Genomic DNA, 102,927 nt, shown 5'->3' with positions numbered 1-102,927 from the left:
CACCCGGTGTGGGGAGAACGGTGATTGTAATCATTGTGCTAACATACATAATTAAAAAATACAGAAACAAAATTAAGTAATTATTCTTTAATGCGTATGGCATTAAACTCACATCCGATATTAAACTGATTTATGATAACACTGATTTATGATAATATTTTTCCATTCCTATTTGTAAATCGTTTTTTCAGGGATACTTCGCAAAGGCATGAACCCCGACAGAAACCTTAATTAGTTGCAGTTCTCTTTTATAATATAAATTCAAAATTTAACTTTCATTTTTCATTGTGTTTAAAAAATAATTAGTTAGTTAAGACTAAAATTGATGCTCAATGATTTGGTGAGATTTCGCGAAACTTAACGTTCACAAATGTTTTAGATAATACATTAACATATAATAAACCAAAATATTAACAGATGGTTAAGGGCCTACAAACACAACTGAAATGTATTTTCAGCTTAATGGCTCATGTAAGAAATATAGGCTGCGAAACTCTTTTCTATTTGATATCGCTAATTACTCTTATTATTCTCACATAGCCAGATTAATAGTTTTTCCACTTTTTCGATAATATTTAAATTTTTGTTGTAATAGGAGCATCAGCGACTAAGGCCATATTGCTCCGTATATATTATTTGTAAATTGTGTGTGTGTTCTGTGGTCGATTTTCTGTTTGCTAAACAAAAACCCAAGTTTTCAGGAAAACAAAATCATGCTACCCTCGCCTGAGACCGACTAACTTGGCCACACTGAGAAAAAGGCACATAAAAATTACTCACGTCATCGACTTAATTCGTACTCAGGTCTTTTCCACTCGGTTGGGAGGGGCAGCGATTCTACCAACTGTGCTACCCACGAGGGCTCTATGCACAGATGGAACATTACAATTTGTGCGTTGAAGTAGTAAGAAGTAAATATTTTTAATGAACCTGTAAATTCTTTGGATATGAAAAATGTATTTTTCTAAGAAAATTCTGAGACTTTCAGTTTAGTTCTCTTCTCTTTTAAATTTGTATCTCTTGTCGTCTACTTCTGATGAGAATGTTTCTTTGTGCGCCAAACTTCTCTTTCATGTGTGTATTCGGTATTTTCATGGAAATTAACCAGCAAGCCTGCTTACTTTGAAATAACTGATGCAAGTCCGAAGTTCGAATAAACGAAACCATGCTGCTTCTATAGTCAACAACTGACCATTTAACTCAGTTTCGAATGAACCAAACTGTTTACCTTGGGAGGTAATTTATTCTAGTGACTGTAACAGCATTACTAAAGAGAAGTTTCATGAAATCCAGTCTGCTATATTCTCTAAAATTTTGTATTTATGTTCATTGATTTTATGTCTAATACTAGTGAGAGTATACTGCCTTTATTCATTTTGCTGAACTTCTTCAGATTCCTTTTCACTCAATCAGGCCTCCCTATGATGTTAGATGTTAGATGCCAGGTTTTGTGGTCCAAACCTTCTTAAGTCGATCCTCATAACACACAAACGATTGCAGCGCCACATCAAAGTGATTCCTTGAAGTTCATATAGAAGTGATATATCATATTCTGTAAGTTGTTTTTGTTGTTGTTATGGAGGTTTAATGGCACATAAGCTGCTATGGCTATAATGTGCCTAATTGTTCTGTAAGTGCAATCTCCAGTTCTGAATACAAAATTCCAAGGGTAGTCGCACCATCAAGTATTCCTACTTTAACTATTTGAAGAAATACTGTTGGTATATGTGTCTCTTTATTTATTTTTAGGAGCATTAGCAACTAAGGCCATATTGCTCCGTTATGTGTGTCTCTCTCTCTCTCTCTCTCTCTCCCTGGGCATACTTTATACCAGGTTCGTTAGACGTTGGCCACGATTTTTTCGCGTTCCTTCTACCTTGAAAACCAGCTACTAGAACTATTCGATAACATTGTACACAAACCAATGTACACAAACGCTATTGACGATAATGCCACACTACTGTCTACTCACAGCAGTATAAACTGAACATGTTCAGTAGAAATCAGGTCAATACCTACATTGATACGTAGTGAAGTTACACCAAAGTTACCTGAACATTTAAAATTCCTTTGTGGTTTACAGCTTCCGCTATTTCATCATCCTTTGCTAATCCCTTCTTTCCAATTGTCACAACTTTAAACAATCTGGTTAAAATGCATACCATTCTGTTCTCCGCATTTTCCCTGACATTCTCTTGAACTCTGCCTGGTCAATTTATCAGGACTGGCCAATTTATCATTTATAAGATAAGTAGAAATAAACTTCATCCTAATGATATACTCGATGCAGTTTCCGTTGATAACGTAGATTCTCTTAACTAGAACAGCACAGTCCAGTCAGTAAAATACTAGGCAGGCAATTCCTTAGGATAACATTAATCTGGATTTGTCAATTCATTCTGATATTAGAGATAAAAATGAAAACTATCTTCTTCTTCTGCTTCCAATCCACCTTTCACGATAGAAGAGTTAAAAGCTGCTGTCTTCTCCATGGATAAATGTTCTGTGACGATCTCCTAGAATGTATATATACAAAATGGTTCTACTCAATACGCCCAGATCACTTACTAAAATTATATGATACCTGCCTTGAGTCATCTACTTTTCCAACTATCTGAAAATTTACTCTCCTAAAAAACATCCCGAAGCCTGACAAATCCATCAATGGCCCTAAATCATACAGGAATATTGCCCTAATATCTCACCTTGGCAAATTCTTTGAGCGGCTAATGGCCTATAGAATTAATTTACTCCTTACAGAAAGTAATCTTACATCCTCGCTACAATTTGGATTCAAACCAGGGAGTGGTTGTGAAGACGCATTTTATGAAATGAAAAACAAATATTGAAACACCCACCTTTAAATACATCCCTCTCATAGATTTGGAAAGAGCTTTCGATAATTTCTGGTGGGGGAGTGTCCTTCGTAGGCTCCATCTAGCATATTGCCCTTATTCGCTCTTCTGCCTATTCAAAACTTACTTTTCAAACCGTTCTATAGAAGTCAGGACAAAATTCCAGTCTCTCACCATGAGGTTGTCTCCAAGAGTCTATTTTTGGTCCCGTGGTGTGGAACCTCGTTTTAGATGACTAGCTTACTGATAATGCTGATCTTAATAATATGCAAATGTTGGCTTATGCCGATCATTGTTCATGGAAATTTAAGGAACTCTTTAGAGATGTAAGATAATACTCTTCTTTCTACGATTTCTGACTGGACAACTAACACTGTATATATATATATACGAGGGCTGTTTGAGAAGTTACAGATTTTGTGAGGAGAAACTTATGTAAGCTACCGACATATATCGATTCATTCTTTCTTCTTGGAGGAGAAGGGGAATTTTCCAAAAACACATGGCATTATCCATTCAGCATCTGCAATGTTATGGCAAGGATAATGACCATTTATGGACAGAATTTTGACTAATCACGAAACAGAGTTACCCCATGACAACTGTAACAAAGCATGCTCCATAATGTGGAAACATGCTGAGTTCCGTCCCACAGAAAAATTTAACCCCAGAAAAATCATCGAAAACAGATTTTGGTAATCCTAGACCTATTACTGATGGCCATTTCAAAATGCGACAAGAATTTCTTCAGCTGAATAAGGGATGCCTTTGCTGCATTATCATGCAATGTTCTTAAAAATATGTCATTGAAAAGGCTGACAGGCAACCGATACCATGGTGACGCGATGACAGAACTGCTCGTATTTCGAAAATTAGTGTAATGACGTTTCTTTAATTATGTGTAGTTTAACTGTTCTGAAATTAAACGTCTTTTCACAAAAATATTTGTCTTCCTTTTTAAAGAATCCACATATACGCTCAGTGTAAAAAGAATTGTTGTATCCTAAAAGGTTACATTTGTTTATCTATACTTTTTATGATGAAGCAATTCTTTTGATATCGAGTATATGTAGGGGCTGCATACGTACGTTGCCTTTCTACTCACCGTAGGGTACTGTGCAATATAGTTATTTTAGAACCTATCTGGTCAGGTTTCTGTTCACGTTGTGCCTCAAATGTAGACGTCTCCTAATTATGCAGCTGTATATTCCTGTAATGTATGAATAAGTGTTCATATTTAGTATTAGTATTAGTATTAGTAACGGCCGTATGGTGCAAGAAAGCCTATGGCTTATGCTGCACCAGCCAAAAAAAAAAAAAAAAAATCCGAACAAAACAATGATAAAAACAAAAATTAAATAAATAAATAAATAATAATAATTAATAAATAAATAAATAATAATAATTAATAAATAAATAAAAATAATAAAATGAAAAAAAAATAAATAAAAAGGAAATTAATCCTATCATCCTATGCGCTTCCCTTACCCGAAAGTACTATCCAGATGAGCTTTGAATTTCCCCAAACTGTCGGCCTCTACCACCCATGAAGGCAACTTATTCCAGTAATTTATAACTCGCTGGCTAAAATAAAACTTCCTGCAGTCCAATCTAAACATTTCCCCCCGTAACTTGAATTTATGTCCCCTAGTTCTAGCATCATTTATAATCTTGAAAATTTCGTCCTCATTCATTTTACTGATGCCTCTCAGAGCCTTAAACACCTCAATCAAATCTCCTCTAAGGTGTCTAGTTTCCAAACTCTGCAACCCACATATTCGAAGTCTTTCTTCATAAGGACGCCCTTTTGCCGATCTCACCAGGCGAGTTACCCTTCTTTGCACCCTTTCAAGAAGCTCGATGTCTTTCTTTAGGTGCGGTCTCCATACTTGAACACAGTATTCCAAGTGTGTTCTAACATAAGCCTTATATAATGGGATTATCACGTCCCTATCTCTACTTGCAAAAGTTCGATAGATCATCGATAGGACACCATGGGCCTTCCTTGCAACCTGTTTACACTGCTCAGAGAATTTGATGTCTGACCGTATCGTAACACCCAAGTCCCTTTCCTCCAATACTGGGTTTAGTTGAACTCCACCAAGTGAATAAGTTATTTTGGGATTACTGTTTCCCAGGTGTAATACCTTACACTTTGTTGGATTAAAGCACAGCTGCCATTTTTCTGACCATTCTTGAAGTCTATCTAGGTCTCTCTGAAGAAGCTCAGCTTGACAGTGATCATTAACTACTCTACCAATTTTAACATCATCTGCAAATTTAGACATCACGCCCTCTATCCCTTCATCAATGTCGTTTATGAAAATTAAAAACAACAGTGGTCCTAATACTGATCCTTGGGGAACCCCACTTCTTACATCAACCCAATCTGAGGAATAGCCATTTATCACAACCCTCTGCCTCCTGCCCTGAAGCCATCCTTCTATCCATCTAAGGATTTTCCCAGTGATTCCAACCTGTTCCAGCTTATAAAGCAACCGCTCATGTGGGACTGAGTCAAAAGCTTTGCTGAAATCTAAATAAACAATATCGAAATTATTCCCTAAATCCAGCTCGTGAGTGACCCGTTCGAAATAGCGAACCAGATTTGTTAAACATGATTTTCCCTTTACAAAACCATGCTGAGTATCCTTGAGAATTTCAATTTTATCCAAATGATCCTGAATTCCACCCTTGATCATTGCCTCCATGATTTTCCCTACTACTGAAAATTAATATTCATATTTAATACTTATATGATAAGTATTGAATATGAATATTAGTTTTTAGGCGCTTTAGAATACATGAATAATGAATTTTCATGAAATTTTATATTTGGATATTTGTTGAGCCATTATAAATTTCATTAAAATCAAACAAATAGCAATCTAGAAAAAAGAAATTCATAAATTGCTTCATAAATATTCTTTTCCATATACTTTCCTGTATTGCAATTAATTGATAAGTAGATAATTATATGTATTTACTTTTCACTATTATTATATACAGAAAAAGAACAAAAATTCAATTAATTTAAGGCAAAAATGGAATGTTTCTGAAATATAACGCATTGCGTACATTAACTAACTTATATTTTATTAATGCTTAAGCAGATTTTCATTACGTTTTAATATAGTCATCGAAATCATGATAACAAATCATAAATATGAAGCAAATTAGGTACGTACGCAGTGTGGAACACTTAAGGGACATTCAATTTTTATTTAATTAAATGCATTTCCCTTTGTATGTGATTAATAGAAGTTTAAAATAAATAATTAATTACCTGCTTAGCAATTAATAATTAATCAACCAATAATATATAAAAGCAATTGGTTCACTTCACTGCTAATACCCCTATAAGTAATGTGCACTCAACGTTTTGTAATACTTTACTTATTTCTTCCTGGATTTTAGTAATAATTGAAATATAATTAGTATTGCACGTTTCTGTTTAATGTAATAATTCATGATTTATATATTTAGTAAACTGATAACAAAAAAGAGTTCTTCACCAAGCAACTACTTGATGTGATGTATGGATAGCCAATGGACATTCTTCAGAAAACCCTTGCAATCGCTGTTCGTTTTTATGATGATTCCAAAAATGATAGGTTGTTGAAATCTGAAACGCTCTAAAACCATGAACTGGTTGAAGGTTTGAAAGTACAAAGAAACTTTATAGGGTGTGTTATAAGTAGGCCTTGACAGATAATTTATAGTTTCTTTGTCCCGGCGTGAAACTTATGTTTCATCTTTCCTGTAATGTTTAAACTTAAGAACCACTTTATTGTATGTGGGGCAAAAGAGCCCTACTTTATAATATGGCTTGTGAAGCAGTTTAGTTCCAGTAGGCATCCTTCACACCTTAAGAGGAGAGACAGCTTATTATTTATAGACAGGATGTAATTTTAAATTTGTGATTCTTTTTTATAGCAATTTTAATTGTATGTCTTATTTTCTATTTCTGTCAGAATGAGAGGACAGTTTCTTATTTCAAATTATAGCATATTTCTGATGTTTGCATAATTATACAGCTGTCATCTTTGAATGTGACGAAGCGATATTATGAAACTCGTAGTTCGAAGTTATGAGGTGATGTTAAATATACTTGTTAAACGAATTAGTTTTAATTAAACTTTGCTTTAATCAGGATATTTAAATATCCCAAACATTGTTAACTTTCACGTATTTTGCTCCAAGTGAAATCGAGATGGACCAAATAAATTTATTGGACCTATATCCATTATTTATCCAATAAATACTATCAATACATCATGGGAATAGTTGGTAAGGTCTTCTTTGATTTGAACGTGTCCTGAGCCTAGTGAGAGATAAAGTTAATTAATAAAATAAAATTAATAATTAATAGTAAATAACAAAGTGGAAAACAAACAATTCTAGCAGCTCAGTTTTATCTTCATTGGTTAAAAAGTAAGATTTCATGAAATACCTGAAAAAGGATATAAATCTAAGATATGAGGGACATTTGAAATTTTTCTGGCTTACCGTATATTTCATTATTTGAAAATAAACGGGATAATGTTAAATTTCAAATATTTATATACATATAAATATACATATACAGAAAAGTCATTAACACCAAAACAAAATAATTCCACTAAAAAGAGCGATACACTGATGACATACGTCTTTGAAAGGACTATGATGGGGACGTTACTTGATGATTGACCATCATACAGGTACATTCAATTGTTATTCAATGAGATCACTTCTAAGGGAGATATATTTTATCTCTCTTCTCAATTCAACAAATGCTTTGTTGAATTGAGAAGCTGACCATTGAGTCAACAAAAATGAAATCAGATCAAGATGTTTCTTGACTTCCTCAACTTCAGAAAATATTGATGCTTCGTGAACATCAATATTTTTTGGAAGGAGAATTATCGAAATGGATCCAGGAATCCAATTGGTTTAACAGACCAAACTGTGAGTTTTACGTAAGTGGGTATAGGAAGATGAGGGAATGTTGCATGAAATATATCTCCCTTAGAAGTGATCCCGTTGAATAACAACCAAAGCGAATTGTTTCTTTTACAGATTACTTCATTACCTAAATGGTATGCCAAAAACCTTTCTGATAACCCTTGTATATGTTTGTGTATGTTTTACGATGGAGGTCAATGTTTTCCAATGATTTCAGGTGTAGGTGCTTTTTGCCGAACATCGCTATGCCAAAAGGATACGCAACTTTCACATTAAATTCTTATGGGCATCCGAGACTCAGATCATCTGTTCTTTTTATCGCATTGGCATCGATGGTTATTACTGTAGTTTTCTATTACAGTACGATGCTGAAGTAAGTATTTTTTTATTTTCATTGTTCTACCCTATAAGGTGCTGTAGATGATTTTGAATTTTTATATATTTTTTTCTTTCGTTCCGTTTCCATCGCTAAGTTGTTTCTAGGCCAGAGTTATTAATGGTAATTTCTATTATCAGAAAATTGCGTTGATGGATTAAAAAAAAAAAAAAAAACTGCGGTATTGGGGCCACCCGAGCTCCATCCCACCAGCCCTCTCTAGCGCACACACCCTAAACATGAAGAATTGATTTCTGTACAGTACAGTTCCTACAACACCCATTGATGCATCGTTGGGCATATGAACCTTTGATCTCTGTTGATCTTGCGCAGATTGGAGCTCTGCGATAGATCGATAGAGAACAATGTTTTCCAACGAGTTTGGGTGTTGTAGGAGCTGTACGAAATCACCTCTGAGACCAACTATCTCAGCCACGTTGTGAGAAAAGCCCATAAAACATTTCTTGTGTAATTATCCACTAGATGTTAGAGATGCCAATTGCAGTCACTGGTATTGTTGCACCCATGACTGTCTCAAAAATCAAGAGTTAAATAAAAATCATTAAAATCTGCCGGATGTCATTTTTACGAGCAGACAAACCCGGAGCATATTCCCCTTGAATTTCATGATTGTCAACTGGATTCATTGCCGTCCTAAGATTGCATTTGTTTTCAATTTGAATCAGAATTAGCAACACAAACGACGAGACATCAAAATATCATGCTGTAAAACTGCGTATATTTTTAGGCTTTTTACCTTCGGCCTACAATCCAGTTCTTCTAAGTTCCCTTAAAGTACAAGTTCATCATCCTGAAATTCAGCCCAGTTGACCATTAATTTGCTCTGCATTATCTTGGAATGGATCCACTTGAAAGCACAACATGTGTCCATAAAACACACATTCACTTTGCCCTTATTCTCTTTCCAATTTATTCAAAACATTTTAATTTGGAGAGAGGTCAGAATTTTCTGCTGGCCACAGCAATGTTCTGATATTATTTTCTTCAACCCACGAATATACAGTTGTTGCTTTCTGGTATGGATTGTTCGATCATGATATTTTCTGCTGTAAACTCATCTAAGGCCTTTTTGCGCTGCGCTGTTTATATTATTTATTTGCACTATTTGAAGTATACAACTTCACCTACGGCAGTACTAGTGGGGTAGATAAAAATAAGTACACTGGTGTGCAAAATTTAAGGACCAGTAAGGTTTTCACCTGTAGCTTCTCAGAGAGTAGCCTGGATATGGGAAAAGCATACCAAAGGAACCTCGTGAGGTACAGAAATGATGAAGGAAACAACACCGACACAACAACTGAAACAAAGGGACTTTATTCAAAAACGGCAACGTAGCACTGGCTGCCATGATACAGATGCCTCACTGCCAAAGATGGAACAAAGGGAAGAGGTGGTCCTCAGTAGGAGGTATGGTCACCCCTAATATCGATGCAGGCTTTGCACCGCCTGTCCATACTTAGAACAATGTTGTTGATAAGTTCTTGCGGTGACATCGTCCATTCCTCTGTCAGCGCCATCTTCAGCTGGTGAACATTTTCTGGTGTGTGTGGACTTGCCGCTAGGCCGCTCTGGGGAGTCGCCATATGTGTTCGATGGGATTTAGATCGTAGAACGAGTAGGCCAATCCATACGAACAATGTCCTCACTTTCCAAAAGCATATCAACAGCTGCAGTGCTATGGGGTGTGGCGTTATCATCCATAAACAAGAACTCGTGGCCAATGGCACCTCAGAACAGATGCACATGGGGCAGGATTACCTCAGTACAGTAGCGTGCAGCGGTTACAGTACCACCTTCCAGTATCTGGAGTTGTATACGTCCATCCAAGATAACGCCTCCCCAGACGAGCACACCTCGACCTCCATATCGATCCCTTTCAGTGATGTTTGCGTGGTGATACCGTGTGCGAACCTCTCGCCAGATTAGCTGACGTCCAGAATCGCTGCTGAGACTGAATCTACTCTCATCAGTAAAGAGGACCTTAAGTAAAGATTTTGTGGTTGTAAACTTTAGAAATAGTGTTGGTCCTTAAGTTTTGTACACCAGTGTATTTACATGTGAATAGCAAGAACACAGAAGAGTGGAATATATACAATAACGTACTGTACAATATATAAAACATAAAAATTACGTTTGCTGCAGCTGAGGCACGTGGAGCTGTCAAGAAATGTTCCATTAGCTGGAGCCCACCAGCTGGTAAGTCTACTGAAAAATGACAGTTCTGTAGGTCTTAATCGGAGTACAGTTGCTCGATATCTGTTCGCAAGATTTACGGTATTGGACGGGAACCTCCGTTGTAGACTTCTGAGCTGGACATAGTTGGAGCGAAGCGCCATCTCGTTGGTTCCATGCTATCCTTTTGTTGCGAGGAAGAGAAATAATTTTAGAAAGGTTTGGTGCATTTATTCTAAATGTAAGCAGTTTTGCGAAGGTGATGATGTTGGTCCTGATTATGATTAATTCCGCGGGGTGGTCCGTTTAAAGGTGGTATATAGGATGCTTCTTGAGATTGTGAAACTTTTTCGAGTAGTCTCTTCAGTTACCATAGGATCTAGTATTTTGTACTCTTGAGTTGAATAGACCATGCAAAGGACCAAACAACAGATGCATAGAAGGCAACGGGGTGACACCTCTCAGGACATGTTGTGTTATGAGGCTAGGATGGTAAACACCGGTGAGCTCTTGCTTTGCTCTCTAGAGGGCTGCAACGGTATTTTTCTTGGCGTTTACAAAGTGGCTCGAGAAGGTGAGTGTGTATTTCATCCCAGGTGACTCCTAAATCTGTGTGACTGTGTTGGTAGGAAGGCCATCTACTAGGAATGTGATGACTTTTTTTATTCTTTTTGTTTGCAAAGATGATCTGGGTCGACTTTCTGGGACTTCACTCTAAGCCAGTAGTTTTGAGATGGGCTACAAGGTCCGGAATGTTGCATGTTTCAGACCGCGAGAATGTAGAGCGTCTTTGGCACTCTTGTGAGGAGGCGAAAATCTTGAGGTCTTCTGCATAGAAATAAAGTTCTTGCTCAGTGACATGAAGGGTGTTGAGGGTTGCCGCAAAAGGGATGCCGACAGAATGCCCCCTTGGGGTATGCCTCTGTTTATAATATACTTGAGGTTATTGATATTATGCTTTACAATGGTATGTCTTCCAGTCAGTAGTTGTCTGAAAGTATAAGGCCTGTATTTCAGGAGTGGTTCTCTAGGATTATAAGTAGGGAATTGATGGAGAGTCTGATATATGCTGCTTTGATAATTGAATATACAATGAATACACTGTGTGTGCATATGCTGCTTTGATATATGTCTGTACAGCTGTGTGTACGTTGTCCGATTTGCATAGTGTGGGATGAAAAACACGGAATAACGCACAGGGCAAACACCAGACTACCCTTGAGATTGTCTATCTACAGTCTTGATTGTGACTTGGAACGTTGTCATGTTCCTGTAAGTCAGTAATTTACACCTACCAATCTGGTTATTTTATGGGATCAGGGTCACGTCTAATCTTTTTAATTTCTTCCCCATGGAAGAAATTAAAAGAAATTCAAGGTTACTCTCAATTGCCTAAAACCAGAGGTGTGTCAAATGACTTTTTTTGGATGGTGTATGTTCTAATTGGGTTATTTTTTTTATCCCTTTACATACATTTATGAAAATGCCTGTTTATTTTACTTGCTCTGTAAAATTATAATTTTAGGTAAAAGGTTCAATTTATTTCGGGATTTCTAAAACAAATTGAATCTTTGCTTTTTTTTTTTCGATGACTCACGATTAATTTATTTCTCTTTCTTTCCAGAAAATGTTTTACTCCTACTATCTCAAGACAGATGTTTTCCAGCTACTGCAAACCGCAAAACAATGTTTTCTTCCTCAAAACCCACAAATGTGCCAGTTCGTCGATTCAGAACATTTTAATGCGCTACGGAGACGAGCGTAACTTAACCTTCGCACTTCCGTCGAAAGGCCATTACTTGAGTAGAGGAACACCATTCCTTCGAACAATGATTCCTGATCCTTCTTTGTTCAACAAGACTTACAACATATTTGCTCACCATTGTGTATTCAATTATCAAGAAACGAAAGCGACGATACCCTCAGACACCATATTTATATCCATTGTGAGGAATCCTGTTGATCAGTTCGAGTCCATGTTCTCATATGAACACCTCTACAAATTTTATAATAGGAATTTTCACGAGTTGCTTACCGAACTGAAGGAAAACACCAGTTTTTTCAAAGGATTTCGGAATGAAAATTTTATTGGTTTTAACCAAATGTTATATGACTTTGGCTTCAACATGAGTCGTATTGAAAATGAAACAGCAGTAACTGATTATATTGAAGAGCTGGACAGAATTTTCCATCTAGTGATGATTGTAGAAAGGATGGAAGAATCATTAATTTTGATGAAGAACCTTCTCTGCTGGGATTTTGACGACGTGACTGTATTCAAAATAAATGCCCGTATCTCACAGCCTAGATATAACTTGAGTCGAGAAGAACACCAGACTTTACTAACAGTAGAAAGAGCTGACAGCCTACTGTATGACTATTTTGTACGCCGATTTGATGAACTTGTTTCCGACTATGGAGTTGAAAAGATGAAGGAAGAAGTAGAGTTACTGAAATTTCGTACTCCTTTATGGCATAATAGATGCAGAAATCAGAAGGGTTCTATGGATTTAGTATTTCAGCAGGAAGACAACAAGGCACTGCATGATAAATGTGAGTCACTAACTCGTACAGAATTAGAATTCACAGATAGACTGAGAGAAAAACAAAAATACTTGTTTGGACCCAAGAAACATTTGAAAAAAAAAAAAAAAAAGAAAACATAATTTAAATCGTATTTCTTTCTAATTGACACCGTTTTTGTCCAATTAATTTTTACCATTTATACCTCTTGAATTGCTACGCTGTCCTTTTATAAATTCTCTTGACGACTGTGAGTGAACCTTCTTTTTCGAATCAGGATGTTAATGTTCTGGTGTGTGGTTTTTGTGCTCCATAAGTTAAGTTTAATTAAGTTACCTTACACTTCTCAAAATCCAGTCAACCTCCAGTCTTCAAAGGACACATTTATTGAAGAATTCGACAACATATTTGTTTGAGGTAAGTCAGTTTTAATTACGCAATAACTTTGAACTTTAGTGCTGTCTAATTAGCATTATTATTTCCTTCTCTATGCCAGAAAGACTGTAACCTAGAAATTGAATTTACTTCTCTTTACCCTCCTCGCTGGAAGCATTTTAAAAACAGCAATTTCACTCATCGGAAGGCATTTAGTATCCATTTCACCACGTGGTGTAATTTCAAATGATTAGCTTTCTTAAAGAGATGATAAAAGAAAGATCAATGCAACACAGAAGTCTAGAAGTCTGTGTGATTTTTCTAAATTTAAAAGAAGCAGACGTATTTCTCAAATGATTGTGACTTCTCATGTTTTTTAAATGCATACAAATTGCAAAACCGAAGGAACAAAAATCTTAGTCCAAGTTGCCTTCTGAACCGAATAAAAACTCTCAAACTAAACCCAGTTATACAGTTAGGAAACACCCACGCCTATTGAATCAAGAAAGGATCAGGACTATGCGTGCATTAAGCTACTGTGGAAAAGACCTGAATTCCGCTCTCGTAGATGGCGAGAGGAATATTTCATGGGCCTTTTTCACAGCATCGCTGAGTTAGTCGGTCTTAGGCGAGAGCAGCATGGTTTTTTCTCCCGAAACTTGGGTTTTCGTCCAGTAACCAGCAAGTTGACCACAGAACACACGAAATTTACAGACATATACGGTGAAATGTCGCATAAGTTGCTGATTGGCCTAAAACCCTACAACAAAGAAGTAACCAACCTGTAATCACGGTGCTACTTCGAGGACTCTCACTATGCAACGGATGACCGAAACCAGTTAAACATTAATGCAAAGGCTGTCAGAATGAATACCATACATCCCCAAACTCATATTTCCAAATAATATGAAATGAAGATGTCACTGCGCACTGCTGCGTCCCTATCCCACCGACTGGCCCCATTAGTTCGAGGGTAAAAAAATTTCTTACCAGCTGAAATATTAAATAACCGATGAAAATGCAGAAAATAAATTAAATACATTCTATTTCCAAGAACATGGAACTCGAGGAGTATTGCGCATAAGTCACATCCACTTCAGGCTTCACTTTTACACGCAGACTGCGATTTCATTTGTCTTACAGAAATGTGATTCGCAGCTGAGAAGAAATTTGATATTCTCATGGATAACTCTACAGATAAATAAGTGGGTATTGACCGAAAGACAAATGAGGAGGTGGTATATTACCTTTTGTTCAGATAAATTAAGCTAATACATGCAACAGAGTCCATGAATAGTTTCGAAGCACTCCGTATCTCAATTGGAAAAGAAGCCCACCTAATACAGTTAGGCGTAATCTCTCTTCTTCCTAGGCATGATGACCAAATCATATCTGGGCTGCTTATCTGGATTTCCATTAATCCCAACCATCGCTAATTATTGAGTAACAAAGTAACTAATATAGAAATATCTTATTTCTATGTTAGTTACTCCCTTAGTATCTTAGTTACTTCCCTTTTCTAATACAGGGCAGGGCTCCCCTTTTCTCTCATGGTCTCTGGACAAAAATAAACATTTCTTTCCTTTACGTATCCACCTATTGACTAAACTCTTATCTGTTATATATCACATTTTAACACATTGTCTATAATAATAATATAAGTTACCACATTCTCATCCTTACTACGCCTATGATTTATTCTATTATTAATTCCCTTATGTATCCTTTTTTTTTCTTCATTAGCCCTTTAGTACCCTTACATCATTTCATGGTCATTAACGTTATCGATAGTCTAACCCAACTTAATAACTTAATTGTACATTACAAAAAAGATTTCCTTTGAAGGAAACCATCAAACAATTTCTCACTGAGTTTAACTTAGGAGTCTATGAGTTCGGGGTTCAATAAAAACTGGAATAGACTTACTTTGCGAAATGGCCCACTGTTTTGTTCACTCTCAGTTTATCCCTTTTGTATTACTTGTTATTCTTGTGTCCATTTAACTGCTTTTCAATTCACACCATTTGTAACCTCCTCCCCATTTCTAATCCTTAACGTATTCAAACCTTAATATCTACCATAAAATCTGTCTATCCAAAGTGAAGCAGTATAAATTACCGGTAGTAGGATTAACCTGTTCTCCACACTCATGGAAGTCCAAGTCCGTCTAAGTCGAATTACAAGAAGACACACTTGGAGTCTCTTACAGGTGTTGTACATTTTGTAATGTTTGTTAGTGTTTATCTTCAACGAAAACTTCAGGTCATCTATAAACATGAAAATCATGCTGAAATGTCAGTTATGAGTTTCTACCCACTCGACTACACGGATTAACAGCAGGAGATACCATGCAATCTTGCTGATATTATGATAATGAAATGTAGATAGTAAAAGACCGACTAAGGGGGAAACCGATCTTCGCTATTTTCCTTTTCAAAGGTAATACCGTATGAACGTATTAAAACATAAATCAAACCTTCTGACCTGTATTATACTTTTATATTTTATGGGTTATTTATCAACTTTTATTCCTTTTATGAATAAAGTAAATGAATTTAAGTTTTTTTCACGCTCACGAGTTTCTCTTTCATTATGTGGAATACTGGTCATCATACAATTTATCACGTGAACATTTCTTGTTAATTCTTATGTATTTTGTTTCCGAATTCAAAAATACAGTAAGAATTTCTCTTTCATTTGGTTGAATGGATCTCACGTCATTTGCAGTTCCAATATTTGGAGAGAACTAAAAGACCATTCTACGGATTGCTATTTTTGTTTAACAAATGTTTCAGATATTCCAAATATTTTTAGCATTAGCATTAGTAGAGGCATATGATGCAAGAAAGCAAGCTTATGCAGCATCAGCCAAAAAAAAAAAAAAAACCACTTCCATCCCCCCGTTCGGTCGAAATACCTATCCAGCTGAGCCTTCCACAACAAGGGATGGAAGTCTGTTCCACCAACCAACTACCCGCTGGCTAACGGCAAATTTCCGCACATCTATCTTTCCTCAATTTGAATTTATGCACTCTCAGGTGATTATTCTGAGTAAGAGGAAGAATCCCATCAGCTTTGAGCATGCTCAAACCGTTCAAGGCTTTATACACCTCTATCAGATCAACTCGCCGGTACCTAGTCTCCAGACATTGTAATTTGCAAAACTTCAGGTTTTCTTCGTAAGAGCAACCCTTTGTTCCATTCACTAATCCTGTTGCCCTTCTCTGTACTCGTTCCAGCAGCTCTACATCCTTCTTGAAATGAGGCCTCCAGACCTGTATACAGTACTCTAGGTGTGGCCTGACCATTGCCTTATACAAGGGAATAATCACCTCCTTATACCTACTAGAAAAATTCCTGCATATCATTAAAAAGACACCATGAGCTACTCTTGCAGCCGGTCTGCACTGCTCAGAAAACTTCATATCTGCCCGCACAATTACTCCCAGGGCCTTTTCATTCTCTATCTAGTTGTTATTGGTTTGTTGCTTGGTTTTTAGCAGCATTAGCAACTAAGGCCATATTGCTCCGTGTATATGCGGTGGTCATTCCCTTGACCTTTCCGCATCCTCCGTATTTGGTGGTGATGGGCTTGAACTCCGGTCTAATCAAGAAGCGTGTGCTACGCATTGCTGATCCTTCCCACCTGGCTACGGAGGCGCGTCATTCTCTACCACTGTCAGTGTAGTACCACAGAGTTGATACGTTGCTCTAGGGTTACTGTTTCCCATATGTAGTACTTTACATTTGTCAATGTTAAACTTCATTTGCCACCTCTCAGCCCATCTCCTCAACCTTTCCAGATCCTGTTGCAGCAGCATACTGTCAGTAGTGTTCTTAACAACCCTGGCAACCTTTGTATCGTCTGCAAACTTGGACATTAAGCTTGATATACCATCATCAATATCATTTATAAATACAGAAAACAATAATGGACCCAACACTGAACCTGGAGGGACTCCACTAATAACATTAGTCCACGATGAGCAGTGTCCATTGATTACCTCTCTCTGTCTTCTCCCCCTCAACTGTCCCTTTATTTATAGCAGCAATTTTCCTCCAATGTCACACTGCTCCAATTTGTGCAGCTGTCTTCCATGTGTAACAGTATCGAAAGCCTTTCGAAGATCCAAATATATAATATCAAAGTTATTCCCTACATCCTGTTCTTTTGTCTCTGCATCATAGTAACCAATCAAATTGCTCAGGCAAGACTTTCCCTTAACAAAACCATGCTGTGTCCGAGCTATAACTGAAGTCTTGTCTAGATGATCCTGCAGTGCTTCTTTAACCAGTGCCTCCATTAAATTTCCTGGAACAGAAGTTAAACTAGCAGGTCTATAATTACTTGGCTGAGCCTTTGATCCGCCTTTGTGAATTGGGGTCACATTTGCACATCTCCAGTCTATGGGTACCTCCCCTGAGTCCAAAGAAGCTCCCATAATTATGGCTAAGGGTTTGCTTACTTTCTTTGCTGCCTCCTTTAATATAACTGGATATATCTCATCCACCCTGGGTTCCTTTTTTATGTTTATCCTCAGCAATTTTCCTCCACTTTCCTCTCAGTTATTACAAAATCATCTAGCTCACTGCCAGAATTTACTTCAGGTCTGGCATTCCCCTTCCTGCATAACTCCTCATGTGTGACTGTAGATGCAAAATACTCGTTTAGTTTGTTAGCCCCCTGAGCAGGATCATCAACAGTTGAACCATCAATATCCAGTGGACCAATCTGATTCATCCCTTTCCTACTAGAGTTTACTTAGGTAAAGAACTCTTTTCTGTTTTTCTTTGCATTTTTTGCCAAGGATTTCTCATAATCTGCCTTTGCCTGGCTAATCTCCTTTGTGACTTTATTATAGACCAGCTTATATCTAACATAGGCTTCCATGTCACCCATTAATTTATATGTATCCCATGCATTTTTCTTCTCTGCCATATGTCTCATTAGTTCATATGATATCCATTTAGTCCTAAACCTTGAACAATATTTCTTAGTTGGTATTTAAAGCCTAGTACCTTCCAAGGTTAATTCTTTGAATGCTTCCCATTTTGAATTTGCTGTTGGTAACATCATCAGTTGGTCCCACCGTATAGAATTTAAATACTGTACTGCCTCAGACCACCGTAATCGCCTTTTCGAAAGCAAAACCCTTCCCTTTACCCCTGATGGTAGTTACCTCTTTGAGTAAATCCAACTTCAGCACACTGTGATCACTGCCACCTTGTGGTTCCTTTATCTGCAGATTCTTAATGCATGAAGAATCGCTACTGATAATCAAATCAAGAGTATTACTCCCTCTAGTTGCCTCCCGAACATTCTGATGTAGAAAACAATCATCCTATAAATCCACAAAAGCCTTGCCTGTGTGAGTGACCAACCCACAAATTCCAGTCAATATCTGGGAAATTAAAATCCCCTATTATAAGACTCTCTGATTTACTGGCCCACTCTATTTCCCTGTACAGTTTCTTATTATACTCATTAGAGTCATTAGGCATATAGCACACTCCTTCTCTCAATTTTGATCTCCCAATGCTTATGTCACACCAAACTGACTCGACACTGCACTGTCCAGCGATGTCGACTGGCTTGAAATCCTTGGATTTTATGTGTTTCTTAACTAACAGCATAACCCCTCCTCCCTTCCTATCCTGTCTGTCTATCCTTCCTGTACGTCTGCGCGAGTAGCACAGTGGTATCGTCACCGTCCTCCCCACACCGGGTGGAAAGGGCCTGGGTTCGAATCCCGTCGATGACGCGAGGAACTTTAATGGGCTTTTTTCACTCCGTGGCTGAGTTAGTCGGTCTCAGGCGTAGATACCAAGGTTTTTCTCCACAGTAATTGGGGTTTTTCGTCCAGCAAAACAGGCAAATCGACCATAGAATATGCGCAATTTACAGACACAAATACGGGTTAATGTATTTAATTATGGGCAACCCTAAAATAATAATAATAATAATTTTTATCCTTCCTGTACACATTGTACTCCCCAAATTCCAGTTCTGCATTCCTTATATCTGTGTGACACTACGCTCTGATATCCCAACAATATCCGCCTTTGAAGCTTTGAGCAATACCTCAAATTCATCAAATTTATTTTCCAAACTCCTAGCATTGGTGTACACGCAAGTATACATGCACCTTTTCCTATTCTTAGCTACCCTATGTGTTTATTTGTACCGCAATGATTCCCAGCAGTCTCTGAAATATCCTGCATCTTGTTTTCCAGGCTGCTGCTAATTCCAATAGAAACAGTGCAAGAATCAATTTTACCTCTGCCAGTGGCTACAGTTAATCTATTAGTCCCCTTATCCCCCCAAGCTAGCAGTTTTCCGACCCACCTAACACTGCCTCGATAGCATCAGCAAATATTCTTGCACCCTTTCTATTTAAGTGTATCCCATCCCTGTAGAAGCAGTCTCTCCTGTTAACAAGTACAGACCAAGCTGGAAAAAATTCCTCCCCTTGAGCTTTGCACAATCTTTCCAGGGCCGAATTGATCGACAAGGCTTTCATCACGTACTCCCTCCTATCGTGTCTGTGCAGAATTGCAGTCACTTTCAAATTCAACCCTAATTCACGGCTTTTTTAAACAGTGACCTGTACTTGTTAAGTAATTCTGCCGGTCTCCTACTGTTAATATCATTAGTGCCAACGTGTACAACAATATCACCATTTGTCCCCTTAAAAGATGATATCCGCTCTACAACGTCATCAACCTTTGTCCCTGGCAGACATACCCTTGTCCTGTTCCACCTATCCTTTTTACAAAGCATGTTTCCAGTTTCCCTGACAATAGAGTCACCAACAGCTACTAGTTCATGTGGGACCAGCGCATTCTGCCTTGGGGGTTGCCGCTGTGTTGCGTGATGATCAAGTGGAAGCTCTGGCGTTGATGTGGGCAGCTGAGAGCTTGATGGGCCCCTCAATTTAGATCCTTCGAGGGCATCCACCCTCGATTTATTTATAATTCATCTATATCTAAACATAACTGAAAATATCCAATTATACCATCAGCTATAAGACCTGTTTTATACAGCGGAGAACTACCTGTACCAAAACTACCTGAAGCTTACAATTTGAATGGAGAATATGAATTAGATGAATTTGATTTTGATAATGGGGCTCAGAATGATTTTTGGGGAAGACCAGCAAATTAGTGACTGAATTAGATGTAATAATAATGTATTTTTATTTCATCTATATGGCATAATATTTGTTAAAAATATACGTGCTTGTTACAATATAGTTTAAATTAGGTTTTATAATATAAACTTTAGTCTCTGTCTATTTATCATTGATAATAACCAGTTAAATATTATTAATAATTATCAAGAATAGCTATTATAAATATTAAAATTATAAATTATTATTAAAACAATAATACTCGATTATTATTATAATTAAATTATTATTATTTCTATGAAACCTACTGGTCCAGTCTGGGTAAATTATTCTAACAATTATAGAGATTTGAACTGATAATGGCTACTTATCGCGCGGATTCGGACCTATTTGGGAAAAAAAAGCGAACAGAATATGATTATATACTAGGTGATCACTGAATTAAAAGCATCTACCTAATATTTCGTAGGTCCTCCTTTTGCCCTCGGTACAGCAACTATCCGACGTGGCATTGATTCAACAAGATGTCGGAAGCGTTCCAGAGGTATGGGCAACCAAGCTGTGTGTAATGCGGTCAGCAATACACACATGGAGGTTATTGGTGTATCCAGACGCTTGATATGCCTTCACACAATATCCCACAAGTGCCCTATGCAATTGATATCGAGGACGTTTGGAGGCCAATCGATATGCTGGAAGTCAGAACTGTATTCCTCAAACCATTCCTGCACAATAAGTGTCCAATGGTTGGGCGTATTGTCATCTTGGAAGACACCATCGCCATTCGGGAAAATGTGTAACATAGCGGGGGGTGTACACAGTCAGCATGCAGTTCACAATAGCGGAGACCACTGATACGTTGTTCCACATGCACCAAGGGCCAAATACCTGCCAGTGAAACTGCCCCACACCATACAACTGCCTCCAACGGCCTGCACTTTTGAAACTTTCCATGATGGATCAAGAGCCTCATGTTGTTGGCGCCAAATCCGTACACGATCATCCATGGTGTGGAGTAAATAACGTGACTCATCCGATCAGCACACCTTCTTCCAGTCTTCTAACGTCCAACTGGCATGCCCTTTTCACCAGGCGAGTTTTTTATGCCGATGAACCTTGGTTAGGAGAGGATGCCGTAGGGTTTGTCTGCTGGCATAGCCTTAGCCTCTACGTGCGAGGGTGCGACGCATGGTCATGCCAAATATTGTTCCGGGTTGGCCCATGTTGTATTGGGCAGTGAACTCTTCAACAGTGCTGTGCATGTTCGCCTGTACGAGTCGTCGGATATGGCACTCACCTCTGACATCAACCTTTCACTGACCTTTGCAGATTTGCCGTCGGGTCGTTGTTTGACCATTTTGGCTCCAGTCCTGGTACACTTTAACTACGGAGGCTCTCGAACACCTCACCAGTTCAGCCGTTTGCGAAATCGAGGCACCAGCTCGTGCAGTACTCAGAATCTGTCGTTTATCAAAGTCCGATGAATCCTTCCTTTTACCCATCATGCTCGGAATTTTACTACCTACTGAACCACTGACACTTTATTTATGTTACGTAGGTCTTCTAACTGCGCACTGTCTTACCTCACGTGGTAATCGGGTCGCATACATTTTTCTTAAGGGTGGTCATAATGCAGTGATTACTGAGTGTATATGCTACATGAAGAAAGAGAGAAGAAAGCCTTGAAGGAGTTGTACGAAAGACATGCAGCAGAAACTAAATGTCTTTGTGATAGCATGTGAACTGAGTTCATGAATCGAAGACGATGTCATTGATAAGCTATAGATCATATTCTAAATTATAACCAGTTGGCGTAGTTTTTAAGTTTTCAAAAGTCCTGAGTCTTGTCAATCAATATAGCCGAAAGGTGTTATACAGGGTTCATGGTGCAATTGTATTTCAGGATGATTTTCACTCCATAACAAAGGGGAGTGCTGTTCTAAGAACTGAACAGACGGAGTGCAAGAATATTTGTTGATGCTGTGTTTGTGTGCATTGGGAAATGCACACAAACACACCATCAACATGCTGTGGCGATAAAAACAGAGGTAAATTAATTTCTTATACTGCCTGGAATGAATAGGGAAAGTATTTAGTCAACTGGCTGATTTACTGCCCTTGGTGCTGCAAGTGGCGTCCGTGGAGTGGTATCATAAGGACTCTTCTTCACTAGAAATGTCGAAGGCTGCATCACCTGGCAAGGTATGCCATTAGTATTTTGGGACAAAGATGGAATAATGTTCACTGATGGCCACCAAAAGGGTAATTGCATTATGGGTGAAACGATTGCTGCTTCCTTGTTACTGAAATTTCATGAGTAGTTGAAGACCAAACGTCGTAGAAACTCTTCAGAGGAAACATTTTCATTCTTGAAAATTGCAACGCTCCTAATCACAAGGTTTGGGTAATGTTGCAGTTAATCAGTAACTTAGGCTGTAAAATGTTGTTGTTGCCCCATCCTATTTACTAGATATGATCTCTTTGGATTACTGCCAGTCTCCTGTACTGAAAATTATTGCAAAGGCAACGCTATGGGAAAAATAAGATGCTATTCATGCCATCGAGGAATTGTTAACCGACCAGGACAGTAGTCTCGTTATATGTTAGGAGCTCTAGAAGAGATGGGGAAAACGTAGCCTCAATGGGGTATCCCTTAGAGCGAAGTCCAATCGTTCCACCCACTGGAACGACTCGACTTTGACAAGATGACTAGAGGTCCGCACACTGGGCGACTTGTTTTCAATCAGTCGTGTATAAAATGTCTAGTGAAGAGGACAATATTTTTATTGCCATGTTTCAGTATTTTAAGAGAAACAGAATTTTAAAAAAATAACAGTAAGTGAGGCTTTAAAGATATTGATTAAACTTCAGAAACATTAAACATTTACTATCACTTATCACATGGTGCTGGAAAAACGTAGAATATAAATAATTATTATAGAATGTGATTTCATGGTTAAAGGTATTATAAATAAAGATTTTATCAGATATTTGTCTCTTTTTTCTTGTCTGATATTTGTATTTAGATATTAAATGTAAAAATTAAAAAAAAGGTAAACATAAACTATCATAACAAAAATTTAATTCTGTTTTGAAAATTGTATAAGGAACTGTTCTTGCTGTCCCCAACTTTGAACATTTTATCTCTTTTAGCTCTGAGTCAAAAAGGTTGGACATCTCTGAGAAGTAGGAAAGATTTCGTAAGAGATAATGGGCAAGATTAATTGGGCAACTCCCAAACGAATTTTTCTTCAAAAAAGTTGAAGTTGTGTCGCTCCAATTGTATCAGTGTCTTAGAGGTGACTCTTTGAATTAAAGTTGTTTCATTTATATATATCCCCATTCTTTCTGTTTAAGACCAAAAACGTTTGAGATATCCCTGGTACACAGATATCGCATGTATTCGAAAATTTGGTGAACATAAAATTTCTTCCCACGTGCACCATCTTCAGTCTGCACGCGTTAGCACAGTGGTATCGTCACCATCCTACCCACACCGAGTGGAAAAGGCCCGGGTTCGAATCCGGTTGATGACACGAGGAACTTTTATAAGTAAAGACTCTTTAAAAGCTTCTTCTTCCGGGACATCCCCTGATGAAGCTTCTCCTTGAATTTCAAGCTCCCTTATACCGTAGCAAGAGTTGACGTTTTTCACTCCGTGGCTAGGTTCATTGGTCTCAGGCATAGATAGCAAGGTTTTTCCCCCCAGAAATGGGTTTTTCGTTCAGCAAAACAGGCAAATCCACTAGGGAACTCAAGAAATTTACAGACCCAATAAAAATGGGTATATGTAATAACTTACAGGATGACCCTAACGTAATCCAGTAAAATGTCAATTATTCGAAATAATTGGAACCAAGGTTGTTTAAGGATCATCGAGAATACCCAGTTTATACGGAATAAAGTGTAATTAGATCTACAATTAAGTTATTGTACGCACGGTTTTTATTACTGTATTTTGAAATATGAAGTATTATTAAAAAAATAATTGATTTAGCAAATGGTTTGTAAATAATAACCAAAACGTTTTGAAGAAACAATGTGTATTATGTATTGCATTTATTTTGAACTTACAAAATTGTTTTACATGGTTTCAAATATAAATTACACTTTTTTTTGCATAAACAGAAATAAACAAACACAATTAATTGCATACAATTAAGAGTATAATGAATCTTGGGAAGATTTATTTTTTAAAATATGTAACCTTGAATTTTTCTCTCAACCATGCGAGATTGTCTTTTTTTTCGCGGTGAGGTCTGTTATCCTCTTTAATAGCCGTATCTCCGTAGAACTGCATTCAAACTGTTGCTCACACCATGGCACTGTAGTTTCTAGCCAGTGATGGCCTCCGAGTGAAGGCCACCTTGCTTAAAGTGAGCGCGATTTTTCATCCTGGACTAACGCAACAATTTATTTCAGTTAAAATATGGATAACCAGGATCATCAGCATCGTTGTTTAACCATGCCTCAGCATCATTTTGCCCAAACTCAGAAAACCCGGGAATCCCTTGAAATAAAGTTACAACCTTGCACATTTGGACTGTCTCTTCTACAGCACCACAGTTTATTCCTTGCCTTTTTCAGATTTCTTTCCGACAACATCTTACTGGCATCTTCTAAGATGTAGCAAAAATCCTTAATGTTGAGCTTCTTTGAAAACTCAACCATGCTCCCTTCATCTCCCTCTGATAGCTGAATGCGACACAAGACTTGTGTTTTTGTACATCGTTTATAGTTTCTCTATAATACCTTGATCCCTTGGATGTAGCAGGGCTGTAACATTTCGCAGTAAAAATATCTGACAATGACGTTCTGGTCAATCGAATTCAGTTTTTCAAGAGGAAGGTGGGATTGTGCATTATCGATAACAAGCAAAACTTTACCAGCCTTACCTTCATTTTCTCGATGCTTCTTCACACTTGAATATAATCTTGGCTAAATCAAATAAAAAAAAAAAAAAAAACGCTGGAATTCATCCAAGCATCTTTCTGTCCTTTATATCGTACTGGTAGGCAGTTTACACCTTAAAAGCATCTTAGATTCTTGGATTTCCCAATCACCAACAATGATAAACATTCTGTCCACTTGCATTTGCATACACCATAACTGTAACACGCTGTTTGTTAGCTTTGAAACCAGGAGTAGCCATTTCTTGTTGTCGCCGATCCTAGGGGTTTCCTCCATTAGCCGCTTTTGTACACTTGTGAAGAGGCTTTCGCCATATCCGGTCATGTGTGTGTAGTGAACTGTGTGTACGTTTTGTGCACTATTCATGATGCAAGTGATTTACAAGGGAGTGACTTCCAATTAAGATCAGTTTCATCTGCATTGTAAACGTCATCCTTTGAAATCTTCTTCCTCCGCCATTTTCAGAAAAGTCTCTTTAAAAGCTTCTGCTTCCGGGACATCACCTGATGAAGCTTCTCCTTGAATTTGAAGCTCCCTTATACCGTGACGAGTTCTGAAAAATTTCAGCCACTCTGTACGGGCTTTAAATTCACTTTGAAATAGCCACGAACAAAAAGTCGAACATTCAGTGATTAGAAACAAAGCGTCTGCAATACCCCCGCACTGCAATATGAGTGTGACTGGCGGGTTTATCTTTTTGATGAATCTTATTATAATCAAGATCAGTTGCTTAAGGAATTATTTTATTTCTGAAAAGCACTAAAGCTTAATTTAAAAAATCGGGACTTTTAATATAAAACTTAAAACTCTTAAATTATTCAGTGCATTCAATGTATACTTAATATAATTATACCTCGAATATATTCTGTGCAGTAATAATAACTGTGATTAGAATTGCTCCAATGTCTCGCTTTCCGAATATATTTCACAATGAGAGGGAAAATCCTTTTCTCATCCTATCCGGTTTTACTAAAGAGCTACGTCACACTTCACCTTTATATATAATTTTTGAGTGTTCAGTTGTCCTTCTTTTTAAATTTGTCTTCGGCAATTACAGGTATGTATTTCAGTATTGTAATTTATATCTTATGAGTTTAAATGTGTATAATAGTTTACGTTTTTGTTTTAGATGTAAACCAAGAAGAGATGAATACGAGTATGATATTTTTGTATTCGTATTGGTTTAAATTTTGTTGGTGTTAACTACTGTTTAACGAACGATATAACATCACCAAAAACAGTATGCTTTTCCCAGTCGTCCTCATAACGATGTGGTCACTTGATGAAGGAATTAGAATGCCATCTTTTGAATTAGTCTACTTCAGAATGGTGCGTTTTCTCTTTTTTGTTTTTAAGGGGTTGAGGATGAGGTATACATGCGTTGATGAATTGGGTAACGGGTCGAGAAAGAGACATTCTAATCTTCGTCATATAAATGAATAAAATGTTCACGGGGATTCCAAGATGACAATGGTCAGCTTAGAATCTGTTCCAAATGGTTATCTTTGATGACAATGGCCCTCAAAGGGTACAGCGAATGGAACTTGGATACTTTCAGCCAAAGCACTTTTTTGTTGAAATAGTAATCATTGGACTGATAATAACATTCCACGGTTATCGGACAACAGAAAAACACTGATAATGATACAGAAGTGAAACTGCAAATTACCTCGGGGCTGAGTTAGTCGGTGTCAGGCGAGGATAGCACGGTTTTTGCTCCCAGAAACTCGGGTTATTCTTCTCCAGCAAAAGGCAAACTGACCACATAACCAACAATTTACAGACATAATACAAATGGCACAATATGGCCTAAGTCGCTGATGGGGTCGGATTCTACCCTCTATTGAGACCGTGCCTAAAAACAACTTATAGCCCTCCAAATTTAATAATTTATGTAATGTCCGTTTTGAAAATTCTTCGAGAAATTTTATAATTCTGAGACTTTACTTTTGTTTCTCATTTTTATCTTGACAGTATCTAAAATTAAACATAACTCATTCTTAGTTATTCTTGCTGTAGTAAAATAATAGCCCTAAAGAAGGAGGATACTGCAATATATCTTATTGATATTTATAATTATAGTACTAAGAATTACGGTGCAGTTACTCAGCAGATACATCCATACTATGCATCAGTTTTTTGTTTTCCGTTATCTGATTTGAGATCAGTCTTTCTAGTCAACAATGACTTGACAATTGTAGCTACTTCGTTTCACTGATGTAAGATGGTAACTGAATTATATGATAATCCTACAAAAACGACAATCACAGTAATAGTTGTTGTTGTTGTAGTGGGGTTTTAGGAGTATCAGTAATATTGCTCCGTGCATATTGTCTGTAAATTGCGTGTGTCTGAGGTCGATGTCCTGTTTGCTGGACGAAAATGCTGAGCTTCCGGGAGAAAAACCATTCTACCCTCTACTAAGACCGACTAACACAGCTACGTTGTGAAAAAGACCCATAAAAATTCCTCGCGTCATCGACAGGATTCGAACTCTGGTCTTTTCCAAAGGTGTGGGGGAGGACGGCGATTCTACCAACTGTGCTATCCACGTTGGCATTAGAGTAGTCTTTCACACGCAGGGCTGTTATCTGATCTACAGACTTGGCATTGATTTTTAACAAGACTTCCATGTTAGCCTAATGCATTTATCACTCAAAGAAACTTCCTGCTCTTTCATTAAACTCGAATGATTGAAGGAAACGGATATGGCAGTGACGGAAGCTACACAGGCATGCCATAAAAATCTTAATACTAAAAACAATATTCATATTTCTGATGCATCAACGCAGAGAAGTAGGTACACTTCCAAAGCAGAACTTATGCCAGTCCTGCGGAATTTATGTACCAGAAGAATAAGTTGAAATAAAATTTCAGGGACTTTACACATTTGAAAGGCAAGAGTGATTTTCTGAACATAGTTGATGCATGCACGAACTAGCGTGGATGTTTAACTGATTGTGCTATGAAAAGGTATGTATACCCTATTTTACTCTAATTTAAGTGTAATAAAACTCTTCCTATAGAGAATTTTCATATCAATGACTCTCGTACTGGAAATTAAATCTATATTACCTTTTAGGGATCTGAAATAGGAAGACTGTAACTTTAACTTTTTCTTTGTATGATAGATCCTTTCTCATCTGAGTACTGTACGTGCTTAATTCAATTATAAGAGTGATGACCAGCTCAGGTTAGGTCAATGTCTTCTCTTAGTCACCTTGGACGATTAAATACGGGCTGTTAAATTTTTCTCTTCAACCTTGATTCAATACTGCTATTCTCTAGTATTGCAACCCTTAACGCCCGGACATGTCTCCTTTGACAGGTAGTCACGCCTAATCATAGCTATCGGGTGTCAGCCTTAACTATATATATGATGGTACATATTCCAGGAGACAGTAGTACGATTGTCAATGTAAGATACCGGGTTCGACAGGGTTAACGAGCTTTCAGAGCGGAATGGTAAGAGGGTGGCACATAAGCAATCGGCCTGTGCTTGACATTTCAACGGACGGCACTGAAGATCCCCAGTTCGGCGATTGGAGATGTTATCTGCAGACGGAAGCTGACGGGTGCTGAAAGCGTTGCGAAATGACCTGAAAAACCTCCGCAGCTTAGAGAAAGTGGCAAGAAAGTCCTGAAAAGAATCATCCGCTCGGAACGCAAGTCGAGGTTGTCTCATCACTCACAGGCCCTTAGTGAAACGATCTGGGACACACGTCAGCACCAGTACAATGTGCAGGATATCTACAGGGTGTCTCAAAAATATTGGTACAAACGTTTAGGGGAGGTAGGTAACATCTAAAGGAATGTGAATCGCATAGGAACTCATAACCGGAAACGTCACGGGAAAGTAGTAGCAGAGGCACAAGAAGCAGAAATGACACAAGACAGTAATTAGAGGCAAACATTTATTTGACATAATATTAACAATGGAGTACGAGATGGATGCATTTCATGATGCTACAACAGCTGCTCTAAGGTTCCACCATGAGACGCGATGCATGCGTGACACCGACGCAGCATGGATTGGCGGACACGGTCGAACACACCTGGAGTTTCTTTGACAGTAGCAGCAGCGCAGACGAATCTCGCCACGAGATCCATTTCCGTCTCCTCAGGCGATTCATACACGATAGATTTGAGGGCCCCCCACAGAAAGAAATCAAGGCTCGATAAATCAGGTGAGCGTGGGGACCAGGCAACGGTCCACCACGGCCAATCCATCGACGCCCAAACACCTATTCAAATGGTCACGAACACACCTTCCATAATGGGCAGGCGTCCCGTCATGTTGAAACCAAATGTTGCATCTCACATTTGTTGAAACATCATCAAGTAACCCTGGTAGAACTTGCTCAAGAAAGATCCGATATTTAGCGGAGTTCATGCGGGATGGTAACAGGTACGGGCCGACTAAGCAGTCACCGACCATACCTGCCCACACATTTATTGCGAAGCGATGTAAATCTCCCCGCTTATTCGAAGTGCCTGTAAATCCGTATTTGTCCATTTATCAAAACTGACAATCTGCACCATGTCAAACAGCGAACCGGAAAATGAGGAAAGAACATTAACTGTCCCCCTAACATGATCCCGGGGCGTCTTTGCACTAAATGAATCTGTGGAAGATCAAGAAGAAAATAGGCCTGACCTTGCCTGCAAGAAACGCAATAGGGAAACTGCAGCCAAAGCGGATGGCGTTCCCACGATGCCATTAGAGAATAGCGTTTCCACAGATATGACAACCATATCAAATACCGATTAAACTTACCAATACAATCGTGAATCTGAACATCTGTATGCAGAAACTGTAATTGACGAAGTGTTTTCCCTAAGATCCGGCTTGGAAGCTCTCATGGCCAAGCCTACCAACCGGATTACGTCTGCGACTCGCGGAGATATAATAAAGATATGGAGCCAGATGGAACGCATACTTTTTGACCTTCACTTCAACAGCGAGCGGCTCAAAGCCAAAGTGGAAACCTATCAGGAAGAGCGTGGAAATGAAATGCTACAACGCACCCGCTCTTATGCAGATGCGCTTCAAAAAAGATTACTGAAGCACACAAGCCAACCCAGATAAAGAAAACGATACTAAAGGAGCAACATCTGGTTGTATTAAAACCAACAGAAGACAGCCCCATGGAATCGAGTGAAGCCGTCAAGACGGCCGTTGTACAAAAATTAGCAAACGACTTAAAGAACACCCGTATCAAATCAATAAGAAAAACCAGGAAGATTGGAGTAATAATTGAGACTGCAACGCGACACGAAGCCCAGACAATACGGGTCACCCCAAAAATTTCCACCATGAGACTCACAGTTGAGACACCCAAAAAGAAAGGCCCAGCAATTATTGTTTCCAGCATCAATAAAAACCTAAAACCAGAACAAGTGGCTGAAGAAATCTATTGTAGAAACCTTCAAGGTGAAAGCGAATTTACCAGCATAGAAGATGCGATACAACGAAAGGAAAATCCTCCCAGAATGTAAACTGGGTCATTGACCTCTCGGCACAAGCTTGGCAAGTAATTAAGCAGCAGGACAGGGTGTACCTCGAGTGGACCTGCCATAGGTTCAAAGAACACATAGTCGTCCCAAAGTGCTTTCGCTGTTGCAGGTTCGGCCATACTACACACACACATGTAGATAGATCGATTCCATGTGCGGGCACTGTGCCCAAGAAGGGCATAACTTCAACACCTGCCCTAACAAAACTGAAGAACCGGTTTGCCCCAACTGTAAACTAGCAAACATGGATTACAGGCATTCGATAAGGGATAACAAGTGCCCGGTTTATCTGAAAGCAAGAAGCACAGAACAACAAAGAATCAACTATGGCCCCATATACGACATATAACTGTACAATCATGAAATTTGTGCAGCCAGACCGTCGTAGCCTAGTGGTCAGGCGCGCGGGTGCATAAGTACACGTGCCTTGAGTGACCGGCGTTCAAGCCCGTGACTGCTGAATACGGTGCTGTTTCTTGTATTCTGTATATCTTGTGAACTCCTCTGACCGTTTGGTCGTCCCGGAGTATAAACAGAAAATTTATTTATTTATTTATTTTAAACGTTCAGCGAGCATGTGCTGTCGTGGACCAAATAAGAATAAAGGCTGACGAAGACAATACAGACGTACTGTTCATCCAAGAGCCCTATACAAATGCAAGAAAAGTCAGAGGATATCCGCTTACGTACAAAATTATACAATCAGAAGAAGACACTCCGTGGGCGGTTATCCTTGTTAGGAACCGGCACATAACTGCCACCAAAATCCACACCGTCTGTACCCCATGGGCCGTGTGTGCCAAGCTTATAGGACCTATGGGATCGTTCCACGTCATCTCATTGTATTGTCGTCCAAGCGACGCCATAGCCCCTGCCATCAGGTATCTGCAAGCAGTCAAAGCCCTCCTCCCAGATGTGCCGACGTCAACTGCCGTTCTGCAATGTGGCGCAGCAACTCGGAAGACCACCCGGGCCATCACAACGGCCGGCAACTCAGAACCTCCTCGCTACATCCTCTCTTGTAATCCTAAACAAGCCTAACGACATGCCTACCTTAAGTAATACCCTATGGGAGTCCACAATAGACATCTCAGCAGTCACAAGATCCATTTCCACTAAGATCACTGACTGGAAAGTCCGCGAGGCTTGGACAACTTCCGACTATAGGGTGATTACTTTTAACCTTCAACGCTCAATAGAATCAGCACCTCCACCTAGAAACAATATCATCCGTTATGCAATTAACAAAGCAGACTGGAACCCCTATAATTTAACGCTTCCCTTCAAATTCCTGGAACCACCAATCTCACCAACCTCAACCACAACCAGCATCAGAGGAAAATAACATCAATAATAACCGATGTTTGTGACAAAACAATCAAGAAGAAATACCCTTTCCCGAGTGCTTTCCCATAGTGGTACAACCAACTGGATCATCTCCGCCATCAGGTTCATACAGCACGGAAATCATTTCAATGTGCTCGCCGTACATTGTCCCCTCATGAAGTTGATGCCCTACGCAATAACTATCGTAGGCTAAGAAATGACCACACTAGTTTAATTAGAGCCAAGAAGAAACAGTCTTGGGAGCACCTGGTCTCCACGACTGGAAACAGCACCCCCTGGGGAGTTGTGTATCGCATTGTTACGAACAAGTTCCCCAGGGGTGAGGTCATCTCCTCTACAGTCACCCCGCAGAGCACCATTACCCTCATGGGAAGAGTCAGTAAACAACATCTTGGACACCCTGTTCCCGCTAAACACAGATCCTCAATCCAGCCAGCAACAGGAAATCTGTACTGAAAATGCATCCTACAGCACCACTTCTATAGAACAGCCTTTCAACTTAGATCAATTAAAACTTGCCATTGGCAAAACAAAAAACAAAAAAGCCCAGGGTTAGACTTCATTGAAGCAGAAGTAATTAAGAAGCTTGCGTATCTGCAAGCTTCTTAATTACTTCTTAATTTCGCCGGGGCCTTTACTTGCTTTGGTGGCCAAGTATACTACGAAGACTCAGAGAAGCTAGCGTTCCAGCAAATCTTTACAGCTGCATACAGGACTATCTTCACAACAGAAGTGTTACAGTCAGAAATGCCTATCAACAAGTCTCCAGAGTATGCCCCCAGGGCTCTGTCCTTGGCCCTTTCCTAAGAAATGTGGTCATGGACGAGTTCCTGAACCTAGACCTTGGGGATGTTTCCACTCAAGTCTTCGCAGACGACTTGATACTGACAGTCACTGGAAACTCCAGACCTACCCTGGAAACAACAGCCAGAGGAGCCCTTACAAAGCTACAAGAATGGGCCAGCCTCCATAAACTCCATATATCCCCTGAGAAAACTACTTCAATTCTACTCCGAGGAAGCCTTCAAATAAGCAGGCCGCCGCAGATTAAAATTGCTGGTAGAATCATCAAACTGATAACTGAGATGAAGTACCTTGGGGTAATTCTCGACCCCAAGCTCAAGTTTTACCCGCATATAGACTACCTTCATCGCAAAGTTAGTAACTACACGGCAATGGTAGTGAGGATCAGCAGGTCTGACTGTGGCCTAAATCGCCGCTCACTGCAAATCCTATACAAAGCTGTATTTATTCCCACTATAGCCTACTGTGCAGGTGTCTGGTATCATCGTGTACTCGTTCGTAACCAAAGGAAGCTCACTTCCATCCAGCGCAATATCTTTCTCACTATCACCCGTGCCTGCTGCACAGTAAGCAATCCAGCGCTCCAAGTTCTCCCTCTGGACCTGCTGATAATTCGCAAAGGCGTGCACTACCGGCTCGTAAAGGGATTCCCTACCACCATCCTGGATTTCACTACAAAACCAGCAAACACCATTAAAGAAGAAAAAAAGCGCCTTGCAGTCTACCTTCTTAACGCCTGGCAAAACAGATGGAATACCACCCCCTAAGGTTCCATCACTAAAATATTCTTACCTGAAATAGCCCAGATCTACCCTAAAGCTCCAGCATGGTACAGCCCAGGGTTATATACCACTTTCCTGATTACAGGCCATGGATACATAAATCACAAACTTGCCTCTATGAACATCGTGGATGACCCTCGCTGTCTTTGTGGTGAATACGAAGACTGGGATCACCTATTCTATGTTTGCCCGCTCTACGAGGACCTGCGAACGTTCCTCATATCAAAAATACATGCCTTGCCTAGCGGAAATGAACATTTTCTGATCAATGAGGAAGACCAGTACCACGCTTACTCTGCCTTCGCCCATGATCTCTTCAGCAGAGAAAGATCACTGGTACAACGTCCTGGAATTGATACACATTGATCAACACCCTTTTCTCATATACTGAACATCTTCACCTAGATTGTGACCACTTCTAGCTAGTGTGCCGCATGGGGGCGCACACCGTGTGGGTTGTCGTGAGCCCACATATGAGCATCGTGCTGATTGAATAAGCCTTCCCGAGTGAAATAAGCCTCATCCGTGAACAAAACATAGGCTGGAAAATTGAAGTCTTCAACACTTTCTTGGAGAAACCACTGTGCAAAAGCCACATGTGGAGGATGATCTTGGGGAAGCAGTAACTGAACCTTTTGGAGATGAAAGGGGAGTAAGGAATCGTCGTGTCAGACACGCTGTACACTGCAACGAGACACTCCTAAGGCAGAAGCAACGGCACGTGTTCCGTTGCCTCTGCCTTAGGAGTGTCTAGCCACACACGGTTATGTTCCTGTTTGATTTCGGTATCGGTACGGGTTTGAATAGCGAGGAATTCAGCTTCCTTATTCTTCTTGATGAGATGAGAGAGTCCGATGAAAGCGACGTGGAGGTCCAAGGGGAGGCAGCCTGTTAGTACCTGTAGGGCGGCAGTCGATGTCGTTCTACATGCGCGGGTCAATTGTAGTAGCATAAGTCGTTGAATTTGCAGAATTTTACGTTGAGCATGCTCTAAAGTCATTCGGTGGTACCATACTGAAGCTCCATACGTGACAATTGGTATAAATACTACAGAATATAGAAGGCGTTGAGCTGGTCCTTTAAGACCCCAGTCCTTGCGGGTAAAGCTTGCTAACATAGTTACGTAATTTTTTATCTTTTCTTTGATAGCTTGGATATGGGGGATGAAAGTTCTCCTGTCGTCCAAAATTATTTCGAGGTTCTTCACCGATCGGTAGTTTTTCAGTGGGCTGCTATTAAAACGTATGGTAGGAGGTCTGGAGAAGTCCAGTTTGCCTTTCAATAGGAGGGTTTTGCTCTTCTCAGTGGAGACTGAGAGTTTATTTTCCATGGCCCATATGTACAGAGCAGAGAAAATAACTGCAGCCTGGGTCTCTATGGTGGCGCTATTGGGGATCTCGATGTGATAACCATGTCGTCGGCGTAAGAAAGCTGAGTAGTGTCTGGGTAGTCTCTCAGGAGCCAGTCATCGAGTATCATATTGCAGACAGCTGGCCCCAGGATGGAGCCCTGGGGACAGCCTCGGGTCAGATATCGAGTGATGGAGTGATATTTTGTTTTGATGCAGACCTTGCGGTTAGAGAAGTAGCTATTGAGGCAGTGGTAGAATTTCCAAGTACAGTGAGAGACTCTGGCCGTCTGAAGAACGCCCGCCCACCACACTGTGTCAAAAGCTACTTTGAAGTCAATGAAGATTGCCAGTACATAAGTTGCATCCGACTGTTCTGTAACTTTGAGGGTTTTAGATAGAGCATCGATTGTGGAGCACCCTTGTTTGAATCCAAATTGAAGCGAGGATGCCAAACCGCTGGCTTCATATCGGGGTTGGAAGCAGGAGAGCAGCTCTCAAAAATCTTGCCTAGAATGGAAAGCAGCGCAATCGGGCGGTATGCCTTGGAGGTACCTGTAGGATCCTTAGGTAAGAGCCTCAGGTTAGCATGCTTCCAACGTGATGGAAAGTTACCCTCATTCAGACAGTTGTTGAAGAGCTTAAGAAGTATCATTGAAGCTATAGCCCAGAGACGTTGCACAGTCTCGCCTTCAATAAAATCCAGACCAAGAGCTTTACCTTTTTTCATTTTTTTAATTGCTGCATCGACTTCCTCCTCTGTGAATGGTTCCTCCATAATGTCTGGCTGGAAGCTGGAATTTTGTACTGCTATTTTCCTGTGGATGTCAGTGTCAGAGTTGGTGTTGTCCTGATTATATCAATGTGCAGTTTGTCTGGATTATATCAATGTGCAGTTTGTCTGGCCAAGGTTAGGCTCTTAAGGATTTGTCTTCAGTACCTCCGATCCTTCGCAAACCTACAGAGGTTGCCATCAATTGAATGGATTGTGAGGAGCATCTTCCTGGGGGGAAAGCGGTCACTGAGCGCTAGTCTGTTATATTGGGCTGTGAGCGTGGGAGCTGACCTCAGTCCGGGTAGAGGTATTCTCCAGACGTAGAGTTCCCAGATGCTTGGCTCCGAGACCATTCCGGTTGCAATTTTGACAGTGAGAACTTGACAAGAAGCCGGGCAACTGCGATAGTGACATCACTATCGCAGTTGTCCTTTGCTGGGGTGGACGACGATGTTTTTGCGTGATCCAACGAAGGATCCAGTATTCGGAGGAGTACACGCGCTTGATGTTGGTAGGAGTCGCGGACTCCCAAATTTCCGAGGCATATAATACGACAGAGTATACTGAGGTGTATATGTACCGACGAGCCACATTCAGTTCCCTAACGTGGAGCAGTTGTTGTTTTGTTGTCCAGCGCATTTAACAGAATTTTGCTATGAGTGTGTGGGAGTTGAAGCCCAGTTTATTGTCGAAGGCGACTCCCAAGTCTGTATGATCTTGACCACTGGGAAGGGAATGTCGTCTAGAGAAGCTTGGATTTCACTGGGTTGGCACTTCAGAGAAAAGTGAATTTGGGCTGATTTGACAGGGTTAATCAGGAGGCCAAATTGATGGAAATAGGATCCTAAGTCGTGTAAATTTTCAATGATCTTTTATTAATGTTTGAGAGATGTTCGCCGGGGTTAATCTGTGTATATATCTTAATATGATCGGCATAGCAGAGTATATCTTCTCTCTGTTGCACAAACGGAATAATAACTACAGTGAATAAGGCTCCGGAGAGAACTCCGCCTTGGGGAAACTTCCGCAGTGATGTTTCTCCAGATTGTGTGTTGATCCGCTTTAAGAAGAATGGTTCTGTCAGAGAGCAGGGTTGGGATAAACCACAACATGTCACCTTTTATGCAGAAGAAGTTTTCTAGGAGGTGAACAAGTGAGGGGATACTGATGGAGTCGAAGGCAGCTGCCAGGTCGATGTACGTGACGGCAAGCTCTGCTTTAGCTTCTAGTGCACTGAGAATAGTGTTGGTTATGGATGTTATATTGGTGAGTGTGGATCTTCCTGGAACGGCATAGTGAATCTATGGGGGTTTGTGAGGCATGATTTGCTTGGTGAGGGTTAACAGTAATGTCTTCTCCATGAGCTAAAAGAGGCTGGTAGAATGAGAGATTGGCCTAAACTGTTTAATGAGGGTTGCAAATTGGCATTTAGGGTGTGGCCTCACAGCATATCTGTTCCAGAGAAGGGGAGGTACAGTGCTGCGTTAAGACACGGTTAAAAAGTGACAGTAGATAAACGAGCTAAGTCATTTAATCATGAATCGATCGGGGCCTGCAGTTGCAGTGGGCGGCAATCCATTTATAATAGTTATAACCTGCTTCCTGTTGATGCGAACGGTGGCGAGCGTATCAGCAGGGACGTTGGTGATGGGTAAGTTGCCTAGGTGCATCAGGGCCACAGTGTTTGAGAACCGTGCAATGTGGTCCATCCACAGTTCAAGGTCCAGTGTTTTAGGAATTCCTGTGTGTTGAAAGTCATAAAACGATTTTCCTTTTCGCAGGGTTGCATTTAAATGCTTTTTAATTGCAAATGATTTCTGGCGGTTGAAAACTGCCCGGGCTCTGGAGAAGGCAATACGATCTTGTATAGTGCCTGATTCTTTCCATCCCTTATTTTGTTTTTCTTGAAAGCTGTTGTTCAATGCTGGTATCCACCAAGCTCTCGAACGCGGAGTGAAACAGACAGTCTTCATAGCACCATAACTTTCAATGGTCGAATCCATCTGGTCATGAGGCCCACAGCTAGCTTGGGGTCACAATTATTGAGAGCCTCCCAAGGTATCGAGGATGCAGCTTCGAGACATCGTGGTGGATCAATGAATTGGGGTGCTGTGATGTCTGTTTTCTTTTTTGGGCCTTGTATATCGAAGTTAGGTGCGGCTAAGTGCAGAAGTATGGCAATGGGTTCGTGATCGGATTGAAATAGATTATGAGGACTGTCTTCGAGGTCGCATGGTGCTAAAGAGAATATCAGATCCAAGAGATTAGATCCTCCCGTGGGCTGGCAGTTAAGTAGGCTGATACGCAAAGAATCCATACTGCTAATGAGTTTCCTACAAAGATGTGTGAGAGTAGGTGGAAGATTGAAATCTCCACAAATAATGTGCTTAGCAGAGGCGTGAAAGTGATTTATCAGCCAGTGGATCACATCTTCAATGACGTCACTGTTTGGGCCTGGTGGAATGTATACTGTTGCTATGTCTACCAGGATGGCGTTGAGCTTGAGGGATACCATAGCAGCTTCAAATACAATAAAAGGGATTGGGTTACCACAGAATGTGCCAATGAGAAGATAGTGGTATTATAGAATATTGCGACTCCTCCCCCTCTACGATCATCTCTAGAGGAAGAGGGCATCTGGTATCCAGCCTGAGGAGTGCAGGCAAGGGAGTCCCGCCCATTCCCAAGCCACGTTTCGGCAATGCAGAGAATATCAAAGGTTTTAGAGAGGAGAAGCTGTTCGACAGTGTCTAGCTTGTAACAAATTCTACTTGAATTTTGATAGACAATTCGAATGGTGTTAGCCATAGTAACTGGAGTTCGTACAGGTGGCACGTCTCTTTTTCAGGTTGGCACTGGTCTGCTATGCGTTCTGATATGTACAGGTATATCTTTCTCAGATCTGGAGCCCGGGGGACTGTCATTATAATCTGCTGAGTTGGATTGAATGATATTGATGAAGGGATAGAGGGCGTGATGTCTAAATTTGCAGATGATGTTAAAATTGGCAGAGTAGTTAATGATCACTGTCAAGCTGAGCTTCTTCAGAGAGACCTAGATAGACTTCAAGAATGGTCAGAAAAATGGCAGCTGTGCTTTAATCCAACAAAGCGTAAGGTATTACACCTGGGAAACAGTAATCCCAAAAAAACTTATTCAGTTGTTGGAGTTCAACTAAACCCAGTACTGGAGGAAAGGGACTTGGGTGTTACGATACGGTCAGACATAAAATTCTCTGAGCATTGTAAACAGGTTGCAAGGAAGGCCCATGGTGTCCTATCGATGATCTATCGAACTTTTGCAAGTAGAGATAGGGACGTGATAATCCCATTATACTGTATAAGGCTTATGTTAGACCACACTTGGAATTTTTTTTTTTTTTTTTTTATGTGAGCCCCAAACACGAGAGGTATTAGAACCTATAGTACTTAGTACCGTGCTTGGGTTGGAGGTTGAGAAGACGAAAGAAGATATTTGTGGACATTGGACTTGAACTTCTGTAGATTGTAATTTTCAGGAAATACGTATGAAGGAAGGTTGTTCCAGAAAAGGGCAGTTGAATGAATAAATGAGGAAGATGAAAAGTTGGTTCTGTGGGTTTGAAGTTGGACAGTAAATGGATGTTGGCTGGTGGCGGCACGTGTTCGGACTGTTTTGAAAGAGAGAGCGGGAATTATAGAAGCCAATTCAGAAGAACAGTGCCCATGGAAATATCTGTAGAAGAGGCATGCAGCAGAAACAGTACGTCTATGAGAAAGCGAGTGGAGAGACTCTGTTAGAGATGAATCATTAATTAACCTAACTGCCCTCTTCTGAATGGAATCAAGAAGCCTGAGAGAGGTTTTGGGGGCACCACCCCAAATGTGGGAACAATATTCCATGGCAGGGCGGATTTGCGATTTATACAGAGTGAGCAGCTGTTTGGAAGAAAAGTAACGCTGAGAGCGAAAGAGAAAACCAAGTTTTTTAGATGCAGAGGAAGCAATATTTGTAATGTGCTTGTGCCAAGAGAGATTAGAAGTCAGGGTAATCCCCAAAAGAGATATATCCTTTTGCCTAGAAATTGGAGTGTCACTAAAGATAAGCATAGGAGCAGAAGAATCCTTTTTGCGAGATATAAGACAAGACTGTGTTTTAGAAGGGTTGAAATCAACTAAGTTGTCTTTGCCCCACTGGAGAATTACCTGAAGATCGGCATTTAAGGAATTGGTAGCAGATTTTCGAGAAGTTGAAGCTGATTGAGCAGGGCAAGGTTTCTCAAAATGGAAAGTTGAATGCAATGTGCTATCATCGGCAAAACTATGGATAGGATTTCCAGTCAATGGAAGAAGGTCATTGATATACAAGAGGAAAAGAGTGGGGGAAAGAACTGAACCTTGGGGAACACCGGCATTAGTGGAGAAGTTAGAAGACAGAGAGCCATCTACCATCACCCTCAGTGAGCGATCAGAGAGAAAACTGGATAACCAATTACTAAAAACAGTTGGCAAACCATAAGATGGAAGCTTGTTTAGAAGACCTTTATGCCAAACACGATCGAAAGCCTTTGAGATGACAAGAGCAACTGCTTGTGTTTCACCGAACCTTTCCATTGAAGTAGTCCATAAATGGGTAACATAAGCCAGAATATCACCAGTGGATCGACACCGACGGAATCCATACTGGCGATCGTTGATCAGACGGAAGGTTTCTAGGTAGTTTAAGAGTTGGCGGTTAATTGATTTCTCCATTACTTTAGAAAGAGTAGAAGTAATTGCAATGGGACGATAATTGGATGGGAGGGATTTGTCACCCTTTTTAGGAACTGGCTGGATATGAGCAAATTTCCAAGCAGAAGGAAAAACACCTTTGGAATAAGAAAGTGAAAAAAGGCGGCAAAGAATAGGAGTAAGTTCAGGAGCACAGATTTTGAGAACAAGTGGAGAAATACCATCAGGACCTGGAGCTTTCTTAGCATCAAGATTCATCAAAATCCTTCTGATATCCTTTTGACGGAAGACCACAGGAGGCATTGAATGGACCGTGTTGGGAATGGTGGGAGGTGTTTTACCAAGTTCATTAATACATGAGCTGGAAGAAAAATGGGATGCTAGCAGGTCAGCTTTATCCTTGGCTGAAGTGACAACAGAACCATCTGGTTTGGACAGAGGTGGAAGCAGAGATGGGCAAAAGTTGCGGCCAATAGCTTTGGCAAGAGACCAGAATGCTCGGCTACCATTAGGGCAAGAAGCAAGTTTTCTACTCTTAGCCTGTTCAAACTCTAGTTTGGACTGATTAATAACTGCTTTACAATTGTTGCGAGCTTTGGTGTAGGCAGAAAATGAAACTGAAGAATTAGAAACAAGCCAATTACGATATGCAACATTCTTCTCTTGAACAGCCTTAACACATTTATTGGAAAACCAAGGTTTAGATAAAGGACGAGATTTTAAAGTGGAGTGTGGGATAAAGGATTCCATTCCTGCAAGAATAATTTCACTGACACGATCTGAGCAAACGTTGACATCAGGAGTTTTGAAACAGTAATCTGACCAAGGAAAAGAAGAAAAGAAGTCTCGCAGGTCATCCCATTTTGCATTCTTGTAATGCCAAACAACACGAGGTTGGGAATAGCCATGAGATAAAGGTTCCATTGGAGAAGAGACAATCACCAAGTTGTGATCTGAAGTGCCTAAAGGACCTCTCACTTCGACCGTGTATACTGTACTTCGACCGTGTAATACTGTGTTCAAGTATGGAGACCGCACCTAAAGAAAGACATCGAGCTTCTTGAAAGGGTGCAAAGAAGGGTAATTCGCCTGGTGAGATCGGCAAAAGGGCGTCCTTATGAAGAAAGACTTCGAATATGTGGGTTGCAGAGTTTGGAAACTAGTCACCTTAGAGGAGATTTGATTGAGGTGTTTAAGGCTCTGAGAGGCATCAGTAAAATGAATGAGGACAAAATTTTCAAGATTATAAATGATGCTAGAACTCATCATCATCATCATCAGCCATTTTCAATCCACTGCAGGATGAAGGCCTCTCCAGCAACTTTCCAGTTCCTTCTGTTTTGAGCACTGGCCATCCATTTACTACTCAAAACTCATGAATTTCATCTATCCATCTCCGCCTTTGTCTTCCAGGTTTTCTTCTAGCTCCTCTTGGGTACCATTCTGTTATTTTCTTAGTCCATCTGTCATCATGTCTTCGAGCTATGTGTCCTGCCCAAGACCATTTTAGTTCTTTAGTTTTGATAAGAATGTCCTTTACTTGAGTTTGCTGCCTAATCCATGTGTTTCTCTTCTTATCTAACAGTCTGATTCCCAATATAATTCGTTCCATTCTTCGCTGTGTAGTTCTTAGCTTCTCTTCCATTCTTTTGGTGAGTGCCCAAGTTTCACTTCCATAAGTCATGGTGGGGAGTATACATTGGTTCATTATTTTACGTTTCAGACAAACTGGGATATTGCTCTTCAGTATGTGACTATATTTCCTGAATGCTATCCATCCAAAATTTATTCTTCTCTTGACTTCCAGCCATTTATCATTATTACAGCTAATAACTTGTCCCAGATAAGTATATGACTCCACCTTTTCAATTACTGCTCCTTCAATCATTATTTCCCTTTCCGTGGCATACTTGTTCATCATTACTTTTGTTTTAGCCATATTCATCTTTAGTCCAAAATCCTTACTAACTGTGCATAACTGATTAAGATTTTCCTCTAATTCTTTGGGATCGTGGCTTATGACCACAATGTCATCTGCAAATCGATGCTAGAACTAGGGGACATAAATTCAAGTTACGGGGGGAAATGTTTAGATTGGACTGCAGGAAGTTTTATTTTAGCCAGCGAGTTATAAATTACTGGAATAAGTTGCCTTCATGGGTGGTAGAGGCCGACAGTTGGGGAAATTCAAAGGTCATCTGGATAGTATTTTCGGGTAAGGGAAGCGCATAGGATGATAGGTTTAATTTCCTTTTTATTTATATTTTATTTTATTTTATTTTATTTTTTTATTTATTAATTATTATTATTTAGTTATTTATTTTATTTATTTATTTTCTTTTTGTTTTTATCATTGTTTTGTTCGGATTTTTTTTTTTTTTTTTTTTTTGGCTGGTACAGCATAAGTCATAAGCTTTCTTGCAACATGCGGCCGTTACTAATACTGATACTAATACTAATATGTGGACAATTTTTTTTTCCTATAGTAAGTTTGTTCTCAGTGAAGTTATCTGATTTCTCATGCGTTTTATTGGCTTGGGACCTAGGTAGCTTTAATTGAAGCTGCATTATATGGGTTACCAAAGTTGTGCAACAGTCCTCAAGCCATTAATCACCCTGAATGATATCAAATGCGGTCTAAAATGGTGAAGGCCTAACGTTCTTGAACCATTGACTAATGAAACACTGTGCGTAGAGGTCACGAATTGATGTGTTACTAGTCATGGTCTGCCATTCTGAAAGCCGTGCCTGTCAGACTGGTAGACCATGATGTTTGGCAGAGAGAACACTATCTGCCGAACAGTATCGTCCCGGGAGTGGAGTTTGCGGAGGCAGAGTGATGGTCTGTCGGTGTTTTTCATGATTTGGCCTGGGACCATAGGTTGTTTTGTACAAAATCATGAATTTTGAAGTCTCTCTAGACGTCTTAGAAAATAAGGTATTATCTACGTTGTTGAGGAAAGTCCCCTACCTGTATCAGCAGGCTAAAATCATGTCATATTGCTGTGGTGTGGTTCTGATGGACTAGTTTGAGGACATGTGCGTCGAAAGGTTGGACTGGCCAGACGAAAGCCCTAACCTCAATTTGATGGGTAACCTCTGGGGGGCGGGGTAAATTGGTATATCAGGGACGTGTGATGAGGGATATCACTAAAAAACAGAGCTGAACTGGTCGCTACTTTGAAGACCAAACGGTGGAAAATGTACGAGGGCACTGATAGAAAAAAAAAAAAAAAAAAACTAGTTGAGAGTGTTCCAGCGGGTCTTTAAAAATTTAAAAGTAGCACTCGTCGTCCTCCTTCTATGGAGGATTCCGTAGCCGAATGGTCAGGAGCGGGAGTGCAGTAGCAATCCTGTTCGAGAAGACCGGCTCTCAAACCTTTACTGCTAAAAACGGTCGATATGCAAACCAGCACGTGGCTGATTATGGTCCATTTCCCTCAACATGAATCGTTGAGGAGGTTTTCATTCTGCAGTGAATTGACAATGTTTGCAGTTTACTTTTTTTCACTCGAAGTTTCAGAAATCATCCCATTATCGGTGAAATTACTAGACTCAGAATTCTGTGCAGAACAATAAGGAAATGTCAGACCTGCCTGAAATGATGAACAGCTGAATAGGGGTGTTCGTTGTAATAAACTAATTTTAATAATAAAATTAATGTAAGTTTTCTTATTTATTTGTGAGAATTTCAGTTTGTGATTTCTGGAAACTCCTTCTAACAAGGAGAGGCTTCTTACTTTTCTGTAAAAACAAAAGTCAGAATTCTATACCTATTAATTTTACTTCTTGTCTTCTTAGCCAAAGTTCATTCAAACAGAAGACAACCAACAAACAGGAATGAATCCGAGTCAGACGCTAGGAGTTATTGACTACGTTGTAGTAGCAGCCATGTTAGTAATTTCAGCTGGAATTGGAATCTACTTCCGGTTTTCAGGTGGGAGACAAAAAACTACCTCGGAGTATTTTGTAGCAGGTGGAAAGGCAAATATTGTACCCATTGCGTTTTCGTTGATGGCAAGCTTTCAATCCGGTACAGCCATGATAGGGGTTCCAGCAGAGGTTTATCGATTCGGAATACATATTTTGTTCACCAGCTTCTGTTATATGCTTGGTGGTGTTATATCCATGTTTGTGACGTTGCCTGTGTTTTTTAGTGTCAGCAAGTATACTGTGAATGAGGTAAGAATTTCTTGATTAATAGTTTATTTCTCCCTCTTCCATTTTCCGTTTCTATTTTTTGTTGTTATTGAGCAAAAAATGAAGCTTTTCATCCCAAAAAATAACGAAAATAATCATAGCATTTATTCAGTTTAGAAATTCGATCACTTGGTGGCTGATTATGTTAATCGTTTCAGCTAATATCTCAAACAACCCTTCCTAACTTATCAATTTGTGTGTTTATATTATAATGAAAATAACCAATGTATCTTTGGTGAACTTTTGAAATTATTATAAAAAGCTTTTTTGAATTGTTTTAATAAGCTGATTAATTGCTTAGTATGAAATATTTTCTAGTATTTGAAAGTGAGATTCGGTTCGACTCTAAGGACGATTTGTTCTTTCGCTTTCTTGGTTCAAATGGTACGTACAAAAAATATCTAAGTTCCTTTGAAATAATCGTTTTAATTGATGGGTTTATTCAGATAAATTTATATTTCCCATGATGATTGCATGAAAACAGAACGAAGGAGTAACATTTTAATGTCTTTGCTCGAAAGGTCAAATTCGAAATTTAATGTATAATTTTTTTCATTTTCAGGTTTTATATACTTCTTCATGTTTGTACGCTCCATCCGTAGCTCTTAGTGCTGTAATGGGTATATCCAGTTGGGTATCCATTGTAACTGTTGGATTAGTGTGCACATTTTATTGTACTTTGGTAAGTATTTTGTCTTATTTAAATAAAACTGTAATTCCTGTAATTTTAATTAATTTTTAAAGGGTATTCATTTGAAGTATTAATTAATTTTCCCCAAGAAAAACATTATTTCTGGTATTTGGTGGATAGAAATACGATCATGATTTCGTTATATTTATGAAAAGATATCCATTATAGGGTCTTCGGGCGTAAATAGAACTGATGTATATACAATATATGCAATCAGAGAACTAATAAATGTCTTTATTGCCGGCAGTGATTGGTTACATGATTGCCCGATGCAATAATGTCCACAACAGCGATAATGCTAGGGGTTTAACATTAAATAACTTATACAAGAAAAATTACTTAAAACAGTGAAATGAAGACACACGAAAAGCGATGAAAGGACGATGACAGTCACTCGGTTGAAGACGAAAACTGGTCCCTGATGATGCGTCTTCTGTACGATTTGTCCTCTATGAACTTTTTGTAGTCCTCATCTATCTCCTGGACGTTGTGGAGCATCTCCATGGGCAGGAATCTATCCCCTATTCTGAGCCTTCACGCCACAGACTGCAGAGAGGGGAGGGCTCTTAAGGGTTTCAGGGGGATCCTCCAATCGCACATCTGCCAAAAATTTGGCGTATTGACTTCACCCGCTATCATTTTAATTGACACAAGCAAGCGGAGGGCAAATATGCGTTTGGAGACTTTTCTGTAATTTAAAAGTTGGGTGATATCTGAAGTATGTATGAGTGGTGGCAGTTTATGCTTCAAGAGGACCCACCGAAGAATCCAGTACTCATCAGATGCAATGGTTTTTAGCGTGGTTTACGTTGCCGACGCCCAGATTTCTGACCCATAGGTGATGGGTGGCTGCAGAAACCGGTATATGTATTGTAGCGCGTATTCAGGCTCTGTGACATGAAGGAGGTGTTGTTTGGGAAGCCATCTTGCTCTGCAGACCTTGTTGTGAATGTCTGCAACATGGTGTTTGAAACTGAGTTTAGGGTCGAATATAACGCCTAGATCTTTGTGCTTGATGACTGGAGTGATGGGGGTTCCGTGGATTTCCAGGTTTAGTTGCGTTGGGTTTGATTTGAGGGAAAATACCATTTGTGCAGATTTTTTTGGATTTATCTTAAGAGAAAACTGTGCCAAGTATGTAATCAGATTCTTGAGGCTGTTGATTATGGTTTCAGAAACAGAATCAGGTCGGGCGGTCCCGTTGATTCGATAGAGGAGCTTCAAGTCGTCTGCATAACTGATAAGTTCTCTTTGCTGACACAGGAATGGGTGGATGGGAGCCGTAAAGAGGAGCCCTGAGAGAACTCCGCCCTGGGGTACACCTACACATACTTTTCTTGTGAAAGATTTTTTATTCACAGTCAAGTGAAGGACCCTGGTCGTAAGTAGCGACTTCAAGAATTCCAGTATATTGCCTTTTATCTGGTATCCATCCTCACAAAGTTGCAGGAGGGGCTGGATGTCTATGCTGTCGAATGCAGACTGGATATCCAGATAAACAATTGCCATCTCAGCCCTATCTTGTAGAGCCCCCCCAAATGGTGTTGGTGGTTTGCAATAGGTTGGTAATGGTGGACCTGCGTTTCAAGGCATAGTGAATGTATGGTGATTCACATGGCAGAACCTGGTTGGTTAGGATGGGAAGAAAGCACTTCTCCATGACTCTGAGGAGACATGAGGCTTTTATTATTGGCCTGAATTGTGAAATTGATGTCGCTCCTTGTGTTTTGGGGATTGGTCGGACAATATATTGATTCCAGGCTGTTGGGAAACTTCGCGTTGTGAGGATTCTATTGAAGATACCTAGGAGTGCATCAATGATGAGAACACTAACGCTCTTAAGAATGAATTGTAGAACCCCATCATATCCAGTGCAAGACGTTGGTGGGATATCATTGATGGCCTGGATAAGCTCTCTTTTTTGATGATGATGGAAGCGAGAACATCTCCCTGACAACTATTGTGAATGCTCTTAAGGTCTGACGCTGACTTTGGCTTAAATCTTGGGATGTAGTCAATTGGATTAAGTTGTTGAGGGAATTCATCAACATCCGATGTGGGAATGAAAAGGCCCTGGTTCGAAACCCGGGCCTTTCGAAACGTTAATGACGCGAGTAAATTTTAAGCTTTTTTTTCCCCCTATGTGGTTGAGTTTCGTCCATCAAAACAAGCAAAACTGCCCCGAGAATTCACGCAATTCATGAACATAATACACTTGGGCAGATGAATTGATATTCCGGGGTAGCCCTAGTGTGACATTTGTTATTTTTTTCGATACCTTAAGCAATTTCTGGATATATTAAATAATTTAGCAGTCTTTGTCGCCGATGTCCCTGCAAAGTGCACCAACAATTTGTTCTCTTTAGAAGTCAAACAGGACGGTCATTTCATTCATGAACCTTTTGAGATCATCATTAAATAAATATATGAGGTTTTATTGTCTTTTCTTCATATTACTGTCTACTAGAAACAAAAAAAATCACTGCACGTTCATAAATACGTCATGAAGCCGTCACAAAAACTATTAATTTCATATCAGGTGTTTCCACTCTTTTGTTCATCCCCTGTGTATACCCTCATCAATCTCTGAAAGATCTATTACTGTCTCTTAAAAATTTTAAATATTGAAATGTATTTTTCGTAGGGTGGGATGAAGGCTGTTATATGGACCGACTTATTTCAGTCCATATTAATGTTCGTGGCTGTATTTCTTGTCATGGGTAAAGGGATCACAGCTGTTGGTGGATTAGGAAATGTGTTTGATATTGCTCGCAGAGAAAAGCGTATCCAGTTCCTCCCGTACGTATAAGTGATTTTTTAAAACTTTTTATGCAGATTGGCTACAATAATTTATTTACTGAAATTGCAGACTCGTATTAAATGATGCTTTCCGTAAATTCATAAGCTTTTGAAATCCAAGGTCAAAAAATTAATTACTTTGGAATTTTGTTAAGTATTTAAACCACCTTATTTTAAATGCTTATAGATGTTAAGAGTACGATTAATTCTTACCGTTTATTGCATGGTTTTTAGAGTCAGTCTTGATTTTACTGAACGATACACGTTCTGGAACGTGTTCATCGGTGGTACAGTCTTGGGTTTAGCACAGCTGGGAACGAATCAGGTCCAGGTTCAACGTTTATTATCGACCAAGTCCATATCTCAAGCTAGAAAGTAAGATTCTGTTAGAATTAATGGATAAAGCAATAAATATTTTCATTGTTTTCTTTCTAAATCTATTATTATCTGTAATTTTGAAATTGATAGAGAATTCACCCTAACAGGCGATGATATGTAATTTAAAACGATATTAGAAATTTAGTCAGAATCGTGGATAATACAATTTATCTCCAAGTTGAGCCTAAACAAAATAATCAAAGTCCAATGCCCGGCCTTGGTCTTTAGTTGGAGTAGAAAGAAAGATCCCAATAATCGAAATAGAACGCAGCAAAGCGTATAAATATTATTTGATTTGTTTTCTATGAATAACTGCTATTAATTAATTGAAACAGAAAAATCTTAGAAACAGAACCAAACGATGACATTATAATAGCTATTAATGTCCTATTTAATTTAATATTTGTCGTATTAAGTTTTGTTTTACTTTTATTTAACTTTATTTAAAAATATTAATATTTTATTCACTATGAATGTTTGTTTATCGTTAAACAGGCTCATTATTAAGCCAATTTACTTTCGATTATTTAGGACTCTTCTCGCTGGAATAATATTAGCAGGACTTTTTCGGGTACTCAACTCCCTTACCGGTTTAGTAATGTTCGCACGTTTCTATGGGTGCGATCCACTTCAAATTCCTGGCAACCATGTTGATACAGCAGATGAGGTATGGTAGCAAGATTGTGGAGTAGCAGCATTATGTTTATAATGTATTAATTAATGCATGTATACACTGCTCTATCGATCACAGCAGATAATTTTGGGAATTCCAAGATATTTGTTTATACAGATATTTACAGGGAATTTACTAATTTTTTTATTCCTTTGCTGAGTTCCTGAGTCAGTAGGAGGTGATCGCTTAAAATGTTTAATTATTAAAAAAAATATTAAAAACCAAGCAGAGTAATATAAGTTTCGATACAGGTCATTGTGTGTTATTTCTATACAGCTGTATATTCACTAGCCATTTTGTAAAATCTGAGGGATGAAAAACATCAGAAAACTTCACGAGGAAATCTTCTACAACTGTGCCTGATACAGCCAAATACAGAGCTTATTAACTAACCGTTTTTTAATTATTTTTTTAATATACTTGTAATTATATTATATTTTGCACTTATTCCTTATTTATATAATATTTGACTGCTGCTACAGGGATGGGGTACACTTAAATAGTAAAGGTGCAAAAATATTTGCTGATGCTATCGAGGCAGTGTCAGGTGTGTCGGAAAACTGCTAGCCTGATGGGATATACAGACTAAAAGGTTAACAGTGGCTGCAGGCAGAGGCTAAAGTGATTTTTACACAACTTCTATTACAATGAGCAGCAGCCTGGAAAGAAAGGCAATGGAGATTTCCAGGACTGTTGGGAGTCGTAGTGGAACAAGTAAATACATGGTCTGTGTTCGAGTAACGAAGATTAAGAACAGGTGCATGTATATTTGCATGTACACCAATGCTAGGAATATAGTTAATAAATTTGATGAGATTGAAGTGCTAGTCAAGACATCAAAGGCAGATATTTTTGGGTAATCGGAGACGTGATGTCACACAGATATAAGCAGCGCAGAATTGGAATTTGGGGAGTACAATGTATACAGGAAGGATAGACAGTACAGGAGTGGAGTACGAGTTATGCTGTTAGTTAAAAAAACACATAAAATCGGAGGAAGTGCATGCAATTTCAGTGTTGAGTCTGGTGTGAAATAAGCACTGGGAAAGGAAAAATGAGAGTGGGTGTGTTATAGGCCTAATGAATCTGATGAGTGTAATGAATAATTGTGCAGAGAAATAGAGTGGGTCAGTAAATCAGAACGTCTGATAATGGGGCATTTTAACTTTCCAGATGTTGACTGGAACTTTGTGGATTGGTCACTCTCACACTAGCAAACTTTTGTGGATTTATTGGAGGATTATTTTCTAGAGCAACATTTTCGAGGAGCAATCAGAGGGGGTAATACTCTTGATCTGATTATCAGCAGTGATTATTCTTAAATTAAGAATTTGCAATAAAGGAACCACTGAGTGACAGTGATCACAATGTACTGAAATGGGAATTATTAAAGATGTAACTAGAATCAAGGCTAAAGGGAAGGGCTTTTGCTTTTGTAAAGGTGAATTCCGAATGGGAAGCCTTCGGGGACTTAATTTTGAAGGCTACTAGTCTTTTCATTCCAACTAATAAATACTGTTCAACGTGGATGTACGATTAATTATTCCGGCTCGTTGCAGAGAAGATCTATTACTGTAAAATAGTCTGTAAAACAAGTCACAAAGGAGGTGAGGAGGGCGAAGGCTGATTACGAAAAATCTTTGGCAAAGCATGCAAAGAAAAACAGCAAAGAGTTCTTTACTTATGTAAACTGTAGAAGGAAAGGAATGAATCAGATTGAACCATTTAACATAGATGGGTTGACTATTGATGATCATGCTCAGGTAGCTGATAAACTGAATGAGTATTTTGTATCTACATTCATACGTGAGGAGTTATTTAATGAGAGGAGTGCCAGACGTTTATCAAACTCTAATAGGGAGCTAAGTGATTTTGTAATTACTGAGAGCAAAGTGGAGGAGAAATAGTTGAAGTTAAACATACGATAGGCACCTGGGGTGGATGGGATTTATCCAGTTATATTAAAGGAGGTAGCAAAGGAAGTAAGCAAACCCATAGCCATAATTATGAGGGCTTCCCTGGACTCAGGGGAGGTACCAATGGACCGGAGGTGTGCAAACGTATCACCAAATCTCAAAGAAGGTTCAAAAGGTCACAGAAGTAACTACTGACATGTGAGTTTAACTTGTGTTTCCGGGAAAATAATGGAATCACTGTTTAAAGAAGAATTACAGGATCATCTAGACAAGACTGCAGTAATTGTTAAGACACACCGTCATGGGTTTGTTAAAGGTAGCGCTTGTCTGACCAATTTGATGGGATACTATGATGTGGTCACAAAGGAACTGAATGCCAAAAATAATTTTGATATCATATACTTGGATTTCAGGAAAGTCTTGGTTCTGTTGCACATGGACGACTACTGTACACATTGGAGAGGTATGGCATTAAGGGTAAATTTCTACAATGGATAAAGGAATGGTTGAGTGGGAGACGACAGGGAGTGGTAAACAATGGACACTGTTCTTTCTGGAAAAATGTTATTAGTGGGGTTCCCCAAGGTTTGGTGTTGGGCCTATTGTTGTTTTGTATATTTATCAATGATATTGATGAAGGTATATCAGATTTAATGTCCAAGTTTGCAGATTAAAGAAAGGTTGGCAGGGTTGTTAACGACAGTAAAGACAATATGCAACTCCAGCTGGATCTATATAAGTTGTGGAAATGGGTTGAGAAGTGACAACTGAAGTTTAACAATGACATCGGGGGTAATTGTGCAGTCAAATATGAAGTTCAGTGAGCAGTGCAGCCGGGATGCCTAGGCAGGTCATGGTGTCTTGTCAATGATACAGAGGAATTTTGCTAGCAGTGACAGGAAGGTGATTATCCCTTTATAAAAGGCAATGGTCAGGCCACACTTAGAGTACTGCGTTCAGGTCTGGAGACGTCATTTTAGGAATGATGCAGAGTTGTTAGAATGAGTAGAAAGAAATGCAACAAGACTGTTCAGGGGGAAAAAAGGGGTGCTCTTATCAAGAAAGGCTTAAGTTCTGCAAATTTCAGCGCCTGGAGATTAGGCACGTGCGAGGTGATCTGATTGAGGTGTATAAGGCGTTGAATGGATTGAGTAAACTGAATGCTGATGGGATTCTTCCTTTTGCTCAGAATAATCACCTGAGAGGGCATAAATTCAAATTGAAGAAAAATAGTTGTAGAAAAGATGTGCTGAAATTTGCCTTTAGCCAGCGGGTAGTTTATTGGTTGAACAGACTTACATCTTTTGTTGTGGAAGCTGATAGCCTAAATAAATTTAAGGCTGAGCTGGACAGCAATTTGGAACTAATGGAGAGGTGAAATGGGAGTTTTTTTTTTTGGCTGATGCTGCATAAGCTTGCTTTTTGCATCGTGTGCCTCTACTAATCGTAATGCTAATTTAGCTCTCAATGTAAACCCTTGTGATGTATGTGCAGTAGAAGTTTGGTTATAAATATTGTACCTGATTTATTGACTTTTAAAGTGATATTTATTATATGTTTCTTAAATTTAATTCCCTTGAGATCACTTTTTAAATATAAACTGTTAGTTTTACATGTATGCGTGTCTTAAGCTTTGTATTTGAAAATGAATGTCCTCTTTATTACAGCTCTTTCCATATTTTGTGATGATCTTATTCTCCACGTTACCAGGAGTCGCCGGTCTCTGTATTTCTGGAGTTTTTAGTGCAGCATTGAGCAGCGTTTCGTCAGCTCTAAATTCTTTAACAGCAGTTGTTATCGAAGATTTTATTAGACCACAGTGTCCTCAATTTGCATCAAAGCATGGTGTGCTATTAGCCAAAATACTCGGTAAGTACAGTGATCAGTTACTTTCTTACTGAACGAAATTTTCATCCAATTTCTTCCTTTCTCAAATGTAGAAAGCGTAATAACGACTTATAATATTTCAACGATTTTATTCATTTTTAAATAATTAGTAGAAAATATCAGTTCCATCGTGAAAAACTCTAGAAATAAATTTTGAAATAAGCCTGACAATAGAAGTAACTAATAGTGTCGAATATACGTAATATGGTTTTAATTGTTTAATATTTATATGGGAAATACTGTATGTACGAGTACGCAATTTAACTTTTGGAGAACTTAACAGACTTTTCAGTTGGAAAATCAGAGACCAAGAGTCTGATTGTTTCTATTTCAGGAGCAGTACGTTTATTTGTAATTTTTAACAGGATTCAGTTTTTTTATGTTTTTTAATATTAAAATTTCCCTAAAATTTAATATTATTTAAATTTAAACCGTTACACACAATAGGTATTGTAATGTATTAATAAAATATGAGTTAATTGCCTTGTCAAGCGGGATTTAAAAAAAAACATTTCGACCAAAAATTGAAAATAAAATAGATAGCTGTCAGATGCCGCGCCACTGATTTTTCTACAAATGGAGTGCCACAGCTGCCTGGCTATATGTGGAGTTCGGACTCTTGCTTTACTCCTTCCTTAAGAATACAGATATTTCTCTACCAGCTTCAAAATAAAATTAGTCTATTCCTTACTGGGAGTGTATGCGATCATTGATGTCGATGTTCCCTAAACTCCCACTACTAGCAAAACTGCCTTTCAGATATGTTGAAGAGCTGACCTGTCGCATTATGTTTCCGAAACGTCACATCGCTGAAAATTGCTATTCGGGACGAATCTTAACTCACCAGAAAGTCTGGTTAAATCTTGACCCATGAAATCTAGAGAACACAACGTTCATTTCATAATTTAACATAAAATTAAAAATTAATAAAACGCACATGTACTAATAATTGCTTGTTATTGTTGTGAAGAAAGATGTTATTGTACTAGAAAAATTTTACTAATTAATTCGATGCCTTGCGTTACAGCTTTCTTCTTTGGATTTCTATGCATACTGCTAACGTTCCTTGTAGCATCTTTCGATGGTATTGTACAAGCTACAGTTAGTTTAGCTAGCATCACCGGAGGAACAATATTGGGAATATTCATCCTTGGCATGTTAACTTCTAGGTCGAACGAGAAGGTAATTATAACGTGTCTTTGTATATTAATTTGCAGTGAATTTATATTTTTATCAGATATAATAATGAACATGATTATTAGTCCGCAACTCCTGTAAGGACATTGTTCCTTGTCCTCGCCCTCGTGGGTAGAACAGTTGGTAATGATCATTGTCCTCCCCACACCGGATGGAAAAGACCTAAGTTCGAGTCCTTTTTCACAACGTGGCCAAGTTAGTCGATCTCAGGCGAAGATAGCATGGTGTTTTCCTGCGGAAACTTTGGGTTTTCATCCAGCAAATAGAAAAGTCGACCTCAGAACACATAGAATTTACAGACAATATACACTGAGATATAGGGGCTTAGCCGCTAATGCTCCCTACTACAACAACCATGTTCTTCAAGCAATAATTGTAAAGTTTTAAATGTAATTAATGAGAAATCTCACAGATGCATAATAGTTTAACGAAAACGGCTGGTTATTTGTCTCATTTAATTATTAAAATATTATTTTCTTCCAGCAAACAGAAAATCGACCTCAGGACACAAGCAATTTACAGACAATATACACGGAGCAATATGGCCTTAGTCGCTAATGCTCCTAAATCCCTACTACAACAACCATGTTCTTCTAGCAATAATTCTAAATCTTTAATTTTAATTAACAAGAAATCTCACAGGTGCATAATAGTTTAACGAAAACGGCTGGTTATTTGTCTCATTTAATTATTAAAATATTATTTTTCCAAGTAATTTGCAACTTTATTTATTTTTTTCATATTTTTCTACAAATTAAGGGTGCAATTCTAGGATTAGTAGTTGGGACAGCATTTGCTGCTTGGACGGCCTTTGGAAAAATGTTCTCTGGTTATCGTCACCCCACTCTGCAACTGTCAACAGATTTATGCTCAGTAAACAACACCAGTGATATTATAGGAATTCCTTCAACTTCCTCAATCTGGAGCAATTTTACAGAAATCACCGAACCATCAAGTATTGTTCCAGGACAACAAAAGTGAGTAGGTAAAATTTATCACTAAATATGACGAGTTTTATTTCAAATACTGGATAATCAATTAGTGGGTCAGGGTTAGGGTAGGGTAATGAACAAAAAATATTAAGTTATTGATCTATCAATAGAATTATTGATCAATCATTAGAATCATTGATCAATCACATAAAACAACTAATCGGTTTCTACTAAAATTTGATTTGCACAAATTTAACGGTCAATATTTCTGCGATGATGAAAACTTTTACTGGTTATTGTGAATATGCTATTTAGTTCATTTTAGGATTGTTTTAAACAAAATCTACATTGCCTTTGCAAATGTTTAAAACAAATTTTAATATTTTCAGAGATATATTTCCATTGTACAAGGTGTCTTATTTATGGATTGCTACATTTGGCTATACAGTGACTTTTGTAGTTGGTTACGTGGCAAGTATCCTGACAGGTAAACATCGTATTTATCTATGACTACCATAAATTTCAAGTAGAAAAATTCTAACTATTGACAGAAAGAATATGTTAATTAAAACAACCCATTTCTCCTTTTCCTATATTAAAAATCTAATGAGTCTAGTGAGTCAGAGGGGATGTGACATTAAAATAGAAATTTATTCAATTTAAATCCAAATTTCAACTATTTTAAACTTGTATTAAAACGTGTGTATAAAAGTTTATAAACAAGTGTATGAGGGAGGTGAACGTGTATGAACAAATATATAAGCACGAGTACAGACAAGTGTATATACAAGTATAGACAAGTATAAACGTGTATAAAAATAATAAACAAGTAGAAACGTGTTGCTCGATTACTTCATAAAAATAAAGTGTCCAAATAAGGGGATATGCTTACTGATCAATGAATATTTCATTTTAGGATCAAACGATAATGTAGCGCCAGAACTGTTATGTCCCCTTGTCAGGAAATTGAAGGTGGTTGACACTGAAGACACAGAAAAATTAGATAAGAAGTATGTTTTCTGATGTAAAAATTCTATTATTAGCTTGAAATTGCTATATATATACTGCTTATAATTTTTAAAATTGTTTGTTGTTAAGTAGGCTGTTCAATTAAATCCATTTCAAGGTTTCTAAAAACTTTTTTTGATATAAATATTTTAAAAATGAAATATAAGTTAAATGTATCGAACTCAGTTTAACTGAGCAACCCTAGTATTATTTCACATCATTTGAACTAGAAAGCATACAGTAACATATATTTTTCATCTTTTAGGAACTTAGCAGATATCGTACTTGTACAATGAAGGTTAAACCAGTCTCATTCAAGATATCTTCTGACTCACGGTATCTTCTAGAAAGAGGTGCTCCTCGACAACGATCATCCGTCTTCTGTTTGTAGACCAAGTGTAATTTATTATTAAGAAAATATAAATTCGTTTGTTGTACTAAGAATACTTTCTTCTGATTATGTTGAATAAATTCAGAGAAAATCTATCGTTCAACAGATGTTAAGCTGTTCATTCAATTTACATAGAGAATATACTGAATTCTCATTGACTCAGCAGTTCTTCTAGTACAAAAACAAAATGCAGGAGATTCAGCATAACAAACAGATTCTATTTTTTTTGGCTATGTTTTAATGCAGGTCTTACCTTGCGGAATAGCATCCTCAGAATAAATTATATATTTAGTGGGGTTGAATTAAAACAATAGAGGAAGAAAGCGATCTGGGAGTTATAATTCAGGCAGATATTAAATTTAATGAACAGTGTACACAGGGTAGCCAAGAAAGCCCAAGGTGTTCTATCGATGATTTATCAAACGTTATCCTGTAGGGATCTGAAGGTCATGTTCCTACTGTATTAAGGCAATTGTTAAGTCCCCATTTTGAACAATGTGTTCAATTATGGAGACTTCATCTGAATAAAGATCTTGTGCTTCTTGAAAGGGTCCAAAGACTATGAACTCGCATGGTGAGATCGGCAAAAGGGCGACTATACGAGGAAAGTCTCCAATTATATGGGCTACAGAGCTTCGCAACTCGGCACCTCATAGGTGACTTGATTGAGGTTTATAGTGCTCTGAGAGGGTTTTTTTAAATAAATAAAAGACTGAAGTTTCACTGCTATACAAAATTTCAGAACTTGGAGGCATAAATTCAAGTTACAGCGGAAGAGGTCTAGAATTTACTGTAGGAAGTTTTCTTTTAGCCAGTGAGTCGTTGATTGGGATAAAATGTTGCCATCGCAAGTAATTGAGGCTGACAGTTTTGAATAAATTTAAAGGACAACTGGATAGTTACCTATATGAAGAAGGAAGCAAAGAATTTATATACTGCGCTACCATTAATATCCGGATACCCCTCCTTGGATGGGGGAAATAGAACCTACTATAAATATGCACACTGCGCTTCGAACAGACAATTGCAAAAGTGGGTATGCAAGATGACACGTTCAACAGAATTGATCACCTCAAGAAATGCTAGACGCCGATTAACATGGTGTAAGGAGCGCGAATTCTGGACTGTGCAGCAATGGAAAACAGTCCTATGGACTGACGAGTCGAGGTTCACACTCTACCAGTCTGATGGCTGTTCCTGGGTGTGCCGAAGACCAAGGGAACAGTTCCTTCCTGATTGTATCCTCACAACCATGAAGTTTGGTGGAGGCAGTGTCATGGTATGGGGCTCCTTTCATGGTTTGGCTTGGGCTCATTAGTCGTTATCGACAAAACGATGAATGCTGTGCTATACCATTCCATTTTTCCATTTATTTGTAACACACAAGTATTACATATACAGTATATACAAGAACATATATATACTATTTTATATACATTAACATTCTCGTTACACATATATAAGATATTTTATCATATTTGACCTCCTGGTGCATTGTGTACGTGTATCCCAGAATCTAGGGTGGCTCCTAGGCATGCGTTTTTGTAAAAGACGGCTCCTAGAATGTCAATTCAACTCCGCTTCATATCTCTGTGAAGAATAGTATTACTACAAATGGGCCAGATATGTGTGTGTTCTGTTGTGTCTGGCCTAGGGCTTACAATACCGGAAATCCCGAGATCTCGAATACCGGGTTACCGGTCATTTTTTTCCAGTATTGAAATACCGGTATTGATACAAAAAATACCGCTTTTTCGGTACTAATTTAAAAAAAAATAATTGCTTATAATTTAATCATATAAAGGTGGTTATAAAATCACCTTTATGTGATTATGACATCGTTGTCTCTACTAGCAAATGTTCGATAAATCACTGATAGGACATTATGCAACATTGCAACATGTCCACAATTCTCGGACAACTTCTTGTCTGACCGTATCATAACTCCCAAGGCCCGTTCCTCCACTACTGACTTTAGTTCAACTCCACAAAGTGTATAAGTTATTTTGCGGTTGCTGTTCCCCAGGTGTAAGACCTTGCATTTTGCTGAATTAAAGCATAGCTGACACTTTTCTGACCATCCCGGAAGTCTATCTAGGTCACTCTGAAGAAGCTCTGCTTGGCGGCGATCATTAACTACTCTACTGATATTTACATCATCTGCAAGTTTAGACCTCACGCCCTCCATTCATTCATAGATATCATTTAAGATATTCAAAAATAACAGTGGTCTTAATACTGATCCTTGGGGAACACCACTACTTACTTTAAGCCATTCTGAGGAATAACCATTTATCACAACCCTCTGCCGCCTGCCCTGAAGCCATCCTGCTATCCATCTAAGGATTTTCCCAGTGATTCCAGCCTGCTCCAACTTATAAAGTAACCATCATGTGGGACTGAGTCAAATGCTTTGCTGAAATCCAAAAAAACAATGTCGAAATGTCAGAGAAAATGGTAAGAAGGTATTCTTTGAATTTGTTCCATTTAATGGTGTTCATTGAGAAACGTCTAAGATCTTGTGGCTGTGAATCATTATATTGCTGTCGAGGCTTCAAACCAAATACAATAGCGCGGTGGTCGCTATTCACAAGGCTTGGAATAACATCCCAGTCAGTTAGAATTTCATCTATTTTAACCGTGGTAAGAGTGACATCTATGTTTGATTCGCCGTTCACAGTAAAGAATGTGAACGGCTTGTCAGGCAAGTTTTTAACACTTCACTTATAGCACAAAATTAAATCCTCGAGCTAATCCTCAAATTAAATCATCGAGCGAAAATGTTTATAACACAGTTAAAGCAGATGGTCAAGAGACTCAAGACTGGATGTCTACAATGGATTCCATAATTAACAACCTAATCCCCAAGGATATATCGGATCAAGATTCACCTTAACAAATGCAAATACGTCATGATAATGAAAAGTATGAAGAACCATCGGACATTAAACCCTTTACACTCCTGAATTTGGGCTCTGCGTGGAAAAGCTTAATGGTAAGAAATGCCCAGGTATTAATCTGATTTAAAATAATCATCTAGGGTCGGTAAAACCGCTGTGCCAGAAGTTGGATTTGGCATTTAGATCCGCTGTTATTATAAGATTTTTAGAAGCGAAATTAGTACATATATTGTTCAAACGATGGAGAGTCAATTGTATGTCTTCAGTTGGTGGACAGTAAACAGACGCAATGCAGAAATCATTAAACAGGGCACAGTGTCCGTGCACAGACCAGTAATGTTGGAAACAACCAGATCATTATTTGAAACAACTATGGCACTTTTTGGAGGTTTGTCAAGCGAATGAATAATTCTTGCCGAGTTGGGAAAACCCTTAACTTTGCGGCCCCACCCTTACCTGCAAAGAATGAAAGGGTTCCTGTATGCAAATAATATCCAAATTATTTTCAAATGCTGTTATTTTAATCTCATCCATTGCCACTCTGCAGCGCTGACAATTTATCTGAAGGACTTTTATCTCCTCATATATAATATTACCTAAAATTGGATTATTATCAGCCAACGCTGTTGCTGAATTAGAACCATTATCACTCATGTTTGGTTCTGCTGTCGTAAGCTGTACCACTTTTAAATATTTTGGACACATGGCATCCAGTACAGAATGGTTGTAATCTCTACCATGTCTCTTGCAGTTAATACATTTTGGAGAGTCTTCTTTATGGGAACAATCTCCGTAGACATGATCACCTTCTGCACAGTGTCCACAAGAAAATGCCTTATGTGAAAAATTGTGCAGAGTGGCCACACCCAAAACAAAGGAAACACTTGCTTACAATCGTAGACCTACGGAACCTGTGTGATGTAAATCCTAGAGAGATTCTATCACTGTCAAAAATATACCGCATCATGCGAGGACTAAATCCAACCACCCAATTAAACACCGTTGCACCGATCCAGAACTAAATCTGAAAGTCACCTAGTCTTTAACTTCATCCTGTGAAAAACCATAGTCTTTTAAGTTTTTAACGAAGAGATCATCAAGTATTTCCTCCTTAGCATATTCACGAGGGACACCACATATTAACACTGTTGGATCAGATAACCGAGGTTTCTCCATTGTAAGACCAATCGCTTTCAAAGCAGAAGCAGAATAGATACTATTAACATCCACCGAATTTGTAGTCTCCACGAGAATCCCCTTATTCCTAAGGAGACGAATACCTTTTACTTTGATCTCCTTGTGGTCACGCTTAATGGCTTGAGTCGCCTTCTGCTTTATATCCTGACTCGAACTCAAGGAAGAGTTCTCAGTAGGCTAAAAATAATCAGATTCTGAGGATCAGACACGCCTCTAGGAACTAATAAGGACCTATCCCGACTTGCACTGTCAGTCTTCTGTTTGGATCTTGGTTTATTCTGGATTACAACAGGATCAACCAACTTGAGATCCTGCCGTACTACCTCTGCATAAGACTTTTTTTGAAGTTCAATCTAGCAATCTAACATTTCTTTTATCTGATAAGCACTCTCCTCCAGATCACTGCTCATACCTTGAGGCGCTCATTGTAAATAATATGGGGTTTGACGCTGCAGGCCTGTTTCTGAAGTGCCTAAAAGTCGGGCGAAATTTTTTTTTTTTGGTGTATTTTAAATTTGGACATGTAAGGCTATGCGCTGTGCAAAAGAAAGTGCTGGGAGGTGAAATAGGAAGAATATGGTCGATAGGGTAGATGACCCCTCATTCAGTGAGACATGCCCATACCCCACCAGAGGGGAGAGAGGAGACAGCGAGCCGTCACCTCTCCTCCTGCCGGGTACCCTAAAACTGTTATAAAAGGGGAAAAAGACAAAACTAAACTTGATAAAACAAAATTGGATAAAAATAAGACTTTGAGTGTGAAGAAGATAAGAACCGCCAGTCTCTTGTTAAAGAAGTTCAAGCTAGCACAGCCAAGAACGGTGAGGGCTATGGGGTTCTTGATTCCCCAAGTGGTATAGGGGTAGAATAGTTAATGTTTGTAGTAGGGAGGACCAAAGGATTTCTTTTATAGATGGTTTGAACCTCGAAGGTTCATTACATGCCTCGGATGTGACATTGGCTAAGATAAGAAGAGCTTTAGGAGAAATAGTCTAAATGGCTATAACCGAACTAAAATCAACAGCGCTCGTTCCAGTTCTATTTTAAGTCCTAGCCACTAAAATCCCAGGAAAGTAAGTGGCAGGACCTGCCAGAATACAATTGACTCAATGGTAACACCACACCTCGCCACACCACGTGGCAAGGTGGCACAACGTCGGATCCCATTGGGGGCCTGGTGGCCAATAAGTTGGATAAACAAGGGGCACTACATATAACACTACACATGACCCACACACTTCTAAATCTCTGGCTTTGACAGGGTACTGTCACCGATACATAGAACATTCGCGGAGATGGGAGAAATCCCAGCAGCCGTTAGACCCACAAAATTCTTCATACCTCACTAGATTTAGTGGTCTTTGATTTCTTTTTACCTTTATGCCTTACTGGTATCTGAAAAGATTCTTTGTTAGGAGAGACCTGTTTTGTTGAAAAATCAAAAGATGCTTCAGAAGAAGATGAATATGCTTCAAATTCCTGAGAATAAGTACATGTAATATCTCGGTCTTCTAAAATTATGTTAATTACACAAGTAATTTAGACAACAACCAAATAATTTCAACAATTTAACAATATATGTCTATATAGACACTTTACCCCACCCGGGATGAAATCTGCATAAGAGTTGAAGAATTCACCAAGGTTGGTTTACGGGTCTCAGCCACAAACGGACAGGGGGCGCTATAAAATTATTCACAAAACGAGTAATTTCAAGTGGATTCTTTTCCTCCAAAGTAAGATCCTCAGTTCTAAAATTAAGAGAGTTATAGCCAGTTTAAGTTTCTTTAAAAGTAGCCCAAAACTAGCCCCATGTTAACCTATGGACTTTTCCGAAATGTAAATATGAAATCTAAGTAATAAATACTGATATATCCACAGTATATAGTGACATGTAAATATTTAATGGCTTCTCCCTAAAAGGGGCTACCCCAAAGCCAGTAAATTTCCAAGGCAATAAGACAAGAAGTCTCCATTTTACGGAATGCTATCTCAACAGGACAATGTAAAGTCTAGGGGAATTTTGTATGTCGCTATTAGTGTTCTAAGACAAAATTTCCAAACACCGATATCTTGTGTGCTTCTTCAATACCTGAAATAAAATTTTATCCTATGACTCAACTACGTTATCTCTATCCATGTCATATATTTCATACACGTTACTACTTTTCAAACCACGCTTATACATAAAAAAAATAACGGACCACAATTCCATAAGCATTTAACACAACCATCACTATGCCACCTATAGATGGGAAAGGCAAGTACAAAGGTGCAAAATGTGTTAGTTGTCTGACGGCACCAGGGATTCCCCCCATCTCTGCGTTGTGTACTCTGTTTGTGTACCCCAGAACTCTGTGAAGGCCAGAGATTTAAAAAGTGTGTGGGTAGTGGACGGATTTGTAATGTTGTGTACCGTTGTTCTTCTGACCATTTAGCCGTTGGGCCCCTGTTGGGACCCACCGTTACCGCACTTGTCCCAGGGGAGGCAGGTCATGTACCCAGTAGATTTTTTGTACTCTGGCAGGCCCTGCCACTTAGTTTCTAAAGAATTCAGTGGCAAGGGACTATGTGGAAAAAAAAAATATAATCTTTTTCTTCTTTGTCCTCGCCGTCTTCCCACGTTCATATGGGGTCGGCATGTTCTTTCCATTCATCGTCGCAATGCTCAATGTTCCTATTCTAACACTTTTCAACTCCTTCATCTCTAGCTGCACTAACTTCTTTAACCGAACCCGTCCTTTGTTCGGTATCCCTGACAAATCTACTTTCGTTTTGGCATAGTTTTTACGACCCGATGCCCTTTGTGGCGTCAACCCTCACCATTTATCCGGGTTGGGATTTAAGCTGCCGATCTGCCAAGCCTTACGCAGCTATATAGAAGTGGTAGCTCTTATACAATGGTGATGTCGCAATTTAATAATTTTACGCAATTTATCCCGAATTTCTAATCCCACTGAAAAAGCAGGTGGCACTGCTATAGTTATTTTATCTCATGAAAATGGCTGACTCGGTAGAATGACTGTGACCTTGAAAATAACAGTAATAAATAACTCAGCAACACGTGAGTATTTTTACATATAATTTGGTATCCTGAAAACTTCTACCGCAAAGCTATCAGGTAGCACAACGATTCCGCTAATAATTCCCAGTGACTGATTATAATTCCTTAAAAATTTAATGACCTTGAAATTTCCAATGTTTTCCTATATCCAAGAATAGTAATGATAGCAATTTTAAAAAAAGTTCACAGTCGGAAAATAAGACCACCTTTAGGTCCCAGATCTTAGCCTATCACTCACCAACACTTATTTTATCAAAATATAACTTCTTTTTGAGCAAAACTTCCTAAAATGTTCTTTATTAACTAATTTTAATAGCGCACTAATTTAGCTAGCATACAGCTGGTGCCACGAGCGCCACTTAAATAAAGAAAATAAAATAAATAAATAAAAAAGGGGGTTAACGCTAGAATATAAAAGGCAAAGAGAGGTTTATGTAAGCATGGTTTAAATTTGAATGTTATTAATTAATAAGTTGTGTGGGGGTGTACACTGCGAGTTAGACAGAGTAAGGGGAGAGAAAAGGCTGGGGGGAAAAGACAGATGTATGTGGATGATAGAGAAGGCAACCCGCGAAATTCAGTGAGGCAGGCCCATGCCTCACAAGGCAGAAAAAGGAGAGGAGACAGGAACCCATCTCCTACCCCCTTACAGCTCCATTTAAAGTACATTAAACAAAAGATACGAAAATATTGTGCATTGGTCGCAAAAGTGACCACGAGGGACTGGGGGCTAAAGAAGCGGACCCTGTTCCTCTACTACAAATCTACCTTCATCTCGGTCATCACATATGCTTCACCAGTTTGGTACAAAAAGGTAACCACAGTGGTAAATAGAAGAACCTTGGACAGTATCCAGCGGTCAATAATTCTGACAATCACACGAGCTGTCTCGACAGTCATCACGCACGCAATCACTCAAGGTTCTGGCTGGAGTCCTCGCGCTGGACTTGGAAATCATTAGATGAGCCCTGACATATAATATGGCAAAAGATATACCGTGTATGATCCTGAACTACACGTTGGACCTCGTCAACAACAGGAAGCTTGAAAAAACCAGACTGCTCGACCACCTCCGACAGGAATGGCAGGATCGGTGGACAGAGTCTACTAAAGGGAAAATCACCAAGAATTTCCTCCCGAGCGTAAACAGAGTCTTTCCGAAACTCCAAAGTTGGTTCCAACCGGGGCTCCACATCACCTTTCTGCTCACCGGGCACGGGCCATTTAATGCAAAACTGTCTAGCTTCCGAATCACTGAGGATCCCCGTTGCTTCTGTGGCCGCGAGGCGACATGGCAACATCTCATGTATGACTGTGACCAGTATGAGGACCTGCGATGCATGCTCACCACTGCTATCACCTACTTCCCGCCGAACATGAAACAGCATCTTCTAGACTCGGAACATGAATATAAAGCCCTTACCATCTTTGCACAGAAACTCATTTGCTAGAAAGAGAGCACTTATAGCAAATTACCACACACAGCACCCAGAAGCTGATGATGAATCACGAAACTTGGACTGGATAAAACTGGAATACATAAGAAAACTGTACCAAATAACCTACAACCACGAACATAACCATAATCTAGCCCTGTTCACGAGGGAACTGACAACCAGGAAGACCTACGTCTGAACCAGTCAAACTGACACAGGAATTGACATGAACTGGATACAAATTATTCGCACTGGACCACGAGCTGGATGGCTAAACCAAATGGCCAACGCACGAATGATATCATGAGGACCCAAGGTAGCATCCTCATATCATGCACACTGGGTAACCTAAAGACGTTACATGACCAACGATACGACGAGACTGCCTCATGTATGACCATACGACTGAATTTGACTCCTACATTGAACATAATCACCAATGAAGATCCGGTTTAGATCGCTTGGATACTTCACGTGTTCTCTACTGCCAATGCCTGATGGCGATCTGTACCACGCTCCCTTGCCTGGTACCTTTACTACCTTTGCCCTTGCAGGGAGGAGGAGACAGTCTTTGCTCCCCTCCTCCCCTGCCAACCCTTATTCTTCTTCTGGTGGGGCACGGGTCTGCCTCACTGAACATCCTGGGGTCGCCTTCTTATCGTCCCCATACTTCTGTCTTTTCCCCCACCCTTCAATCTCCCCCTTACTCTGCTTAATACGCCAGCGTATAACTCAAACTGCAAAAACTTAATTTCATCCAAATTAAACCGCAAAAACCTCAATTTGGCTTTTATAATTCCAGCCCTCACCCATACCGAGTTTTTTTTAGGCCCTAATCACAAATCTGAAGAAACTAGGTGGCAGGGCCTGCCAGAGTAAAATTTCATACTGTGCACCTGGTCTGCCTCCACGAGGCCAAGTGTGGGCAACGTTGGGCCTCAGTAGGGGTCCAGCAGCTAAACGGCCAGATGAACAACGATACAAACATTACACATATACAAAATACACACACTTTTAAATCTCTGGCCTTCCCAGTGAAATCTCTGGCCTTCCCACCTAGACTGAATGCAACGCGAAGATGGGGGAAATCCCTGGTGCCCCTAGACATCAATACACTTTACACTTTACACCAATCCCCAGCCACGGGGGAGAGTAAAAGAAAACGAGGCTAGAGTGCTCGGTTCGATTGCCAATGTGGCTTGTGGCAGAAAAGCTGCTGGTGTCTTCAGTGTCTGGGTTTGGTGTCTTGACTGGGATCATGTACTGGTAGATCTTGCCCGCAGATTCAGTTGCAGATATCAGCCAGATGGATCTTGGATGAAGGCAGTGAATATCAGTTCAATTGAACTTCTAAGAGGTTGGCGGTTGATGCTACTGGAGTGGGGTGCCCAGAATCTGTCTCAAGTTATTGGTCTTGGTGGTTTAGTTGAATGTTCTTCGTCTGTTGAAGACATCCTGTGCAAAAGTGGCGAAGTATTTATAATTGTCATGGGTATGAATTAGTATATATTCTTGGTCCTTTGGCAAATTAATAATCTTTGTGATCAGAATAGATCTCAAGTCTTCATAGTCAGGACGGTCATACATTATATAATGCCAAGACTCGTTAGTGTCACTGTGGCAGCGTGGATCATCTGTGATCCAAGAGACGTTAATTTTTCTTGTATCGACTCATGGCCTGTGAGGAAGTACGTTATGTACAGGCCAGGGGAAAACCAGCTTGGGGCTCCTGGGAACGTGAACGTTACTGCGGGATGAATTTCTTTGTAAATGCTCCCTTAGCGATGTCGTCCATCTGTCCTGGCAGGCGTGTTGCAGGTGTGCGAGAATGCGCCTTTTCTCTGTCTTGCGATTGATTGCTGGGTTGGTGGTGAATCCAATGGTGGTAGTGGAGATTCCTTTGGACAGATGAGACAACATGCCGCATCTAATTATTTCAAGGTCCAGACGGAGGACTCCAACGAGGATCAGGAGAGCTTACTGTGCAGTAGGCTCTGGTGATGGTTAATAGTATTGCTCTTTGAATGGTGGCTAATTTCTTCTCATTTGCGACAATAGTTGCCCGATGATACCAGATCCCTGAAGCATATGCGATGGCTGGAATCTGCTTTGTAAAACAGCGCTAGGATACGTCGGTTTAGACCCCAGTCCCTGAGGGTGGCCCTTGCCACCAATGCTGTGTAATTTCATATCTTCTTTTGGATATACTGTAGGTGTGGGAGGAAGGACAGTTTTGAGCCCAGGATTACACTAATGTGCTTAAGCTGGGTGCGGTGCTTGATGGTTGTGGCATTGATCTTACTCTGTGGTGGTCTGGTTGAGCTCAGGAGGATGCTGGCGGTTTTCTTGCCTAGATTGTCATGTTGTGCTGGGTAGCCCAGTCATAAAGGACCTGCAGTGTTCGGTTAGCAGAAATTTCAAGTTGGCCTCTTGAGCTGGCAGGCACGGAAAGGATCAAATCGTCTACATAGGCTTGGGACTTAACATGCCCAAGATCTTGATTTAGGAACTCATCCAGGACCATGTACCAGAAAGTTAGTCCTAGGACAGAGCCCTGTGGACACCCCTGTGGATCTTTCTGATCACCCTGGAGTAGGGAGTCTCTACACTGATAGATCTGTCACATAAGTAGCTTTTAATGCAGGAGTAGAGATTTTGAAGAATCTGTGCTTACCTGAGCCTGCTAAGGACGCTCGGCCACCAAAGTGAGTCGAACAGCCTTGCGAAGTCGACTGCAATTACAAGGAAGTATTTTTTAATGGTGGATTGAGCAGATGTTATCAGGTTATTTAGTGCGTATACTGTCGAGCGCCTCTGACGGAATTTATACTGGTTGTCGGCCTGTAGGTTTGTGTTTGTATAATACGTGTGAATTCTGAAGAGGTTGAGTCTCTCAACTAGTTTGCTGAGAGCAGTTAGGAGAGCGATTGGTCTGTATGATGTTGGCTGTTGTGGCGGTTTATTCGGATTCTTCAGGAGAAGTAGAAGACTAGCTGTCTTCCAATCAAGTGGAACGGATCCTTTTGCCAGACAGTGGTTGAAAAAGGTTCAGCAGTAAGTATGGTTTGTGGTCTGCTACTCTTCTGACAATCTCGGGCTCCAGAAGGTCAGGACCTGGACATTTCCTGTCCTTGAGTTTCAATACTGCTCGATGAAGTTCCTATATGGTGAAGGGCTCTTCGATTGCCTGCCCGGTGTAGCACTCATTGGAGGCACACTGTTGGGCTTGTATTAGTGTGAGGTCAGAGACTGGTGGATGGACAATGGTATTCAATATATTAATTGACTGCTCCCATGTAGTGGTTATTGTGCCTTGGGTGTGAGAGTGTTTGTCAGAACCTCTCCTCTGGGGAGTTTATTGGTGGTAATTTTATATACAATTCCCCAAGGATCGGTATTCGTAGTCCATGCCACCAGATGTTCCCAAGATGTCCTTTCCATTAGGCGGATTAGAGCCGTATAGGTGTTCCTGGCTATTCAATATAGTTGTCTCAAGACCTCCACCCCTGGCTGCGGCCAAAATCTCCTTGCTCTTTGGAAAGCTTTCCTTTTACTCTTTACCTCTCTGCGGAGGAGGTGCAGCTCTGGGGCCCACCAGGGACCAGCACTGGGGAGCAGATTTTTTCATTTAAAGGTTGTGGTACAGGCATTTATAATGACCCTGGTAACAGTTCTCTGATGCACTTCTGGATCCAGTAAGTTACAGTCCCCCGCCGGAAGTTGCATGATAGAGATGTCCAGAGCTGCTATGAAGTTGTCCCAGTTAGCATTTTCTATTTCAAATATTTTAAATCTGTTCAGTGTGAGTTTGGAATTCAGTGGTTGCTGTTGGTTTCTAGACATTTAGAAGGTTATGGCCCAGAGGTCCAGACCTCCTGGCACACCAACCAGAGATGTAGCCAGCCATCAGTTTGCTAGCCAGGGTGATATCAATATTTAATATCACCCTGGTGAAAATATTGGCAAATTGTGTGGCCTGTTTAATATGGTGAACTGTGAATTGGAGATAAACTCTTCCAATCGCTGCCATTTGCGGGTGCAACTATGGTCCTCAGACCCTGCAAACCAAGCAGGAGAGAGGCAGTTTACTTCGGCCCCCCTCATAATTTTTTCATTGGGAAAGAGGGCCGCTATGTTTTCCAGATAGTTTGTTGTTGGTAGAATATCCTCTCAAGGTCTCTTATATAAAGAAACCACATAAAAGGTTCCAAGGAGAGTTATGACATGCATGCACACTGCCCAGGATTTGCAGAGACTTGTGGTGGGGGGAGAAAAGCTAGAAATCGGGTCAGACCGAAAGAGATATAAGTAATGCGGGGTAGAGTTCATCCTTTTTTTTTTTTTTTTTTTAGTGTGGGGCATGTGTAGTTTTGACAAGGGTCAAACGCTAGTCGCAAGATAGCTAGAGAGGGAAGAGAAACTGAGTGGGGTAAATGACAGAAATATGGGGTCAATATGAAGTTAACCCCAAAAGTCGGTGGGGCAGACACATGCCTCACCAGGTGAAGATAGGAGATGGCATGGGGTTCAGATCACCTAATGATGTTTCGGCAGCAAACTGCACAATGTCTTTGTTGGGTCTTCGATTGCCATTCCTGGGACATGTTATCCCGTTCGTGTGAGTGGTGAAGTCCAGATAACGATTCCAGTTTAAACACAAGAAAAGCACCTGGGGTGGATGGTATCTATCCAGTTATATTCAAGGAGGCAGCAAAGGAAGTAAGCAAACCCTTAGCCATAATTATGAGAGCTTCCTTGAATTCAGGGGAGGTACCCCATGGACTGGAGATGTGCAAATGTGACCCAAATTCACAAAGGAGGATCAAAGGCCGACACAAGTAATTACAGACCTGTGAGTTTAACTTCTGTTCCCGGAAAATTAATGGAGGCACTGGTTAAAGAAGCACTGCAGGATCATCTAGACAAGACTTCAGTTATAGCTCGGACACAGCATGGTTTTGTTAAGGGAATGTCTTGCCTGACCAATTTGATAGGATACTATGATGCAGACACAAAAGAACTGGATGCAGGGAATAGTTTTGATATTATATACTTGGATCTTAAAAAGGCTTTCGACACTGTTACATATGGAAAACTGCTGCACAAATTGGAGCAGTGTGGCATCGGAGGCAAATTGTTGCTATGGATAAAAGGGTTGTTGAGGGGGAGAAGACAGAGGGTGGTAATCAATGGGCACTGCTCATCGTGGACTGATGTTATTAGTGGAGTCCGTCAGGGTTCAGTGTTCGGTCCATTATTGTGTTCTATATTTATATATGATATTGATGATGGTAATCAAGCCTGATGTCCAAGTTTGCAGACGATACAAAGGTTGGCAGGGTTGTCAAGGACACTACTGACACTATGCTGCTGCAACAGGATCTGGAAAGGTTGAGCAGATGGGCTGAGAGGTGGCAAATGAAGTTTAACATTGACAAATGTAAAGTACTACATATGGGAAAGAGCAACCCCAGAGCAACGTATCAACTCTGTGGTACTACACTGACAGTGGTAGAGAATGAAAAGGACCTGGGAGTAATTGTGCGGGCAGATATGAAGTTCTCTGATCAGTGCAGACGGGCTGCAAGAGTAGCTCATGGGTCTTGTCAATGATATACAGGAGTTTTTCTAGCAGGGATAAGGAGGTGATTATTCCCTTGTATAAGGTAATGGTCAGGCCACAGCTTGAGTACTGTATACAGGTCTGGAGGCTTCATTTCAAGAAGGATGTAGAGCTGCTGGAACGAGTACAGAGAAGGGCAACAAGATTAGTGAATGGAACAATGGGGTACTCTTACGAAGAAAGGCTTAAGTTATTCGAATTACAGTGTCTGGAGACTAGGCACCAGCGAGGTGATCTAATTGAGGTGTATAAAGCCTTGAATGGTTTGAGCATCATCAATGCTGATGGGATTCTTCCTCTTGCTCAGAATAATCACCTGAGAGGCATAAATTCAAATTGAGGAAAGACAGATGTAGGATAGACGTGCGGAAATTTGCCTTTAGCCAGCGGGTAGTTGGTTTGTGGAACAGACTTCCATCCCTTTTCGTGGAAGTTTATAGCCTGAATAAATTTAAGGCTCAGCTGGACACGTATTTCGAAGGAACGGAGGGATGAGAAGTGGAAGTGTTTTTTTTTTTTTTTTTTTTGTTTTGGCTGATGCTGCATAAGCTTGCTTTCTTGCATCAAATGCCTCTACTAATACTAATGCTAAAGTCAGTGGTCAGATCCAGGTTAAGTTAATGACCTGGATTGTAGGTCATTAATTTAACCTGTAGCTGTTAGGTTTTTGTTTGGTTGACACATCTAAGGATCTTTATTATGGATGACGACTGGTTGGTTTGTAGGAAAACTCCTGCTAAAGTTGTGGGTATGTCCTTCTTCTAGTAAAAAGATCCTGCGCAAAATGCGTTAAGGCTTAATAATTGTCCTCGCTCTCCAGGAAATATTGCTCTTGGTTTATTGGCGAGAAACGTATTCTGGTTATTAAGAGGCGGCGGAGGTCTTCGTATAGTTTGTGGTGGTGCATGAGGTGCTCCCACGTCTCTGGCTGTTCACAGTGGCAGAGAGGGGTGTCACTCAATCCGAAACTGGAGAGTTTTGCTCTTATTGGGATGTGTCCCGTGAGTAGGTTAGATGTCAGCAGTCCCGGTGAAAACCAGTTTGGGCTTTTGGGAAACATTAGTTGATTATCCGGTATGAATCTTCGGGTGATTTCCCCTTTTGTCGAAGTCGTCTAGCGGGTTTGCCAGCCCTGCTGTAGGTGGGTGAGAAGGCGTTTTTTCTCAAGTTTGCGATCGTTTGCCGGATCAGTTTTGTAGTCTAGGCAGGTGATTGCTCTGCCTTTGTATACTTGATAAAGCAACCTACAGCGGACGATCTCCAGGTCCATGGGGAGAGCGCCCAAGAGGACATGGAGGGCGTGAGTGCTTATTTTGGTGATGGTGAGTTCTGGGATCCTGACTATAATTGCTGCCCAGGGAGTTTCATTATGTGCTTTGGTTATTTTGCATGCAAGTGGGTAACCACGCACCTTCTTAGTATGGGTATAAGGTTCTTGAATGATCATGATGTCGATATTTTCCTCATTTGCAGTTAGCTGGTCTGGAACTACCGTGGCCCGCTGCGCATTAAGTTGGATTAATTTGATCTGTTGGGTGTTGAACTATTTAAGGCGTAGCCTCATAATCGGTTCTATTTTATTGTGCTCGCTTTGTGCTTAGATAAACTGGACAACTGGTGTTTCTTGTTGAGTGATTATGAGATAGTTTTGAGTTTTTTCAGTTTGCGCAGACAGGCTCGCTGGTTTTGTTGGGACAGTTCTTAGCGACTGCCCCAACACAACGAAAAAAACAAGAAAACAGCAGTACTCACTGCACAGGTTAATAAGAAGTCTCTTATTGGAAAGGCACTGAGATCACTATAATAAACGATAGCTCAAAGCAGTAAGAACACTGTGCACCCAGACCGCTAAAATGGTACCCGGGCAGATGGGTAAGGCACCGGACTTAAGCCAAATTGTAATGACCAGACAACTGGGTCAGAGCATATCCGAAACGGCACAGATGGTGGGATGCTCACAGTCAGCCGTGTTTAGTACCTACCGAAAGTGGCCCGAGGAGGGAAAACTCATGAACTGACCGCGAGGTATTGGACGATGACGGTTCATCGATGCTCAAGTGAGCAAAGGCTCTCCCGGATGGCACGTGGCAACCGAAGGGCGACTATGGCGCAAATCGCAGGTAATTGGAATGGTGGGTGAAGGGAGTAATGTGTCACAGCACACAATACATCTAACCCTGCTGAAAATGGGGCTGCGTAGCCGCAGGCCACTCCGAGTGCCCATGCTAACCACCGTTCACCGGCGACAGCGCCTACAATCAGTACGCGAGCATCGAAACTGGACCTTGAGTGATTGGAAGAAGGTCGTCTGGTCCGAGGAATCACGTTTCCTGTTGCACCACGTGGACGGCTGGGTACGTGTGCGTTGTTTACCTGGGAAAGTGATGGCACCTGGATGTACTGTGGGACGAAAACAAGCCGGTGGTGGTGGTGGTGGTGTCATGCTTTCGCCGAGGTTCTGCTCGGATACCTGGGTCCAATCATCCATGTGCCGGGCACTCTGTCATCTACCACTTACCTAAACTTTGGACTTCTGCTGGGTGTGTGTGTATAACGATGAAAATTCCTCTGCTCCTGAAATTGTCGGCTCACTGTTAACTGATGTGTGACTTTGCTATTGGTGATTGACTGACTGTGATTTTGCTACTGATGACTGCAGGACTTACTGGATGTCACATTTAACCTAAGCTGTTTAAGGTTTGTGCTGTCTTCTGGGCTAAAATGCTTGTGTAAAGTTTTGTCGGTTAAATGATACTGGTCTACGTTTTTTTTTGTTGGGGTTTATCATCCTTAATTATTTTCTTTGAACTTTTAATTTTTAAATGTAAGGGGATTACTTGTTCTGTTTACTTTGACACCTCAAAGTATCATCTGTTTACCTCAATCTGTTGAGATTAATCTTGTGTACAGCACTTAATTTTTGTATTGTTGTATGTATAAGATAATTTTTTTTAATAATTTTTGTCTAGATTCTTTGTAGGGCTCTTGCCTTCTCTCTCTTCTGCTGCTCCTGGTTGGTAGCCCCTGCTCTACCTTCCCATGGTGGTGGTGGCGTGTGTTTCTGACCTGCTGATTGCGGGTATCCAATGGCCGTTTCTACAGAGTCTGATCCTAAAAGCGAAACGAGGTGGAGATGAACTAACGTTCCAGGTGCCGCCATACACAAATACATACATATATGACTAAACATCATGATCATCGCCAATATGGTTGTCTTACAGTTCGGACGTGCTGTAGGCCGTTCCGAAAAAATGTGTTCGGAATATGTGTTTTAAGTTAAGTCAGTTTTCAAAATTGTGTACCCAAGGAATAATATTCATCAGTGAATCACAGCGGTGAGATTTGTTTGGCGTTTTATTGGGGATTTTAGTACATTTCAACTCGTTTTAGATTCAACGCTGGTAAGAATGTGTCAGCTTACCATGGCGGCATTGTCCTAGCTCTCAAACCAAACCCAGTTATACAGTTAGGAAGCACCCACGCTTGAGCCTATTGAATCAAGAAAGGATCAGCACCATGCGTGCATTAAGCTACTGTGGAAAAGACCTGAATTCCGCTCTCGTAGATGGCGAGAGGAATGTCTTAGGCGAAGGCAGAATGGTTTTTTCTCCCGAAACTTGGGTTTTCGTCCAGTAACCAGAACGTTGACCACAGAACATACGAAATTTACAGACATATACGGTGAAATGTCGCATAAGTTGCTGATTGGCCTAAAACCCTATAACAAAGAAGTAACCGACCTGTAATCACTGTGCTACTGCGAGCACTCTCACTATGCAACCAATGATCGAAATCAGTTAAGCATTAATGCAAAGGCTGTCAGAATGAACACCATACATATCCAAACTCATATTTCCAAATAATATGAAATGAAGATGTCACTGCGCACTGCTGCGTCCCTATCCCACCGACTGGTCCCATTAGTTCGAGGGTCAAAAATTTCTTACCAGCTGAAATATTAAATAACCGATGAAAATGCAGAAAATACATTAAATGCATTCTATTTCCCAGAACATTGAACTCGAGGATTATTGCGCATAAGTCACATCCACTTCAGGCTTCACTTTTACACGCAGACTACGATTTCATTTGTCTTACGGAAATGTGATTCGCAGCTGAGAAGAAATTTGATATTCTCATGGATAACTCTACAGATAAATAAGTGGGTAATGACAGAAAGACAAATGAGGAGGTGGTATATTACCTTTTGTTCAGATAAATTTAAGCTAATACATGCAACAAAGAGTCCATGAATAGTTTCGAAGCACTCCGTATCATAATTGGAAATGAAGCCCACCTAATATAGTTAGGCGTAATCACTCTTCTTTCTAGGCATGATGACCAAATCATATCTGGGCTGCTTATCTGGATTTCCCTTAATCCCAACCATTGCTAATTATTGAGTAACTAAGTAACTAATATAGAAATATCTTATTTCTATGTTAGTTACTCCCTTAGCATCTTAGTTACTTCCCTTTTCTAATACAGCGCAGGGCTCCCCTTTTCTCTCATGGTCTCTGGACAAAAAATAAACTTTTCTTTCCTTTACACATCAACGTATTGACTAAACTCTTATCTGTTATATATCACAATTTAACACATTGTCTAGAATAATAATAGAAGTTACCACATTCTCATCCTTATTACGCCTATGATTTATTCTATTATTAATTCCCTTATGTATCCACTTTTTTTTTTCTTCATTAGCCCTTTAGTACTCTTACATCATTTCATGGTCATTAATGTTATCAATAGTCTAACCCAACTTAATAACTTAACTGTACATTACAAAAAAAGATTTCCTGTGAAGGAAACCATCAAACAATTTCTCACTGAGTTTAACTTAGGAGTCTATGAGTTCGGGGTTCAATAAAAACTGGAATAGACTTACTTTGCGAAATGGCTCACTGTTTTGTTCACTCTCAGTTTACCCCTTTTGTATTACTTGTTATTCTTGTGTCCATTTAACTGCTTTTCAATTCACACCATTTGTAACCTCCTCCCCATTTCTAATCCTTAACGTATTCAAACCTTAATATCTGTCATAAAATCTGTCTATCCGAAGTGAAGCAGTATAAATTACCGGTAGGAGGATTAACCTGTTCTCCACACTCACGGAAGTCCAAGTCCGTCTAAGTCGAATTACAAGAAGAAACACTTGGAGCCCTTACAGGTTTTGTACATTTTGTAATGTTTGTTATTGTTTATCTTCAAGGAAAACTTCAGGTCATCTATAAACATGAAATTCATGCTGAAATGTAAGTTATGAGTCTCTACCCTCTCGACTACACGGATCAACAGCAGGAGATTCCATGCAATCTTGCTGATATGATGATAAAGAAATGTAGATATTAAAAAACCAACTAAGGGGGAAAACCGATCTTCGCCATTTTCCTTTTCAAATGTAATACCGTCTGTACGTATTAAAATATAAATCCAACCTTCTGACCTGTATTATACTTTTATATTTTATGGGTTATTTATGAACGTTTATTCCTTTTATGAATAAAGTAAATGAATTTACGTTTTTTTCATGCTCACGAGTTTCTCTTTCATTCTGTGGAATACTAGTCAGCATACAATTTATCACGTGAACATTTCTTGTTAATTCTTATGTATTTTGTTTCCCGAATTCAAAAATACAATAAGAATTTCTCTCAATAAGAATTGCCGTTCCTATGATTTGGAGAGAACTAAAAGACCATTCTGCAGATTGCTATTTTTGCTTAACAAATGTTTCAGATATTTCAAATATTTTTAGCATTAGCATTAGTAGAGGCATATGATGCAAAACCGCAAGTTTATGCAGCATCAGCCAAAAAAAAACAAAAACAAAAACCACTCCCTTTTCACCCCTCCGTTCGTTCGAAATACCTGTCCAGCTGAGCTTTAAATTTATTTAGGCTATCGACTTTCACAACAAGGGATGAAAGTCTGTTCCAACAAACAACTACCCGCTGGCTAAAGGCAAATTTCCGCACATCAATCCCACATCTGTCTTTCCTCAATCTAAATTAATGCCCTCTCAGGTGATTATTCTGAACAAAAGGAAGAATCCCATCAGCATTGAGCATGCTCAAACCATTCAACGCCTTATACACCTCTATCAGATCACCTCACCGGTGCCTAGTCTCCAGACACTGTAATTTGCAAAATTTAAGCCTTTCTTTGTAAGAGCAACCCTTTGTTCCATTCACTAATCTTGTTGCCCTTCTCTGTACTCGTTCAAGCAGCTCCACATCCTTCCGAAAATGAGGCCTCCAGACATGTATACAGTACTCAAGGTGTGGCCTGACCATTCCCTTATACAAGGGAATAATCACATCCTTATACCTGCTAGAAAAATTCCTGTATACCATCAACAAGGCACTATGAGCTACTCTTGCAGCCCGTCTGCACTGCTCAGAAAACTTCATATCTGCCTACGCAATTACCCCCAGGTCCTTTTCATTCTCTACCACTGTCAGTATAGTACCACAGAGTTGATACGTTTCTCTGGGTTACTGTTTCCCATAAGTAGTACTTTACATTTGATAATGTTAAACTTCATTTGCCACCTCTCAGCCCATCTGCTCAACCCTTCCAGATCCTGTTGCAGCAGCATACTGTCAGTAGTGTCCTTAACAACCCTGCCAACCTTTGTATCGTCTGAAAACTTGGATACTAAGCTTGATATATCATCATTAATATCATATATAAATACAGAAAACAACAATGGACCAAACACTGAATCTTGAGGGACTCCACTAATAACATTAGTCCATGATGAGCACTGTCCATTGATTACCACTCTCTGTCTTCTCCTCCTCAACCATCCCTTTATCCACAGCAGCAATTTGCCTCCAGTACCACAATGCTCCAATTTCTGCAGAAGTCTTAAATGTGCAACAGTATCAAAAGCCTTTCTAAGATCCAAATATATGATATCAAACTTATCCCCTGCATCCTGTTCTTATCTGGCTGCATCATAGTATCCAATCAAATTGGTCAGGCAAGTCTTCCCCTTAACAAAACCATGCTGTGTCCGAGCTATAACTGAAGTCTTGTCTAGATGATCCAGCAGTGTTTCTTTAACCAGTGCCTCCATTAATTTTCCTGGAACAGAAGTAAAACTCGCAGGTGTATAATTACTTGGGTGAGCTTTTCAGCCTCCTTTGTGAATCTGGGACAAATTTACACATCTCCAGTCTGTGGGTACCTCTCCTGAGTCCAAAGAAACTCTCATAATTATGGCTAAGGGTTTGCTTACTTCCTTTGCTGCCTCCTTCCGTATAACTGGATAGATCCCATCCACCCTGGGTGCCTTTTTTATGTTTATCCTCAGCAATTTCTCCACCACTTTCCTCTCAGTTATTACAAAATCATCTAGCTCACTGCCAGTGTATACTTCATCTACGACATTCCCCTCCCTGAATAACTCCTCATGTGTGAATGTAGATGCAAAATACTCGTTTAGTTTGTTAGCCCCCTGAGCAGGATCATCAACAGTTGAACCATCAATATCCAGTGGACCAATCTGATTCATCCCTTTCCTACTAGAGTTTACATAGGTAAAGAACTCTTTTCTGTTTTTCTTTGCATCCTTTTGGCAAGGATTTCTCATAATCTGCCTTTGCCTGCCTAATCTCCTTTGTGACTTGGTTACAGACCAGCTTATATCTACCATAGGCTTCCATGTCACCCATTAATTTATAAGTATTCCATGCATTTTTCTTCCTGCCATATGTCTCATTAGTTCATCTGACATCCATTTAGTCCTAAACCTTGAACAATATTTCTTAGTTGGTATGTAAAGCCTAGTACCTTCGAAGATACAGCCTGCTCTGTACTTGTTAACAGGAGAGGCTGCTTCCACAGGGATTGGATACACTTAAATAGAAAGGGGGCAAGAAATATTTGCTGATGCTATCATGGTAGTGTTAGGTGGGTCTGAAAACTGCTAGATTGGGGGGATACAAGGATTAATAGATTAACAGTAGCCACTGACAGAGGTGAAAGTGATTCTTGCACTGCTTCTATTGGAATGAGCAGAAGCTTGGAAAACAAGGTGAAGGGGATTTCAGAGACTGCTGGGAGTCATTGCCGTACAAGTAAACACATGGGTTGTGTTAGGGTAGCTACAAATAGGAACAGGGGCATGTATATACTTGCATTTACAGCAAGGCTAGGAGTTTGGTAAATAAATTTGATGAATTTGTGGTGCTGCTGAAAACATCAAAGGCAGATAGTGTTGGGATATCGGAGACGTGGTGTCACACAGGAATATTGTGTTTGTTATTTGGTGTTTAGGAGCATTAGTAACAAGGCCATATTGCTCCGGGGATATGCGGTGGTCATTCCCTGACCTTTCCGCATCCTTTGTATTTGATAGTTACGGGTTCAAACCCCGGTCTAATCAAGAAGCGTGTGGTACGCACTGCTGCTCCTGCCCACCTGGTTACGTAGGCACTGTATAGAATTTAAATACTGTCTCAAACCACCGTAGTCGCCTTTTCTAAAGCAAAAACCCTTCCCTTTACCCCTGATGGTAGTTACCTCTTTGAGTAAATCCCACTTCAGCACACTGTGATCACTGCCACCTAGTGGTTCATCTATCTGCAGATTCTTAATGCATGAAGAATCACTACTGATAATGAAATCAAGAGTATTTCTCCCTCTAGTTGTCTCTCGAACATGCTGATGTAGAAAACAATCATCCTATAAATCCACAAAAGCCTTGCTAGTGTGCGAGTGACCAACCCACAAATTCCAGTCAATATCTGGGAAATTGAAATCCCCAATTATAAGACTCTGATTTACTGGCCCACTCTATTTCCCTGTACAGTTTCTTATTATACTCATCAGAGTCATTAGGCCTATAGCACACTCCTACTCTCAATTTTGATCTCCCAATGTTTATGTCACACCAAACTGACTCGACACTGCACCGTCCAGCGATGTCGACTGGCTTCACTTCCTTGGATTTTATGTGTTGCTTAACTAATAGAATAACCCCTCCTCCCTTCCTATCCTGTCTATCCTGTTCTCCCCAAATTCCAGTTCTGCATTCCTTATATCTGTGTGACACCACGTCTCTGATATCCCAACAATATCTGCCTTTGATGTTTTGAGCAATACCTCAAATTCATCAAATTTATCAACCAAACTCCCAGAATTGGTGTAAACGCAAGTATACAGGCACCTTTTCCTATTCGTAGCTACCCAATGTGTTTACTTGTACCGCAATGATTCCCAGCAGTCTCTGAAGTATCCTGCATCTTGTTTTTCAGGCTTCTGCTCATTCCAATAGAATCAGTGCAAGAATCACTTTCACCTCTGCCAATGTACTCTTAATCTATTAGTACTTGTATCCCCCACCCAAGCTTGCGGTTTTCCGACCCACCTAACACTGCCTCGATAGCATCAGCAAACATTCTTGCACCCTTTCTATTTAAGTGTATCCCATCCCTGTAGAAGCAATCTCTCCTGTTAACAAGTACAGTCCAGGCTGAAAAAAATTCTACCCCTTGAGCCTTGCACAGTCTTTCCACCGCCGAATTGATCGACAAGGCTCTCATCATATACTCCCTCCTGTCGTGTCTTGGCAGAATTGCAGACTCTTTCAAATCAACCCTAATTCACGGCTTTTTTTCAACAGTGACCTGTACTTGTTAAGTAATTCCCCCGGTTTCCTACTCTTAATATCATTAGTGCCAATGTCTACAACTATATCACCTTCTGTGCCCTTAAAAGATGATATCTGCTCTACAACGTCGTCAATCTTTGCTCCTGGCAGACATACCCTCGTCCTGTTCCACCTATCCTTTTTACATACCATGTTGCCCGTTTCCCTGACAATAGAGTCACCAACAACTACTAGTTCCTGTGGACCCAACGCATTCTGCCTTGGCGGTTGCCGCTGTGTTGCGTGATGCCCAAGTGCAAGCTCTGGTGTTGATGTGGGCAGCTGAGAGCTTGATGGGCCCCTCAATTTAGATCCTTCGAGGGCATCCACCCTCGATTTATTTATAATTCATCTATATCTAAACATAACTGAAAATATCCAATTATACGATCAGCAATAAGACCTGTTTTATACAGCGAAGAACTACCTGTACCAAAACTACCGGAAGCTTACAATTTGGATGGAGAAAATGAATTCGATGAATTTTATTTTTATAGCGGGGCTCAGAATGATTTTGGGAAAGACCAGCAAGTTAGTGACTGCATTAGATGTAATAATTTATTTTTATTTCATCTAGATGGCATAATATTTGTTAAAAATATACGTTCTTGTTACAATATAGTTTAAATTAGGTTTTATAATATAAACTTTAGTCTCTGTCTATTTATCTTTGATAATAATCAGTTAAATATTATTAATAATTATCAAGAATAGCTATTATAAATATTGAAATTATAAATTATTATTAAAATAATAATATTGAATTATTATTATAATTAAATTATTATTATTATTACTGTGAAACCTATTGGTCGAGTCTGGGTAAAGTTTTCTAACAATTATAGAGATTTCAACTGATAATGGCTACTTATCGCAGGGATTCGGACCTATTTGCGAAAAAAAAAAGCCAACAGAATATAATTATACACTGGGTGATCACTGAATTATGACCATCTACCTATTATTTCGTAGGTCCTCCTTTTGCCCTCGGTACAGCAACTATCTGACGTGGCATTGATTCAACAAGATGTCGGAAGCGTTCGAGAGGTATTGCCAACCATGCTGTGTGTAATGTGGTCAGCAATGCAGGTATGGAGGTTATTGGTGCATCCAGACGTTTGATATGTCTTTACACAGTATCCCACAAGTGCTCTATGGGATTGATATCGAGGGAGATCGGAGGCCAATCGATATGCTGGAAGTCAGAACTGTGTTCCTCAAACCATTCCTGCACAATAAGTATCCAACGATTGGGCGCATTGTCATCTTGGAAGACACCATCGCCATTCGGGAAAATGATGTGTAACATAGCGGGGTTTGTACACAGTCAGCATGCAGTTCACGATAGCGGAGACCACTGATACGCCAGGGGCCAGGTTCCTGCCAGTGAAACTGCCTCACACCATACAACCGCCTCCACCGGCCTGCACTTTTGAAACCATGCATGATGGATCAAGAGCCTCATGTTGTTGACGCCAAATCCGTACACGACAATCCATGGTGTGGAGTAAATAACGTGACTCATCCGACCGGCACACTCTATCTGTGCTTTATCAAAGTCCGATAAATCCTTCCTTTTACCCATCATGCTCGGAATTTTACTACCTACTGAACCACTGACACTTTATTTATGTTACGTAGGTCTACTAACTGCGCACTGTCGTACCTCTCGTGGTAATCGGGTCGCATTCATTTTTCATAAGGGTGGTCATAATGCAGTGATCACTGAGTGTATATGCTGCTTGAAAAAAGAGAGAAAAAAGCCTTGAGGGAGTTGTACGAAAGACATGCAGAAGAAACTAAATGTCTTTGTGATAGCATGTGAACTGAGTTCATGAATCGAAGTGGATGTCATTGATAAGCTATAGATCATTATATTCTCAATTATAACCAGTTGGCCGTAGTTTTTAAGTTTTCAAACGTCCTGAGTCTTGTCAATCAATATAGCCGGAAGATATTAAACAGGGTTCATGGTACAATTGTATTTCAGGATGATTTCCACTGCATAACAAAGGGGAGTGCTGTTCTAAGAACGGATACACTTGAACAGACGGAGTGCAAGAATATTTGTTGATGCTGTGGCGATAAAAACAGAGGTAAATTAATTCCTTGTACTGCCTGGAATGAATAGGGTATTTAGTGAACTGGCTGATTTACAGCCCTTGGGGCTGCAAGTGGCGTCCGTGGAGTGGCATCATAAGGAGCTCTTCTTCACTAGAAATTTCGAACTGTGCATCACCTGGAAAGGTATGCCATTAGTATTTTGGGACAAAGATGGAATAATATTCACTGATGGCCACCAAAAGGGTAATTGCATTATGGGTGAAGTGATTGCTGCTTCCTTGTTACTGAAATTTCATGAGTAGTTGAAGACCAAACGTCGTAGAAACTCTTCAGAGGAAACATTTTCATTCTTGAAAATTGCAACGCTCCTAATCACAAGGTTTGGGTAATGTTGCAGTTAATCAGTAACTTAGGCTGTAAAATGTTGTTGTTGCCCCATCCTATTTACTAGATATGATCTCTTTGGATTACTGCCAGTCTCCTGTACTGAAAATCATTGCAAAGGCAACGCTATGGGAAAAATAAGATGCTATTCATGCTATCAAGGAATTGTTAAACGACCAGGACAGTAGTCTAGTTATATGAAAGGAGCTTTAGAAGAGATGGTGAAAGCGTAGCCTCAATGGGGTATACCTTAGAGCGAAGTCCAATCGTTCCACCCACTGGAACGACTCGACTTTGCAAGATGACTAGAGATCCGCACACTGGGCGACTTGTTTCCAATCAGTCGTGTGTAAAATGTCTAGGGAAGAGGACAATATTTTCAATTGATATGTTTCAGTATTTTAAGAGAAATAGAATTTAAAAAAAAATAACAGTAAGTGAGGCTGTATAGATATCGATTAAACTTCAGAAACATTAAACATTTACTATCACTCATCACAGTGAGGTGCTGGAAAAACGTAGAATATAAATAATTATTATAGAATGTGAATTCATGGTTAAAGGTTTTATAAATAAACATTTTATCAGATATTTTTCTGGTTTTTCTTGTCTGATATTTGTATTTAGATATTAGATGTAAAAATTAAAAAAACCATAAACATAAACTGTCATAACAAAAATTGAATTCTGTTTTGAAAATTGTATAAGGAACTGTTCTTGCTGTCCCCAACTTTGAACATTTTATCTCTTTTAGCTCTGAGTCAAAAAGGTTGGACATCTCTGGAGAAGTAGGAAAGATTTCGTGAGAGATAATGGGCAAGATTAATTAGGCAACTCCCAAGCGAATTTTTCTTCAATACAGTTGAAGTTGTGTGGCTCCAATTTTATCAGTGTCTTACAGGTGACACTTTGATTTAAAGTTGATTCATTTATGTATATCCCCATTCTTTCTGTTTAAGACCAAAAACCTTTGAGATATCCCTGGTACACAAATATCGCATGTATTCGAAAATTTGGTGAACATAAAATTTTTTCCCACGTGCACCATCTTCAGTCGGCACACGTTTGCACAGTGGTATCGTCACCATCCTACCCACACCGAGTGGAAAAGGCCCGGGTTCGAATCTGGTTGATGACGCGAGGAACTTTTATAGGTAAAGACTCTTTAAAAGCTTCTGCTTCCGGGACATGACCTGATGAAGCTTCTCCTTGAATTTGAAGCTCCCTTATACCGTGACGAGATTTGAATAATTTCAGCCATTCTGTACTGGCTTTAAATTCACTTTGAAATAAATAGCCACGAACAAAATCTCGAACATTCAGTGATTAGAAACAAAGCGTCTGCAATACCCTCACACTGCAATATGAGTGTGACTGGCGGGTTTATATTTTTGATGAATCTTATTATAATCAAGATTAGTTGCTTAAGGAATTATTTTATTTCTGAAAAGCACTAAAGCTTAATTTAAAAAATCGGGACTTTTAATATAAAACTTAAAACTCTTAAATTATTCAGTGCATTCAATGTATACTTAATATAATTATACCTCGAATATATTCTGTGCAGTAATAATAACTGTGATTAGAATTGCTCCAATGTCTCGCTTTCTGAATATATTTCACAATGAGAGGGAAAATCCTTTTCTCATCCTATCCGGTTTTACTAAAGAGCTACGTCACACTGCACCTTTATATATAATTTTTGAGTGTTCAGTTGCCCTTCTTTTTAAATTTGTCTTCGGCAATTACAGGTATGTATTTCAGTATTGTAATTTATATCTTATGAGTTTAAATGTGTATAATAGTTTACGTTTTTGTTTTAGATGTAAACCAAGAAGAGATGAACACGAGTATGATATTTTTGTATTCGTATTGGTTTAAATTTTGTTGGTGTTAACTACTGTTTAACGAACGATATAACATCACCAAAAACAGTATGCTTTTCCCAGTCGTCCTCATAACGATGTGGTCACTTGATGAAGGAATGGTAATGCCATCTTTTGAATTAGTCAACTTCAGAATGGTGCGTTTTCTCTTTTTTGTTTTTAAGGGGTTGAGGATGAGGTATACATGCCTTGATGAATTGGGTAACGGGTCGAGAAAGAGACATTCTAATCGTCGTCATATAAATGAATAAAATGTTCACGGGGTTTCCAAGATGACAATGGTGAGCTTGGAATCTGTCCCAAATGGTTATCTTTGATGACAATGGCCCTCGAAGGGTACAGCGAATGGAACTTGGATACTTTCAGGCAAAGCACTTTTTTGTTGAAATAGTAATCATTGGACTGATAATTACATTCCACGGAGATCATATTATCGTAATAAACTCCTGGTCTTTAGTGTTTATCGGACTACAGAAAAACACAGATAATGATTCAGAAGTGAAACTGCAAATTACCTTGGGCCTGAGTTTGTCGGTCTCAGGCGAAGATAGGACGGTTTTTGCTCCCAGAAACTCCGGTTATTCTTCTCCAGACTGACCACATAACCAACAATTTACAGACATAATACAAATGGCACAATATGGCCTAAGTCGCTAATGCGCGTGCCTAAAAACAACTTATAGCTAGCCCTCCAAATTTAATAATTTATGTAATATCCCGGTTTGAAAATTCTTCGATAAATTTCATAATTCTGTAACTTTTCTTTTGTTTCTCATTTTTATCTTGGCAGTATCTAAAATTAAACATAAATCATTCTTAGTTATTCTTTCTGTAGTAAAATAATGTCCCTAAAGAAGGAGGATACTGCAATATATCTTATTGATATTTATAATTTTAATACTACTAAGAATTACGGTGCAGTTCCTCAGCAGATCCATTCATCCTATGCAGCAGTTTTTTGTTTTCAGTTATCTGATCAGTCTTTCTGGTCAACAATGACTTGACAATTGTAGCTACTTCGTTTCACTGATATAAGATGGTAACTGAATATGATAATCCTACAACAACGACAATCATAAGAATAGTAGTTGTTGTTGTAGTAGGGGTTTAGGAGTATCAGTAATATTGCTCCGTGCATATTGTCTGTAAATTGCGTGTGTCTGAGGTCGATGTCCTGTTTGCTGGACGAAAATGCTGAGCTTCTGGGAGGAAAAAATACATTCTACCCTCTACTTCCAATGCAGAACGTATGCCAGTCCTGCGCAATTTATGCACCAGAAGAATAAGTTGAAATAAAATTTCAAGGACTTTACACAAATGAAAGGCAAGAGTGTCTTTCTAAACATAGTTGATGAATGCACGAACTGAACTAGTGTGGATGTTTAACTGATTGTGCTAAGAAAAGGTATGTATACCTTATTTTACTCTAATTTAAGTGTAATAAAACTCTTCCTATAGAGAATTTTCATATCAATGACTCTCGTACTGGAAAGCTAATCTATATTATCTTTTAGGGAATTGAAATAGGAAGACTGTAACTTTAACTTTTTCTTTGTGTGATAGACCCTTTCTCATCTGAGTACTGTACCTGCTTAATTCAATTCTAAGAGTGATGACCAGCTGAGGTTAGGTCAATGTCTTCTCTTAGTCACCTGGGACTATTAAATACGGGCTGTTAAATTTTTCTCTTCAACCTTGAATCAATACTGATATTCTCTAGTATTGCAACCCTTAACGCCCGGACATGTCTCCTTTGACAGGTAGTCACGCCTAATCATAGCTATCGGGTGTCAGCCTTAACTATATATGATGGTACATCTTCCAAGAGACAGTAGTACGATCGTGAATGTAAGGTACCGGGTTCGACAGGGTTAACGAGCTTTCAGATGGGAATGGTAAGAGGGTGCCACATAAGCAATCGGTCTGTGCTTGACATTTCAGCAGACGGCACTGAAGATCCCCAGTTCGGCGATTGGAGATGTTATCTGCAGACGGAAGATGACGGGTGTGAAAGCGTTGCGAAATGACCTGGAAAACCTCCGCAGTTTAGAGAAAGTGGCAAGAGAGTCCTGAAAAGAATCATCCGCTCGGAACGCAAGTCGAGGTTGTCTCAGCACTCACTGGCCGTTAGTGAGACGATCTGGGACACATGTCAGCACCAGTAAAATGAACGGGATATATATATAATCTTTACTGTATACAAACGTGGTATATACAATACACCCTTCACAGCAGTAATGCCAGGGATTTTACATTGGCTGGTGGACAATAGTCTGGGGGGCGGGGCCCACATCGAAGTTCGAGCTCATCCTCTAGAACCAACAACAGGACAGCTCTCAGATTATTTACAGAATATTATGCTTTCAACACTATTTACAATGCATTAATAAAGATATTCATAAATGCATTCATATTAATATTTATATTAATATTTATATTCATAAAGATATTCACAACACATTCATAAAGACGTCGTGCTTTGAACATTATTTACAATATATTGGCCATTATTATGCTGCCCATATAGTGGACATTAGTGTTGTTATTATGCGGTTCCCGTGGTTTACCACAAATCCGCGTTAAGTACTCTGTTAACATAGCAAAGCCAGTCAGTGTGGGTTTTGTGAGTAGTGAACTGTTTGTGTTGTTTGACTGGCCCCTTCGTTACTGGGAGGCGCAATCACCAGGAAAGAGCCTCCCAGCATCCGTCCACGGGCACGACGAGACAGACCAGGGAGTAAAAGACATCTGACGGGTCGTCCACACTCCTGCAGGAGCGAGAGTTGGGAGGGCCAAGGGAAGAGCAGAGAAGAGACAGGAAAGTGGAAGACAGGGAAGATAGCGGGGATGACAGAGCGTACGCATCCTCCGGGACGAAAAGGAGCAGGAAGAGTATTAGGTGCAGTTGTGGGAGTCCGGGAGAAGGACTGTGGGAAGGAAGAAGAGAACAGGTAAAGTTCAAATTAAAGAGTCCAGGATCGTCACAATGAAGAATCACGGAGGGGCGTCGGCACGGTTGGCCTCAATTTTCAATTTCATGACTGGAAGTTTCCGGTGCTGGGTATCAGTTGCTGTGTGGAGCAGGTTATCCAGGAGTAGTGTTCAGGAGTTGCAGGTGATTCCAGCGACGACGAAAGACCTCGTTGGCATAACTGGTCAGTGCACGGAAGTCATCATTAGATTCCAATAACTTGGTTTCTGGACGAAGTGATGTAGTGTGGGAGTCTAGGAGTAGTTGTATTCTTAGGTCTAAGTATACGTTGCATGAGTACATCACGTGGTCCCAGTCTTCAGGTTCTCCGCAGGTACAGAGGGCATCCTCGACTAGGCCGAACTTTAGAAGGCGTCTCTTGAAGGACCCGTGGCCAGTTAATCGGAAAGAAGCATAGACGTTAGGGCAGAACCAAGTGGAACGTTGTTTGTTGATGTAGGTTACCTCGGGGAGGAAAAGTTTACTACTTTCACCAGTTGTGGAGTTATTCCAGCGGGTTTGCCATAAGTTTCTCAATTCTAGCCACACGTTTATGTTCCTGTTTTTTGATTTCGGTATCGGTACGAGTTTGAATGGCGAGGAATTCAGCTTCCTTATTCTTCTTGATGGCATGAGAAAGTCCGATTAAAGCGACGTGGAGGTCCAAGGTGAGGCAGCCTGTTAGTACCTGTAGTGCGGCAGTCGATGTCATTCTACATGCGCGGTTCATTTGTAGTAGCATAAGTCGTTGCATTTGCTGAAATTTACGTTGAGTATGCACTAAATTCATTCTGTGGTTCCATAATGCAGCTCCATATGTGACAATTGGTATAAATACTGGTGAATATAGAAGGCGTTGAGTTGGTCCTTTAAGACCCCGTCCTTGCGGGTAAAGCCTGCTAACATAGTGATGTAATTTTTTATCTTTTCTTTGATAGCTTGGATATGGGGGATGAAAGTTCTCCTGTCGTCCAAAATTATTCCTAGGTACTTCACCGATCGGTAGTTTTTCAGTGGGTGGCTATTAAAACGTATGGTAGGCGGTCTGGAGAAGTCCAGTTTGCCTTTCAATAGGAGGGTTTTGCTCTTCTCAGTGGAGACTGAGAGTTTATTTTCCATGGCCCATACGGACAGAGCAGAGAAAACAACTGCAGCCTGGGTTTGTATGGTGGCGTGGGTGGGGCCCTCGATGATGGTAGGTTTTCAGGCAGTGGTAGAAATTCCAAGTACAGTTAAAGACTCTGGCCCTCGGAAGAACGTCCGCCCACCACACTGTGTCAAAAACTACTTTGAAGTCAATGAAGATTGCTACATGAGTTGCATCTGACTGTTCTGCAACTTTGAGGATTTTAGATAGAGCATCAATTGTGGAGTACCCTTGTTTAAATCCAAATTGAAGCGAGGATGCCAACCCGCTGGCTTCATATTGGGGTTGGAAGCAGGAGAGCAGCAGTCTCTCAAAAACCTTGCCGAGAATGGGAAGCAGCGCAATCTGGCGGTATGCCTTGGAGGTACCTGAGGGATCCTTAACTAAGAGCCTCAGGTTGGCATGCTTCCAACATGATGGAAAGTTACCCTCATTCAGACAGGTGTTGAAGAGCTGAAGAAGTATCATTGGAGCTATAGCCCAGAGACTTGCACAGTCTCGCCTTCAATAAAATCCAGACCAGGAGCTTTACCTTTTTTGATATTTTTAATTGCTGCTTCGACTTCCTCCTCTGTGAATAGTTCCTCCATAATATCTGGCTGTAAGCTGGAATTTTATACTGCTATCTTGCTGTGGATGTCAGTATCAGAGTTGGTGTTGTCCTGATCATATCAATGTGCAGTTTTCCTGGCCCTTAATGATTTGTCTTCAGTACCTCCGATTCTTCGCAAACCTATAGAGGTCGCCGTCAATTGAATGGATTGTGGGGAGCATCTCCCCGGGGAGAAAGCGGTCACTGAGAGCTAGTCTGTTATATTGGGCTGTGAGTGTGGGAGCTGACTTCAGTAAGGGTAGAGGTATTCTCCAGCCGCACAGTTCCCAGACGCTTGGCTCCGAGATCGTTCCGGTTGTCATTTTGACAGTGAGAACAAGGCGTTTTTCCAATACAAGATCTGGAAGTCGGGCAAAATTAAGTGACATCACCATGGCAGTTGTCCTTTGCTGGGGTGGACGACGATATTTTTGCGTGATCCAACGAAGGATCCAGTATTCGGAGGAAAACTGGCGCTTGATGTTGGTAGGGGTCGCGGACCCCCAAATTTCCGAGGCATATAATACGACGGAGTGTACTGAGGTGTATATGTACCGACGAGTAACATCCAGTTCCCTAACGTGGATCAGTTGTTGTTTTGTGGTCCAGCGCATTTGACAGAATTTTGCTATGAGCTTATGAGGGTTGAAACTCAGATTATGGTCGAAGACGACTCCCAATTCTGTATGCATCTTCACCACTGGGAAGGGAATGCCGTCTAGAGAAACTTGGATTTCACTGGGTTGGCTTGGCGCTTCAGAGAAAAGTCAATTTGGGCTGATTTGGCATGGTTAATCAGTAGGCCGAATTGATGGAAATAGGATCCTAAGTAAGTCATGTAACTTTTTACTGATCTTTTTATTGATGTTTGAGAGATGTTCGCCGGGGTTAATCTGCGTATATATCTTAATATCATCGGCATAGTAGAGTATATCTTCTCTCTGCTGCACACACCGAATAATAACTAAAGTGAATAATGCTCCGGAGAGGACTCCGCCTTGGGGAACTCCCGCAGTGATCTTTCTCCAGATTGTGTGTTGATCCGCTTTAAGGAGAAAGGTTCTGTCAGAGAGCAGGGTTGGGATAAATCACAACATGTCACATTTTATGCAGAAGTAGTTTTCTAGGAGGTCAACAAGTGAGGGGATACTGATGGAGTCGCAGGCAGCTTCCAGGTCTATGTACGTGACAGTAAGCTCTGCTTTAGCTTCTAGTGCACTGAGATGTTGTTGGTTACTGATGGTAAATTGGTAGCTGTGGATCTTCCTGGAATGGCATAATGAATCTTTGGGGGTTTGTGAGGCATGATTTGATTGGTGCTGGTTAACAGTAATGTCTTCTCCATGAGCTAAAAGAGGCTGGAAGAATGAGAGATTGGCCTGAACTGTTTAATGATGGTTGCAGATTGGCATTTAGGGTGTGGCCTCACAGCATATCTGTTCCAGAGAAGGGGAAAGCAGTGCTGCGTTAAGACAGGGTTTAAAAGTGATAGTAGGATCATCGGATATGTGTGATCAGAGATATCACTAAAAAAACAAGAGCTGAACTGATTGTTACATTGAAGACCAAATGGTGGAAAATGTAGGAGGGCACTGATAGAAAAAAAAAAAAAAAAAAAAACTGGTAGAGAGTGTTCCAGCGGGTCTTTAAAAATTTAAAAGTAGCACTCGTCGTCCTCCTTCTCTGGAGGCATCAGTAGCCGAATGGTCAGGAGCCGGAGTGCAGTAGCAATGCTCTTCGAGAAGACCAGGGGGTCAAGCCTTGACTGTTAAAAACGGGCTATCTGCCAACCTGCACGTGGCTGATTATGATCCATTTCCCTCAACATGAATCGTCGAGGAGGTTTTCATCCTGTAGTGGATTGACAATGGTTGCAGTTTACCTTTTTTTTACTCGAAGTTTCTGAAATCATCCTATTATCTGTGAAATAACTAGATTCAGATTTCTGTGTAGCCCAATAAGGAAATGTCAGACCCGCCTGAAATGATGAACAGCTGAGCAGGGGTGTGCATTGTAATAAACTAATTTTAATAATAAAATTAATGTAAGTTTTCTTATTTATTTGTGAGAATTTCAATTTGTGATTTCTGGAAACTCCTTCTAACAAGGAGGGACTTCTTACTTTTCTGTAAAAAGAAAAGTCAGAATTCTATACCTATTAATTTTACTTCTTGTCTTCTTAGCCAAAGTTCATTCAGACAGAAAACAACAAACAAACAGGAATGAACCCGAATCAGACGCTAGGAATTATCGACTACGTTGTAGTAGCAGCCATGTTAGCAGTTTCTACTGTAATTGGAATCTACTTCCGTTTTTCAGGTGGAAGACAGAAAACTACTTCGGAGTATTTTGTAGCAGGTGGAAAGGCAAATATTGTACCCATTGCATTTTCCTTGATGGCAAGCTTTCAATCCGGTACAGCCTTGATAGGGGTTCCAGCAGAGATTTATCGATTTGGAATATATCTTTTGTTCACGAGCTTTTGTTATATACTTGGTGGTGTTATATCCATGTTTGTGACGTTGCCTGTGTTTTTTAGCGTCAGCAAGTATACTGTGAATGAGGTAAGAATTTCTTGATTAATAGTTTATTTCTTCCTCTTCCATTTTCCGTTTCTATTTTCTGTCGATATTGAGCAAAAAATGAAGCTTTTCATCCCGAAAAATATCGAAACTGATCATAGAATGCATTGAGTTTACAAATTCGATCCCTTGGTGGCTGATTATGTTAATAGATTTCACCTAATATCTCAAACAAGCCTTCTTAACTTATCAGTTTGTGTGTTTATATTTTAATGAAAATAACCAATTTATCTTTGGTGAACTTTTGAAATTATTATCAAAAGCTTTTTTGAATTGTTTTAATAAGCTGATTAATTGCTTAGTATGAAATATTTTCTAGTATTTGAAGGCGAGATTCGGTTCGACTCTAAGGACGATTTGTTCTTTCGCTTTCTTGGTTCAAATGGTACGTACCAAAAATATCTGAGTTCCTTTGAAATAATCGTTTTAATTGATGGGTTTATTCAGATAAATTTATATTTCACATGATGATTGCATGAAATAATCGTTTAATGTCTTTGCTCGAAAGGTCAAATTCGAAATTTAATATATAATTTTTTTCATTTTCAGGTTTTATATATTTCTTCATGTTTGTACGCCCCATCCGTAGCCCTTAGTGCTGTAATGGGTATGTCCAGTTGGGTATCCATTGTAACTGTTGGATTAGTGTGCACATTTTATTGTACTTTGGTAAGTATTTCGTCTTATATAAATAAAACTGTAATTCCTGTAATTTTAATTAATTTTTAAAGGGTATTCATTTGAAGTATTAATTAATTTTCCCCAAGAAAAACATTATTATTGGTATTTGGTGGATAGAAATACCACCAGGACTTCGTTATATTTATGAAAAGAGATCCATTCTAGGGTCTTCGGCCGTAAATAGAGCTGATGCATATACAGTATATGCAATCTGAGAACTCAAGAAATAGTGTGTTCTCTTGATTTCCTTGAGCCTTTAGATCAGTGATTGTTATTTATGTATTTTTGCTTACAGAAATTGGATGGACAAAATGGCCGAAATACCTCTGATAAGAATTACAAGTATCTGCTGTTGGACCACCCTTTCCTTTTAAAATACCTTATATTCTACGTGGAAGAGATTCAGATAAATCTTCAACTGTCTCAGGCGGAATATTGGACCGTTCTTCGTGGAAGAAAATTCAAGCTGCTTGAGTGCTGAAGTTGGAGGAAATCTCGTTGTCATTCCCCTCCACAAATATTCCCACAGTGGCTCAATAACATTTAGGTTTGTTGATGGTGCAGGCCATGCGAGTGGCATATCCTCAGTTTCGTGGTCCAAACCAAGCCTAGACACATCTGGCTGTCTGTATTGGAGCATCATCTTATTGAGACATGGCATACTTTGTGGGAACCATGGATTGAACTGGTCACTCAGAATATCAAGGTAATCAGTGGCAGTATGTCGTCCGTTCTTTTCGGGCCTTTGTTTTCCGATGGGGGAATGAAAAGGCCCTGGTTCGAAATTCGGGCCTTTCGAAACGTTAAATGACGCTAGTAAATTTTAAGATATTTTTTTCCCTGTGTGGTTGAGTTTCGTCCATCAAAACAAGCAAATCGACCAGAGAATTGACGCAATTTATGAACATAATATACTTGGGCAGATGAATTGATATTCCGGTGTGGCCCTAGTGTGACATTTGTTATTTTTTTCGATGCCTTAAGCAATTTCTGGATACATTAAATAATTTAGCAGTCTTAGTGCCGATGTCCCTGCAAAGTGCACCAACAATTTGTTCTCTTTAGAAGTCAAACAGGTGTTTCCACTGTTTTGTCCACCATCATCAATCTCTGAAAGATCTAATACTGTCTCTTAAAAATTTTAAATATTGAAATGTATTTTTCGCAGGGTGGGATGAAGGCTGTTATATGGACTGACTTGTTTCAGTCCATCCTAATGTTCTTGGCTATATTTGTGGTATTGGGTAAAGGGATCACAGCTGTTGGTGGATTAGGAAATGTGTTTGATATTGCTCACAGAGAAAAGCGTATCCAGTTCCTCCCGTACGTATAAGTGATTTTTTAAAACTTTTTATGCAGATTGGCTACAATAATTTATTTACTGAAATTGCAGACTCGTATTAAATGATGATTTCCATAAATTCAGAAGTTTTTGAAATCCAAGGTCAAAATTAATTACTTTGGAATTTTGTTAAGTATTTAAACCACCTTATTTTAAATGCTTATAGGTGTTAAGAGTATGATTAATTCTTACCGTTTATTGCGTGGTTTTTAGAGTCAGTCTGGATTTTACTGAACGATACACTTTCTGGAACGTGTTCATCGGTAGTACAGTCTTGAGTTTAGCACAGCTGGGAACGAATCAGGTCCAGGTTCAACGTTTATTATCGACAAAGTCCATATCTCAAGCTAGAAGGTAAGACTCTTTTAGAATTAACGGATAAAGCAATAAATATTTTCATTGTTTTCTTTCTAAATCTATTATTATCTGTAATTTTGAAATTGATAGAGAATTCACCTTAAGAGGCGATGATATTCAATTTAAAACGATATTAGAAATTTATTCAGAATCGTGGATAATACAATTTATCTCCAAGTCGAGCCTAAACAAAATAATCATAGTCCAATGGTCTTCGTCTTTAGTTTGAGTAGAAATAAAGATCCCAATAATCGAAATAGAACGCAGCAAAGCGTATAAATATTATTTGATTTGTTTTCTATGAATAACTGCTATTAATTAATTGAAACAGAAAAATCTTAGAAACAGAACCAAATACTCCAGATGACATTATAATAGATATTAATGTCCTATTTAATTTAATATTTGTCGTATTAAGTTTTATTTAACTTTATTAAATAATATTAATATTTTATTCACTTTGAATGTTTGTTATACTTTTATTTAACTTTGTTAAATAATATTTATATTTTATTCACTTTGAATGTTTGTTGATCGATAAACAGACTCGTTATTAAACCAATTTATTTTCGATTATTTAGGACTCTTCTCGCTGGAATAATATTAGCAGGACTTTTTCGGGTACTCAGCTCCCTTACCGGTTTAGTAATGTTCGCACGTTTCTATGGGTGCGATCCACTTCAAATTCCTGGCAATCATGTTGATACAGCAGATGAGGTATGGTAGTAAGATTGTGGAGCAGCAGCATTATGTTTTCAAAGTCATTAATTAATGCATGTATACACTGCTCTATCGATCACAGCAGATAATTTCGGGAATTCCAAGATATATAAATATGTTTATACAAATATTTACAGCGAAATTCCTAATTTTTTTAGTCCTTTACTGATTGCCTGAGTCAGTAGGAGGTGATCGCTTAAAATGTTTATTATTAAAAACCAAGCAGAGTAATATAAGTTTCGATACAGGTCATTGTGTGTTATTTCTATACAGCTGTATATTCACTGGCCATTTTGAATAATCTGAGGGATGAAAAACCTCAGAATACTTCACGAGGAAATCTTCTACAACTTTGCCTGATACAGCCAATTACAGAGCTTAATAACTAACCGTTTTTTAATTATTTTTTAATATACTTGTAATTATATTATATTTCGAACTTTGGGTAATCGGAGCCGTGGTGTCATACAGATATAAGCAGTGCAGAATTGTAATTTGGGGTGTACAACGTGTACAGGAAGGAGAGACAGGACCGGAATGGAGTAGGAGTTATACTGTTAGTTAAAAAAACACATAAATTCTAAGGAAGTGCATCCAATTGCAGTGTTGAGTCTGTTTGGTGTGAAATAAGCACTGGGAAAGGAAAAATGAGAGTGGGTGTGTATTATAGGCCTAATGAATCTGATGAGTATAATGAATAATTGTGCAGAAAAAAGAGTGGGCCAGTAAATCAGAATGTCTTATAATGGGAGATTTTAACTTTCCAGATATTGCCTGTAATATGTTGGTTGCACACTCGCACACTAGCAAGACTTTTGTGGATTTATTGGAGGATTGTTTTCTAGAGCAACATGTTCGAGGAGCAACCAGAGGGGGTAATACGCTTGATCTGATTATCAGCAGTGATTATTCATGCATTAAGAATTTGCAGTGAAGGAACCACTCAGTGACAGTGATCACAATGTACTGAAATGGGAATTACTTAAAGATGTACCTACAATCAAGGGTAAAGGGAAGGGTTATTGCTTTCGTAAATGTGACTACAGGGGTGTCAGACAGTTTTTAAATTCTGTACAGTGGGATCAACTGATGATGTTACCAACGTTGAATTATAAATGGGAAGCCTTCACGGACTTAATTTTGGGGCTACAAGCCTTTTCATTACAACTAAGAAATACTGTTCAACGTGAATGTCAAATGAATTATTGAGGCTCGTTGCAGAGAAGAAGAATGTATGGGATGCATATGAAATATCAGGTCACACAGAAGAACATGGCAGATATAAACTAGTCTGTAATCTGAAAATAGTCTGTAAAACAAGTCACAAATGAGGTGAGGCAGGCGAAGACTGATTACGAGAAATCTTTGGCAAAGCATGCAAAGAAAAACAGCAAAGAGTTCTTTACTTATGTAAACTCTAGAAGGAAAGGGATGAATCAGATTGTACCATTTAACATAGATGGGTTGACTATTGATGATCATGCTCAGGTAGCTGATAAACTGAGTGAGTATTTTGCATCTACATTCAAATGTGAGGAGTTATTTAATGAGGGGAGTGCCAGACGTTTATCAAACTCTAACAGGGAGCTAAGTGATTTTGTAATTACTGAGAGCAAAGTGGAGGAGAAATTGTTGAAGTTAAACATACGATAGGCACTTGGGGTGGATGGGATCTTAAAGGAGGCAGCAAAGGAAGTAAGCAAATTCATAGCTATAATTATGAGGGCTTCCTTGGACTCAGGGGAGGTACCAATGGACCGAAGGTGTGCAAATGTATCCCCAAATCACAAAGAAGTTTCAAAATGTGACAGAAGTAACTACAGACCTGTGAATTTAACTTATGATCAAGGGAAAATAATGGCACTGTTTAAAGAAGAATTGCAGGATCATCTAGACAAGACTGCAGTAATAGTTTAGACACAGCATGGGTTTGTTAAAGGGAGGTCTTGTCTGACCAATTTGGTTGGATACTATGATGTGGTCACAAAGGAACTGAATGCCAAAAATAATTTTGATGTCATATACTTGGATTTCAGAAAAGCTTTTGATACTGTTGCACATGGATGACTGCTGTACAAATTGGAGAGGTATGGCATTAAGGGTAATTTGCTACAATGGATAAAGGGATAGTTGATTGGGAAACGACAGAGAGTGGTAATCAATGGACACTGCTCTTTGGAAAAATGTGATCAGTGGAGTTCCCCAGGGTTTGGTGTTGGGCCCATTGTTGTTTTGTATATTTATCAATGATATTGATGAAGGTATATTATTATTATTATTATTATTATTATTATTATTAATATCAATTTATTTCCGAAGAAATGTCCCTTTACAGCTATGCAGCTAGAGGACATGAGTTACATACAGAGATAAAACATGAAATACAGACAAATGCATTGTATACAGAGCCAGATACAATATACGGCCTTAAACAGCCACTGGTGAAGATACAAAAACATAAAGTTACAACAAATCCAAAACATAAAGTTACAACAAATAAAAGTGCATACGGATACATCGGAGCGTGGATAGTGCAGTATCACAGAGAGTCCACCTAGAGCATGACTAAGGCATACATGTCTGCAAGAATGGAAGATCTGTAAGTTCTGTCCTTGCAAAATTTCTCAGCGTCTATGGCTAATCTATTAAAAATTTGAAAGGAGTTATGTGGAAACATGTTGTCCAGGAAGGACATGCCACTCAGCTTCGATCTTGGACTGGCATCTTCTCTTGTCGGACGGTCTGGCGATGATATCCCATATATCAGGTGAGCTCAGTTTTCCGGATAGAAGCTGAAAGAGGGTTCTTAGAGATGATGTGATAGCTCCAAGGAAGCGTATTAAGATGGGTGACCAGAACAGATTTTGAGATTGTAGGTGTTAGCCTGGCAACATATCAGGTTTAATGTCAAAGTTTGCAGATGAAAGAAAGAATGGCAGGGTTGTTAACGATAATAAAGACAGTATGCTACTCCAGTTGGATCTAGATAAGTTGTGCAAATGGGCTGAGAAGTGGCAACTGAAGTTTCTCATTGACATTGGGGGTAATAGTGCAGTCAAATATGAAGTTCAGTGAGCAGTGCAGACGGGATGCCAGGGCAGGTCATGGAGTCTTGTCAATGATATATAGGAATTTTGCTAGCAGGGACAGGAAGATGATTATCCTTTTATAAAAAGCAATGGTCAAGCCACACCTAGAGTACTGCGTTCAGATCTGGAGGCCTCATTTTAAGAAGAAGGTAGAGTTGCTAGAACGAGTACAAAGAAAGGCAACAACAATGTTGAGGGGAACAGAGGGGTGCTGTTATCAAGAAAGGATTAATTTCTGCAAATTGCAGCCCCTGAAGATTAAGCACCTTCGAGGTGATCTGATTGAGGCGTATAAGGCGTTGAATGGGTTGAGCAAACTGAATGCTGATGGGATTCTTGCTCTTGCTCAGATTAAGAACCAGAGGTTGGCACAGTTTCAAATTGAAGAAAGGTAGTTGTGGAATAGATGTGCTGAAAATTGCCTTTAGCCAGCGAGTAGTTGATTGGTTGAACGGACTTCCATCTTTTGTTGTGGAAGCTGATAGCCCAAATAAATTTAAGGCTGAGCTGGACAGGAATTGGAACGAATGGAGAGGTGAAATGGGAGTTTTTTTTTTTTTTTTGGCTGATGCTGCATAAGCTTGCTTTCTTCAATCGTCTGCCTCTACTAATCGTAATGCTAATTTAGCTCTCAATGTAAACCCTTCTGATGTGTGTGTGCAGTAGAAGTTTAGTTGGAAATATTTTAGCCAATTTATTGACTTTTAAACTGATATTTATAATATGTTTCTTAAATTTAATTCTCTTGAGACCACTTTTTAAAATACACTGTTAGTTTTACATGTATGCGTGTCTTAAGCTTTGAATTTGAAAATGAATGTCCTCCTTATTCCAGCTCGTTCCATATTTTGTGATGATCTTATTCTCCACGCTACCTGGAGTCGCCGGTCTCTGTATTTCTGGAGTTTTTAGTGCAGCATTGAGCAGCGTTTCGTCAGCTCTAAATTCTTTAACAGCAGTTGTTATCGAAGATTTTATTAGACCACAGTGTCCTCAATTTGCATCAAAGCACGGTGTGCTATTAGCCAAAATACTCGGTAAGTATAGTGGTCAGTTACTTTCTTACTGGACGAGATTTTCATCCAATTCCTTACTTTCTGAAATGTAGAAAGCGTAATAACGACTTATAATATTTAAACGATTTTAATCATTTTTAAATAATTAGTAGAAGATATCAGTTCCATCGTGAAAAACTCTAGAAATAAATTTTGAAATAAGCCTGACAATAGAATTAACTAATAGTGTCGAATATACATAATATGGTTTAATATTTATGTGGGAAATACTGTATGTACGAGTACACAATTTAACTTTTGGAGAACTTAACAGACTTTTCAATTGGAAAATCAGAGACTAAGAGTCTGATTGTTTCTATTTCAGGAGCAGTACGTTTATTTGTAATTTTTAGCAGAATTCAGTTTTTTATGGTTTTTAACATTAAAATTTCCCTAAAATTTAATATTCTTTAAATTTAAACCTTACACACATATGTATTGTAATGTATTAATAAAATATGAGTTAATTGCCTTGTCAAGCGGGATTTAAAAAAAACATTTCGACCAAAAATTGAAAATAAAATAGGTACCTGTGAGATGCCGCGCCACTGATTTTGCGACGAATGAAGTTCCATAGCTGTCTGGCTATATGTGGAGTTCGGACTCTTGCTTTACTCCTTCTTTAAGAATACAGATATTTCTCTACCAGCTTCAAGAAAAATTAGTCTATTCCTTACTGGGAGTGTATGCGATCATTGATGACGATGTTCCCTTATGTCCAATAACTCCCACTACTAGCAAAACTGCCTTTCAGCTATGTTGAAGAGCTGACCTCTCGTGTTATGTTTCCCAGATGTCATATCGCCAAAAATTGCTATTCGGGACGAATCTTATCTCATCAGAAACTGTGGTCAAATCTTAACCTGTGAATTCTAGAGAACACAACGTTCGTTTCATAATTTTACATAAAATTAAAAATTAATAAAACGCACATGTACTAATACAATATGGGATAATACATGGGATAATACAATAAGCAAATTCAAAATGGGAAGCATTCAAAGAACTTATCTTGGAAGCTACTAGGCTTTACATACCAATTAAGAAATATTGTTCAAGGTTTAGGCCTAAATGGATGTCAGATGATCTAATTAGACATGTGACAGAGAAGAAAAATGCATGGGATACATACAAATTAATACATGACACAGAAGCCTATGATAGATATAAGTTGATCTGTAACCAAGTTACAAAGGAGGTTAGGCAGGCGAAGGCAGAGTACGAGAAATCTTTGGCAAGAGATGCAAAGAAAAACAGCAAAGAGTTCTTTACTTATGTAAACTCTAGAAGGAAGGGGATGAATCAGATTGGTCCACTTGATATCAATGGGTCAACTGTTGATGATCCTGCTCAGGTAGCTAACAAACTAAATGAATATTTTGCATCGATATTCACACACGAGGAGTTATGTCGAGGAGTTAGCGAGGGGAATGCCAGAGGTGTATTCAACTCTGACAGTAAGCTAGAGAATCTTGTAATAACTGAGAGTAAAGTGGAGGTGAAATTGTTGAAGATAAACACAAGAAAGGCACCTGGGGTGGATGGGATCTATGCAGTTATATTAAAGGAGGCAGCAAAGGAAGTAAGCAAACCCTTAGCCATAATTATGAGAGCTTCCTTGGACTCAGGGGAAGTACCCATGGACTGGAGATGTGCAAATGTGACCTCAATTCACAAAGGAGGATCAAAGGCTGACACAAGTAATTATAGACCTGTGAGTTTAACTTCTGTTCCAGGAAAATTAACAGAGGCACTGGTTAAAGAAGCACTGCAGGATCATCTAGACAAGACTTCAGTTATAGCTCGGACTCAAAATGGTTTTGTTAAGAGAAAGTCTTCCCTGACCAATTTGATTGGATACTACGATGCAGTCAGAAAAGAACTGGGCCGCCGAACAGGGCCGCCTTAGCCTAGTGGTCAGGCGCGCTGGTGCATAAGTACACGTGCCTTGAGTGACCGTGGGTCAAGCCCGTGACTGCTGAATACGGTACTGTTTCTTGTATTCTGTCTATCTTGTTAACTCCTGTGACTGTTTGGTCGTTCCGGAGTATAAATATAAAATGTATTTATTTATTTAACTGGATGCAGGGAATAACTTTGATATTATATACTTGGATCTTAGAAAGGCTTTTGATACTGTTGCACATGGAAGACTTCTGCACAAATTGGAGCAGTGTGGCATTGGAGGCAAATTGCTGCTATGGATAAATGGGGTGGTTGAGGGGTAGAAGACAGATGGTGGTAATCAATGGATACTGCTCATCGCGGACTAATGTTATTATTGGCGTCCCTCAGGGTTCCGTATTTAGTCCATTATTGTTTTCTGTATTTATAAATAATATTGATGGTGGTATATCAAGCTTAATGTCCAAGTTTGCAGACGATACAGAGGTTGGCAGGGTTGTTAAGGACACTACTGACGCTATGCTGCTGCAACAGGATCTGGAAAGGTTGAGCAGATGGGCTGAGAGGTGGCAAATGAAGTTGAACATTGACAAATGTAAAGTACTACATATGGGGAACAGTAACCCTAGAGCAACGTATCAACTCTGTAGTATTACACTGACAGTGGTAGAGAATGAGAAGGACCTGGGGGTAATTGTACAGCAGATATGAAGTCCTGTGAGCAGTGCAGACGGGCTGCAAGAGTAGCTCATGGTGTGTTGTCAATGATATACAGGAAGGTTTCTAGCAGGGATAAGGAGGTGATTATTCCCTTGTATAAGACAATGGTCAGGCCACACCTTGAGTACTGTATACAGGCCTGGAGGCCTCATTTCAAGAAGGATGTAGAGCTGCTGGAACGAGTACACAGAAGGACAACAAGGTTATTGAAGAGAACAAAGGGTTGCTCTTACGAAGAAAGGCTTAAGTTTTGCAAATTACAATGTCTGGAGACTAGGCATCGGCGAGGTGATCTCATAGAGGTGTATAAAGCCTTGAATGGTTTGAGCATGCTCAATGGTGATGGGAATCTGCCTCTTGCTCAGAATAATCACCTGAGAGGGCATAAATTCAAATTGAGGAAAGACAGATGTAGGATAGATGTGCGGAAATTTGTCTTTAGCTAGCGGTTAGTTGGTTTGTGGAACAGACTTCCATCTTTTGTTGTGGAAGTTGATAGCCTAAATAAATTTAAGGCTTTAAATTTAAGGCTGGATAGGTATTTCGAACGAACGGAGGGGTGAAGTGGAAGTTTTGTTTTTGGCTGATGCTGCATAAGCTTGCTTTCTTGCATCATATGCCTCTACTAATGCTAATAACTGATTGTTATTGTTGTGAAGAAAGATGATATTGTACTAGAAAGATTTTACTAATTAATTCCCTGCCTTGCATTACAGCTTTCTTCTTTGGATTTCTATGCATACTGCTAACGTTCCTTGTAGCATCTTTTGATGGTATTGTACAAGCTACAGTTAGTTTAGGTAGCATCACCGGAGGAACAATATTGGGAATATTCATCCTTGGCATGTTAACTTCTAGGTCGAACGAGAAGGTAATTATAACTT

At 39.6% G+C, this 102,927-nt stretch overlaps 2 protein-coding genes across 2 annotated transcripts; both read left to right on the top strand.

Moving 5' to 3' along the window:
• The first annotated feature begins 12,200 nt into the window (after positions 1-12,200).
• On the top strand, positions 12,201-20,434 carry LOC150079564 (galactosylceramide sulfotransferase-like). Its single transcript, XM_090383118.1, has 2 exons — positions 12,201-12,924; positions 20,292-20,434. The coding sequence occupies exons 1-2, from the start codon at positions 12,201-12,203 to the stop codon at positions 20,432-20,434; spliced, it is 867 nt and encodes a 288-aa protein (XP_090239244.1).
• Positions 20,435-28,174: 7,740 nt separating this feature from the next.
• Positions 28,175-94,188, top strand: LOC150079563 (putative sodium-dependent multivitamin transporter). The gene is made up of 16 exons (XM_090383117.1): positions 28,175-28,283; positions 44,394-44,774; positions 45,111-45,176; positions 45,355-45,474; positions 48,128-48,282; positions 48,517-48,657; positions 49,192-49,327; positions 52,917-53,118; positions 54,164-54,318; positions 55,093-55,310; positions 55,655-55,752; positions 56,182-56,275; positions 84,820-84,871; positions 91,776-92,156; positions 92,724-92,843; positions 94,024-94,188. The coding sequence occupies exons 2-16, from the start codon at positions 44,433-44,435 to the stop codon at positions 94,186-94,188; spliced, it is 2,445 nt and encodes an 814-aa protein (XP_090239243.1). The 5' UTR covers positions 28,175-28,283; positions 44,394-44,432.
• The last annotated feature ends 8,739 nt before the right edge of the window (positions 94,189-102,927 follow it).

This window comes from Mastigoproctus giganteus, chromosome 10 (assembly GCF_048544385.1).
Source record: "Mastigoproctus giganteus isolate SK-2022 chromosome 10, ASM4854438v1, whole genome shotgun sequence".
Lineage (NCBI taxonomy): Eukaryota > Metazoa > Arthropoda > Arachnida > Uropygi > Thelyphonidae > Mastigoproctus > Mastigoproctus giganteus.
The sequence above is the reverse complement of the archived record's forward strand: the minus strand, read 5'-3'. Positions and strand labels throughout refer to the sequence as shown.

What these genes read in the sequence shown, in the direction of transcription:
- LOC150079564 (XM_090383118.1), top strand. Translation starts at nt 12,201, where the DNA reads ATGATTCCTGATCCTTCTTTGTTCAACAAGACTTACAACATATTTGCT. An exon ending in CAAGGCACTGCATGATAAAT is followed by an intron (nt 12,925 to 20,291) that starts GTGAGTCACTAA and finishes TTATACCATCAG; the next exon opens with CTATAAGACCTGTTTTATAC.
- LOC150079563 (XM_090383117.1), top strand. Translation starts at nt 44,433, where the DNA reads ATGAATCCGAGTCAGACGCTAGGAGTTATTGACTACGTTGTAGTAGCA. An exon ending in GCAAGTATACTGTGAATGAG is followed by an intron (nt 44,775 to 45,110) that starts GTAAGAATTTCT and finishes AATATTTTCTAG; the next exon opens with TATTTGAAAGTGAGATTCGG. An exon ending in CGTGGCAAGTATCCTGACAG is followed by an intron (nt 55,753 to 56,181) that starts GTAAACATCGTA and finishes ATTTCATTTTAG; the next exon opens with GATCAAACGATAATGTAGCG.